The sequence below is a fragment of the Dipodomys spectabilis genome, unplaced genomic scaffold (assembly GCF_019054845.1).
Source record: "Dipodomys spectabilis isolate Male_0828 unplaced genomic scaffold, ASM1905484v1 ptg000002l, whole genome shotgun sequence".
Lineage (NCBI taxonomy): Eukaryota > Metazoa > Chordata > Mammalia > Rodentia > Heteromyidae > Dipodomys > Dipodomys spectabilis.
The window spans coordinates 57,227,700-57,370,886 of record NW_024870679.1 but is presented as its reverse complement, the minus strand read 5'-3'; the positions used below and the strand labels follow the sequence as shown (position 1 = coordinate 57,370,886).

General features: G+C 47.1%; 2 protein-coding genes across 14 annotated transcripts; both read left to right on the top strand.

The window, feature by feature from the left end:
• The first annotated feature begins 50,963 nt into the window (after positions 1-50,963).
• Positions 50,964-122,152, top strand: Lrp8 (LDL receptor related protein 8). Of its 13 annotated transcripts, none has more exons than XM_042682286.1 (20): positions 50,964-51,072; positions 51,892-52,011; positions 84,070-84,192; positions 92,091-92,219; positions 95,026-95,409; positions 96,214-96,336; positions 97,107-97,229; positions 100,703-100,822; positions 100,896-101,021; positions 104,027-104,201; positions 105,771-105,998; positions 107,544-107,662; positions 107,907-108,046; positions 109,663-109,804; positions 110,642-110,794; positions 111,711-111,950; positions 114,686-114,754; positions 118,435-118,607; positions 119,662-119,838; positions 121,949-122,152. In XM_042682286.1, the coding sequence occupies exons 1-20, from the start codon at positions 50,970-50,972 to the stop codon at positions 121,985-121,987; spliced, it is 3,006 nt and encodes a 1,001-aa protein (XP_042538220.1). In that variant the 5' UTR covers positions 50,964-50,969; the 3' UTR covers positions 121,988-122,152. The 13 variants fall into 13 exon arrangements, with proteins under 13 accessions (XP_042538220.1, XP_042538229.1, XP_042538214.1 ...); XM_042682295.1 differs by lacking the exon at positions 97,107-97,229 and adding an exon at positions 99,149-99,187 and having other exon boundaries at positions 96,211-96,336; XM_042682280.1 differs by having other exon boundaries at positions 96,211-96,336.
• A 10,822-nt stretch (positions 122,153-132,974) lies between these two features.
• Magoh (mago homolog, exon junction complex subunit) lies at positions 132,975-141,689 on the top strand. Its single transcript, XM_042675999.1, has 5 exons — positions 132,975-133,153; positions 135,535-135,593; positions 136,474-136,584; positions 139,557-139,639; positions 141,453-141,689. Exons 1-5 carry the CDS (start codon positions 133,066-133,068, stop codon positions 141,550-141,552), a joined length of 441 nt encoding a protein of 146 aa, XP_042531933.1. The 5' UTR covers positions 132,975-133,065; the 3' UTR covers positions 141,553-141,689.
• Positions 141,690-143,187: the final 1,498 nt, after the last annotated feature.

The following is a 143,187-nucleotide window of genomic DNA, read 5'->3' as shown; positions in this document are numbered from 1 at the left end:
AGCCCCAGGATTGGACAAAAAAAAAAAAGCTGTGGCTAGTTCCCATGGGAACATCCATGCCAAGGGAATTCTGGGCCCTACCCCAAGATTCTGCTGTAAACTGGAGTCTGGAAAATAGGGCACTTGCCCCATGGCCTGTATCAAACACACACACACACACACACACACACACACCCCTAAGCCTCTTCCCCATAGCCCAGCCACACTAGATATTAGAAGGAATCAAGACTAGAGGTACGACTCATAGGTAGACTGCTTGTCTAGAAGTCAATGGAGTCAAATGGCCTTGGAGTTGACGTTCAACTCCACACTTCTGAGTGAAGGCACTTAGGAAAAGGCATTTAATCCCAGCTTCAGAACCCTCATTAGCACGTGGCTAATAAAAACGACTTCATGTGCCAATATAGGTTATACATATGGAGAATATCTGAATAATGCTTCCACTAGTATTAACCCAATGCTTTAATCATTATGATTAGAGTTCATGTCCCAGTACAGGATGGCATAACAATGGATCTGCTTCCTGGGGCCTGTCTGAGCTACTCTCAGGGTAAGCTCACACAGACTTCCAGCTGGACATGAGATGGAGTCTGCGTGTATTAGATGGGTGGGTGGATGAATGGATAGGTGGAAGGATGTCTGAATAACTATTATTTCTGAAGCAGGGAATACCAACTCAGAGATCTGAGTTAGTCCGGTTTGACATCTGGGATGTCAGCCTCAAAAGTCACATCTCTTCAGTAACCCTCTGCATTACAGAAGTTCCCCAAACCCTTTCCAACCCTGTCCAGACCTCAGCAAGCTGACCTAGACCTTGCCCTGCCACCCTGCTTTGCTCTGCTACATCCAGCCTGAAGTCCTTACCTTTGCCTGCAAGGTCATTACGCCAGGCCTATGCACAGGTCTGCTGGGCTGGGTTGGGTACAGCAGGGTGTTCTGTGGAGGACAGAAACCGTACTCTGGGCTGGACCATAGCAGCAGCCTTGACACCTGGAGAAGGATGGTCTGCCTGCAGGTGAGATGGGGAAGTTCTGGGTCCCTTCCAATTGTGCAGAGCGTTCAGGGTCTCAGGCTTTCAGCTCAGTCCTGCCGTGAGTACCATTCCCTCCCAGCTTTAATCAAAGACTGCGCATCACCCTGCTCAGCAGTCAATGTCTCAAGCAGCTGCCCATGGCGGTGCAGGGCGGGCCTTCCTCCTAGCTCCTGCGGTCACTTGACACACAGTAAATTGCTTTTCTCGAACTCAGGCAGGAGGCAGTCCAGGGGGAGCCACTGCTTCATGACGAGTGACATTCGAAGGTACAATCTTCATTCTGCGCAGGCAGTAATGGCAGAGGCTCTGAAATGCCACAGCATCGTGGCACCTGGCCCAGCCTCTGAGTGAAGAAATATCACTGGAGATGCTGATGGAGGTGGGCGGGGCCCAAAGGAGCCATGTGCCAGCCTGTCTTATGGGAGTATGATGGCCTCTCCCACCTTCTTGGGCTGTCCTGTGCATGAACCAAACAAAAAACATTCAAACAAAAAACATTCCCCACCTGTGAGGTGCCACCTGAAAGTCCTCCATGAGCCCATGAGCCTTGTGTTCCTGTCTTCTATATCTTTATTCTCCCTCCTGCCCCTTCCCAGAAGGGCAGCTCTGTGCTGTGTGGATTTCAGCAGAGGACCTGCTTGTTAGTGGCAGGTAGGGATTGGCTGAGGGATGCACAGATGTCACACTGGCTTTTCTGCTCTGGACAGGATGAGAGGGGAAGGAAATGCCACACCCAGGTGTGGACTAGATGCTTCTAACAGCCATAGATAGATACAAACAAATACCCCCGTTTCACAGAGGGAAAACTGAGATGCAGAGAAGCATTTCAGAAGCAAAAGCATACCCCCAACCCTATGGCCAGAAGCATCCAGATTGTTCTATTTGAGGTAGGGGTAGGTAGATAGGCAGTACACAAATCAGGTCTTGGATAGATGATAGGCAAGTGAGCAGGCAGTGAGTAGATGGGGGATACATGGCTCAAGGTGTGGTTCAAATGGTAGAGCACCTGCCTCGTAAGCATGAAGCTCTGAGTTCAAATCCTGGTACTGATCCATCACCACCACCACCACCACTACCCCCCAAAAAAACAAAATCTTGGAGGGTGTATGTTGAACTGTAAATCAATATCAGAACAACAGATTGAGCCAGCCTTTGTCCCTAATGTCCAGACAGTCCCTGGCCTGTTACACAGGCCTTGGAGCCAGGCAGTGGAGGCCTGTACCTGGGCTCAGTCTCCAGGAAACCTGGGTCCTGAGTAAGGGACTGAAGTGGACCCATGAATGGTAAAAGGCGTTGATTTCTTCCTGTTCCAACTGAAGATAGAAAGCCCCCTCTTTCTCCCCTTGCCCTGTCTCTGTCTCTGGAGGTGTGTGGGCCCAGGCTCAGGCCTCTGGCAGGAAGGCTGTATGAGAAAACCCTGCCTGTGGATCTGTCCAGGAGAGGCTCATGCCTGCTAGAGCAGGGAGGCACACCTGCAAGAAGGTGGTACAGTTTGCATCCCCTGAGCGTCCTGGACTGGCCCAGCGCTCACTGCTTCCTCATCCCTGCTGGCAGCAGCTTCTCACATCAAAGCTCAGCCTCCTCCATTATTCACTAAGTGCCTCCCTCCTCCCAACCATGGGACACCCCTTTCTGGGCACCTGTCACCCTTAGAGCTTTGATCATCAAACGCTTCTCTCTGCATGCCTATTTCATTTTTAAATATAGTCATTTCCTAACAACTCCTAGTCCATCATCAGGGAAGCTTTCCCTCCCCCCCAATCACTCAGGCCAAAATCTTGGGATTATTCTGGAAGAATTGCTCCCCTCTACCCACATCCATCTAATATCCCACTACATCTCCACCCTAGCCCAAGCCCTCACCTCCTTCTTGCCTTTTCCCATGCCCTGTCTTCTCAGCTCAGCAGCTGCAATGAGCCTGTTCAAAGACTCAGGTCACACCCTCCAGGCTCGAAACCTGGGTGGCTCCCAGCTCACTAGGGCAAAGCCAAAGCCCTGAGGTCTCACCTGCCCTGGCCATGGCCTCTCTCTGAGTCCCATGTTCCTTACTAACTCTGCTGGCCTCCTGGATGTTCCTGGAATCCCGGAGGCACATGCCCACCTTAAGTACCCCTGGAGACCCTGCGTGGATAGGCAGAGCTCCCCAGCCCCCACAATGCCTCCTGCCACGGCCTTTCCCTGCTCACCTCTACCTTCCATCACAGTTGACACCATCTGGCAACTTCCTAATTTGCTTATTTATTGCCTCTTGTTCATTCTACAGGTCCTCAGAAGCACAGATTTTTGTCTGTTTTAGCCATCTTTGCATCTTAAAGCCTAAGCACACTGTAGGCACCTAATAAATAGTTGCCAAAGAAATAAAATGCAGGTTGTTAGAAGTAGAAGCAATCTAGCAGATTGCAAAAAGTAGAGAAAACGAAAGAGACAGAAGAAAAAAACACAGTCTCATTGCCTAAGCACAGCATATCATCAACATTTTGGGACAGTGGTTCCCAGTCCCTTTTGTTAAAATTCATATAAGTATCAAGAATTGCTTGTCTGTGCTCTGTCCCGGGCCATTTCCATCTTAGTGTATATCATATATCATATCATATCATATCATATTAGTCATATCTTGTCATTTCAGTCTTTCCTGCAACAAGACAAATGTCAGATGTTACTGGTTTTTCAGAGGGAGAAACAGAAGCTCTGAGAGATGACCAAGAGTGGCCAAGTCTAAACAGTTGTCTTAACAATAATGTTAATATTAGACGCCACACATTTTATCTAGACTTCAAAATAATTATATTATGATAATTTCTACATGTCCTGAATACTTTTTACATATATTTTTTATTATAAAGATACTGTACAGAGGGGTTTCAGTGACATGAGCAAGGTAATGAGTCCATTTCCTATGTCCTGAATACTTTTTTTTTTTGGGGCGGGGGGAGGGGGCAGTGGCTACCACGATTTGAACTTAGGAACGCATTGCTTGTTCAGCTTGCTAGCTCAGCTGGCACTCTACCACTTGAGTCATGCCTCCAGCGCAACTTTTGGCTAGTTGTTTTTTAGGGCATTTTTGTCTGGGCTTCCCTTGAACCATGATCCTCTCCTTCTCAGCCTCCCAAGGATTACAGGCATGAGCTACCATGTCCATCTATAAACATAGTTTTTAATGACTATGAAACAATTTGCCAAGAAAAGATGCTACTAGTTCCCTAACCAGTCCCATATCATTTAGGAGTTAGGATATTTCTAACTACTTCTTCTTATAAATAATAAATGAGTATTCTTAACAACAAAGCCTTTTCCACATTCTGATTATTTTCTTCATCTATATTTCTAGAAAGGAAAGCCCCAGAGATCAAGTTGGATGAGCTTTTTTAAAAAAGTTTCTAAATGGTTATCATTAAATGCCATGTTATGAAGAAGCATGAGTTTGGGGCACGAGAATTGGGGTGCTGGAGGAGGGGGCTGGGGAGAAGGTGTTCTTATGTGTTTTCCTGCCATACCTCTATCCTGTGCCTGGGCCAGAATGGTTCACATTTCTCCCTGCAGGCACATGAGGCCCTCGTTCATTATTGAAGCTTCAGTCTTCTGTGTGGCTACAGTCAAGGTCTTTGGTCCAGCACATTAATATTGCAGGCAGACTCTGAACACCTAAATATTTGATCAGAGTATGCTAGGCTGTCAATGAGCTGCGTTCAGAGCAAGTTCCTCCTCCCCTTCTGCTGTGCTGAGGGCAGCAGGCTTGAGACCCAACCACCATCAGAAGATGTAGTCTGTAGTCTGTGGAAAGCTGATCACTATAGGGAACAGATTAAAACAATAATGACACATGTTACAGCAGCCCCAGGCTTCACCCTTGATATTCTGCACCTGAAGCCTGCAGCTATCCCCAGCTGTCTGAGTAGGGGAAGAGGGGGAAGTAGGGTCTATAGCACCCAGCCCGGGACCGGGCATGCAGTAGGCCCAAGTATCTCGTATCTGAAGATGCTATTTCAATTTATCCTCTTGATGTGTATTATGCATCTACTGAATACTGGGCTCCACGCTTATGTAATTGGCAAACGTTATTTTAGTTGCACTTACAAGAGTGTTTAACACACAGTGTCCCAAAGGAGTTACTTATAATAATAATAGTAATAGTAACAATCTCAATTCTATGAGGGAAGTCTGATCATTATTCCTATTTTACAGAAGCTCTCAGACTCTGATAAGGAGTTGAGAAGCTAACCACAGACTTTGCCGTTCATTCTCTATGTAGACCTAGATTTAGATGCATGGTGCTGGTCCAGGCTCTGGGGCTTCTGGGGCTCTGAATTCACCTGTGCAGGCTCCACCTGCCCAGGTCTCAGCACCTGTTCCTCACCCAGCTTTAGCCATAGGGAGAGACAGGCATAGCCCTACCCAAAGAACGAGATCCTAGTTTTCCTGGAGAAGGTCCCAATTCCTCACCCTTTCTAAGCTCCATGGTCTGTGTGATAAGCGTCTGCAAGGAAAAGGGAAGGAAGAGATGTGCGTGACGGAGGGTGGTGTAGAGCAAGCAGTGGTGATGAGAGAGCCCTGTAATAGAGAACTGGCCTTCAGGGACACTAACATACAGCTGACACCCCCAAATGAGACTATCAGGATCAGCCACATCCCAGGCTCAATGGAGAGTGAAGATCACCCTGTTCAGGGACCAAGACTCACCTGTGTGCCTGAGGGCCACCTCTCCTCGCCCTGGGTGGCACTGCCCTCTGCCCACTCCATGTGCCATCTCAGGTCCTGAGAATCCTAATCTTGTTCTGTGAAAATAACCAAGGACACATGCACAGATTTCATCACACTGGTTTCCATCATGGTGGTGATAACAGCGGTGCTAGATGCACATAACTGGACCCGGTCATGCACATGATCATCATCGGGTCCCTCCCATTCATCCTTCATCCAGTCATTCATTCTTTGTGCTTGTTGAGAGGGGTAAGGGCATCCTCCCTCCACCTTAAACCTGAGGGACTTCTCATCATACTTAGCATTGAAATCACACTCTTAAACACCCTGCCATGGCCCATCTCTCCACAGTACACTCCTCCTCTAAACACTCTCCTCCCCCTTTTTCCCTTTCTACTGACAGTTCCAGGTGATTCTCCCAGCCCCCAACCTCTGCTCATTATAACCTGTCACTTTATTTGACTTGCCCAATAAAGCATCTTACTTTGTAAGCTACTTTTAATTGTCCACTGGAAGCTTCAGAGCCCCCTGAGAATAGGGGGACTTGTCTTATTCCTTGCTATACCCCAAGGGTTATACTCATGCCTGACACATAGAAGGAAAGAAGCAGGGCCAGGCACTGGTGGGCTATACCTACAATCCTAGCTATTCAGGTAGCTGAGATCTGAGGATCACAGTTCAAAGTCAGCCGAGCCAGACAAACCAGAGAAACTCCTATCTCTAACTGACAACAAAAAGCAGAAAGTGGAGGACCCTACATGTTTCGGGACTCAGGGCCCACTTGTAGGGTCTCTTTATTGGCCTTACCCCTTGAAAGAGTAGTAGGCAAGTGTTCCTTTCCCTAATTTCCAGATGAGCCTCCATAGAGTAGACTGGCATCAGGTGAGCCTGCCACGCTGTTTGGCATGCTGGCCACAACCTTTCTCGCATGCTTCCCACGGCACCAGGAGTAGATTTGTGATAACGTCCAAATAAATTATTGAAAAGACTTTCTGTGAGGCTGGGATGAGACTCCAGGCTAATAGCCTTGAGGTGGGGGGTGAGAGTTCGGGAGGGAGCTCAACACTCTTGAGTCTGCTAGGCCCAGGTCCTCACTAGGTCCTACTGGCTGCCCTGGCCTCTTTAGGGGTGGGCAGCAGATTACTGTGTAATTACACCAGGTGATGGGGAGGTAATGAATAAAATAGTTCTCACCCTTGGTTACAGAAATGTAAAGGGAGTTCAGGCAGGACCATAGGCCTGAGTGGATAGGAAGGAAGCCCCTGACAAGTCTCTCAGATGTGGGCAGTGCTTGCTCCTAATTGGAGTGAAAACCACCTTCGGGGAGGCGGGAGGCGATGGAGTGAAGGGGGAGTGGGGTGTGGTTGTTTGTCTGGAGAGGTCAAAAGCAGAGGCTGGGCTTTGTGATCCACCATCAGTGGTGGGACCCCCACCAGGATGCAGATTTTCATCAAAACCATTACACTTGAGGCTGAACCCTCAGAGATACTAAACACAATATAAAGGCCAAGATCCAGGATAAGGAAGGAATTCCTCCTGATCAGCAAAGAGTGACCTTTGCTGGTAAGCAGCTGGAAGATGGATGTACTTTATCTGACTACAACATTCAAAAGGAGCCCACTCTTCATCTAGAATTGAGACTTCGGGGTGGTGCTAAGAAAAGGAAGAAGCAGTCTTAACACCACTCCTAAGAGGAACAAGCATAAGAGAAAGAAGGTTAAACTGGCTGTCCTGAAGCATTATAAGGAGGACGAAAATGGCAAAATTAGTTGTCTTTGTCACGCGTACCCTTCAGATGAATTGGTACTGCGGTTTTTATGGCTATCCACTTTGACAGACATTACTGTGGCAAGTGTTGTCTCACTGCTTCAGCAAGCCAGAAGACAAGTGATTGTGTATGAATTAATAAAAGGCATAGTCTAAAAAAAAAACAACAACAGTAGAGGCTGGGCCTCCTATGCGATGGACCAGCTCAGCCGGAGCACCGGGACCGGCGGGACAGGGATCTCCGGATAGGTGGCCAAGGAGTCAACCGACACAGACTCAAAAGAGTTGCATCTGAGTGTATCTTTATTGAGGAGAATTAACATTTTTATACAGTGTTTGATTGTGACATAAATTCTTTGTTTATTTAAGCACGTAATCAATTTTTAAGAAAAGTAAAGCATTGGTGGATTACATGAAAATTGATGACTATCCCACCAACTGTTTAAGCTAAGTGGTGCGAAACAAGTCTAGCATATTGTTTAATAGAATGCATCATCTATTCAGCCTTTTTATGTTTAATAATTAACAAACCTAAGACAGGACTGAACTTATATTGTACTCTTTATTTTTTTCATATATTTTCAAGTCCCTTTGAAACCATCCTAAAAACCACTTCCAAGTTGAGTCAGGCATTCTCTGTTTTCTATCATTTTAATCCCAATATTTGTTCACATAAATTTCTAATTGTTATTTTAAACTATCTTATTGTTGTTTTAATAATAAACACCATAATGGTCTAGATCTACCTAATTGTTGCATAAAATCTAATGAGTTACAAAATACCCTTTTTCCTTTTACATTAATTCATCTATTTTCATCTTTATAAGCTCCTGTGTAAGGCAATGGTTCATCTGTCAGTTCAGGAAATGTGATGTCACTAACTTTATATTTTGTGGGAAACCACCATGTATTCCCTATAACGTAAGCTGGACTAAACTTAATCATAACTGTTGGGGGAATCTTTCTTTTCCTTTTATTATTAGGGGTCCCTTTTTCTAGAACTCTCTGAGCTTCTGGGATAACTCCTTCTAGCTTAGTTTAATTCATTAATTCTGCCTGTTGTAAAATATCTGGAAATTTTAAGTTTCTATATTTACTATGCGTGAGCTGCAAAACTGCTTGTGAAGTTATAGGAGTTTCTGGAGGCAGCGTCACATCAGATGATAGATTGATTGGGGCATTGCCCACATTTAATCTTTGGTCCTAGTCTTTATTATTTAGAGAAGCCGTCTCTATTGGACTGGAAAGAAACAACATGCTCTGTTCGCGGATCAATAGAAAAATAGCCAAAACGAGAATAAAGGCAACGAATGTACAGCCAAGAAGAATATAGTAAGAGTAAAGGTAGAGGCTATAAAGGTGCAGCCAAGTGTATGCGAAGCCTTGAACCAACACCCCCTTCCTGCAGGCATGCTTCCTTGAAGCTCTTTGTCTAATGCGATCTCTCACGCAGACTCCGCAGGAGGTGGCGTGGCACTCCTAGGCATATAGCAAGGCACACATGGCACCAGAGTGTGCTTCCACATGGGCAGTGTGGAGATGTGGGCCCCTTTCCCTCAGCTCAGAGTGGGCAGGGTGGAGCCCCAAGATGTAGGAGTATGAGTAGTGCCTTCCTGTTCTTTTTAAGAACTGACCTCATCTGTTCAAGGTGGTAAGAGAAAGAGCCTAGCTTCAGGCTAAGGGCCAAGACATCCATGCCAGCTCTTACCAGTTCTATTCTCCCCAACCCCTGGGACTGGTGTGGCAGAAGCTCCATGTCTGATGGGACCTTCAGGTCTGGAGGGGACAGAATCCCGTGGCCACCCTGCCTGGAGTCTTGTGTAACAACTATCCCCAGGGAAGGCTATTGCAGTTTTCCTGAGGGAAAGTCCTTCCTCCCCTGTCTGTCTTCCAAGTCTCCCTTACAAGCATGATTTCTCTATGGAGCATTGGCATTGCATACAAGGAGGCCAGGGTTGAGCAGCCCTGCTCTGAGTCAAATAGCACTCTGCTTAAGTGAAGGAAGGTGGGAAAAGTACTGCCTAGAAACACTTGGCTGCTCACATTACATTCCTGACCCAAGTCATGACCAGAGGCTGCAGCAACCTTTGGCGATACCAAAATATATTCTTCTGGTGTACTCTGTTGAGTGGTTCTAGTTGGCCAGGGCAGGGAAAGCCGCGTTGAGTAGTAGTAATGGTGAAGAAGAGGATTCTTAGCTGGAGACGGGCACCTGAGTCGAGGGGTTCTTTCTAGAAGTACCCAGGGCAAGTGGGTGCTTCACTGGCACGTTCTGTTCATTCAAGGTATCCCTGAAACCTATATGTCTGGGAAGACAGTATGAGCCAAAGGACTCAAAGCCAGTAGGCTGAGGAGCTGGCTGTTACGTGCCAACTGTGTGACCTTGGATAGGTTACCTGACTTAGTTGAGCCTTCACCTTCTCATCTGTTGTTTGAGTGTAAAACATCTTGAGGTGAATCCCATGCTTCCTTCCTCATGGCCCTAGAGCTGGACATCTGGCTTCTGTGTGTCCCCCTTCCCCGAGAACCACACTTCATGTAAGAGGAGGTGATTTTGAGTTCCACCAACCTCAATGTAGACCGCTGGCACTGTGTATGATGTGCCAGTCTAGAGGACACAAAGCAGCTTGGCCACAGTTGGGACCCCTCCCTGCTGTCTGTGTGGAGATCTTAGCCTTGTCCTGTCTACCTGAAGGACATGGGCGAAGGGATAGAATTGACTCTCTCAGAGTGCCCTGAGCCTGCAAGCACTAGCTCATTAGTCCATCTTGATGCAGGTGCAGACACAGAGGCACAGCCAATGGTAGCTGGCAGGGCTATGCCAGGCTGCAGGGTCAGAACTCAGGTCATAGCACAGTGCAGTGGGGGTTGTGTTTCAAGGTCTTGGGTTGGAAGCCTCCTAAGTCTAGACTGTGACAGGATTGGCCAGGGCTTGGAGGTATCCAGGCTCCCCAGACTGGTACAAGTGGACTGTCCCACAAAGTAGACTTGGAGAAACTGACGCCCGGGATGGAGGCTGTGGGTGAGGCTGTGGGAGGAGGGACGGCAGGTGATCTGGGTTGGGGTTGGACAGAGTGCTATTTGTATCAGCAATTGCTACCGCCCTTCCTTCACCAGCCGAAGGCAGGTCTATGTCAGCCATTCATCTCCCAACTCTGCCAGAACCCGGGTACATTGAAGGAGAGGGAGAGGGGGAGGGGAAGGTCCCTGAGGCCCAGTAGGAGGTACCTGCTCCCACCTGGAAGGGCAAAAAGGAAGGAAGTAACACTCTGACAAAATCCTCACTGGCTAGACCTGGGGAGGTTTAATCTGCCTTGTGGGTATAGAGAACAAAAACCAAGGACAGGAGAGTGGGAAAGAAACAGAGTCAACCCTCCACATCTGAGAGTTCCACCAACTACATATCAAAAATGTGCAGAAAACTATGGTGGTTGTACTGATCATGCACAGATTTTTTTTTAAGCCTTTATTCCCTAAGCAATACAGGATAACAACTATTTCCGTAGCATTTACATTAAGTATTCTAAGGACTGTAGAAATAATTTATTCAAGAGGACATGCATAGGTTATGTGTAATATTCTAGTATTTAGTGTGAGAGACTTGAGAGTCCCCAGACTTGGGTATCCTGGAGGGATATGGGGGTGGAGGAACATGTTGGAACCACTGTCCCACAGAGGTAATGGTAACAATTGAAGGCTTAGTGGCCAGCTAGCAGAGAAGGGAGTTGGCAGGCTGGGTTGGGGCAGGCAGGAAGATACTAAGTTGCATACAGCTGAAAGGCTAAGAGTCAACATTTGCTGAGCACCTTTTCTGTGTCTGGCAATGTTGTGGGCTCCATTTTTCTGATAAGGAAACTGAGGCTTAGAAGGAAGAAAGAGACCAGTCCCAGGTCCCACAGGGGCTGTGTCTGAGTTCATGATTTGCAGTTTTTGCCTTCCTGGAAGTTGTTGTCAGTGGGAAGAGACAGATTCCCATCAACTCCAAGTCACCCAGCAATGAGTGAACTGTAAGCTAGGCCTTTTGAGGACAAAGAAGGGCAGAAGAATTTAAAAAGAGTTTCTTTAATAAGGTAGCATCTGACATGCGGGCTGCTGTGTGCCTCTCTTGAAATAGAGAGTGTGTGCTGGGGGATCAAAGAGGGTACATCTATAGTTTCTGCTATCAGAGTGGCAGAAACAGGAGTTCAAGGCCAGCCTAGACAATAAAATGAGACCCCTAATCAAATAATAAATAAACGATAAGATGAGGAAAGATAGGACACAGGGCAGGCCTGGTTAGGGTGGTATTCAGAAAACCATGTGGGGTACCAGGAGGCTGGGCTCTGGTCTGGAGAGGGGGCGGAGACTCCAGGCAGTCCCCTGGTGGGTCCTCAGGGAGCCTTCTAAGTTTGAGCATGGGAATCAGGCACGGGAAGGAAGGTGAACAGGGCCAAGTCACAGATAAGTGACAGAGACTTGATATGAAGTGGGACATCAGCTGGGTCTTCTGCTTCTGACATCTGTGTTGTTAGGGACACTGACTCATAATGAAAAGGAACATGAGTGCTGGAAAGGTGGCTCAGTGGTAGAGCGCTTGCCTTGCATGCCTGAGGCCCTGGGTTCGATTCCTCAGCACCACATAAGCAAAAAGAAAAAAGCCGGAAGTGGCGCTGTGGCTCAAGTGGTAGAGCACTAGCCTTGAGCTGAAGAGCTGAGGGACAGCGCCCAGGCCCAGAGTTTGGGCCCCATGACTGGACCCCCCCCCAAAAAAAAAGAAAAGAAAAGGAACATGACCATACACTTCCTTATGGGGCCTTGGGAATGGCAAGCTGGGACTTCCCAGGGCTCTTCATTTAACCTTTTGACCTAGGGATAAGGGCTGTTATGCCCCAATTTCCCCAGTGGCTGGTAGTGTTGGATGTAAAGTTACAGACATTCCCACCTACCATGGGATAACTGAAATGAGCCCACATGTTCCATGTATGGTTGCAGCCCTAGTGCACCTGCTTCATGTTCAATCTCCCTTTACTTGATTCTGATCTCCACAGGCCCCCCCCCCATACACAGGCATGATCTTTAATAAATAATCCTCTCCATCAAAGTCTTTCTGTGAGTCTGCTCCTGTGACAGGACCCTCTTACATCAAGCCAGCCTGGCCATCCTGAGACTGGGCAGTGCCCACATGAGTAGCATGACCCTCAATGCCCCCTCATGGTCCCACCTTATAAGAGGCAAGGGCTGATCATGCCGACCTAAAAAGAGGAAACTGCCTGTAAGGCAAGCCAGAAAGGTGCCTTAGAATCAGCATGTTGTTTCCTACAAGGGGCTGGATGGGTTGTCCCTAGAAACAAAATGTCCAGGACTAATTCCCAGAACCTATAAATGTGACTGCATTGGGGCGAAAAAGATCTTTGTAAATGTAAATAAGCATTTTGAAGTTGGGAGACTGTCCTGGATTATCCCATGACTAACAGCTGTACCAGAGTGAGAAAGATAGAGGCGTGAAGAGGAAGGCAATGTGATAACTGAGGATTGAAGTGATTTGGCCACAAGCCAAAGTAACCAGCAAACACCCAAAACTGGAAGAGGTCAGAAAGAAACCTCTCAGAGCCTCTGGTGGGAGGACTAGCCTATGAACCCTTCAGTTTCTGGCCTCCGGCACTGGGAAAAGATATTTTCATTGTCCTGAATCGTGATGTTTATGGTAATTTGTTACAGCAGCTCCAGAAAACTAATACAGTTTCCACTCTTCTCCCTTAAGAAACTCCCTTCCTGAACTGGAGTCAGAGGAGGGAGTCTTTTATCTTAGAGTTGACCTTGAGGGTGGTTGGAAAGCAGTCAAGTCAGTGAGAGGAATATAATCTGGAATTGAGAGTCATGGAGCTTTCTAGAGATTTTGACCTGCAGATACCATGGGAATGGAGAGTTCTAGAAGAGAGAGAAGGAAGACATCATTTGACAGGGGCCAGAATCCAATCACAGAGCATGAGCCTGGAACACCTACATAAACACTTAGTACTTGGGCAAAATCATCTAACACATAACCTGTCTTATATCAGAGTATTCCATATTTCATGTAGCTTACTGACTACTGTGCAGAAGGTGAAAACCAGGATTGTGGTAAGGGTAGATACAGGGTGATGGAGAGAAAAACAGAAAACATGCCACCCAAAAGATACAGGCAACAGGATCTATCACGGAGTTTCAGTAATTTCTGATACTCCTAGCCTCATCTTTGTCTCGTTGCTGGCTGAGAGCTGTTGCGCACTGCAGCTGCCCAGCCGCCACAGAGAGTGTCTTACTGTATGACCAAAAGTCAAAATTTCTGGGTGCCAGTAGCTCATCTATAATCTTAGCTACTCAGGAAGCTGAGATCTAAGGATCACAGTTTGAAGCCAAGTGGGGCAGGAAGTCTGTGAGAGTCTTTATAGCCAATTAACCACCAAACAGACAGAAGTGGAGTTGTGGCTCAAGTGGTAGATCATTAGCTTTGAGCAAAAAGAGCTCAGGGATAATGCTTGACACTAAGTACAAGTCCCAGAACCAGCACACATTTAAAAAAGCCAAAATTAGCTGGGTGCCAGTGGTTTACGCTTGTAATCCTAGCTATTCAGGAGTCTAAGATCTGAGGATTGCGGTTCAAAGCCAGCTTAACTCTTAACTCCAATAAACCACCAGAAAACCGGAAGTGGTGCTGTGGCACAAGTGGTAGAGTGCTCACCTTGAACTGAAGAGCTGAGGGACAGCGCCCAGGCCCAGAGTTCAATCTCCATGGCCAACAAAATAAAAAAATAAAAATAAAAAAGCTAAAATTGAAAGTATAGTTCTTTTCCATTATAAAGCTGAAAAAAATGGTATGTTGATTAATCCTGAGTGACCAATGTAGTGAGTTTTCACACACCCAGTTTCTTCCCTTATGTATGGCATCGGGACATTGGCATAGAGACATTGGACTAGGGACATTAGCATAGGGACATTTGTGACAACTACTCAAGGGATTTGGGAATATTATTATAAACTAGAGCCGATACATTGTTCAGATTTCATGAGTTCTTAACCTAACTAATCTTTATTCTATTTCAGAATCCCTCGATTGCACCCAGGATACTATATCATAGCTATTCTTCATGCCTCCTTAGGCTACTCTCAGACAGACTCATATTTTTGATGCACTTGCTGGCGTTGAGGAAAAACTGGTTTGATTCTTGTGGAATGTCTCTACTGTGACTTGTCTGCTACTTTTCATGAGGAGACTGGGGTTATGAGTTTGGGAGATGAAGAGAGTCGCTATGACATCAATGTGTACTGTCAGCTCCTGGTAGCTGCCAGCTACTTTTTCTGGTAAGTATGTATACAGTGTCAACATGACTCATCACCATTGATGCTGACCTTGCTCACTGGCTGAGATGGGGTTTGTTGGCTTTTTTAACCATAACTGTGAGTTCCCTCTTTCTCTACTTTCCTGTTTTCTTTGAAAGAAGTCACTTAAGAAAAGGGAGTGATATGAGTATTTAAAAAGGAAATTTTCAGGGTCAGCTTTTCTTAAAATTCAGTGCTGAAACCTACCCTTAAAAAAAGGCAAGGAAAAACAACAACTCGATACTGAGACAGGCATGGCAGTGCATGGATATAATCCCCATCATTCTGGAGATTGAGAGAGGAGGATCTCAGGTTTGTGGCCAGCAAGAGCCTGTCTCAACAAACAAAATCAAACAAAAACAAAAATCCAATGCTGATAAAGATGTGAAGAAATAGACACTGTCATGTTTCTGTCTGGTGGAAGGTAGATGCACTACAGACAATTTGGTACATCCATCAGATGTTAAACACACATGCTCTTTGACCCAGGAAGTCAGTCCTACATGACGGCCTGCTCATGGGAACAATGGTACCCAGGTAGGAAAGCCTGTGACAGCCCCGTTGGCAGGCACCAAAAGCATGACTCTACTGAGTGCTCACTGATAGGACAATGGACAAGAAAATTAGCATATTTTTTTTTACCACAGAGTACTAAACAGCCATCCAAAAGAAAGCAGTAGGGCCAGCTGGTAGACATGGTCCTGAGGACTTATAACCTGAGAAAACAGACACTACCAGATTTGTGCCTATACATGGCATGCATGTGAAACTCCTGCCCAATTCCCTTTTCACCTTCGTTTAAACTGAGGCTTTGTACTGTATTGTACATATAGCCCAGTGAATTTTTACAGCATATGTGATACGGTAGAGGGTTACTCTAAGTGAAATTTAATTGTGTGTGTGTGTGTGTGTGTGTGTGTGTGTGTGTGTGTGTGTGTGTGTGTGTGTGTGTTCAAGTACTAGGACTTGAACTCAGAGCTTCACGCTCTCATTTGTCTATTTTGTTCAAGGCTGGTTCTCTACCACTTGGATCACATTTCTATTTCTGACTTTTGGGTGGTTAATTGGAGATAAGAATCTCTTAGATTTGTTTGCCTGTGCCAGCTTTGAACCTTGATCCTCAGATCTCAGCCTCCTGAGTAGCTAGGATTATAGGTATGAGCCACCAGTGCCTCAGTAAGTTGCAATGTATGTATGTATGTATGTATGTATTTGGAGATGGTTCTGTGGCTTGAACTCAGGGCCTGTTTTTGAGGCACTGTCCCTTAACTTTTTAACTCAAGGTTGGCTCTCTACCATTTAATCCACAGCTCCATTTGTGGGTTTTAGGAGGTTAATTGGAGGTAAGAGTCTCGCAGACTTTCCTGCCCAGGCTGCCTTTGAACCACAACCCTCAGATCTCAGCATCCTGAGTAATTAAGATTATAGACATGAGCCACAGATGCCTGGCTAAGCTTAAGTTTTTAATGAAGACAACACAAGAAAGAAAGCAGCACACTATGTATGCAGACATGAACTTCTGTGAGACCTAAGTTCAGAAAATACTTGCAGAGTTGATACAAATAGAAGGGGCGTACATTCAAATAGTCATGCGTGATGGGCCCACAAGCAGCTATTACCCAGCCACGCTCTGAGGATCCCATGGGAGGGACAGGGATTTCAGCTTGTCACTTCACACTTCTCTGTAATGCTTGACATTTTGTACGATAAGCAAGAATTGCTTCAGTGAGGAAATGCTTTTAATATTTATATTTTTTGATGATTTGAATTGGAAGGAACTCACATGAGTTGGGGGAAGGGGCCAGAGTGGCACAAACAGGACAGGTAGGAGCTATCATGTTCCAATGACAAATCGGGGAGATAGAAGACAGTGGATTGGGGATTGTTTAGGATGTTGAATTGAAAAGACTTGGTGATTTTCTTTTTTGATTGGGGGTGCTATTTCATGCAAGATCTTGCAGGAAACAGATGACACAGTTAGGTAGATACAGGAGGCCAGTGTACCAAAGGGACTGCTCTCAGACATCTGGGCAGGCTAAGGGAAGCCAACAGAGATGGTACAGAGCCAGTCAGTGGCTCGCTGTAATCCTAGCCACTCAAGATGCTAAGGTCTGAAGATTGCAGGTCAAAGCTAGCACCAGGCAGGAAAGTCCATGAGACTCTTATCTTCAATAAACTTCTCAGATAAAGCCAGAAGTGGTGCTGTAGCTCAAGTGGCAGAGCATTAGCCTTGAGCAAAAATAAGTTCAGGGATATTACCCAGGCCCTGAGTTCAAGTACCACAACCAGAAGAAAAAGAAGAAGGAATAAAAAGATTGCATTAGAGCTTAGATCCCAATTGATCAACTTTTCCTAGTGGACCCCTAGGCACTCTTTGAGGTCCCTCATCCTCCACCCCTACACGTCCTAACACACATCTCTCTGCCTGAGTGTAAAAGGACCCCAGGTGGTATGCACTAAAAGATGGGGAGATTGGGTCTCTAGAAATCTTCAAGATTGTCAAGATGGCTGCTGTAGGAACTAAGGAATATGGACTGGGTCTGCCCTATACATGCAGCCTAGGGACAGGGCTTCAGGCTGGGTTACCTAGGGTTTGCTCAGGTCCGTGCTGGGAGGACTTGGACATTCCTTGTGCCTGGGTAAGGGACATCTTAGAAGAGCTTATGGAAGGGTGAGCCGCAGGAGAGGCGGTACGAGGGTCACCGTCACAGCAGCCTGCAAGGGTCAGCAGTACTTCTAGGACAGACACCCAGAGCTATGCAAAGGATGCATCTGCAGAGAGAACACGGTCCACCAGAGCTATCAGAACATTCCATGGGATTCTGTAGTCAGACGAGTCCCAAGAGGCCCGGAGTAACAAATTGGTGGAATGAGGAGAAAAAAAAATAGACAAAGAACAGATACTAAGCTGAATTTTCCTTCTCTAGCCTACTGTCACTGTCTTACCCCTTTGTAATCATAAGGGAACTTGAACCTCCAGGGAGAAATTGAATGGGCCCAGAGCTATACCATGGCCAGGATAAATCTTGTCCTTTAGGCCTGCCCTTCCCTGAGGTATGCTGGTCCCTCAGCCCCTGTGGGTCAAGGGTTCACCCCATCCAGGACAAGGTTGGCACATAATTTGTGGGCACAAAATAGAAATGTATAATTCATTGCTCAAAAGTAATTAGGAACTTAAGAGTGTGAGTGCTAAGCAGGAAGCCGCATTGGGCTGTGTATGTCCCTGGTGTCCTTCCTGACTACATCCAGCCCTCTAAGGAATGCTGCTTCACTGCTTCGTGCTGTTTCCCTCTTTCTTCCTCCTGCTGACATGGTCAGCCTTAGCACCCTCCTGCCTGGGCCGGAATCCCTCTCTGTCTCTAGGTTGGGCCTAGCACTCCTCTGAGCCCAGTGTCCCCCAGTGGCGCTGCAGGGGGCATCTTCTCTAACACTTCCTCCAGCAGCCTGTAGAGACCTCTGGGGATTTGTGGGTGGTAGAGCACATTCCTTAAGACTAGGACATTAAAGGGTACAGTATGGAAGCCTCTTCTCTTATAGCTCCTTGTGTTCCAGTTTGGGGAAGATCCCAGACTCAACACTTCCCTTCAGGCTTGCTGGGTCAGCTCAGGACTCAAGGCCAGGACCTACTGCCTGTCTGGAGCTCCTCCCTTTCTGAGAAAAACTAAAGAAGTCTAGAATGATAAAGGACTTATTCATATAGCAGCTCTAAAGCTCTGTGGCCAGGATGGAAATGAGGAGATTAATTCTGTGATCAGGGATGGGTTCCAGGCTCCAGCTTTGGGCCTACATCTTCGCTGCTAAGTGTCCAGTCAAATTCAAGCAGTAAAATTCCCTCGGGCAGCCAATCTAGAACAGATCGTCAATGGTACTCCCATTGTACAGAAGAGAAACTGAGGCTCAGAGAGGTCACCATGTTTAAACGCAGCAGAGAGACACTCTTCTGGCCCAAACTGCCTCCCAAGAAGCTGAGCCCAGTCAGGCCTTGTGCCCACCATCCAGACCCTCCTTGTCTAGCATCTAAGGGGAGAGGAAGTGATTGCTGTGGGTAGGGCAGACAGGGGATGCTTTCTGGAGGTGGTGGCAAGAAGCATGCACTGTCTGAGAGCAAACACCATGTCCTTGGGAGGGCAAGGATAGGGTAGCTACCACCAGGAGCAGAGCAGCCTGGCTCAGGGATGCAGCAGGATTGGATGCGCAGGGTCTGAGGTCTCCACACAAAGTCTGGCAGAACTGAGGTTCCTTCACGGATACTCAAGAGGGCAAGGAGCAGCTAAATTGCAGGAAGCCCATTGGATCAGGCTTGGGTCGCCCAGGAGCTGCCCAAGGAGCTAACCTGGACCTGTTTCTGCTGCCTTTGCCCTGCCCATGAACCTCCAGACCTTGGTCTCAGGATCTGTAGATTTCTACCCCAGCAGTGGCCTCCACAAGAGCAGGCCCAGAAGCCCAGCCAGCTCTTAACTCTCCTCAGTGCCTCCCTCTTCCCAGGCACCAGGACAGAGTCATATGAGGGGAAGACATGAATGACCAAGTCCTAAAAGTACCCATTTGGCAGATGGAACACTGAGGCAGACCGTGGGAAAGGACTTGCCCCAGACTACATAGCTAATGAAGGGTGTGACAGGTTAGGGAGAGATGAAGCCCGGTAAACACGTGCATGCCAGGCCTGCGTGGCCAGCATTGATGCTGTCCATCTGGACAGCAAAGGTGACCTCCCAGATCAAGGCAACCAAGTCCCCTCTCAATGATACACAGCAGATATTGGGCAGGGGACTGCTTTGCTGAGCCTGGAAGAGATAAGACTGGGAGAAGCCCAAGGAGTTTGTAGGTTCCACTGACACCAGGCATGGTGCCAGCTCAGAATGTCCTCATCCCAGGACAGAGGCAGGGGAGGGTGCCAGCCTAAGGGAAGCTGAGAATAGCTGCTTCCTCCTAAAAGAAATACACTCACATTCTTAAACATGGCCCCAATCCTCAGTATCTCTCTGTGTCATTGCAGAAAAACCTTTCTGTTTTCCCACAAGGACGACTGCCCATAGGAAGGCTGAGGCTACCCAACCATCCCCATTCCCCTCAATTGAACATTCACGGGGCTCCAGAAATGATCAGAGAAGCCCTGGGTGTGTGAGTACAGAAGAGCAATGGAGGACATGGATAGTGACTGCAGCCGCCTCTCAGCACCCCACAGGTGCTGGACCAGAGCGTAGAATGCTAGAGTTCTCCTGTAATGTGCACCTACCAGAAAGTTATGCTTATCAGTGAGGCACAGCAAGACATCATTAACAATAAAAACTGCTAAAAATAGAACAACTATAACAATAACCGGGCACTGGTGGCTCATGCCTGTACTCACCAGGCTGAAATCTAAGGCTTGAAGTTCAAAAAGCCAGTCCAAACAGAAAAGTCCATGAGACTCTTATCTCCAGTTAAACACCTAAAACCCAGAAGTAGAGCTGTGGCTCAAAGTGGTAGAAGGCTAGCCTTGGGCAAAAAAGTTCAGGGACAGCAGCCAGGCCTTGAGTTCAGGCCTCAAGACTGACCAAAAACAACAACAAGAAGAAAATGCACTGTAATAAAAGTTATATGAACATGTTCTCACTCTCAAAATATCTCACTGGATTGTTCTTTTGGGAGTGTGGCTTTGTGTTTGCTAAGCGTGGGCTCTACCACCAAATCATTACAGCCTTTTTAATTTTTTGCACTGGTTATCTTTGGAATAGGATTTTGTGTCCTGCTGGGGTGCACATCTGGATTGTGATCTGTGATCCTCCTATTTTTTCTTTTCTTCTTACCATATATGGGATGACAGCTATGTGCTATGACACCAGCTTCTTCTATTGAGATAGAGCCTGGTGGATTTTCCGCCTGGGCTGGCCAGGAGCCATGATCATCCTCATCTCAGCTTCACACATATCTAGGATGACAGACACATACCACCACACCTAGCTATTGATTGAGAAGGTGTCTCATGAATTTTTTGCCTAGGCTGGCCTCAAACCATGATCTTCCTTCCTGATCTTAGTCTCCCAAATAGCTAGGCTTATAGGCATAGGTCACAGTGTCCTGCACAGTAGGCTTTTCTGTAGAAGTAGACAAGCTGATTCTAAAATTTACATGAGAATTTCCATCTGTAACAGCTAAAACACTCTTAGAAATGTAGAGCTGAGGAACTGCCTAACCTCAAGACTGACTGAAGCTACAGTAATGAAAACAATTAGTATCAACATAAGAAAGGTAAACTGAACAAAGGAAGAGAGCATGAGATCTACACGTATATTCCATGAGTTTCAACCAAGATACTAAAACAATCATTAGAACATTTTTGTAAACAAATGGTGCTAGGACAACTGGATGTCTATATAAGAAATATTAAATGTAGGCCTTCACTTCAAACATAAATGTTAATTTGGTCTCGATCATAGACCTAAATGAAGAAGCCATAATCATAAAACTTGTAGAAAACAAAAAGAGAGACTATTTGGGGCTTCAAAGTAAACAGACTTCTTGGGGGAACAGAACATAAAATAGTTACAAAAGAAAAAAGCTGATCAATTAAACTTTGAAGTGAAAAACTTCTGCTATCAAGAGACTTCACTGAGGGGAATGAGCAAGATGGCTGCTTAGATCTTCTAATAATGCTTCATCTCCCCAGAGACACACCAATTCTGCACCAAACAATCTTCACAAGTCCAATGTAGATTCAACCTGAGAAACTGAAGACACTTTAGAATTGATTGAATTCAACATCCCATTCAGTAAAGAAATGACCAGTATAATAGGTTTGAGCACTTAGGGGTGTGGCTCAGAAGGTAGGGGCATACCTAATGAGCAGAAGGCCTTGAGCTCTTTTCATAGTACCAAAAGGAAATTAAAAAGTTGTGACAGTCACCTCTTAAGTCCTCTTCAGCATCTCTGAAGTCTTGTTTCTTGAAGATATAGAAAGCCTTATTATGGAGTCCAAATTGCTAACCAAGTAGAAAAGTGCCATTCTTTTCTTATTTCACCTGCATTGTGTGGCTGAATGTTTGTTCAAATTACCTGAGAAGCAAAGAGACTCTAGCATCAGAAGAAGGATGTGTTCTCTGAATGAAGATGTGTGTAGAACTGGGACAGATTCAGAGATAAATAACAAGTGACCACCAGGAACTTGATTTCCCAAACAACTCTACTCAGAGAACTGCCATAGATTCTTCTAGATACTTCCAACTTTTAGTTTTCCAATCAGTATCACCAATAGCTTATAATTTCCTTCCCAAACACTGCAAAATGAAACCTGTTGTTAAAAATATTACTTTTCATTCCAAACTCTTCCAAGAAAAATGGCATGAGCTAATGAATATAAAGTACCTAGCAACAATCACCCCATAGTAAAAATGATCAGTACTCTTATCTACCATTTTCATTAACATTACACAAGTAAAAGAGTTTCTGTTTTTAAAAAGATACATACCACTGAGGGATGGGAATGTGGCTTAGTGGTAGAGTGCTTGCCTAGCATGAAGCCCTGGATTTGATTCCTCTGTACCACATAAAAAGAAAAAGCCAGAAGTGGTGTTGTGGCTCAAGTGGTAGAGTGTTTGCCTTGAGAAGCTCAGGGACAGTGTCCAGGCCCTGAGTTCAACCCCCAGGACTGGCAAAAAAAGATATCACTGAGAAAGTAAATAGACTACAAATTGGTAAGTAATATTTGCAAAACATACATATGAGCCAAAGAATCAGTATCTAGGAATATGAAGAACTCTTACAATTCAACAATAAAAAGAATATGTAATTTTAAAAATAGGCCACAAGTTTCAGCACACGTCACAAAGTAAAATTATACAAATGGCCAATAACTAATGAATAAGTGTTTAATTCCATTAGTCATTCTGTAAACACAACAAACTACAATAAGATACATTACCACAAAGAGAACTGAATAGATTGACAATACCAAATCCTAGCAAGGTCTTGGAGCAACTAAATTTCTTATGTATTTTCAATGAGAATGTAAAATCATACAACCATCTTTTTAAATATAATTTTATTGTAAAGATACTGTACAGAGGGGTTACAGTTACATGAACAAGGTAATGAGTCCATTTGCTATTGAGCATTGTTACCCCCTCCTTTGTTTTTCCCTTACCATCCCTTTCCTCCCCACCTCCCCAATTCCTCCCTCTCCCCCCACCCCAGCAAAGTTGTAGTTTGTTTTCAACGTAGTGTCTTGTACATCTCATTGTTACAATGGGTCATCCAGTATCCTTATTTCAGCATTTTGTTATTTCCCTTCCCCTCCCCAAATTAGAAAAATGTATATTACAAGATGCAGGACACTAGAATCAAATACAGTGACAACAGGGGCATACAACCATCTTTGGAAGAAGAAAATCTGATAGCTTCTTATAAAACTAGCACACACCTGCCTTCTGACCTAACAACTTCACCTAAGTGGCTCTGCCACTTTAGCCATATCTCCATTTCCAGCTAGCTAACTGGTAATAAGAGTCTCTCGGGGGTGGGGGGGGTAAAGGGGGGAGGGGAGGGCTGGGGAGGGAAGAGCAGGGAGGATTGGGGGGGGCGGGGGGGAGGATGGGAAGGGATGGGAAGGGGAAACAAAGGAGGAGGCTACAATGCTTGATAAGAAATGTACTCATTATCTTGCCCATGTAATTGTAACCTCTCTGTACAGTATTTTCATAATAAAAAATAAAATAAAATATTTTTTAAAAAAGAGTCTCTCAGAACTGTCTACCCAGATTGGCTTCAAATGGAGATCTTCAGATCTCAGCCTCCTGACTCGCTAGGCTTATAGGTGTGAGCCATTAGTACCTGCTATGAATGTTCCTACCTTCTTTATTCACTGTTTGTCCTAGCTAAATACCCCCTGATAGGGACAGGCTAGAAACAATGTGAACTGTGGATATGATGGAATATTGCAACAATAAAAAAATTATTGACACACATAACAACCTGGATAAAATTTTAGAACAAGAAAAACAAATCTATGTTGAAAAGACCTCACAATGACTGCTTTGGGAATGGTAGGGCTGGGCAGGGAAAAAAACACCTTTTGGATGATAGAAATGTTCTAAGTGTGATTTTGAATAGTTACACATGTATATTATTTTCAAAATATATCTAGCTGAACCCCTAAAACCTATGTGTTTCATTATATATAAATTATACCATACTAAAACCAGAAGAATAGGTGGGAAGATGAAAAAAGAAATAATGAATCCAGAATTAGACACAAATATGGACAAGAATTCCGTTTCATTTCAAATGAGTAGATTAGAATGGATTATGTCATAATGGTGCTGAGGTAGCTAGGAGAAAAGCAGATGGGAACCAAATACCACTTCTTGTACCAACATTAATCAAGGATTTGAAAGTAAGAAATGAAACCCTGCTAGTATTGAAGCAGACATGGGTAATTCTTTTATTGTCCTTAGTTTGGAATGAGAAGACCTTTTTCAAAATGATTCACACCCCTTAGCCATAAAGATGACTTACCACTACCTTAAAATCAGCCACATCTGATTGAGGGCAAATGCCATAAATAAAATTAAAAGAAAAGGAATAAATTATTATACAAAGGGAGTCCACATTTCTAAAGATTAGTAACCCAAGAGAAAAGTGGGCACAGATGGCTCACAGAAAATATATGCAAATGGCTTGTAAACATATGAAAAGATGTCCAGGCTTGATTACAGTAAGAGCAAAGCCAATAAAAACGACATCATTACCATTTTCTCCTATTAGATGACATAGATCAAAGTTTTTGATAGTATCCTTTGTTGGTGAGCACAGAGCAGTATGCCGTCTCTTGCCTTGTTGATAGAAATATAAATTGATTGACTCTTGGGAAGGCAATCTGAGATATCTATCAAATATAAAATTGCACTCACTTGTGACCCAGACATTCAACTTCTAGGAATTAATTCAACAGATAAACTTCCACATGTCCAGAAAGACAAGCAACAGAGATATACCAAGCAGTCTTGATTGAAGAGACAAATGATGACCACCAAAAGGAGGCTGGTTAAATAAATGGCAATGGCCTGACATAATGGGATTCCTCAGTAAGCCAGGATGCCTGGATCCTGCCACTTCCTGACTGAATGACTTTGTGCCAGTTACTCAACCTAGCCTCTCCAGGCCTCAGTTTTCTTATCTCTACAATGGGAATAGTAATAATAACAGCAGTAGTATGAACAGCACCAATAGGAATACTTATGCCTCAGAACAGAAGACAGAGTGATTAATTAGGCTTAAGGTATTTAGATCCATTTCTGGCACGTGGTGAGTACAAGGATTATTGTAAACAATGTCCAAAGTACATTAAATACAAAGATGCAAACTGCAGCTCCAGTTGTATAAAACTGGAGTGTTACTGAAATGTCACCTTGTACTCCATAAATATGTAAATTTCTATGTGTCAGTTAAAAGCAAAAAAAATGTACAAGCATGAAACATCTCTGGAAGGACACACTATAAACTACAAACTTGTGAGGCTTGATAGTATATGGCTGTAATTCTGCAGTACTTGGGAGGCTGAGAGAGGAGGATCTCCAGTTCAAGAACAGTCTGGGCTACATACTGAGACCCTATCAAAGAAAGAGAGAAGGAAGGAAGGAAGGAAGCAAGGAAGGAAGGAGGAAGGAAGAAAGGGAGGGAGGGAGGGAGGGAGGGAGGGAGGGAGAGAGGGAGGAAAGAGAGAAAAATGAAGGAAGAAAGGAAAGAAAGGAAGGAAGGAAAGAGAGAGAGAAAGAGGGAGGAAGGGAGGGAAGGAGGGAGGGAGAGAAGAGAGGAAAAAAACCTACAAATTTCACAAGAATTGTGATCAAGGTGAGAGATATGGTTTTCACTGAATAACTTTCATGCTTTCACATATTTCTTTACAAAGTACATGATTACATGTTCCAAAATGTTAAAACAAAAATTTAAACTTCATATTTTATTTGGGGTTTTTTGAGTGTTTTTTTTGTGTGTTTTTTGTTGTTTTGTCAGTCGTGGGGCTTGAACCCTGGGCCTGGGTGCTGTCCCTGTGCTCTTCAGCTCAAGGCAAGCACTCTACCCCTTGAGCCACAGCACCACTTCTGGTTTTCTAGTAATTTATTGGAGATCAGAGTCTCACGGACTTTTCTGCCCGGGCTGTCTTTGAACCATAATCCTCAGATCTCAGCCTTAGCTAGCCTTAGCTAAGATTACAGGCGTGACCCACTGGCACCCAGCTTTAAACTTCATATTTTAAAAAGAAGCCTCTTGGTATTATTCTGTTTCTTGACTATTGTGGCAATTACATAAATTTATTCACATTTGAGAATTCATTGAACTGTACATAAAAAACTATGATAATTATTTATACTTTTAAAAAGGAAGTTCCTTTGGTTCCAGTGCATAGTACAGAGAAGGCTGAGCCTGGAAGACAGGAGACCAGTGAGCGGGGGCTATACTGGGGGAAAAGGGAGTCGTAGAGCCAGGAATGGGAGTGGGGATGGGAGGGAGGGATGGAGGGAGGACTCAGTGCTTCATGGAGAATGCACATTCTATTTTCTTTTCTGAGACACCTGTGACAATGACTCAGCACGCACTGTTGCCAGGCGCTGGCCACACGCTCTCCTCCCCATAGTCCCAAAGGATAGGTAGTGTCACTCCAAATTCCCAAGTCATGATAAACTGATTTGCTAAGGTGTAAGTGGCAGGGTCTTTTGACCAGTCTTGTCTGGCTCAACAACCTCAGCTCTTTTTAGCATAGAAGGTTCTTTTCCCCCTAATAAATTAGATCTAGGAGAGTCAGGGAAAGCCACAGAGAAGAGGTACATGTTTGTCCAAGTACAGTTCCAAGCAGCCCCATTCATAATGTAGTTTCTGGGACTGGCTCTTCCTGTCGTTGTGCAGTGGATAATCTGCACAGGCCTGGGTAGCATCTTTGAGTTTTTCATACAGGTGTATCCATCAGATTTTTGTTATATCCCAAAATGCCTCTTAAACATAATTGTTGTTTTAGAAACGATAAACATTTACATGCAGCCAGGCACTGGTGGCTCATGCCTGTAATCCCAGCTACTCAGGAGACTAAGATTTGAGGATCACAGTTCAAAGCCAGCCTGAATAGGAAAGTCCCATGAGACTCTATCTCCAATGAATCACCAGAAAACTGGAAGTGAAGCTTTGGCTCAAATCAGTGGAGCTCTAGTCTTGAGGAAAATTGCTCAAGAACAGTGCCCAGGCCCTGAGTTCAAGCCCCACAACTGACAAAAAAGAAAATTACAGGCCAGTGGGAAAGCCCTTCTGATCTCAGCTGGGCTTGCTCCTGCCGCTAAGGGCCACTGGTGGTGGGTCAGCTGAAGGTGATCAGCCATCCTTGTCTACCTAGACTGTCCCAAAAGGCCTGGTGTCCCAGGAAAACCCTCTGACCTGGGCACATTGAGGCAGTTGGCTGTGTTCATTGAGTGGGGTTCCCAGGCAAGGTTGTCCTAAGTGGGAATGGGTGGGGCTTCTCATCCTCCAGCAAATGAGCTCAGTTCGTTCTTGAGGCAGCAGCAACAGCTGCAAGCAAGCAAGGCGTGCAAGGCTTCTGAAGTGTGGCTCAAAGGGCTTTGGGATTGTTGCTGTATACTGTTGATCAAAGTGCATACATTCAAGGGCAGCCCCAGGGACTGTACGGTCCAATTGTAAGGGGTACACTATGGGGAGAGGAAGGAGGGAGGACTGTGACTAGCTTTTCCCTTTACCTGCCCCCAGAAAGAAAGGCCTGAGTCAGGTATACCAATAGATTCAGTGAGATCACAACACCCTCTGGGCCGTTTAAACCAGTGGCTCAATCCAGTTTGTTGTTACATAGCTAAAGCTGATGACTGTACCTTCCCCAGCTCAAAGAGTGATAGGAACCTCCGTGTGGCTGGAGCTGGATGAATGGGGCTCTGACAAGGTGGGTCCTGGAAGGACACTGGCTGGACTAGGTGTTTCCTCATCTCCTGGACAGGCAGGAAGAGGACAGAAGAAGGACAACCATCATTCCAATATACTGGTGAGAAAGACAGGGCCCAGAGAGGGCAGGCAGATATTCAAGGCTACACAGCCAGTCAACAAAACCAGGACATTTCCTCTGGGGCCCATAGATGTTTTGGAGGAAGGATAGCCGAAAGATAGTTTTGCTCTCTCTTGAATTTGAGACCAATTTATAGCCATCAACTGGCTATAAATTCATGGGGGAGTGTGGCCAGATCTCCCCTGCTAGCCCACCTCCACACTCCTACAGGGCTGTGTTTATTTCTTGAACGATTGGCTTTTCTCCTCCTCCTAAAAAACCCAAGGGCTCCCCCAGTATTGTTAGATAGTAAATAGATTTGCAGGTATTTAAATAGACTGGAATATTATAAAGAACTAGAATCTTTGACCAGGATTCTCTCTTTTCCTGAGAAGCTCCTTAGGCCAGGAAACCAGGTCATTTCCAGAGAAAGGGCCTTCAAGTCAATGTCCTGGCCAACCAAGCTACCATCAATACCATGCACCTGCCACCAACTTGTTGGGTGACTTTGGACTAGTATCTCCCCTCCTCACACTTCCAGCTCTTGTCTGTACCCTGAGGGGACATCTGAGGTGAGTCTCAGTGGAGTTTGAGACAGCAAATGGTTACACAGTATCCTGGGGGAGGCCTGGTGTGAGCAAACTGGTAGTGAACAGTAGCTTGAACTGGGGTAATTACTTCCCATAAAGTGGCTGATCAGGGTGGTGGTAGAGTATGGCATTCTGCTGCCCATGGGGTGAAGAGGTAGACAAGGTTTAGTTCTTACTTGGAAAGGGCAGAGGATATTGTTTAACCTGAAGGCCTACTGTGTTCCCAAGGCTCATACACACTCTACACTGACTCTCTGAAGCTTCTCTGGCACTGGCACTACTGAAAGGCAGGAGATAAATGAGAAAACTGAGGTTCTGAAAGGGGAGAGACATGGTACATGGTGGGTATTATGCAGGGAGCCTACCCTTTTCCTGGAATACTAGGGCAGGAGTTAAGCATTGCTAGAACACTGTTAAATACCTGAAGTCCTGATAATTGTAATGATAAGCTTTGACAGTTAGCACCCTTTTGAAATTTGGTTTATTTATTAGGGAGTTGGTATTACTGGGGTTTGAACTCAGGGCCTTGCACTTGCTAGGCGGGTGCTCTATCATTTTAGCCATGCTCCCCAATCCTTATAAACACCCTTTTGAATGCTTATTTTTCTTTCATGTATGCTGAGATTTTGGGAGATAGGGTGATTTAGCTCCATGATAGCTCTTAGACCCTTTTTATACAATATTTGTTTATTGTTATTATAAAGGTGATATACAGAGGAATTACTTTCATAAGACAGGTAATGAGTACATTTCTTTTTGGACAATATTATCCCTTCCTTTGCTCTCTCCCAATTTTTTTCCCTCCCATATGCAGCTACAAGTTATAGTGTTTATTTTCATCATAGACCCTTCTTTTGACTGCTAGCCAAGCCCCCAGCCAGACTGTCCTCATACCATGATTTTGTGGAAGCTACACACCAAAGCATGACAACTCCTGGAGGCATTGCCCTAGCAGATGGCTTGCAATGAAAATGTTTGCAGTCACAAAAGTCTAGATGGCCCTTTGGAGGCCATTTCCTCTCACACTACGTGGGGGACCATTTGCCCTGGTGACTCAACAGAAGGCCTACGATTGGTGCAAACACAACCCTTCATTTGCATGAGAGGACTGATTGGTGCAGATACGCATGTCATACTTGTTTTCTGGTTATGAACACAGCCCATTTGTAAGTCAGCCTTAGAGATATGCTCATGTGCTGGTGGAATTGCAATATTAGATCCAATAAAGGCTTCTTTTGAGTGGTCTTTCTTGCCTACTTTTGATTAATAGTAGAATAGTTAAGCAGGCAGCATGAAGCAGAGAAGCAGTAGCACTGGAAGCCAGAGCAACAGTGGTTGCAGCTCTCCCAGGGGCACTGGAAATGACAGTGGCTAATTGAGGTCAAGCCATGGTGAAGGTTGCACAGCAGAATCAGTGGCCAATCAGGGCTGGCCACAATGGGAGCAGCTGTGGCAAAAAGAGAGCTGTAATATGGAGCTACAGCCAAGGCATAAGAACCCTATGATCACTGGTGCTGACAGACACTCCAGGTCCCAACCCCCAGAGTGCAGGAGCTGTAACGCTTGCTTGCTGGCTGTCCAGTATGACAGATCCCAATCCTGAGCCCTGAAAGTTCTGTATCACATTCTGATCAAGATTTTAACCCCAAGGCCAGCACTGCCAGGTGTTTCATGGTCTAATTCCAACAACCCCACACCCAGTGCTTTCAGAAGATGCCACCTATTGCTGCTCACTGTTTTCCACTTGCCACTGCCTTCTAAAGGTGACAAAAAGCCAACAGAGGGCCGTGAATAGCTGGAGGAATTCCTCACCGACCTGTGATTTCTGTCCAGGTAGATCAGAAAGACCTCAATCAACTGGTTTGTAACAGGGGCAGGAAAAGAGAGAGTAAGAGGGTGTGTGTGTATGTGTGTGTTCGTGCGTGTGCGTGCATGTGTATGTGTGCTCGCCTATGGCTCCTAGGCTCTTTCCAACTATCTGCTGCTTCTGCAACCCTTCTCCCGAGCTGCCAGGACTAGTACCTTCCAAAGGCCCCTGTATACACCTCTGCCACTGTCTGTGCTCTGAGGGCTGGTGACATCAGCTCCCTGAGCAGTGGGCTTCTGGGTAGGGTGGCCAGTGGGAATAGCAGCAGGAGCTCCAAGGCTGGGGAGGTTGGGGATTTATTGCCTCATTTGTCAGCCAGGCCTGGTTCTCATGGACTCTGGGATGGCTGCTGGCCTTGTCCAGTGGCCTGAAGCAGTAGCTACTTCTTATTCTTGCTAGCTGGGGTATGTTTCACCATCCCTTCACCTATCATTAAACTCACTTTTGAAAGAGACCTGGCAAACACCCCTGAGAGGCTACCCCAAAGAGCTCTGGTCTCCATCACCCACAATTCCTCCTCCCCTCCCTGCTTGCCAAGATGTCCTGTAAACCATTGAGAGTTGGGAGGAAAGCAGCTGAAATTGTTCCCAGCAAAGGGGAGTTTCTACCATCTGTCTGCTAATCTCCAGAGCCAGTGTTTGTCTAATACTTTCCTTTAATCAACTTGCTTTTCTCTAAAAGCTCTTTTTAAAAAAAAAAAAAAAAAAGCCTAGGGATTTTTTTCTAAATAAACTTTCCATTTTAGAGCAGCTTTAGATTTACAATCCGATGAAGATAGTTCAGAGATCATCACTTCTTAAACTTTATTTTAAAAGGAAGTGTTTCATTACTTCTGCAAATGGAAAACCAGCATGACTTGCCTCAAATAGACTTTAATCTTAAAAATGAACAGTGAAAGCAAACAATGTTATTAAATTTTAAACTGAATAAAAAAAATTAAGAGCTCAATACAAGTGGTGATAAATCCGGTTGATTTATTAAAATGAAGTTGGTACACGGTGTGTGTGTGTGTGTGTGTGTGTGTGTGTGTGTGTGTGTGTGTGTGTGTGTGTGTGTGTGTGTGTGTGTGTGTGTGTGTGTGTGAAATAAGAGTCAGGGCATGGCTGCCCTCACAGAACAGGCTTTCTGCAGCCTCCCTGTGGTACCCTGTCTTGCTCCACATTAATGACTAAGCTAAGAGTCTCCAAGGAGACTTTTCATTGGGTTCTGACAACTTTTGTATGGTAACATCACAGACAACGGCCTGATGGACAGGGTGGTAGGTGCTGGTGTTATCTCTACTGTTTACATGAAGAAATTGAGGCAGATGAGGGATGTGGCTCAAGGCCATAGCTAGGATCACATCAAGACAATTACACTTCGAAGTCCAAACTTTTTTTTTGGGGGGGGGGGGGGGGGAGAAAGGAGTAGTCATGGGATTTGAACTCAGAGCCTTGAACTTACTTGACTAGCTTGTTAGACTGGCAGTCCCCCATTTGAACCATGTCTCCAGCCTGTTTTTTGTTGATTATTGTGGATATGGAGTCTAGCAACCTTTTCTGCTTTGGTTAGCCTTAATCTGTGATCTTCCATAGCTTAGCCTCCTGAGTGGCTAAGATTACAGTCATGCCAAAACCTGTACTTTTAACCACTTGCTCTGCTATCAAAAAGAAAGAAAGAAAGAAAAAGAAAAAAAGAAACTTTGTATTTATTTATTTATTTATTGTCGGTCCTGGGGCTTGAACTCTGGGCCTGGGCACTTTCCCTGAGCTCTTCAGCTCAAGGCTAACACTCTACCACTTGAGCCACAGTGCCACTTCCAGTTTTCTGAGTGGTTGATTGGAGATAAGAGTCTCACGGACTTTCCTTCCTGTGCTGGTTTGAACCGTGATTCTCAGATCTCAGCTAGGATTACAGGTGTGAGCCACCGGTGCCTGGCTGAAACTTTATTTTAAAAGAGAATTCAGAGATACAGTATGGCTCAGTGGTAGAGTACTTGTATGAGGTCAAACTTATACAAGGTCCTGAGGTTCATCCCCCAGAAAGAGATGGAGAGAGAGACTGAAACTCAAGAAAGAATCTCACTATTTTGAAAATGAACTATATAACTTGTGGATGGAGGCGGGAGGGAAAAATTAGGAGAGAGCAAGGAAAAGGATGTTATTGTCTGAAAAAGAAGTGTACTCTGCTAGGAACCAGTGGCTCACATCTGCAATCTTAGCATTTCAGGAGGCTGAGATCTGAGTATCGCTTTTAAAAGCCAGATTGGGCAGGAAAGTCCCATTAGCCTCTTACTTCCAATTAACCACCAGAAGACTGGAAGTGTGCTGTGGCTCAAAGTGGTAGAGTTCTACCCTTGAACAAAAGAGCTCAGGAATAGGCTGTGAGTTCAAGCCCCAATGCACTCCTTACCTGACCAATGTAACTGTAGCCTCTCTATATATTACCTTTATAATAACAATTAAAAAAAAACTAAAAAGAAGGGATTGCCTCCATTTTACTTCCCTGCCAACTAGCATCATACTCTGAAATGCTCCATTATATAGAAAAGTCAAAAGCATAGAAAAACAAACACAGTATACATTGCCTTCTCCACCTGTTGACTTTCTCTCTGTGTATGCATACTATTTTGAACAGAAGTAAACAAAGCTTTTCTCCCCTGTGTCACTGGCAATAATACCAGATTTGACGTTCTTGTTCCTTTTTCTAATGAATTCATTTGTAAATGAGTGTATCCCTACGAAAAGAAGGATCTGTTTTGCCTGCTTTCTAAGACCCCCCTGTGTACCCTGGTGGCATGAGTGCCTCCACACAGGAAAAGGTAGGCTTCAATGTGGGAGGGGCCCGTGTAAGAGCTGTGGTATTGTCAACATGTCTGTAAGCTGCCCACATTCACCACTGCCTCTAGCAGTGGGGCTGAACAGGGGAGGTGCGGAGGGTCAACCTCCTAGGTGGAACTGGAGGCTGTGGGGGCTGTTCCCTGTGCCTGCATGCCCTTCCTGCATGTTCCCAGGCTCCCTCTCTCCTTGCCTCCACTTGAGCTTCTGTTCATACGGCCCCTCTCAGGGGGTCTTTGCCCATCACCCAGCTACAGTGCTCCCAACTCTACTTCATCTTTCCAAGTCCTTCAACCCACAGCATTGTTTTTGGCACTGTTGATAAATTCCATGAGGCAAGGACAAGGTCCTTTTATTCAGAGGACATGAGGACTGAGGGCACCCAGGCCTGGCCTATAGCATGACCTTAGCTGAGCCAAAGGGAAGAGAATGTGGATGGGTGAATGAGTGCATGCATGCCTAAGGTCGAGACTCAGACTCTAGGCCTGGTGCTGCCTACAGGGTTGTTCTAGCCTCTGCTTGCTTGCCCACTATGACACACAACTCTGTCTCTCCACTCCTACATTTGCAATTGTTTCTATAGATATGAATTTTTGTGTCCCTTCAAGCCTACATTCATGTTTAGGTTCTAGTTGAGTCCCAGAAGGCTCAGTTGCAGAACTTTGGGCTCCATCTTCCATCCCTGCAGAAAGGGGACAATGCTTGCTCTGAGCCCAGGAATAAGTCTCAAACCCCATCCACAGAGGCCTGGCCCACAGATCAACAGCACACAAACATCTCATGACTAGTTAAGCAAAGAACAGGAAGCTATGTGGCAGAAGTCAGTGAGGGGCTTTTATAGAGACCCAATTGCAAGTTGTCATTGTGATACATGGGACCAATTAAGTTCAGAAATGAAAAGAAGTGGGTTGTTTCAGCTTGGTCATAAGCTGTTTCAACCTGGTCTACTTTGGCTGGGGATTTCAGGGGAGCCCTTGAAGGGCCTAGGCCAGCATCCTCTGTATCTATCTGGCCTCCCTAGAGGGCTGGCCTTCAGGTGTTGGCTTCACCATGTTCCTATCTGATGTGCTTTCCCTGACTGGCTCCAGACTCAGGGACCTACCACCTACTGTCTCAGTCCTAGCAGGTATTGATCTAGAGCTCTTAGTAGGCAAGATACCCAATAGTTGGGCTTTAGGCCCAACTTAGAGATATGACCAGAGAGCACATAAGGTCAACCATGAACGGTTGCCATGAATGCTTTGAACCAAATACGTTGTTTACAGGCTTTTGTTACTGTCTATTAGGCTGGGTCCAGTTCTTCCCTGATCACTGAGATCAATCACCTGGCTACTGGACATATACCTGGTATATGTCAGACAGGCAGAAATCAAGAATTCCTGTGACTCCCCTTAACTGTCCCAGCCTGCCCTCGGGGATGCTGCAAACACCAGCACAGGTGTACAGGCAGGAAGTGTGAGTGAGGCATTGAAATCTCAGTGTGGCTGGAGCAGGCTGGGACCTCGATGCTTGTGCTGAATTCCTTCTACAAGGCCTGAGAGTCTACTAATAAAGCAGTGTCCCTTCACTTAATATAATTTTTTCCAAGTCTTTCCATTTCCTGACAAATGGGGCAATGTCATTCTTTCTGATGGAGGCATAGAATTCATATATATATATATATATATATATATATATATATATATATATATATATATATACATATGCCACATTTTCTTGATCCATTCATCTACTGAGGGGCATCTGGGTTGGTTCCATATCTTAGCTATGGTAAATAATGCTGCAATAAACATAGTTGTGCTGGTAGCTTTAGTATACACTTGTTTGTGATTGTTTGGGTAAATGCCCAAAAGTGGAATTGTTGGGGCATGGGGGAGCTCTATGTGGAGTCTTTTGAGGAACCTCCATACTACTTTCCAAAGTGGTTGAACAAGTTTACACTCCCACCAACAATGCAGTAAGGTTCCATTCTGGCTACATCCCCTCCAGCATCTGTTGTGATTAGAGTTCTTGATTATAGCCATTCTAACTGGGGTGAGGTGGAATCTCAATGTTGTTTTGATTTGCATTTCTTTTATGGCTAGAGAGGTTAAGCATTTCTTCATGTGTCTATTGGCCATTCTTATTTTCTCTTCAGAGAAGTTTCTCTTTAAGTCTTTAGTCCACTTATTTATCAGGCAGTTGTTTCTTTGAGGATTAAGTGAAGTAAGCTAGGCCCAAAGAAACATGAGTCCCATGGTTTCCCTTATTTGCAATAACCAGTATATGTCTGGGACAAGCAGAAAAGGTCAGATGAGATGATGTTAAGTGAAATGAACCTCAAGATAGGGACAAAGTGCTTTTTTCTTGCTTGCTATTGTTTCTAACGTATTTACAAGATACCATGTAATTTTTGGGGGGTGGGCGGGGTCCGGTTATGGGGCCTGAACTCTGGGCCTGGGCGCTGTCCCTCAGCTCTTCAGCTCAAGGCTAGCTCTCTACCACTTGAGCCACAGCGCCACTTCTGGCCTTTTTCTTTCTGCTTATGTGGTGCTGAGGAATCGAACCCAGGGCCTCATGCATGCAAGGCAAGCACTCTACCACTGAGCCACCTTCTCAGCCCCCCATGTGATTTTTTTTTGTTGCTTTGTATGTCCCTCCCCCATGATATAACCCCTGTTTTCACTGCATTTGATGTTGGTATAATTTGGGGAGGGGAAGGGAAAAAAACAAATTGTTTAAATAGGGATACAGGTTGACCCATTGCAACAATGAGATGTACAAGACAATATGTTGAAAAATGAACTTTACAATTTAGGCGGCGGGAGGGGGGGGAGGAGAAGAGGGAGAGTATAGTTGAGGAGGTTGGAGGGAAGGGATGGTAGGGGGGGAAAAAGGGAGGAGGTAAGAATGCTGGATAAGAAATGTACTCATTACCTTGCTCATGTAACTGTAACCCCTCTATACAGTATTTTCACAATAAAAAAAAAACTTATTAAAAGAAAAAAAACCAGTGTTCCTTTGTGCCTCTGTGTGATCTCTCAGGAGGGCAATCCCATGGGATGATTAATGATCTACAGCTATCAATTCTGCATGTTCTGGACCTGATGTGGGGCCACACACAAGTAGGCCTATAATCCCAGTTCTGCCTCTCACCAGCTTCATGACCTCAGGCCTTATTTCCTAGATAGTGCAAATGTTCCATGGGCAGAATGCAGCCAATAGCAAGAGCTGTTGTTTTAATCAGTTTGGTGACAAACACTTAAGAGATAAAAGATCAAGAAATGTTATACAGTGGGGGGGAGGCTGGGAAGGGATGTGAAGGGTAAACAAAGGAGGAGGCTGCAATGCTTGATAAGAAATGTACGCATTATCTTGCCCATGTAATTGTAACCCCTCTGTACAGTATGTTCACAAAAAATTAAAATTAAAAAAAAAGAAATGTTATACAAAAATCCAGATTTTCAGCTTTTCCTGAAAAAAGGAAGAAACAAAGCAAGACTGAAAGAGAGAGAGAGAGACAAAGACAGACAGACAGACAGACAGAGAGATCTAGTATTACTGGGTTACCATTCTACAGGCCAGTCAGCCTCTAGTAGCCTATGGGTTTTCTGGTGCATGGCCAAGCTAAGAGGCCCAATCTTTTGTCTCAGAATGCCTGCCATTTGACAGATGCTGGATTGATGGATGGATGGATAGATGCATGGTTGGATGGATTTTAAAAAGATAACAATAATGCCTGCTCTCTATTCCCCTCCTTTCCTAAGGAGCACATGGAGATCCTGGTGCTGTGTAAACTTCAGAATATTAAAAATAATAGTAGCACTATGTTAAAAATGAATTATAAAACTTGTGAGCAGGGATGGGAAGGATAAATTGGAAGAGAGTGAAGGAAGGGGTGACATTGCCCAAAAAGAAATGTACTCATTACCTGACTTAACCCCTTGGTACACCACCTTAATAAATAAATAAACATATATATATGTATATATACATAATACACACACATATATGTGTGTGTGTGTGTAAATATATATAGCAACTAGGCACTAGTGGCTCACACCTATAATCCTAGCTACTCAGAAGGCTGAGATCTGAGGATCGTGGTTCAAAGCCAGCCCGGGCAGGAAAATCCATGAGATTCTTATCTCCAATAAATTACTCAGAAAAAGCTGGAAGTGGCACTGTGGTAGGCCCAGGACTAGCCAACAAAAAAAAAAAAGTAAAAAAGATATTCTAACTCTTTTGTTGTTTATCATGGTTCTGGTCCTGTGGAACCCTTTCCATCCTGGAGAACAGAATGCCACTTACAGGGCTCAGCAGGAGGGGATTAATTTTTTTTTTTTTTTTTTTTTGTCGGCCGTGGGGCTTGAACTCTGGGCCTGGGCGCTGTCCCTCAGCTCTTCAGCTCAAGCCGAGCGCTCTACCACTTGAGCTACAGCACCACTTCCGGTTTTCTGGTGGTTTATTGGAGATAGGAGTCTCACGGTCTCTCCTGCCCGGGCTGGCTTTGAACCGCGATCCTCAGATCTCAGCCTCCTGAGTAGCTAGGATTACAGGCGTGAGCCACCAGCGCCCGGCTGGGGATTAATTTAATTAATGTAGGTAAAGTGCCTAGAAAAGAGCCTCGCACACAGCCATGGCAGAATAAGTGTTAATCATTAATGCACATGGCAGGCACTTCTGCCATGAGTCCATGTGGTGACCAGATGAGGACCCTGAGGAGGTTGAGAGACTTGACCAAGGTAAATGGGAAGGAGCGAAGAGATACCACACTCAGGGCAGCCCCAGAGATCGGTGCTAAGAGAAGGCTGGGCTCTGGAGAGAGCCTTCGGTAGAGCAGGGGCTGGAGTCACAGGAATGAACTCAGGTCTTGGTGGCACTAGGTATATTCACCGTTCTTTACCAGCTATGCAGCTGGTTCTACTTGCAGTCACCACTGCAGCCAGAACCCACGGTCGCAGCCCTGAGGACCCACCTAGCAGACCTCCCCTTGTCCTATAAATGGGGAAACCAGGCTGGGTGAGAGGAAGCCTGGCAGGCAGAAGTACCCACACTTGAAGTCAAACCCCTCCCCTTGTGGTCCTATTGCTGCCCCTTCCTAGCTCTGAAACCCTGGCTCAGCCTCCTAATTGCTGTTCCTCCATTTCCTCCTCTCCAGACTCATCATTAATGCTTATCCAGCACCAGCTCTGGGCTGAGTGCCTTGCCTACATCATTCCATTCATTCCTCAAAATAATTGCATTTCATGGGCAGGGAGATAGAAGCTCAGAGAGGGAAAGCAAGCACTGTTCTCAAGGTCACACAGCTGGGGTTGGATTCAAAGACAGGCTTCAGACCTAAACCTGGGTGAGTCCAAAGCCTGTGTTCTCAAAATGAAGAAAGAAATACAGGCCTGATACAATGAAAATATAATGAGATAATAAATAATAAAATGGTAGCATATGCTTCTCTTGTTACTTGTTACCATGCCATGCCTGTTCAAAGACTTTAAAAACACACCAGCTCTTTAAAGAGTTTTTATTATTGTTATTTTAAAGGTGATGTACAAAGGTGTTTCTGTTTCATAAGTCAGGTTAACAGTACATTTCTTTTTGGACAATGTCACCCCTTCCCTCACTCTCTCCCAGTTTTTCCCTCCTGTCCTCACCTACAAGCTATATAGTTCATTTTCAACATGGTGTCTAGTGCCACTGCTGCATTTGTTCACCCTTTATCCCTTCATTTCTGTGACCCCCCTTACTTAACCTCCCCAAAGATAGATAAATGAACAAACAAGATGAAAAGAAAAAAACAATAACAAAGGAAAAAAAAAAACTTCTTGTTTCCATTTTCTGGAGTTCATTTCGATAAATATTATTTTACATGATCAGAGGCACATATATTAGCTCTTTTAGTCCAAGCACAACACTATTTATTTATTTATTTATTTTTGTCGGTCATGGGGCTTGAACTCTGGGCCTGAGCACTGTCCCTCAGCTCTGCAGCTCAAGGCAAGCACTCTACCACTTGAGCCACAGTGCCACTTCTGGTTTTCTGGTGGTTTATTGGAGATAAGAGTCTCACAGACTTTCCTGCCTGGGCTGGCTTTGAACCTTGATCCTCAGATCTCAGCCTTCTGAGTAGCTAGGATTACAGGCATAAGCCACCGTTGCCTGGCCAAGCACAACACTACTAACTGCCACCAAAGACTACCATTATCATTCCTCAATTCAAAGACTACCATTATCATTCCTCAATTATAGGGCAGGAAACTGAGGCACCGAGAGTTAGATGATTTGCCCAAGGTTACAAGTGAGTGTGTAGATTTGAATCCAAGCTGGACAGAGCATCTCCTGGGAGACAGGAGAGAGGCCAGGGAGCAAGGCCTGGGAAATCAGGCCACTACCACCCACTGAAGTTCACATCTGGAGTGAAAAATAAATGATGTATCTGTTGGCCTCTTGGAACAGAAAGTGGTCCTCAAGAGGAGTGTGTGTGGGGGGGGGGTGTCTGAGATGATTTCTGATTCTTTTGTCTTCTTGCCATTTGTGTCCTCAGACCACTTCCACCCAGCAAGCCCCTGCCCCAGGCCACTGCTTGGCTCCCTTGGTGGCCTTGCCTTAAATAACAAGGCAGCTCTTGGGCATTTGCAGAGCATGGGGCTATAGTAGGGGGAACCTGCCCCCCATGGGTCCCCAGAACCCAGGGGCCCTCACACTCCCCACCTGGCAGCAAAGATGCAGGGCTCACAACCCTCAGTTCCATTCAGGTGGCATCTCTGACAGGTAGGGACTGATCCACCCATTTGGAAGGTGATATGCTCAGAGAAGTGAAGGAAATGTCTTGAATTTTGACTCAGCTTTTCCTGGATGCCCAGGCTAGTGCAGGGTCTCCCACCGTAGCCCTCACTCACTGCCTGGGGAAGGCGTACGGGAAGGCAGACCTCGGGTGGATAGGAGTCTCTCCTTGGGTCTGGGGAGGATTAGGTGTTGATAAGACAGCTGGCCATCCTGGCTCTGGGAATCCACCCACTTCCACATGCCAAGGAGGGGCTTTGTGAAACACCGTGGCTACGCTTATCAGTACTGCTGATGCCACATCCGGGTACTAACAGGCTATGGTTGAGTTCCTGACAGGTTCCTGTGGGACTCAAAGCTCTGAACCCCCTGGTCTGAAGAAATGGAGAATCTCAGGCTCTCTTGTGCCCTGAAGGAGAAATGCTGGCGCCAAGAGTTTAAAAGATTATGATTATTTTTTAAAGCTTAACATTAAGAACCTCTTTGCCAGGCTGATTGCCATTGACAGCTAGCAAGGCCACTTTGAAAAGCCAGAGTTCAGGATCCAGGAGGCATGAAGCTGCCTTGGGCCTGACTCTCCTGGGTCAGAGGTCACAGAGGTGCCCTTCTCCTGGGATTCTTGATATGGCTGGGAAGATCCTATTTCAGGCTTGGTTCTAACTTTTGTTGGAACTGAGAGCTCAAACTGGGGTCCTAAGCATGGTTCTAACTGTGACAGGAAGCTTGGTTGGCCCCTGTAGGATTCAGGCCTCTAGAATCCCTGCCAAAGAGCACCAGTGTGACAACAGGTTCACCAACCTATGTCATTTTCCTGGGCCCACAGGAACACTAGGTTTCTTAGCTTATCCTGCTAAGGTGACAAAGGCTTTGAGCTGTGGTTTGACTATGAATTCTGTAACTTCTTTCTACCAAACCTCAGGCTAAAATTTGGTTGGTGGTGTAGTATAGCAGAGCAGGGAGGTAGTGGGCCTGTAAGATGGATTAATGTTTTCTTTTAAGACTGGATTAGTTCTTGTAAGACTGGATTAGACTCACAAGAGCTGGTTGTTAGAAATCAGGTCAGATCTTTGGTTCCCTCCCTCTCTTCCCGATAGACCCACTCACACCCCCCCCACCTCTTTCTCTCCTTCCATGTGACATCTCATTCACCATGTTATAGCACACCACAAGGCCCTCCGGAAATATGGCTACTACATCTTGAACTTCTTAGCCTGCAGAATTACCTCCTTTCTTTACAAATCATCTAGTCTCAGGCATTCTGTTATTACAACCGAAAGACTATCACACTGTGAAACTGGGCTCTTAAAGAAGGGGTATGGGCAGAAAACGAGGTCACCATACCCAGGCCCATTCTAAAAATCCTTTGCAGTACCACTGCTTGCTGTTTGCTTTGCTGCCCACAAAGATAGCACCTGAGCCTATGGAGCACTCTTTCCACTCACCCACTCAGCTTGACTTCCAAAACTCAGCTCTATGCACCCTGTTCTGGGATTCCCATTTTGCTACATCCTCCTTGTGTTAGGCCATGTTACAGCTCTGGCCCACTCTACCCCACCCTGATGGCTCCTAGCGGACAGGGTTGGGGCTGGGCCCCCAGTAGCACACAGCATGGGCCTGATACAGACGAACTTCTGTGGACCTGGATCATACCTGTCTTCCAGGTGTGGCGGTACATCCCTGTAGTCTTAACACCTGGGGGCTGAGGCAGGAAGAAGACAAGTCAAGGCTAGCCTGTGTTACAAAGTGACACCACGTCTTTAAAGAACACATGTTGAGGGCTGGGAAGGTGGCTCAATGGTAGAGCACTTGCCTTGCATGCCAGAGGCCCTGGGTTCGATTCCTCAGCACCACATAAGCAAAAAGAAAAAAGCCAGAAGTGGCGCTGTGGCTCAAGTGGTAGAGCGCTAGCCTTGAGCTGAAGAGCTGAGGGACAGCGCCCAGGCCCAGAGTTCAGGCCCACAACTGGACCCAAAAAAAACAAAAAAACAAATAAAGAACGCACGTTGATTCACACCTCACCAATGCTTGTCACTGTCAGGGTCTTATTCTGTGGAAAATTTCTCTTTGATCTTAACCTGCATTTTCCTGGTTTCTATAAGGTTAGGTCTCTTTGTGTTTATTTTCTATTTATGTTTGCCTGCTATGAAATGCTTGTTTATCTGTGTGTGTGTGTGTGTGTGTGTGTGTGTGTGTGTGTGCACACCCCAGCCCTAGTGCTTGGGCCTGAGCTACTTTTTGCTCTCTACCACTTGAGCCACAGCTCCACTTTGTAATAGGGCTTATCAAACCTCACCATCTTAGAGTTTACTCTTAGCTTCTGAAACTCCATTTTGCTTTAGTAAGTCCATCTAAAAGAAAGGACTGCACCCCCAACTTTGGGACTAGTTCTTTATAGTTTGACATTTAAAGATATATGTAGCCACAGTTCTGTTAATGTTCCTGGGTAAGGAATCATAGAGACAATCATAGAAACAGGTCATGCTGCCCTCACCCAATGCTTGCTTACAGCATTGTCTACCTTCTGTAACTTCACGCTTGGCTTGCACCTACAGGGAGGAACCATTAGGGCCTTTCCACTCCTGAGCAAAGAAGGATGTGAATGTTTGCTTAAAAGCAGCCCTAGAGGGGGACTGAGGACAGTACTTTTGGGCATCCAACTCCCTAGTGTAGTCCCAGATGGTAATAAAGACTTTCTATTGGCTGTACTCTGTGTCTGTGTGGTCTCTCCTAGTGGCTTTCTGCACAACTTCTGGCTTTTTTTTTTTTTTTGGCGGGGGGGTCCGGTTGTGGGCCTGAACTCTGGGCCTGGGTGCTGTCCCTCAGCTCTTCAGCTCAAGACTAGCGCTCTACCATTTGACCCACAGCACCACTTCCAGCTTTTTCTGCTTATGTGGTGTTGAGGAATCGAACCCAGGGCCTCATGCATGCAAAGCAAGCACTCTACCACTGAGCCACCTTCCCAGCCCAACTTCTGGCTTTTTCGGAGATAAGAGTCTCATAGACTTTCCTGTCCAGGCCAGCTTTGAATCATGATCCTCAGATCTCACCTCCTGAGTAGCTAGGATTATAGGCATGATTTACTGGCACCAAGAACCTTTAGTTGTTTGTCTTCGTTTTGTTGTTGTTGTTATTCAGTTGCTTTGTTGAGACAGGCTTGTTATGTACTCCAGGCTGCCTCAGTCTCTAGGTGCTTGAGATACAGGCATAGGTCACCACACCACATCCAGCTAGTTTTTTTGTTTTGTTCTGTTTCTTTACTGGGGTTTGAACTAAGGACCTTAAGTGTGCTAAGCAGATGCTGTACCCTCTGAGCAATGCTTTCAACAGAGTTATTTGTCTTCTTAATGACTTACAAAAATTAAAAAATATTGTCTCTGTAGTAATGCTTTGTTCATTATTTATGCTGTGATATAGTCTCCCAGCTTGTGGCTAGTATTTTCAAAAATCCAGGAGGGAAAAATTACCTTGGAGGAAGCAGAGACTAGAACAGATGCAACATAAAACCTCCAAAGAAATAAGAGGAAATATCACATCCGTGAGAAAGAACAAGATAATACCAAAAAAAAAAAAAAAAAGGAGTAGTCAGAAAACAAAGAATGTGAATGTAAGAGAATATTTTTAACTCTGAGAGACTTGAAGAAGAAACTTTCCAGATTGGAAAGAGAAAATTAAAAAAAAAAAGAAAGTGCAGGCTGGTTCCTGGTAGCTCATACCTATAATCCTAGCAACACAGAGAATCATGGGTAGAAGCTAGCCCAGGCAGAAAAATCTGTGAGAATCTTATCTCCAATTAACCACCAAAAAGTCAGAAATGGAACTCTAGTTCAAGTGGTAGATCACCAACCTTGAGGAAAAGAAGCTCTGGGATAGTGCCCATGACCTGAGTTCAAGCCCCAGGACTGACGCGCGCACACACACACACACACACACACACACACACACACACACACACACACACACAAGTACAAAATTTTTGTCCCAAATACTCTATGTGTCAATGGTGTTTTCTCATTAATAACCTGATAGTGATGAGTCTTATTGAAGATGTTTATTTTGTCTTCTTTTTTTTTTTTTTTTTTGGGGGGGTCCGGTTGTGAGGCCTGAACTCTGGGCCTGGGCGCTGTCCCTCAGCTCTTCAGCTCAAGGCTAGCGCTCTACCACTTGAGCCACAGCGCCACTTCCGGCTTTTTTTCTTTTTGCTTATGTGGTGCTGAGGAATCGAACCCAGGGCCTCAGGCATGCAAGGCAAGCGCTCTACCACTGAGCCACCTTCCCAGCCCTGAAGACGTTTATTTTGGTTGACAGTTCTGATCCAAGAGTGAGGGGCTGCATCTGGCAATGCCCTTGACCTTGCCAGCATGGTCCCAGGACAGCAAAGGGTACAGGGCCTCCATGGTGAGTGACAAGGAGCAGCCATGCAAAGTGTGTCTCAGTGTGTGTCTCTCTAGTCACTCCCTATTTTTTTGGTAGTATTAGAATTTTGAAATCTCCCACTTACTAGGCAAGCATCCTACCATTTGAGCCATCTCCTCAGCCCTTTTTGCTTAAGGTGTTTTACAAGTAAAGTCTTGTGAGTATGGTTTTGTGTTTATGTCCAGGCACATCTAGGCCAGGATCTTCCTATATACACTTCTTGCATAGTAGGGATGGTAAGTTGGTACCACCACACCCAGTTTTTTTATAGTTAAGATGGAGTTTTGCCAGCTTTTTGCTCCAGCTGACCTCAAACTGTAATCCTTTCAATCTCAGCTTCCCAAATAGCTAGGATTATAGGTTTGAGCCTGGCTTCTCTCCTTCTTAGTAAGCCACCAGGATTCAATCATAAGATTCTACACTGAGGACCTTATCTAATCTAATCACCAACTGAAGAATTTATCTCAACACCACAATCAGATCAAATTTCTTCCTTCCCATACCTCATCACAAGAATTCAAGGCCAACAATGTGTTTTGAAGCTTATGAACCATAGCACTTCCATTTAGGTGTCTCCCCAAAACAAGATAGAAGCTAGACAGGAAGTAAAGGCCCCAGCACAAGAGAGAAAAGGGCAGAGCAGCCTCCAGATAATGAATGGTGAAGGGAGAGGCCGCAGGAGATCTGCACAGCTGGCCTGGTCAGCAGCCACTCTCTGATGGAGCAGTCAGAAATCTATGGGGAGTAAGTTAGCAGAGTACTTGCTGTGCAAGACTCTACTAAGAGGCCATCTACACAAATGATGGGCTTCTTAAGAAGGAATGAAGGATAAGTATATAGAAATCTAAGTAGAGGGCTGGGAAGGTGGCTCAGTGGTAGAGCACTTGCCTTGCATGCCTGAGGCCCTGGGTTCGATTCCTCAGCACCACATAAGCAAAAAGAAAAAAAAAGCCGGAAGTGGCGCTGTGGCTCACGTGGTAGAGCACTAGCCTTGAGCTGAAGAGCTGAGGGATAGCGCCCAGGCCCAGAGTTCAGGCCCCACGACCGGACCCAAAAAAAAAAAAAAAGAAATCTAAGTAGAAAGTAATAAGCCCTCCCAATATTATCAATTATTTATTCCTGGAAAACACAAAGTTATGCAGGAAAACACAGCAATCATTGCATACTATGACTATTATTTATTCTGTTGTGATCACATAAAAATCTCTGCAGGATATGACAGCACAAGCAACAAAGGAGAAAGTAGATAAGTTGGACCACATCGAAACTGTAAAGTTCAGTGTAGCAGAGGATCAACAGAAGAATCAACTGAAGGAAAAGGTTACTCAAAGAATGGGAAACGTGGGGGGAGGTAGAAAACAAGGAAGGGGATTCCCATGTTCAACAAGAAATGTACTGATTACCTTACTTATGCAACTGTAACGCCTGACATAACCCTTACAATAAAATAAAATATTTTTAAAAGGAATGGGGAAAAATCATTTCCAAGAAAACATCTGACAGAAATATAGGAATTCCTAGAACTCAGTAACAAAAAAAATCTAAACCCAATTTATAAATCCAATTTATAAATGGGACTTTCATAAACATTTCTTCAAATCAACATAACCAAATACCCAATCAGCCATGTGTCCAATAAACACATGAAACAAACACTCACCATCACTAATCAGTCAGGAAGCGAAATGAAAGCCATAATGGAAACAAACAAAACCTCTCGCATCCATTAGGATAACTAGTATATAAACAAGCAAACAGAACCCAGAAATAATAATAAGCATTGGCCAGAATGGGGAGAATTTGAAATGCTGTTGGTAGGGAAATGAAATGGCACTGTCACTGTGGAAAACAGCATAGTGATTCTCCAAAGAAATAAAACAAAGACTGAGCTTTGTAGCTCACACCCGCAATCCCAGCACTTGGGAGGCTGAGGCAGGAAGAGCATACAAAAACAAGACACAAATAATAGCAATATTTTTTAACATTTAAAAACCTTTCAAATGACAGTCACAATCACATTGGCAGGATGGGTAATGGGTATGACTCAGAGAGGGGGTGTATTTGGGTGGTGTTGGAATATATGTGAAAGCTAAGTCTTCATCTTCACAGTGAGAAGTGAAAAGATAGTGCCTAAAGCTGAAGATCAAGAAACAGAGAGAGAGACAGAGACAGAGACAGAGAGAGAAGGAGAGAGAGGTGAGTTATTTAATGATGTGGCAGAGCAGACCAGAGGATTCAGCTAGGAGGAGAAAACAGTAGCCTCTAGGGAGAAGGAAATGGAGTGAATAACTTAATTTTTTGTTTTTTTTACAAAACCTTGCAAACAATTTGGATCTCTAAACTAGGTGCAACTTTAAGAATAGAAAGTAAAAAGTAACCTAAATCAAAAGCAAACTGAAAACTGCTGACCTGCTCTAGAAGGTTATATGACCAGGATGTGGGCACCCAGGGCCTGGGTCACCTTCATATCACCTTGAGGAACAGTAGCCATCATGGCTAGTATAGTCATGACTACTGCACTCCATCCCTCTCCCCAAGACAAATAGGGGCTCTCAGAGCATCTCTTTGAGAGAGAAGACACATTTGCATGGATACAGGCCCATTGTTTGCTAGCATAGCCACACATTCATGTGCATTGGAAAGTGCAATTAGCATATCAAACCTGTGATTTCATGGAGATTATGGCTTCCGATGAAGCTGAGTTTATTAAGTGAAAGGATTTAAGGAAAATCAAGTTGGCTCTTTATTTCCATGGGTTCCACATCCCTAGATTCAACCAACCATGGATAGAAAAATATGAGAAAAAAAATTGCTTCTGTATTGAACATGTACAAACTTTTTTTTCTTGTCCTTAGTCCTAAACAACACAATACAGAAACAATATACATAGCATGTACATTGTATTAGGTTTTCTAAGTAGTCTAGAAATTACTATTCAGGAGAGTATGCCCAAATTATGTGCAAATACTAAGCCATTTTACAGATGGGACTAGAACATCCAGAGTTTTCTTTTTATATTTCTCTCTCTCTCTCTCTCTTTTCTTTTTTCCAGTCCTAGGGCTTGAACTCAGGGCCTGGGCACTGTCCCTGAGCTTCATTTGCTCAAGGCCAGCACTCTACCACTGGAGCCACAGCACCACTTCTGGCTTTTTCTTTTTATGTGGTACTGAGGCATCAAACCTAGGGCTTCATGCATGCTACACAAGCACTCCACCACTAGGCCACATTCCTAGCCCCTCTTTGTTTTTTTTTTTTTTTTATTCCTGGGGCTTGAACTCAGGGCTTGGATGCTATCCCTAAGCTTTTTCCATTCATGGCTGGCACTCTACCACTTGAGCAACAGCTCTACTTCCAGCTTTCTGCTGGTTACTTGCAGATAAGAGACTCACATACTTTTCTGCCTGTCCTAGTTTTGAACCCAGTCCTCAGATCTGCTATAGCATAGCTCCTGCATAGCTAGGATAACAGGTATGAGCCATCAGCGCCTGGCTTTTCTTTTGAGATAAGGTCTCCCTATGCAGTTCAAGCTCCTCCCTAGAGGGGGAGACATGAATGGAGACTCTAAGGATGAACAAAGGCAGCTCTACAATAGTGATATAGGCAGAGGGTGAAATCTGACAAAGTCCTGCAACTTATTTCTTAGAGGTAGAGTAAGGAACAGGGCTGCTGAACCTCTGGTGATTCTGAGGCTGGACATGGAGGTGTGACAAGGGCAGGAGCCATGCTGACAGCAGCTGGAGGGTCACCTATGTCTATGTCTGGAGAACTCAGTGCACTGGGGTTTGGGAATTTTTCTCTTGAAACATATAAGCAAGTAGGGCCCATATGTTTAACTCAGCCTATGCCTCAAGATAGAGGTTGGCTCAGGACAGGGACTTGTCTGGGTGGCAAAGCCATTCTAGGCCCTTTTGTCCTGGGCTTTCTCCCTCTCCCTTTCACAGGACTTAACCAGTTTAGGTGCCTGGATAAGTCCCAGTTCATTGTTTGGGTCCAATGCTGGCTCTATCATGTCATGGCTGTGTGACCTCTCTGTCATTTACCAACTTATAAAAACAGTATGAACAAAAACCTTGCTGCCTAGAGAGGTAGGAATCGAATGGGCACAAGAAACTGAGGTACTCGGAACAGTGCCTGACTCCCATTTTAGTATACAATAAATATTAGCTATCGTTATTATTTGAAGTGGTCTTTTTAACCTTTTCCCTCACTCAAATATCATCTAATACTTGTTATATACCAAGCTTTATATTTATCCTCTGAAAACACCCTCCTCCTAGACAAAGACAGAGACAAATCCTGCTCTCTGGGATAGTTATCCAGGGTGATCCAGGCTGTGACAAATGGAAGCCAGAGACTGTGGGGACCCAGGGAAGAGTTCTAGCCTAGATGGAAGTAAGGGAAGACAGGAGACCCTCTGTTGAGGGGGCTGTGGAGGGACAGAGTAGCCTATTCTGGCAATTTGACATGAGGGTAGATCATGTAAGCAAAGGCTTCCTGGTGTTGGGAAGCCATCCTGCATTTTTGAACTGGGAATTATGTTTGGATCATAGTAACAATATAAGATTTATTGTGCTCTGAATGTATTTTTGGATGCTACTCATATACAATTTCATCTAATAGAGCCCTCAGAGCAGTCCTGTGTGACACTGGGTTAGTCAGTGTCAGTGCTCTTAATCCATTTGCTGCCTCTGAACTTCTCCATGCCCAAGTCTTAGAGCTGAAGTGAAACTTTGAGACTATTGTTTCTTCTATTTTACAGATGGGGTAACTGAGGTCAGAGGGGGACTTTCCTAAGACTGCAGAGTGGGGGAGGGGCAGAGGACTGATTCAATCCCTGGCTGCAGGAGGGTTCCATCCCAGTTCCATCCACAGTCCAGGCCTGCTTTGATCACCATGCCACAGTGGACATCATGCGGCCTGCAAAGCCCTCCAGTACTGCGTACCCAATCACCAGACTCTAGCCCACTGTCAAGTTCCTATCTTGCATTCTCTCTACCAAAATTACACCTAGTCTTCATGTGATCAGGTTCCTTCTTGCCAGTCAGTGAAATGTCACACTTTCTCTAAAAGTTACCCCATCTTCTCATACCCCAACTTATTTTTACCAGAGCAATTATAATACTCTGAAATCTGCCCCTCTCTCTCTCTTTTGCTTGCTTGCTTTTGTGTTCCTCCCAACTAAGACACAATCTCTAGGAAGGCTGAGAGGGAAGTTATCTATTTCTGTGAGGTATCATTGAGGCCTGAACTGCGTTGGACATACAAGAGGTACTCCATAAGTCTTTGTGACCATGTCATTGTTAATGATCTATCACTACTAGCCAGCGATCTCTCTGGGGCTGCACCCCAAGGATGAGATCAGAGGCTGGATACTCCTGTTGAGTGACTGGACACCCAAGGGATCATGAAAGGACTACTCAGGGTCTCTTGATTAGGTTAAATGTCTTTCCCTGTGGAGGTGCTACAGTCATGGCCACCGGCTGTCCTTTGAAGAGAGTCATGGGACTCTGGAATCTGCTGAGATTGGGTGGTTTCCAGGCCTAGGGTTCATAGTTCCTAGCCTTCCATGGTGGAGAAAGGGAAATGGAGGGAGGGGTAACCTAACGATGGGCTTGCACCTGCAAGCTGGTCCTGGTTGGTGGTCAATGCCCTCAAACCTCCTTCTGTAAAGAAGGTTGTACCATCAGTGCAGGCTCATGAGCAGGTGGCTGAAGGGTAGTCACATGCTCTGCTCTCCACAGCCCACACCATGAAGTGGGCGAGTGGGGCTGCTGTCCTCCACAGGCGGTCCCTTTGTTCCAGGGCTAGTGGAGCAAACCGAGGTTGTGGCCCCTTGCAGCTGAGATCCCTGTGGGGGACCCTCCTGGCCTTTTCTCCATCACAGTAGGCATCACCTTGTCATCCCTGTGGGCCCCTGATTGTTCCTCTGCCTTGGGCCATGGGGGAAAGACTAAATGTGAATGAACAACAGTGTTCACTGGACCCATGCCACCTGCCTCACACCCTTGCCCGCGATCGTGGGTGTAACACACAGACGCACATGGGCACTGAGAGCAGCTAGGACAGGCGCAGAGGTCCTGCCCCAAACCCCAGCTACCCGGCATCAGAATAGCTCAGGGTCCCATCCCCTAGCCCTGTGCTGCTCACCCGCACCGCACACCGCACAGGCCTGCGGCTGGCATTTCTTTTGGTGCGTCCCCCACCTCCCCCTTCAGATCAGCTTGTCGCCTCCTCCTCGAGGCCAAGGCCGCTTTCCTCGGACCTGCTTCTTTCAGGGCCAAGAGGCCTGGCCTGGCTCACCCCTCGTCTGCAGCGCCCCGCTCTCCAGCGGGCGGTGAGTGGGACCGGCGAGCGACAGCGGAGGGCGGGGGAGCAGAGGAGGCGAAGGCGGCGACGGCGGGCGGAGCGCAGGGCGGAGGCTGCGGCGGGAGGGAGCGCGCGCGCCGGCGGCGGCAGCCCAGGGCCGGGGCCGCGCGCCCAGCCTGAGCCCGCCCCGCCGCCGAGCGTCACCGAACCTGCTTGAAATGCAGCCGAGGAGCCGGGGCGGGCGGCAGCGGTGGCGGCGGCGGCGGCGGGGGCAGCGGCAGCCCCGGCGCCGCGGCGAGGACTCAGCGGGCTGAGGTTCGGCAGCGGTGCAGGGGGCGCGGGGCGCGGCGGCCGGTGCCCCGGGCCCGCCATGGGCCGCCCGGCACGGGGCGCGCTCCGGCCGCTGGTGATGCTGCTGTTCCTCCAGCATCTCGCGGCGGCGGCGGCGGCGGATCCGCTGCCTGACGGCCAAGGTGCGTTCTGCGAGTCCGGGGCCCGGCTCTGCGCCGCCAACAAAGCGCGGCCTGGAGGTCGGGGCGGGGGGCGGGGGGTGGATGGGTCGGCGCGAGGTTCCCCGGAGGAAGGCGCTTTACTGGCCCGGGCTGCGCCTGGATTTGCCCTGGCTCCTCCGCCCGCGGCTCCTCGTGCGGAGAGCTTTGCCCTGCGGGCACCGGGCTCTGGGAGGATGGGCGCGGGGCGGGGGGAGCGCCGGGCGGCGGTGAACTTTGCGGGAAGGTGGCGGTGGCGGTGGTCATTCGCGGTCTCGCAGCCTGGGGGGCTGACGAGCGCGCTCGGCCGCGCCGACCAGCGCAGCCTCGCCGCCTCCCCTCCTGACAATGCGTTTCCGAGGACCCCGGCGAGGGGCGGGGAGATGGCTGATGGAGGGGAGGGGGCGAGCCTGGGCGCCCGGCGCGCGTGTCGCGCGTGGATCGGGGCTCCCCGCGAGCGGGGTCCGCGCGGATCTCTGACTGCGGGCCATGTGTGCGGCCGAAGTGTGTCTGACGGGAGGTGTATCCAAGTCGTGTGTCACCCACTCTTAAATACGAGCTTTTCTTGCCCTGCCACCGAGAGGCCGGACACCCGAGAAACCCAGAGCCCCCACCCCTCCTCCTGGGTCAAAGGTGTCCGAAGCGCAACCTGCCCCCTCCTCCCCTCCCCACCCCGATCTCCAGTATCGTCCCTTTTCCTTCGCCACAGCGTATCCCTGGCGTCCGGGGCTGCGTGGTGGAGAGCGGGACTCGAACCTGCTGACCCACCTCACGACCCCTCCCCCCTGCCTCCGACTCCCACAGGACCGGCCAAGGAGTGCGAAGTGGATCAGTTCCGGTGTCGGAACGGGCGCTGCATCCCCTCGGTGTGGAGATGCGACGAGGACGACGACTGTTCGGACAACAGTGACGAGGACGACTGCCGTGAGTGCCCAGCCCCGGGCGCGCAGACTCGGGTGGCCGGCACAGTGCGGGGGGGCGAGGGGAGCGCCGCGCTTCGATTCCACTTGGCTGCCGCTTCCACGGGGCCACCTGCTCAAGGCCGCCCCTCTTTTCCTCGGGCGGGGTGGCTCTTAGCTACCGGCGGGGCGCCGAGCTGCAGGCGTGTCCTAGTGGAGCCTGGGGTGGAGCCCAGGGCGAGGTGCCCCGGGGCGCGCTGGGCTCCGGGGCGCAGGAACTGTGGTCGGGGACGCAGCCGTCCCTGCAAGCGTCCACCCACCGGCGACCCGGTAGCCTGCGCCCCCACCGGCCGTGCGCGTGTCTCAAAGTTCCACGCCGCTCAGGGCCGAGCCGCGCTCCTTTCCCTGCTCGGGTTTTTGTGAATGAATGGGCTCTCCGGGTCCCCTGATTGGCTGGGCAGGGACCACCCCACAGGCCTCCGTGGCCGGAGCCACCAATCGTGGAGCGGGCGGGTGTGTAGTATTCCCGCAGCCCTGGCTGTGGGGCTGTGGGGGCCCCGCCCAGGCCGCTTCGCCCGCGTGCGTCCTCGGGTTGGAAGGTGCAGGCTAGGCGCCGCCTCCCGCTGCTTTTCTGTCTAGTCACCGTGAAGACCTTTTTAAAACCATCCTCCGACCGGTCTCCCGCGCCAGCCCCGCCTCGGGGTGTGTCACGGGCCACCCGGAAGGGGGGGACCATAAGGAAGGGTTTGTTTCCTGGAAGGGGTTATAGGAACCCGAGGCGGAGCGTGAACCCTCTGCTGCTGCTGCCTTTGCTCAACGTGCTGTTTGCACAACTGAATTTAATTTCCTTCTCCTGTGAGCCGGGTTGCAGGGATCTGTGGGTGCTGAAGGCGTGAGCAGGCAGGACCCACAAGGAAGGAAGGAAGGTAATTCCAAGAACAGAAAAACGTGTCTCTTCCAGAAACACAAACCCAGGCAGTTACTCGGTTATCATTACCCAGGCCAGCAGTGTGCTAACACCGGGCACGCGGGATCAGCCCACCAGCTTGGGAGCCCTGGGGCAAGGAAGGAGAGCATTCAGGGCAGAGGCACACGCACTCACCCTGCACAGGAAGGGAGTAGCGCCACATTGCCGCAGCACACTGTCAGTTGGGTACCTGAGTTCTTTTGATTTTTTTTTTGACCAGTCAGCCTTACGTTTCACTCTGACCTAGCCTAGAGTGGGCCCTGTGACTTGACCACATTGTTTCCACGTGCCTCAGTTTCCCCACTCACCTGGCCACTTGGGCTGATCATTGGTGCCTAGTGGCCTTTCAGGACTGTGTTGAGGAATAATTCTAGAAGTGTCATTGGAAGTAATGAGACACGTGCTGCCCACTAACTACAGAACACTGGGCTAATGGTTACCTTATACAAACTCCTCTGCTCTTCTTTCTTGTACAGACCAAACACTGATACACCCAGGCTTCAGTTACTAGAGCTATGTGACTGAACTGCTAAGTAGGAGCCTGAACTTGAGCATCTGCTCCCAGAGTCCTTAGCTAATCACAATCCTGACCATGTCCTAGTTCTTCTGAAGTTATGAAAATGGCTATGGTTGGGTCAAATGCCTGGGAATTATTGTAGTGTCCTTAGAGGATGGTGTTGAGGTAGGGGTGGGCAAACAGAAACAGTTCCTGGACTGACTGCACTTTATCCCCTTGCCTGATTTTTTTGTTGTGTTTTATGGTGCTGGGTTGGGATTGAACCTGGGTGCTTGCACAGGCCAGGCAACCACTTGATTGCTGAGCTGAATCCCTACCTCCTCCTTGGCTCTTTATAACAGCAGTCTGAGAAAGTGGCTGTAAATTCAGACAGGAAGCTTTTCTTGTCATTCTGCTTTATAGATAAGGACACCGGCTTAATTTGATTTGCCTAAGAGGACACAGATTTACAGAGGTTGGTCAAGATCTCTGCCTGCATCCTAGCTTGGGCACTGACTGCTGTGGTGTGATATGGAAGGATCTAGAAGCTGGAAAGCTATATGTTAAGTGTTAGGCCTGTTGCTTTTCATCTTAGTGTGTGTGGCTCTAGGCAAGATATTGTAGTAACAGAGTGGCTTTGGATAGCCCCGGGTGGAATGGAAAGAGTGACCAATGTGAGGGTGGGGTAGAGTCATGGATAGGCATAGTTAGTGCCTATGTCATTAGCTATCAGTGGAAAGGGCTTGGCTTAGACAAGGTGATGGCAATACCTTGTCAATCAGAAAAGTCATACTAGCCTATTTCCTTATCTGCTACACAGGATAGTGGTCCAACCAACCTATGCTATATTGTAGATGAAGGCTTCTCCCAGGAAAGGTGAAGAAGAGAGGAGGAAGGAGGGTCCTCACTGCTAAGGCATTTATTTATTTATTTTTGTCCTAGAGGTTGAACTCAGACTGCTGTTGCTTGGCCTTTTCGATCACTGCGGGTGCTCTACCACTTTTGTTGAGTCACATTCATTAGTTAATTGAAGATGAGTGTCTTGAGAATTTGTCTGCCCGGGCTGGCTTTGTACCTCAATCCTCAGATCTTAGACTTCTGAGTAGCTAGGATTATAGGCGTCAACCACCATCACTTGACCCACTAAGGTCTTAATAAACCTCCTTTGCCACTAAGGCCCCCCATTCAGAGTCACCTGTCCAGATTGAGCATCACTGTTCTGTCTTCCAGGCTGCTGGCTCCTCCCTGAGCACCCTGACCTACCATTGCCACCTTCCTTGGTGCATGCTCTCTCCACTAGAGGGCCTGACCTCTCTACCTCTGGGCTACAAGTTGGGGGATGGAATTTGTAAGTAAAGTCCCTGTGAGGCAAAATGAGTTCAGGCTCCTGATGGGGCCAGAGCACAGTCCCTGAGTAATCAGAAGGCTGATGTCCTGGCAGGCTTTTTGTGTTAAGGAAGCCAAGAAAGACTTCCTGGAGGACGGAGCAGCTGAGCTAGCCCCCTGAAAACTGATAGCTAGTACCAGCTTTAAGTACCTCAGTACTTACCATTTAAAAATAGATGGCCATCTCTCTACAGTATAGAGGACAACTGAGGCTGGAAAAGTGATATGACTCTCCCATGGGTTAGATCTGGAACTCTTAACTGAGGTCTTCTAAGTCTTGATCCTTAGCTACATTGTGGATCCTTTGGAGACAGAGCTAGCAGGATGAGGAACGGAAGAGCTCTTGGGGCTTCAGTTTCCAGATCAGAGGACCTTCAAAGTGGAGGAAAGGGCTGGAAGCCAGAGGGCCAGGCCTAAGAAAGGGAAGTCTGGTGGGATTCTTGGCTGCCTGTGGACCTAGGGCACGTAGACCTGCTGGCCACTAGGTCTTGTTTTCCTGTTGCTCCTGGTGTGTGTGTGGGGATAGAAGTGGGATTCTGGTCTCTGGCCAGGCTTTTACTCCTGGAGTGATAACCATACACTGGATAGCACTGAGCATTTGCTACAGGCCAGGCACATTGCCAAGGTCTCACACTTAGCTCCCAGGGCTCCTCTAGTTTGTCAAATGGGACAACTCAGTGAGAACCTTAATCATCATCCCCAGCTTACGAAGGCTTAGAACACAAAGGAACTGTGAAACACACAACCATAGAACCTATGCCTTCTTATGTGCCCAATCTTTGGTTATATATGTGGGGAATCTTGTCATAGGTCTGGTGAGGGGCAGAGACCTTCTTTCCTTCCTACCTACACACTGGCTACATTCATTTTGTCATCTTAGAAGATCTGGTACAGGTGTTACTTCCTCTAGGAAGCCTTCCCTGTCACACCCTCCTCCCAAGCTGAGATACAGGATTTGAAATAAGAGACGTAAGGACCAAGGTTGAAATCTCAATTTGGTATAGCCTTGGATTGGACATACCTGGTTTTCCCCCCAGTTGTCACTGCCTGACCTAATAGCATGGGGTGGCAATAGTCCTTTCTTAGAGATGTGAGGACTAAGTGAGAGCCTATGCTTGGTGAACAGGAGGCAATAGGGAGGAGTCTTGGTTTCACTGAGCATCCTGGGCACCTGGCTGTAAAGGCTGTTTCCCCTACTCTTCCCAAGTTACATTGGAGCCATGCTTCCCCCACTACTTACACATGATTCTCAAGGCTCCTTCAGGAGCTGCTGGTCTTAGCCAAAGGGTTGGCAAGTTTCTGTGGAGTGGTCCCAAGTCACTCAGCCTCAGCAGGGCCTGATAGTGGCAAATAGCAGTCTGAGGAAGAACTAGGGAAGAAACAAGTCCAATAGAACTGGTTGGTCTCAATGATCAACTTAGTAGCCTGGGGCCCTAGAAGGAACAGGAACTCTTTACCCTCCTGTTTCTTTCCTCCTGACTGTACCAGAAGCCACTGTGGGTGTGCCAGAGGGCGTCAAGCTTCCCTTGATTCGAAGCCCAGGCCTGTGCCCATGGGTTGGTCCCACACGGCCATGGGAGTGTTTGCCAAACATCTTCCATTAGCCTTCCAGGGCCCTGCTGAGTCTGAGTCCCCTCTGGGAGCTCCTAGTTTCTGAGGCCTGCTAGGAGTCAGAGCTACAACTGGGCCAGAGCTGCTGGGATTCTTTCTGCCCAGCTACCTGCAGGCAGCTGAGTTGACAGCTTTGCTTCTTGGGGAAATGCTGTCATCAGGTGAAGCCAGGGAGGGACCTCCATGGGGAGGGAGAGGAGAAGAATAAGAACCTCTATGACTTGATGGAGCAGGTGTCCCTCTGGGTGAAACCTAGCAGATACTCTCCTAGTCCTGGGGAGGAGCATGGACATGCCTCCGGGTCCACAGTGTTCCAGAAAGGCCGCCCTGGAGCTGTGGGAGGGCATGAGGTATAGAGTCAGTCTGGAGGCCCCAGCTCTAAGAGGCTGATGACACCTCCCCACACATCCAGGCCATCCAGTCTCTGAAGGCCTGACAGATGCCCTTCCTGACCCTGTCCTCCAGTCCTTGAGCTACACTCTATCTCAATCTCAGATCCTTCACCTGTCAGCCTTGTGTTGGACACAGAGGAACCTTGTCTCCCTCTACAGATTTACTAGCAATAGATATTGAGTTATTGGCTGGTCCCCATGCCTGGAGCATGTTGGGCATTTTGCTGACTTTACTACTTAGAACATGTGACATATGAAAGCCGTTTTGTTGTTGTTGTTTCTTCCCATTTAAAGATGTTGCAGCACAGACTCAGAGAGGAGATGCATTTAGCCAGTAGTGCTGGATTTGCTCAGGTCCACTTCATCTAAAGCCCAGAAGCTTCCCTTATGCTTTCTATTCTGATGGTCAGGATGGTACCCAGCAATATTTCCATGGGCTGCAGATTTCTGGCTTGAAGAGTAGTCCTCCCACACAAAACCACCTTTTTCCAGCCTCAGCTGAAAAGGCTGCAGTGCTATACAGAAAGAAAAGCTGAGACCTGGTGATGTGTCCTTGATATGAGTGAACCCAGGGAGTGTCATCCCACTGCTATCCCCCCACCCTGTCTGTTGTCACGTGGCTGTGGCTGCTTCCTGGCCCCCAGTCTGTTTACTGCTCATCCTGTAGACTCCTTAGCCCCAGGCTACAGAGAGTAAAACTGAGGCCCTGGATCCAAGTGTCAGAGGGACTTCTCAGAAAGTAGAGTACTCAACTCCTGAGCTGAGTGGGACTAAAGGCTGGACAGCGTGTGTGCCTCCTTCCACCACTGCCACGCACACGCATCTGCCACAACTACCCTCACTGGTCCCCTCTGAATCATGGAGCCAAATATTCTTGGGCAGACACAGACTTCCTGAAGCACAGAGCTTTGTGCTCCAGTATGGGGACCTTAGCCTTGCCACTGCCTCTGTCAGACTCTACCTGTCTATAGACAGATGGGAGATCATTTAAAGTAATAATGTAATGTAATGTAATAATAAAAATATTAACAAGAAAGAGTTCCAGTCGGGCGCCGGTGGCTCACGCCTATAATCCCACATACTCAGAAATCTGAGATCTGAGAATCGAGGTTCAAAGCCAGCCCAGGCAGGAAAGTCCGTGAGACTCTTATCTCCAATAAACTACCAGAAAACCGGTGGCTCAAGCGGTAGAGTGCTCGTCTTGAGCTAAAGAGCGCAGGCACAGCACCCAAGCCCAGAGTTCAAGCCCCATGACTGACAAAAAAAAAAAAAAAAGGAAAGAAAGAAAGAGTTCCTGGGCACTCTCACTGCTGGAGTTTAAGTCTGGAGACTGCACTTCATAGAGGAAAGCTCCAGAAGCTAAAGTCACTTGCTTCAGGCAGGACTGAACCACTGCTACCTGTCTGCAGAGTCTGACACAAGGGAAAGGAAGAGACAGGTATTCACACATCCCAGTCACAACAACAATGCATGTGACACGTGGGTGTATTGTGCCTCCCTTCTGTAGGCATCCCAGCTGTCCCTTTCCTAGTCCCTACTAGCATATGCTGGTTTCCTCCTGAGTAGCACTAACTAGCCCCTGAAGTGCCCATGAAGCATTAGCTAGACCCCCACTCCTCTGTCCCACAGGTATTTAATTACCAGACCTGTGATTCTGCTTCTTTTCTCACAAGCTGTCTTATGTCATTGACTTCTGAGCTAGAGTGACTTTAAGCTAGAGTGGTTCCAGAGGGCCCAAGGACCTTCAGGAAAGCCTTCTCAGTCCTCACAGTGGGCCCCTCACTACTGCTCTCCCTCTGACCTCTGACCTCTATATCTGATGGGGCCCAGCTCAGGGGTCCACAGAATAGAAGAGCCAGGCCTGGCCATTTTGGGAGTGCAGAACTCAGGATAATGCCAGGCTCCGTGAATGTCCTCAGGTAACTTGGGAGAGGAGGAAGTCCTTGCAGTTCTCAGGGCCTCTAACTGCCTCCACATACTGCCTTGTGGATCATAGCAAAGCAGAAGGATAAACCACCCAAAGCCTCCTGGAAACTGCTCGTGTGAGATTCATAGAATTGGTCTTGTGATTACCATTTTGCCCTGGTCAATGGCCCTTAGGTGCCACAGGGACTTTATCTCTGACACTCTAAAGAGACTATTTCAGTTTCTAGCCATCAGCCAGTCACAACCAGTGTGACCTTTTCCAGTTTGTGCCTCTTGCGGTGTGCTTGAGAAACAGGATAGTACTGAGATAGTATTAATGGAATCTTCTTTTTGTTTTTTTTTTTTGGGGGGGGGGTCCGGTCGTGGGGCCTGAACTCTGGGTCTGGGCGCTGTCCCTTAGCTCTTCAGCTCAAGGCTAGCACTCTACCACTTGAGCCACAGCACCACTTCCGGCTTTTTTTCTTTTTGCTTATGTGATGCTGAGGAATCGAACCCAGGGCCTCAGGCATGCAAGGCAAGCGCTCTACCACTGAGCCACCTTCCCAGCCTTTATGGTATCTTCTTGATAAGAAAGTTAAAGCTCAGGGAGGCCATGGGACTTGGTAAATCTGGATCCAAAACTTACTGTTTCAGATGATGTATAAGTAATTTCATACTTGCAATAACAACAACAACAGCAATAATAATAATAAAATTAGGTCAAACACCTGTGGCTCAGGCTTGTAATCCTAATTACTCAGGAGGGTGATACCTGGAGGATAGAGACTAACCAGTAAAAATGACAGAACTAGAGACATGGCTTAGTGTTAGAATGCTGTCATGAATACAAAAGTTGAGCAAGATCATAAAGGCCTGAGTTCAAGCATTGATACCAACACATACACATACAAAAAAGTAGGGCTGGGAAAATAACTCAGTGTCCTGGTATCAATGCTCCCGGCCCTATCAAAAATTTTGAAAATTAAAAACAAAAACAAAAACAGTGCCAGATGTAGGTGGTTCACACCTGTAATCCTAACTACTCAGGAGGTTGAGATCTGAGGACCGCAGTTTGAAGCCAGCCTAGGCAGGAAAGTCCATGAAACTCTTATCTTCAATTAACCACCAGAAAACCAGAAGTGGTGTTTTGGCTCAAAGTCATAGAGTGCTAGCCTTGAGTGAAGAAGCTCAGGAACAATACCCAAGCCCTGATCAAGCCCCATGACCAACAGCAACAATGAAAAGTTAAAGTTGGATGTAGTGGCAGATGCCTATAATCCCCTCACTTACCAGTCTAAGGCAGGAGAACCACGGGTCCAAGGCCAACCTGGGCTACATAGTAAGACCTTGTCTTTCCCTTTCCTACCTCTCCACAAAAAAGAAAGAGAAAGGAAGGAAGGGAGGGATAGAGAGAGGGGAGGAGGAAGGAAGGAAGGAAGGAAGGAAGGAAGGCAGGAAGGAAGGAAGGAAGGAAGGAAGGAAGGAAGGAAGGAAGGAAGGAAGGCAGGCAGGCAGGCAGGCAGGCAGGCAGGAAGGAAAACCCAAAACACCAAAAAAGTATGACTTCTTAAGAAAGGAATCCTTGAGTGTGAATGTCTGTCTTTGCCATGGTGCTCTCTTCAGAAGAGACTTTCTCATCTTTCCCTAACACCCACTATGTGCCCCCTCTCCTACTCCCCCCACCCCCCACAGGCAGACAGCCAAAGACCTTTCTATTCCCTAAGCACAGTCCCGTGACACAGACAAAATAGCCATATCTAGGTCATACAAAGCAAAGCCAGGAGAAAAGGCAACTATGTCTTCCCCCAAGGACTTCTCACACCCCCGATTTAAACAAACAAAAAAAAAAAAGCAGAAGTGAATACAACTGTGCCTCATTCTTGGTGGAACTCATCTTCCCTGTGGCATGGAAGGGACTGCTCTGTCATGTGCTGTATGACCTGGGCAACTGGATCACCCTATCTGAATTTACTTCCCCATATTCACTGCTTTGGTCCACCTGCTCTGCCCCCAGCCCTTCTTTTTGGGCTTTGGACTTGTGTCCCTGGAGTTTCCTACTGCCTAGGTAGAGATGGGGGGGAGGGGCATGTAGCTGGCATAATGGACTGGATTTCTGGCAGACAGAGGGCAGCCAGACTTTTTAGGGTCCACTTCCAGAATTCTGTCCTGAGACCATTTCCTTCACATATACTTTTGGACTCCTAGTTGGAATGAATGCAGTGAAAAGATGGAGGAAATGGAGAGAAGCCCAGAGCCTAGTGAGCCATCCTGGAGTAGATAGCGAGCCAGAGGTGGAGGTTTGCAGGCTGAAGGTTCAGAGTCTAGCCCTGGAAAGGAGTCTTCCTACCCACTTTCCAAACCCGTGATTCCTACACAGGGAATGTGGGTAGCATAGCCAGCAGATGCTTCCCTCCTCCCTCATCCTCCAAGAAGGTCACAGCAAGAGGACAACTGTTGCGATAACAGCAGGAGAGATGTAGGTCATCTGGCCAGTGACGAAGACTTGGTTGCTGGGACAGCAGTAGTGCCTAGGAGGGTCTACAGCAATCGTTCCATCTGCTTCCATGTGCGGTGGGACCCCAGCATGGCTGCTTCCTGGGTGGCCCTGGGTACTGGTTCACAACAGCTTCTGGTTGACCTCAGAGACATGGCAGCTGATGAGAGGCAGAGAAGGCCCCATCAGGCCCAGATTAAGCTGCCTGGCTGCATAGCTGGAGGCCGGGTGGGCTTTCCTAGTGGCCTGAATCCAGGAATATTCAAACCAGCACTCACCTGCTCCCCTACTTCCTGGATGGACTCTGAGCTGCCATCTGCTGCCCCATCACCCTCAGAGCCCCTTCTTGGCCATGAGTATGTGTTATGCATGTGCTTGAGAAGAGAGAATGTGTACCAAGAGGGAAGTGACCCTTTCTGCATACAAGGAAGCCCTGGGGCCAGTGATCCACTACTTCCCACACCCAAGGCGGCCCAATCTTAGCCAAAGCCCCCTACCAGGCTGTTGTGGCAGGGAATTATTTGCAGCTGGAAAGGTGCCTGCAGTCTCTGTTCACAGCCTGTCCCAGGGCCATGGCAGCCTCTGTGCCCTGTCCACAGCCTGCAGTGTGCTGTCTGGCTCCACCCTGAGGGCTAAAGTTGTTTTAAATAACTGTAGTCCAGGCCACGGGCTCATCTCTGCTCCCTCCTTGCTGAATGGCCATTTGGCAGGCCTTACCCCTCTGGTGGTCTCTACTTGTTGGAAGTGGGGTGTCTCTGAGCCCCTCTCAGCCCTGATTCTTTAGGATTCTGTTATTTTCTCCTGGAAAAAAAAACAAAAAACAAACAAACAAAAAACAGGCTAGTTATAGAAGCCGAGGTCCTCTATGGCTAGATCCCAGGTCTGGGGGCTCCAAGGAGCCACTGTTTCCTGAGGTCCAGGAGGTTTAGGGTTAGAAACAGGGGTCATGCTGTATCCCCTCACACAAAGGACATAGAAAGCCAGAATCAAGTGTTCATTAGCAGAGCTTACGTCTACTCAAAGGGTTTTGCCTGTTTATTTTTTTTCTGAGCTCTAACTGGGCTGATGTTTTAATACCTGTGAGCTGGCCAAAGCAGACTTTATACTGGCTGCCTATGAGACACTCTTTTGTCTCCTTCCATCTCTCTACTCCCTGCCTACCTCTATTGCCTGCTGCCTGGGTTAAGAGAGGGATGTAGGGCTAGCAAAGCCTCTGCAATGTCAGCCTGACCCAGGTTCCAGCTGCCACTCTTCTGTTGCCTAGTTGAGAAGTACAGAACAAGTCTCCGAGCCTGAACTTAAGACTCTGTCCAGTGTGGAGACTAGGTAATTCCTTGCCTGTGTAAAGTACCAGACAACTCTCAGCCCTTCCTTCCTACATCATGAATTGGCACAAACAGGGCAGAAGTCACCAGATTGTGTGGTCACTCTTCCCCCCTTGTCCTTGGCATTTCCTCTCCTGGGGGCTGTGCCTTCCCTCTCTCTAGCCGTGGGCTTCTACTCTTGAGTTCTGTGCTGAAGCCATTTCCTAGGTTCTCAGCCTTATGCCTAAGAACCAGAGCACTTCACCTTGTCACTGACTTACTACTGTGTGACCTGGGAAAGTCCCTGCCCCAATATGCTGCTCGGTCTCTGGTTTTATTTGGGGAGGGAGTTAGGATTAGATTAGTATTTGAGCCACTTTGGGGCAGTATTTAGCATTTGGGCTCAGCACCTTCCTTTTTGAGCCTGACTCCCCAAACCTCTGTTTCATGTATGACCAGGTGGGAGCCATAGATATGAAAATCCTCAAGAGATTTACCTGATGCCGTGATGGCAGATGGATTACAGTAACACTTAGAACAGTACCTATACAGCCATGCTTGGTCTGAGACTGGTGAGCCTTATTCTGAAGTCTGCCATCTTTCCTTCTGAGGCCTCCTCCTGTACTGGACTGCTGTGCTGCTGGGTAGGGTGAGAGGAGTCAGGGAGCCCCCAGATAGATTTCTTTATCCCCCTTCCTCTCCTGTGGCTCCAGGCTGGAACTTATTGGCCCAGTTTATTATGGAGAGTCCTTTCAGGGACCTCATTCAGAAATGAGCCCAGAGCCTTGGGGACCTAAGGTGGTGGTACAAGAAGAATTTTCAGGTGTCTAGGACTCCCCACCCCACACACCAGATATGCCCAGAAAGAGGGAAGGAAACATACCTGTGATTTGGAGCATGGAAGTCAGGGCTGAAGGGTCAGACTTGTCTCCATCTCTGTCCCCTGCCCTGTTCAGCCTTATCATTCAGGGTGGAGAGGGCTGAGAGAGGAGGCTTCTTTGGTTCTGCTATACCTGGCCCTACAGCTGCTGTCCTAGCATAGAGCAGGCCCTGGGGAAAATGTGCAGAGAGAATGAATGCGTGAGCTGTGAATCTTGGGCTAGGCAGCATCCTTGGTTAGCCAAAGCCCTGCCTCAGCGGTGGGAGTGGGTGAGGGTCCAGTGCCCCAGGGACACGGAGCTCACTAACAGATCGCTGCCCCTCTCTGTGCCAGACTGTCCCACTGCTGGAAATCAATTCTTCCATAGGATCCACGTCCTCTCTGATCTCAGCTTACAGAGACTGCTCCTTACCCTCACCCCAAGCCTGCCCTGAGTCTCTGCCACAGCCCCTCTGCCCCCACCAGGGACAGGTTAGACTGTGATGGCCCTTCCTCCCTGAGACCTTCACTTCTCTGACCTCCCACTGTAGGGCCTGTGGAGCACCCAGTCTCAGGTGCTAATGGTGTTTGCTGTCTCCTGTAACTGTGGCTGACCTTCTAGGGCTTTGGGAAGTAGAGGACAAGGACAGATGTGCTGTGCCCTCAGGCAAAGGTGACCTCCTTACAGTTTGGCTTCCTGGACAGCTGAGCAGCCGTGCTCATGTCTGTGTGGGGCTTGTGGCTGGGCCTCTTCCAGCCCCTTCTACTAGTCCAGGGCATTGACAGCATTGGTCAGGAGCCTGGGAATTGTCATACCCTTTTCTTCTGCCCTGAGTCCTCACCTGTCATAGTTCCCAAGTCCTTAGATTCTTCCTCTGCCTGTTACCTGCCAGTCCAAGCTGCTTCTCCACTCACACCACCTTTCCCTTCTTGGACTCCCCCTCTCTCCCCCCAGTCCCTGGAGTGGTCCAACATCCTGAGTGACTCAGTCCTTACAGGCTTAGGGCTTAATAGAGCCCTTCACCACCTAACGTACTTGTGTCTTCTACAGGCCCAGGTCTCGCATCCATCACCCCAGACTCTGGAACTCTGCTCCAGCCATGCCCCTGCCATGCCCCTGATGACAAGTCTCATGCTCTCTCATGTAGTCCCCTTGTGCCCTGCAAGCCTTAGCTGCTCCTGGAGCTCTACAGCAGGGCTTCCCCATTCCTTGTGTATCCTCATACCAGCTGGGCATCTCAAGCTTAAAAACAAGAAGCTGGTTTCTTCTTGATACTTTGGAAGAAACAGAGCATCCTGGGAAGGCTGCTCATGTGGAAAGCTGCCACTGACTGAAGTCTGCCTCGAATACTACCTCTTTAGCACTGGGCCTTGGTTTCCACACCTGCCCTGCTCACTTCCGTAAGTTATGAGAATCATAGCAGCTACAGGACTGCCTGTGTTCCTGTTTCCATTGACACTCTGCAGAAACACATTTCTGTGCCCAGGCCCCATTCTGGCCTTCCTACTCCTGAGATGAAGGCAGCACTGAGATCCTTGGTCCCACATAAAATAGGAAACTGCTGGGGATATTGTCCATTTGTCTCATATGAGGCTCTGCTGTGGACAAAGCCCTTCCACATGTGATTTCCTGACTCATGGTAATTCTTGAGAGGTAGACCCAGATGGAATTACCATACCCACTGTACAGATGAGGACATAGAGCCCTCCTTCCCACCGATGCTGACACCTGGATAGCTGGGGTGAAGAGAGTTCAGATGGCTGTGCTGTGGTTGTATTGGTTATTAGCTGGGTTGCTGGCTGGCTCATCCTCTTCCCCTCCACATGGCCACTCTGTCAATGTCCTCATCAGTAGGAAACGATGGAGACAGATGGAAGGGGAGAGAGACACACACACAGGAGGGGGAGGGGAGGGGGGAGGGGAAGGGGGGCATTCTGGGGAGGAGGGGGGTGTCCAAGCAGCATTGCAACTTCCTCTTGTGGTTCTCACAGTCTGTCTACACCAACTCCTGACAGATGGAGGGAAGGGGAGAACGGGTGCCAAGAGGCTGTCACCGCAGGCGGGCAGAGTTGGGGGAGGGTGCTTTGTGGCCAGCGTTTGTATGGGGAGGGGGAAGCAGCTGGTGGTCTGGCTGGGACTCCTCTGAGCCCATTCCCCAGGAACTGCTAGGGGTGTGTGTGTGTGTGTGTGTGTGCGCGCGCACGCGTGTGCACGCGCGCACACACACACACACACACACAAGTAGTTAGGGGTGAGCCTGCTGCTCAAGATAACTGCTGGTTATTCCTCATTTGGAACCTATGAACCCAGGGCCCAGAGTCCCTCCTGTCCCTGGAGGTCAGGGTATAGATCCATTGTGGCTGAGCCAAAGCCGAAGACACTTGAACTACCAGAACAGGTCACTGGCCTTTACAGGGACCTGAGGTATAGGCAGGGGAACAGCTGGGCCTGAGTGGTGGAGCTGTAGTACGTAGGTGGGGCTGGGTCTTCTTCCTGCTATTGCTAAGAAGTTGGTTCTGGTCAGAGGTGTCTTGCCATTAGTATTAATAACAGCAGTCATTAATGATACGTTAGCCTAGGCCAGAGCTGCCTGGGACCCTGGACAAAGATGGGATGAACAGATAGTGGCATCAGTCCCACGAGCAGAGGTGTACACTTCCTGTCACATTCTCTTCCTCAGAGCCTGATGCTGGCTGGCCATTAGGATGTGATGGTTCAGTTAAGTCTCTGTGATTAGAACACAGGCCTCTGGGCCTGTGGTAGATGACTGCTCACCACCCAAGGGCACACTTTTCCTCAGCCACAAATTTATCCTTCAGACACTGTTGCCTGGCCTTGTGCCCATCTCAGGGAGGCTTTGTGGCTCTTCGGATTCCTCAAAGGGTCCTGCCAGAGAGTGTAGCGTGGCTGTGGCCCTCTCACCCCTGCTCACAGTGCGACTTACTCACCAAGGTCACACAGCATGAGTTGGGCAGATAACCTCTCCTGTCCATGGGTCCTGGCAAACCCCATCTCAGAGGGCTGATGGTGAGAGTTGAATGCAATGAGGATCACAGAATCTGTGATCACTCACTGAAGCTCCTGAGATACTTCTTGGGTGGGGTGAAGGTCTTGAGCACCTTGACCTCATGTCCTTTAACAGCTTTATGAGGAGTTTTCCCTGTTCCTTTAGCCAACAGGGGTGGCAAGGCACAGAGGGGTAGGGAGTCTCATCAGAAGTCACCTGGTCTGTGAGACAGGGACAGTAGCCTCTAGCTTCCCAAGACCCATGTGTGAGCCAGTAAAGGGACAGTGTGTGAGAGCTCCTTTGGAGTGTATGGAGCCTCCTTTGGAGACTCCTGGCTTCCTAATCTGATCTCCTGTTTGCCTCCACATCCCAGTTCCCTCCAAATCCTGGGAAAGAGGCAGTTCCCATCACATCCATCAAGCAGCTCTGGGAGCCCTCCCCACGCCTCTCACTTCCCACGTGAGCAGGGAAGTGCGGCGAGGGCCTAGGTTTGAGGATGGGGGATTTCCCAACTCAGGTTGAGATCTGTCACAACATTCGTGTTAATTAAGCCTTGTTAATTCAACGCTCTGCTTATGCAGAGCTCCTGACTTTCAATTACTCATAAGCAAGGCGGTAAATTTATTGCTCAGTTTTCCCTAACACTTAGCAGAAAGACTGCATCAAGAAAGGGCTAGAGGGCAAAGGATGCTCAGATCATGCTAGCTTGTACCCCTGGGACCCTCTAGCTCAAACAAAGGGGGCAGGGTAGGCTCCCCAAGAGACCTGGGTAAAGATGAACTCTAGTCTGTTGGGAGCAAACTGTCTTCTTAGAGGCAAGGCTTTCACTTCTGCCTCATTCCTGTCTGGAAGATATCTGGACTTCATACACCTCTCACTCTCTTCAGTTTCCTCCTTTGAGTGTGCTCTGCACACAGTAGTGGGTTTGGACCTGAATGTGCAGTCTCCAGTCACTTCTGTGTGGGCTCACCCCATCACACTGCAGTGCAGTCTGACAGAATCATCCACCTCTATCCCTGTCTTTTGTATTCAGTCCAGGACAGATGATTTCTGAGGGTACCCTTAGAACAGATGTCAAGCTCACATTGTAGACTGGCAGCCCTTGACTCCACTCCTTGGTTAGCAAGGTTCTACCTACCAGTGGAGGTGGGGGAGGGAAGGCCTGGATGCAGTACCATCCCCTCCTCCTTGGCCTTAGGCTGGGCCATGCCTGGAACATTTGGAACAAACCCAAGCTTTGAGTACCTAGAATTTTTAAAAAATTAATTAGAGCATTAAATGATAGCCCTGTGGGAGAATCCCACCATCTGGCTATCCTAGGAAAAGCAGGAAAATGTATGCATGCAGTGGTGTGTGTGTGTGTGTGTGTGTGTGTGTGTGTGTGTGTGTGTGTGTGTGTGTCCTGTGAACCCACCTGTATATGTGTGGGTATGTGGCTGTATGCTACAGTGTATGCATACTGTGGCATGTGTGTCTTGAGTATGTTTGTTCAGTATGTGGCACATATCTGAGTGTGCAAGTGGCATGTGCTTCTGTGCATGTGTGCCCATATGCATGTGCATGTGTTGTGGGCCTGTGCCCAGGGGCCTGCCTATCTGTCTAAGCACATTTCTGTACTTGTGGTCTGTGCCCAGGCCTGACTTATGGATGTAGCAAGTCAAGCTGAGCTGTGTGCTAAAAGGGAGTGGGCCTCTGGAGCCCTCCTGGCAGAGGTGATGGTCACAGATGGGCTGGGCAGAAGGCAGGATGGGATAGTTTTGGCAAGAGCACAGCTGTCCTTTGGGTGGAGTGAAGGATGGGAATACTTGCTGCTTGTTTGACAGATGGGGAGGCCAGACCTGCCCAAGCATGGAGCCATTGTGTAGAGGGACTGGAGCCCAGACCCAGGGCTCGCTGGATGATGCTTTTACTGCTCTGGCTGCACATTGTGCTTTGGGCATCTTTTATACTGTAAGACTTTCATGGTGGCTCTGAGAGGTTCCTGAATGTGTCACCTCTACTCCTCAGGGTTGCCAGGGTCAGCTTCAGAATTCCCATTGCAGATCCTCTGTGTCCTCGGTCCACAGAGGAGGAGGTAGCTAGGTTACTGAAGAATGCTGGGCCCAATTGTCCATTGGTTTGCTGCATGATCTGAACCCCTGAGATGTTTCTCTAAGCCTCTCAGGGTAGTTGGAAGAGCTATATTAGGATATATACAAAAGGCTCAGTAAGCCGCAAGATACAGTGATGGGGACAGATGAGGCCCTGAGCCAGAGACAGCCACCATTCTGTGATCAGGCCAGGGCCACAGCCCAAGTCCACGTGTCCCTAGAGTTTTCTAGGGGAGCAGGCCAGGATGTAGGCCCATCCTTGCAGACTAGACCTGAACTATTCCTCAGAGCCATTTGCCTGGTGGGCTAGTACTGCCCTCCAGCTTCGTCTAGAACACGGGGCTCATGGCAGTCAATGAACTAGAATAAGAACAAGCTTAGAGAACAGTGTGGCTCACCTCATCAAACTGAAGCACTGAGGCCCAGAAAAGACAAGTTTTTGCTAAACGCCACATAGCAACTAAGAGGTAGAACTGGGACCAGCATCCAACCTTTCTAGCTTTTTTCTTGGTACCATAACATTGTGACTGGAAATAAAAGAGATACAAGAGGTAGATATAACTTAGAGGAAGGAGATTTCAATGCCACATAAAGCCATGGGAGACCCCCCCAGTAAATAGAGAAGGGTTCCTCCACGCTCAACTCCCAAAGAATTAGGGAGGTGTGATCATCTTCCTCTCTGCCCCCGGGCCTCCTGCAGGCTCTTGCTTGGGCAGGCTCACTTTTCACCTAGAAGTGGGTAGCTGGGCATCTTCTGGTTCCCTTCTTTCCCCCCACATGCCCTCCCTAGGCTCGTTCCCTGCAGATGATGGAGAGGTAACTCTAGAGGACCTGGTTCTCTAGGAGCAGGGGTGGAGGCCGAAGGGAAGTGGGTAGTAGGGCCTTACACACTCCTGGTGCATCTTGGCTGGCCAGTCTGGCTCTGTGCCATCTGGGGTTAGAGTCACTGTGGGATTAGCTAGGCAGCTGCTTCTGAAGCTGCCTGTTCTGGGAGCCCGGGTGGCTACCTGGTACTAATTCTTCCCACTTCAACTTTTCTTTCTCTTCTACCTGGAGAAACTAAGTCAGAGAAGAGCCCAATGGTCCAGCACAAAGGAGGTCAGACTCCCTTTAAAAACTATCAAATAGCTGGGTGCCGATGGCTCACACCTATAATCCTAGCTACTCAGGAGTCTGAGATCTGAGGATCGCAGTTCAAAGCCAGCCCAGGCAGGAAAGTCCTTGAGACTCTTATCTCCAATTAACCACCAGAAAACGAGAAGTGGCGCTGTGGCTCAAGTGGTAGAGTGCTCGCCTTGAGCCGAAGAGCTGAGGGACAGTACCCAGGCCCGGAGTTCAAGCCCCATGACTGACCAAAAACAACAACAACAACAACACACACACACACACACACACACACACACACAATCAAACAGCTTGAAGGCCTACTGAATGCAAACAACATCTAAAGGTAGGGTGCTGTAGCTGGTTGATGAGCAGAAGGAAGAACTTCCTTCAGTTATTCCTGCATGCCAGGCCCTGTGTGAGACCTGGGTGTTTGTTACATGGGATCTCACAATAAACCACTCTGCAAGTAAAGATTTACCATCATACTTTTAGACACGGCAACAACAGGCTCAGAGAAACCAAGTAACTTGCCTGATATCACATGGTAGGCAGGACAAAAGCAGGACTGAAGCCCTGCTCCTGGTTGGAGGAGGGCTTGACAGATAACACATAACAGACTATGATTTTTCAAACCTCTGTTTACTGAAGAAAAGACCAAGGTGAGTGGAATTGTCCTGCACAGCAGAATATTTCTAGGATGCCCATACCAGTTATAGTGGAGCAGCCTTCCCAGGGAGCCAGCACCCCGAGCCCTGGGTCTCCCAGGCCCAATGCTAATACTAAATCTTGAAGCAAAGCATCAACCCCTGAAGATCTTCCCTCACTGCAGGCTTGCCGGTACCTGGTAGGGAGCCCAGCACACAGTAAGCCCCCTGCTTGATTCCTTGGCTTTCACAGTAGAGACCTGAGACTTTCCAGTTAAGATGGGAAATGGACAGAAGCTGGTTATCCCAGGCTTCAGAACTCAGGATGTAGACAAACACAGGAGAGGGTTGGACAAGGGTGGCCCGGAGGACCTAGCAGTGCCTGCACTGAGCTCTCCTATAAGGGCCTGGGGACCCCTCTGCGCTGAACATTTGCCAAGCAGACCAGTGGCTACGCGTGGGCCTGCCTTTCCTCCCCCACCTTGGCATTGCCGTCTCCCAGGAAACGGGGAATTTTCCTTCATTCCCATCATTAGGGTGCCAGGGCAAACAAACAGCCTAATCCAGATGAGCCCTGAGCCACAATCACACTCTCTTTTAGGGTTTTCTCTTTATTTCTAGCAATTTCCAGAAGCTTGAAGTCATTGGTATTCCACACAGGTTAATAGAACTGCTGCCTCTTCAGTATTATGCTTTAATTTCCTTTATCGAATAGCAAGTTGGAATTAATCGTGCCTCTCCTTCCTTTTTTCCCACCGAAACCTATTACCAGCCTGTCTGCTGGTTAAAGTCATTTCGAGGCAGCTCTTGGCTCCTGTCCACTTCCCTGGGAATCTTTCTGACCAGAGCCAAAGAACAAGGAGGGTGAAAAATCCATTTGTACAGAGTGGGGGTCTCCTGTTGAGAACTTATTTCCCTCCCTGTTCGGGAGGGAACGTGTGCAGCCTCTAGCCGGCACAGCTGACTGGGGCCCCTGTGGCTGCGCTCATTCGAGGGCAGAACGGCCATATGTCAGCACTGGGAACAGGATTCCTGTGCTGGCAAGGCTGGGGGAGGGGTGGCATTGTCATTTGTGCCACCTGGACTAGATCCTGGGACTCCAGACTTCTAGATTCTGTTTTGGTTGAGTCTGAGGGTCTCTGTGACTCCACAGTACTAATGTTCCAACAGAGTAGGTCTGAGTACTTGGAGATTGTACATTTAAAGATGCTAAGGTCCTCTCTTGAGATGTGGAGAGTCTGTGGCTCTTTTGTGATTCCATGAATCTCTGAAGGTACAGTTCTATTCCATGGCTGGGTCTTAAGAGGAGCATAATTACTTAGCTGAGGTTGCCTTGGGAGGGTGACCCCAGGGCAGCCCAGGCTTCTTGGATCTCATTTTTCTTGTGTGCAGAGTTCCAGGGTTTGACAAGGTGGCTCTAAAGTTCCTCCTGTGCCTCTCCACTGTGTTCCCTGGAGACTGGGACCTCTCAGCACCTTGGGGCCTAGGCCAAGCTCCTACCGGCTGATTCCAGCCCTTTCTCACTCAGCAGAAAGCAACCCCAAAGTCCCCCAGCTGGGAAGTGGTGATGGTAAGCAATAGAGTAAAGAGCCCCACTGTCAAGGCACTCCCTGCTTCTATGTCCTACCGTTTACTGTTTAATCTCACTGTCCAGCACATCCTTTAGCTCTCAGCCCCAATTTATAGGAGTCAGTGCTGTTAGCACCGCTGTGGCTGCACACAGGCTGGAATTTTCTTGAATGGATGGAACTCACAACTAGCCCAGTGTGATTCATGGATCTTAGTGAGAACTCGGGCCTGAGACAGAATCCTTCAGGAATCTGCAGTGGGCCACATGTATCCACTTCCCCACAGGAACCTATACTTGGGGAAAAGGGCTTCAAACAATGAGCTCCATTTCATTCTAATCACACCAAGAAGGCAGAAACAAGGCCAAGCATAGTGCACATGCCTATAATCCCAGCTACGTAAGAGGTGTAGGTTGTAGGATCAAAGTCTAAGACTAGTCTGAGCAAACAGTATGAGACTCTCTGAAAAATAACTAAAAGCAAAAAGACTGGTGACAACCATGACTCAAGTGACAGAGTGCTTGTATAGCAAAGAAAGTATCCCTTTCTTTGAGTTCCAACTTAAGGCCTCTTGTAGGCAGCGGCCCCTCCTCCCTGCTGCCTCCTTGTTCTGTGTGCCCTTGTTCCGTGGCTGGACACAGAAGGGGAGTGAGACTCTTCAGTGCACAGTGACTTCTCTACCTTTGATTCTAACCAAGACCATCCATCTTGTTTTGGGCTGTGGCTGATATATTGGGGGTCCTTCTCTCCTCGGTTGGGTGATAAACTCTGTGAAGGAAAGTCACCCCTCATTTTTCCTTTTGAACTCTTGAGTTTCCCAATCAGGCAGACTCGGTGTCCCCTGAGCTCCCCATGGTGCCTATCCCTAAGCTGAGCCCCTGTTTTGGGTGCCTACCTGAGCCTTGTGTTTGGCTGTTCTCATCTTACAGTTACATACCTGCCTCCCTTCCCGACGCAGGTGCTGACCACATTGGCCCACACCACCCACCACTGCCCTTCACACCTAGAAAGCTCTGCCTCCATCTGTCCCTTTCCCTCTCACCTCTGAGACACCTGAGGTGAGCCCTGAAAGGGTACGTGTGGAACCCGCCTCCTTCCTCAACAAGGACTAGACAAGGAGACTAAGGCAGAGTAACAGTAAAGGGCTCGTCCAAGTTGTGCTCGAGGTCAGGATAGTCTGGAATGGTGCCCAGGGCTCCTCCAGCCTAAGCCTGGCTTGTGGAACTTCCTAGAAAAGCTTCATGAAGAATTTTTCTACCATCATGTCAGCCCTGAACTGGCAAGGGTTTGCATCCCCCTGGGCCCTGCTCCAAGAGGTGACTGAGCCGTATGCCACACACTTGCTGAGCCACTGGGGTGACGTCCCAAGGTTTCCTGTCATCTGAAAGAGGGCTCCTGCCTGTCGGCAGGGAGATGAACTATGGCCAGCAGGGCTGTAGAACTCTATTTGGCAGCTGGGTAGCATTGCCTGGAAGGGCATTCTCCAGTGCTGCCTGGGGTGGATATTCTACATAAGCACCAAGGTGGGCAGTCAGACTTACTCATGTTTCCTCACAGGCCATGGGCTGGTCAGGGTCACTCAGTTCTGCTTGGTCAAGTGTGTAGACATGATGATGCTTGCTGATCTTGAGGGTGAAGAGTTTTGCCACGGATGAAGGGTCTTCCTGTGTGCTGGAGCTGCATAAGTCAAGGTGGCTGGGGCTCGGGGGGGGGGGGGGGGGAAGGGAGTAGGTCTGGTTTCCCATGATATAGAATGGGGATGGAGGCAGATGTCCAGGGGTCTGAGCATTTGAAGAATTCCCAAGGGCCCTGCAAAGGCCTTTGGCCACATAATCCAGATGGGAGCCAGCCAGGGCAAGGAAATAGATGGGTCTAATTATGGGATGGCTTTGAGAGGAAGATCTGCTGGCTCCAGATGAACAGCAGCTCTACCTGGAGTGACAGCAGTAGATAAGAAAGCTTGGGACCAAGCCACAGTTCCCTCCCTCCGAGGGACTTGGGCCTGACAGGGTGTGTATGTAACCCCACACCTAAAACAAAGGGAGCTTGGAGCTCCTCTTGCCCAATCCATCATGCCATAGAGAAAGAAAAGGACCAATGCACAGAGAAAGCAAAGGCCATATAGTATAGTCAGGATTCCCCTGGCCAAGGCCTTCAGCCCAGTACTAACCCCTTTCTCAGGAATGTGTAACTTTTCTCTCAGAGAAGCCTCAGGCCTCAGTAAGTTCACACCCACATCCTAACCTGCAGGCCTCCTGCTGAGGCTTATGGCTGACTGAGGCTCCCTGGATGGCTAGTATGGGGCTGGAGGTAGCAGAGAGCCCTTACTACCTTCCCCACATTTACAGGCAAAGGACCCCGGCCCAGTAAGAGAGGCACCCCGAGAGGCAGCAGGCCTAGGAGATGGGTTTCCCAGCAGCAGGGTGTCACTGCCCATTCATCACTAGGATGGGGTCCTCCTGGGAATATTTCTCCTACAGCCTAATTGGTGGAAACATTTGCATATTCACTTAGCCATAGCCAATGACCAGCATGAGCTGCCACTGCTCCCTGGGAGGAAGGTGCGTGAGCACTACTGCCCTGACTTTATCACTCCATAGGAAGTAGGATGGGCACCCTGGGGCTTCTCGGGCCCCTTGTAGAAACTCTGGGCATCCTGGTCACTGCTAATGGATGCTGAGAGCCCAGAGAGAAATTTGTTTGGTTTCATCTAGCATATTGGCAACAGAGTAGGACCTCCTGAGCCACAGGAGAAACAGGAGAAGCAGAAGAGCTCCCCTTCCTCCCAGCAGGGGCCAGTAACACAAGGACAGGTGTGTTTACATGCTAAGGGACATGGGGTGTCTTAGTGGAGCTCCAAGGCCTCTCTCCAACAGAGCTGTGAAGCTCATAACTCCAAGTGGTCTTGCTGGCTGTCCAGGGAGGTCCCTGCATCAGAAGAGGCTGGGTTCCTTCTGGATAGGGCAGATGTTTTTTGCCTGGGGAGAAGGCAGGGAGGGAGGGAGAGGCTGGGAGCTATCCCGATCTTTTGACCACACATGCTAAGAGTTATCAGCCTTGTCTCCTCTTGTCCTTTCCTGTCTCTTCTTGTCTTTCTCTCTTCCTCCCTTTTTCTCTATTCCTCTCTTCTCATTTCCTCTCTTCCTCTCTTTGTTTCTGGCAGTACTGGGGTTTGAACTGAGAGCTTCCTGCTTGTTAGACAGGCACTGTAGCATTTGAACCACACTTCCAGGTCTTTTTTTGCTCTAATTATTTCTTTAGATAGGGTCTTATTGTCTGAGCACATCACTACGAACCTCCCAATCTCAGCTTCTCATGTTATTGGAGTGACAGGTGCCCACCACTATGCCCAGATTTTGGTTGAGTTTGTATCTCCTGTACTTTTTGACTGGGCTGGCCTCAAACTGCAATCCTCCAGTTCTTAGCCTCCCAAGTAGCTAGGATTATAGGTATGAAAGCATGAGCTATTTTGTCTAGCTTTTTTTTTGTTTTTTGGTAGTAGTGTTTGAACTCAGGATCTTATACTTGCTAGGCAAGTGTTCTATCACTTGAGCCCCATCCCTTACACACTATATTGTGTTCATTATTTTTCAGGTAGTATCTCACTTTTGTCTAGAGCCTACCTTGGACCAACCAAGATTCTCTTACTTCCACCTTATAGATGTTCCACACCGTACCTGGCTTGTTGAGAGTCTAGCTTTTTTTTTTTTTTTTTTGCCAAGGTTAACCTCAAACCATGATACTCCCAGCTCTGCTTCCTGAGTAACTGGGATTACAAGCATGTACCACCTTGCTTAGCCCCTGTAAAGGTCCTACTTTGAAAATACCTTGAGTTTTGTTCTAGCCCTTTTCCTGGGATCAATCATCTCAATGCGAATTAGACAGGACAAAATCCAGAATAGGGCTGGTCCAGTCATGAAGAGTGCCATAACCTGTTATGTGGCCTGCTCCTCTGAGCAGCACACTTGTATCTTGTTTGGTTCTTTGGCAGGCGCCAGCTAAGAACCCCTACTGATCCCATCCTATCCACGTTTCTGCCATCCCCCTCCTCAGCCCCCCAGCTGTCACTGGCTCAATACCTCCTGCGTTCACAAATCACAGGGACAGGAAGACGCCTTTGTCGTCTGTCCCTCAGAGACGCTCATCTTCCCTGTGGCGACAGGGAGTCTGACATACCCCAGTGAGGGCCTGGGCCTCCCTTGGTGACAGCCAGGCCAGGATGGGCCGTGTCTGAGAGCAGCTGCGATGTACTGGGGTCTGGAGGAGAAATTGGCTGTGGGAATCCCAGGTAACCCTTTTGAAGAGCTAGGGGTACACTAAGAACCACAACCCTTGTCATGGTAGCACAGATACAGAATGTCAGCTGAAGAGGTCCTCAAGGATTTGGTGACATAAGGAAACTGAGGCCTAGGGTCAGAAGAGGTCACAGGCCTGAAGCAATGGGGATCAGAGCTATTCCTTGAGTTTTCCCTTACCATCATACGCTGGATGAAAGGCTTCCTGGGCTGAGGACCTTGGACTAGGGTGGGTCATGGGTTCAAGTTCTGGGTCTGATCTTGTAGTCTGTGAAGTCTAGCTCATATCCCTTCCCTTGCTGGGGCCCTCTCTCCTGTTCTCACTTAGTAATGGCAACTCCCTCTAGGACCCCAACCTGAAGTGTTTATGGAGACCCATGTAGGTCTTCACCAGTGAGCAGTTACTGGAGTGACATGTGTCCTCTGCCAGGGCCACAGGACACTGGGCCATCCTGATACTTCCCAGCTATTCCCCAAGCCCAAATCCCACACCAAAATCCAGGAGGACATCCCTGAACTGTCCCCCAGGTGTTTTCCTCTGACCTCCTTGTTTTGACACTTTGGGGTTTTAGGGTGTTCTGTGTCTTTTACAATGTGGCCTGGTTAGAATGTGTAACTCAGTGGAATGTCAGGAGACACCTGGAAAAATTGGAGGGAAGGTTTCCCCCATGAAAGAGCAAAGAAGGCTCCCCTTAAACATGGCCCTTCACATCCACTCCGACATTCTTACATTCTTCCCATTCACCCTGCCTGCACCTGCCATGTCCTCATGTCCTTTCTGCCCATTCTTCCCAGGTGGGATGGGGAGGATGGAGGGGAAGGCACTCAGATGGGGTCTGCTGGTGGTTGGGATGGATGAGTCCTGGAGCCCACTGGGCAGCACAGAGCCTGCCGCTGAGCCCTGCCCTCCATGCCCTGTGTGTGTTAGCATGTGGACACCGGACAGTCCTTTGCAGGGAAGCAGTTGACATTATTCACAGCTCACTGGCATCTCAGACTCCGGCAGTAAATGTGAGAGAGACTTTCAGAAGAGCTTAAGAGTGTGCAGGTGAGGGCAGAGGACTTAGAACCTGCCAGATTGACAGACTTCAGACCTGAGACACAAGGCTACGTCTTAAATGTTATGAGACCCGTATGGGGTTTTTGAATTGAGTGTTTGAGGAGGGAGTCAGGATTGAATCCAATGCTGCTGGACCCCAAAGCAGCTGGCAATAGGTTCTGAGAAGCCACAGCAGGGCTGTTGAGGGGTGTTGGGAAAACAGTTGATGGGGTTTCCCCACCTCCCACCTGCTTCCAGCAGTACAACTCTGTTTTTATCTGGTTTTTTGTTTTGTTTTTTAACGTAGGAGTTTCACTTGGGAAAAGGGTTCCTTCTACTTACGGATGAAGAATAAAGTTTGCCAGGCCTTGTGCTGGGCCCCAGCTCCATGCCAGGACCCGCCACAGCCTGAGGGGGTGGCTCTGGCAGTGGGTGGACAAGCAGGCAAGCCGGGCCTCCTGCTAGGGGGTGCAGGTTGCTTAGGGCCACTGGCTCCTCCCCCTCTCACTCCTGCTGTGTTGTTACTGCAGCCAGAGAACACTCCGGGTCTGTCGTCCCGTTGACTGGGGTGACAGTTTAATAGTAGCTTCCTGGTCTGTCATTTAAATCTGCCTGCCAGGTTAGTAGGCCAGGGGCGGGCTGGCACGCCCCCTGCCCCCACCCCGGATCTTCGTTCTGCTGGCAGTGGTCGTCTTGGCAACGCCAGGGCCTGGCGAACTCTGCAGAAGGGTAACTGTGTGGGGAAAAGCCCTTTCATCTTCCCGCCTGGGGCACAAGTAGCCCAGCTGCCTTAGCGCTGGCTGCAGGCAGAGCCAGGCCACCCGGTGCTGGCTCAGGCCTGGGAGAGGACATGGAGCAACTGGAGTCCCTTCTACGCACCTGGTTTGGGGAGAGGGGTGAGGAGTGAGGCTTTAAGTCTTTGACCTCTTTCCCTGTTAGAGGAGGGAAACCACTGTACCCCAGGACTCTCAGTAACAGGGCTGAGCTGGAGTTCTTTGGTGGGGGGAGGGTCTGCCCTCCCCACCCCGGGACCCAGAGGACAGTCTGCATCCCTGACATTTCCTCTGTCTCCTTGACCCAGGCTCTCTCCTCTGAGCCCTCTTTCAAAAAGTCCCTGCTCTGGGGACTGGGGTCTCTCCATTGGGGTCCCCTGAGCTCCCGTGTGCACTGAGTACTCTGTGAACATCATCTGTTGTTCACAGTTTGGTGGGGCAAGCCCAGAGGCAGGTGGCTCAAGACCAGATTCTGCTGGGTGGCTGCAGCCAGTCTTGCCTCCTGTGGGCCTCATCCTCATTGGCAGGAGCTAGCACATGCAGGGCTTCCCCGATGTGGTCACTTTCCTTGGAATGAATAGTCACAGCATCAAAAAAAAAAAAAAAAGAATTTTTTGGTGAGAAGAGATTGGAAGTGCTAGAGAAAACAACCAGGTATCTATTTGCCTGTATCCTCAGGACCTTTGCTAAGCCAGTGGCTAACACTGTTCCCACAGAAGTGATATCAATCCTGGTGGTGTGGGTGGCTAGCCACCCGTGCTCCTTGTCTCCTACCCTGCCCCTCTTCCTCTGCTCAGGGGCTCTTGTCCATGGTGCACAGCCTCACCAAAGCCAAGGAAAGCTCTGACAAGCCCTGGTCTGGTGCTTAGCCTGAGGCTAGATGAATCCCTGGGTGAGCTCAAGGACAGCCAGGCCATACTGGGTCTCTGAGAGGCAGATTGGTACCTAGCATGGCAAGTCGGCCCCTGGTCTGCTGGATCCCAGGCTCATGCTGCTTGGCTCCTCACCAGCCTGGTGGCTGTGGACTCCCTGGCTGGGGGAGTCCATCCTCCTGGAATGCCCTTTATGCCCTCCTCACTCCCACAGCGGGGCTCATGCCTCTTCATTAAATGCAGTGCCTACTCCTCTGGCAGTCCTTCCCTGGCTCCCTGACTCCACAGTGGGACCAGAAGTCAATACCTGGGTCCAAATGTGGTTCCCCCCACAGGCAGGTGAGCTCTCAGAAACCCTGAGCTTGTAGAACTGGAGGGCATTCTGATGGTCAAGAGCAAGGCACACAGCGCAGCCAGGACAGAGCTCTGTGTTTAAGCCCTGTCTGCATCAGCGTCAAGATAGGCGTGGGTGGGAACTGCAGCTTGAGATTTCAGATCCTTCTCTGGGAAGGACGCCTCTGGGGGCGGGAAGCAAGGAGGTGTTGAGTGATCATCATAATTTCACAAGCTCGTAGACTGGCTACTGAGAGGGGTTGGGGAACTAGTCAACACATCATCTCCATCTCCCAAAGAGGAGCCTGGCCCAGAGAGGTGATGGACATAGTGTCCCACAGAGCCACTGGGGCGAGGGCTGGGAATCCATACTCCTCAGACCTGCACCTTTTTACTTTTTGCTTTATCTATCAAGTCCCAGTGCCATCCTTAGCCTATTTCCTCCTCATGGCAACCCTGTGTTTTCTGTGAGATAGGCATGGTATCCCTGAATGCTGATGAAAGGAACGGGGAAGCTCAGAGAAGCTGTATAATTTAAGGTCACATAGTGGCAAAGCCAAGTCCCACTGACTATGGTTTGCCCGATGATTTCCTTGGCCTGTGTCCCTGTTACACACAGCTGCTCCCACTCCTGTATTTCCCACTGTCCCCCGTTCTACCTCATAGTCAGCCCCTCCTCACTCCCCTCTGGAATCTCAAATCCTTTGTGGCAGTCCATCTGTTGCCATGGCACTAGATTATGATGTCTCAGAGCCTGGATGACTATGTATCATTCCTGGGCTGTGGAGAGCAGGGCTCACAGAGGTGGGCATTGTCCAGTGGGCAGACTGGCATGGAGGAACATAAATCCCTGGAAACAAGGAGTCATGGCCTTGAGCCCAGCTGGGAAATCACCCTGGGAACCGGGGCCAAGGCCAGGAGGGTAGGGTCTGGCATGGCCTGCCCTGACAGCCTCAGGGTGATGGCTCAGCCTCTTGTGGTAGGGACCGTGGACTCCTCGCTTTGAATGATCTAACACTAAGACATTCACTGAGATTCCCCCAGCAGGGCTGCTTTGCCTTCCATACTTGTGGGTGGTAAAGCCACATTGCCACATCCCTACTCCCTACACCCGCTCAATGAGGAGGAGGCTGTGCCAGGATTCGATTTTAGTTCATACCAAATCTTTCCATATGGTAACATATATTTCAATGGGGCCTGCCCAGGTGGTTCAGTCTAGCTGCAAACCTGAAAGTTTGCCTCAGTTTCCCTAGGGCAGTGCAGTAGCAAAACACAAGTTGCCTCAAGCCAAGTTTGCTGCCTGCTTCTTCTCAGGCCAAGTTTGCTGCTTGCTTCTGGCACATTGCTGGAGTCTACCACATGCAGGCAGCTATATGCTCTCTATGGTTTCTCTGTCCTGCCTCCTTATCCTGTGGTTCCTGGGACCTGAGAAACATGTTACATTATTTGCCTTTCTAGGGATTCTCCTCCTTAGACTGCTGATGCTAGGTGGCTGAAGGCCTCTGTGGAAAGAAGAGCTCAAGATAAGATCTCACTTTTGCCACCTACCCTCACTTCTGGGAGCCTTGGTTTCCTCTTCTATAAAATGGATCTATGACAGCTACTAGGATACCTGTGAGAAGTCTCTGGGATTTGAGGTGAAAGGTTCTAGGCCAGAGCCAGAGTAGAAACATCCAAACTGGCTCAGATGGTGATCAGATCTAAAGTACAAACCACACCATGGGACAGCCACTCCTGCAGCTGCCATTTCCTGGGCCTGGTAGCCTCAAAACTGCCCTTCAGGACTACAATGGCACTTTTGGCTGCTCTGGCCTTGCCCAGTATCTGCCGGGGTTTGACACACAGAGTGAGGCCAAGCTCATCTGAGCTTCCAGAATGCCAAGAGGAAATAATCCTGGGAGATAACCCACCATCCTGTACATGGTGACAGAGCCCCTTCACCACTTTCTACAAGCCTGCCATGTTCTCCTGGACCCTGCCCAGGCATCCTTACCCTACTTGACTCTTGCTCTCAGCTCACCCGGACAGGGGATGGTTCAGCCTTCTGTGTTTCCAAGATAGAGGCCCAGCCACATGTATCTCTGAGGTATTGCTTTGGTGAGCCATGGTGGGGAAGAGCAGGCACTGAGTTTCAAGTTCTACTTACATCCCTGTGCCCACCCAGATGTGCCTGTGGGGAGGTAACCTAACATCTGGAGGCCTGAGTTTCCACATTTGTGGAGCGAGGACAGTACAGGCCTCTTGTAATGAGGCACAGAGACTGGCACTCAGGAAGCATAGACGTGTGAGCCCAGGAAACAGAGCTGGGATATTAGGAAATGTGAATTTATTTATTTATTTGGCTGCTGAGCTTCTTGTGGGATTCCCCAGGTGCTATGGTTCTTATAAGTACTTTAGGAAGATTTTGGACTCTAATTCCTAGTAAAAGATGTCACTGGCATCAGTTCATGACCCCTTGGCCCAGGGCTCAGGGATGAGTGCTTCAGAGTCCTGGGCTGGGGGGCACCAGAGTGTGTATTTATCTCTGCCTTGCTGTGTTTCTCCAGACCAGCTCCTTTACTTCCCTGAGCCTCAGGCTCCCCATTTCTAGGTGGACTCTAATTTCTTGGGTTTCTTCTAGCCCTGCACATGCAGAGGCATCTGTGTCAGGAACGTGCAGGTGTCTTGCAAAACCCATGAAAAAGAGTAGCAGAGACAGCTGTGGGGAGTTTCTCTTCTCCCCAGCCTGCCAGGCAGCTAGAGGATGTGGGAGAGATTGCTTGGGGTCAGGTGAGGCTCTGGGAGCTGAGGTTGGGCATTTGGCTCAAGGACTCCTGAGAGCTACCTTATTCCTTATTACTAAGTCTGACATCTCCCCTGTGCCACAGGGTCTGGGGCAAAGCAAGCCATGCTAGGCTTCTGGGGGGGGGGGGGGGTGGGAATCAGTGATGATCGAGAGTTGAGGTCATCAGGTGACAGGTCATCAGATGATGAGGCCATCAGGTGACAGGCCAAACCCGACCTGCTGCCCATCTTTGTAAATAAACTATTGGAACACAGTCCTGCTCTTACCTATTACCTGGCCATGTCAGCCTTGCAATGGCAGTGCTGAGAGGTAACACACTCTGTGGTCTCAAAGCCCCTACTCTGTGCCCCTTTTTGGAGAAAATTTGCCAGCTTCTACCCTAGAGGGAGATTTAGGGAAATGTGGGAGCTAGGAGGAATCCCCGACAAGGTCTAGAGATTAGGGAAGGCCTTTTGGACAAAGGGCCGTGTGAACAAGTTGTGATGATGTGAGCAGTGGAGTGTGCTGGGACCACCAGCAGTCAAGGTGGGGACGAATTAGGAAATGTAGGAAGGGAAGAAAAGAGGGGGAACCAGCTGGGATGAAGAACCTCTCAGCATCTGGGAAGAGGCAGAATCCAGGTAGCCCCTGACTTCACATCTAGCCCCAAGGTCATTTAAAGGAGTGACTTGGACACACGGCAAATCACAGTACAGCCACGACTCAAATGCAGCACGCTGGCTCCCTGCCCAGAGCACTTTTCCTTTTCCACCTCGCACTTCAGAGCAACATTTAGACCCATAGCCCCAGCCTGCACAGGGAGTAGACCCTGCAAGCAGATTCCATACAGAGAAGTCCCAGCACACCCGCCTGGGGCCATTATATAGGAAGTCACAGCTGCAGAGCCAGGGCAGTCAGGCAGGACAACTGCTCTCACCTCTGTCCTGACCAAATGTAGAAGGCACCAGATCCAAGCACGGCACAGAGCAGGAATGATAGGGGCACCATAGTACACAGCCCTCTATGTCTCCTGCCTGACCCCAAAACTAGTTCCTCTGAGACTGCAGTACATAGGTAGGGCTTGGAGGTTTTTTGCCTGGGTCAACCTGGATCTTGATCCTTTCACACATGCCACTCACATAGGTGGGATGACCGGCATGCATCACCAGACATGGCTTGTTGAGCTGAGGTTCTTGTGAATTTTTTGATCTATTAGATCTCCACATTCTTAGTATATAGGATTATAAGAGTGAGCCAACCTTCCATGCTCTGTGTCTCTCATTTTATAGTTAATAAAAGGGAGGCTCAGAGTTTAGGGACTGTCCCCAAGATTGGGTAGATGGAGGAAGGCCAGCAAGGACATAGATCTCCCCAGAATGGCCTCTGGAATTGCCTCAGGGTAGGGACCATTGATGCTGGTGTCTTCCTAGGAGATGTTCATGTCCATCACTGCCCTGAGTACAGAATACTTCATTTATCTTGCCACAAAGTGAGCATCTACTTTTAAGATTCAAGATATGAGCTCCCTGGTGCATTCAGAAGAGATTTGACTTTAGGTCTGCTTAGCGGGGGAGCCAGGAAGGGGGGTAGGGAGACAGACAGGTAAAGGGACTGAGAACTAGGGTTAAAGCAACTACTATAGGGGATCAGGGAGGACTTCTTGGAGGTGGCAGTGGAACCATACTTTTAGGGAAGGGATGTGGTGTTGGATGTTAGTGGATCCTGTTCCCCTTATTGGATTTGAGCTCTTCACTCAGAGGGCAAGGCCAGGGTGTCACCTGTGGCACGATGAGAGGTCATAATCTAGCTCTGTGTGTGTGTGTGTGTGTGTCTGTGTCTGTGTCTGAGTCTGTGTGTGTGTACGCGTGTGCCCGCACGCCTACTCGCACCCGTCCTGGGGCTTAAGGCTGGTGGCCTAACATTTGAGCCACAGCTCCCCTTCCAGCTTTTTGGTAGTTAATTGGAGAGAACAGTCTCATGGACTTTTCTACCCAGGCTGGCTTTGAACTGTGATCCTCAGATCTCAGCCTCCTGAGCAGCTAGGATTCCAGATGTGAGCCTCTGATGTCTGGCTTGTTCCAGCTTTTAGAATGGACACCTTCCGGTTATTCTTTTGCCACCTGTATCTTAGAAAAGCCTCCTGTGCTCACCACTTCTTCTTCTTCTTGCCCTGTAGCCAAGAAGACCTGTGCAGACAGTGACTTCACCTGTGACAATGGCCACTGCATCCCCGAGCGGTGGAAATGTGATGGCGAGGAGGAATGTCCTGACGGCTCTGATGAGTGGAAGGCCACTTGCAGTAAGTTCTCCTGCTTGGGTTAGTGGAGGGTGGGCCTTGCCTCACTTTCCTACCTGTTCACTTTCCTGAGAAGCTTGTGAGACTCCTGTGAGGAGATCAAGGGACACTTTGTGCCAGGGAGAAAGTGGGAGGCTCCTGGTGAATGTCAAGTATATCTGGTTGCTTGTTGCTGGTTTGGGGACTTCACAATCCTCTTGCAGGTTGACCCTATTCCGCCAGCATCAAGAGTTAGAAACAGCCCACTGAATCCCTTTGCTCAGATGTGACTACAGTGCATCCTCCAGGCCTCCCCTGCTCTTATGCTTCAGGAACCTAATCGTAATTCCAGTGGCACTAACACAAATGACTGCGGGTGCTTGTTAAGCATTTACGGAGTGCCACATCATGCTAAGCTCTTTGTGTGCCTTAGTTCCTTTTGTCCTCAGAGCAGCCTAGGGAGACAGGTACTGTCACTTTCTGAGGACACTGAAGCCCAGAGAGCCAGGCCTTTGAGAGCCCAGCTCTTTCCTCTGTCTTGGTTGGATGGAGTACAGGAGCTCCATCTTTCACGACCACAGAGGTAGCCAGGGGTAAGGTGGAGGGCCCTGGACCTGCCTCGCATACTCTGGTCTTTGTCTCTCCACGCTTTCTTTTCCTAGCTCTAATCCTCAAAGCAAACTTACACCCAGCAGGTCATTCCCTGACATTTGTTAAATTAAAAAGGAGATGAGAAGGGGGCGGGGAAGGACCCAGTGGTCCAGAGGCAGAGCTTTAGCAGTGCAAGCCTGAGACAAAAGGCTGAGGTAGGGGGTGGAACATGTGGAGGCTGGGGGCTGGTAGGGGACCCAGAAGCCTCTCTTTAGGGGTAACAGCTGCCCCAGAGGCAGAGGCAGGGACAATGGAGGCTGGAGTCCCATCTAGGGCTGCAGTTGGTGATAACTGGGTTTCCTTGTCTCCTAGCAACAGAGCTACCAGCCTGTGTGAGAGAAAGAAAGGGAGAGAGAAAGGGAGAACAAGAGCGGACCCCCGCCCCAGACAAAGGGCCCCTCATCGTCTTGCCCAGCTGCCCTGCCCTCTGCAGTCATGCTGAGAGCCCCATCCTTTCCTCACTCTGCCACATAGCCAGACTCCATGCTCTCCCGAGGTGCCTGGGCAGGAAGGAAGCCTGCTGCTTTGTCCTGAGCTTCAGAAGGAACAAAGCCTCACCACGCCCACTGGGGACTTCCCTCGTGGCAGCCTTGAGAAGGGAGGTAGACCTCACTCAGAGAAAGAAACTGAGGCTCAAACAGGTTTGCCCACCTGGCCAGGGCTGCCCAGCTAACAAAGGGCAAGTCATATACAACCGGGGAAGGGGTATGTAGTCAGCCAGCTCTACTGATGGTATCCCACTGTCTGGACACTGGGGACAGAAAGCAGAGGGAGATGGTGTTGTTAGTGGGGGGCTGTCTTACTGCCTGAAGGCTGTGCTCTCCCCTCTCCCCACACCTGATGACGTTGCCTTTCTTCCTGTCTCCCACCCCGTCTCCATCCCTGTTTTCCCCCCTCAGTTTTCCTCTCACCACCCTCCCTTCCCCTCATCCATTCAGCTCAGTGTTACCTTCCTCCCTCTCACCCATCTCAGCACTTGCTGCCTTCCTACCCTGTGAGCTGTGGGGAGCCCTACTGTTCCACTTTCCCTGCCTCCTAGGTCCCCCTCTCAGTTAGCAATTGAACAGCTGGAGGCCTAGAGAAGTTGACAGACTTATTTCAAAGCCTTGTCTATCCCTAGCAGGTCTCTTTCATAACAAACACAGGCCCTTCAACCTCTCAGAAGTTTGACCCATACCAGCAAGCCTGTGAGAATAGCAGCCAAGGAAACACTCTAAGAACAGAGAAGCCCAGCTCTTCCTTCAGCTATCCTGGTCATTTCCAATAAGCTCCTGCCTGCTTCTCACCCTTCTCTGAGCTCCTTCCCCACCCCTTTTTAAAATGGTGCCTGTCATGGGGTTTAAACTCAGGATGTGGGCAGTGTCCCTGATCGTTTTGTCCAAGGCTAGTTCTCTACCACTTGAGCCACATATTTCATTTTCAGCTTCTTAGTCGTTAATTGGAGATGAGAGTCTCAAGGAATTTTCTTCCCTGGTTTGGCTTTGAACTTCAGTTCTCAGATCTCAGCCTCCTGAGTAGATAGGATTGCAGGCATGAGCCACCAGCCCCAGCCTGAGCCCTGCTTTTAATGTTCCAGAAATTAAAAGGCTTCACAGTCCCAGGATTGTTGAATTCTTCATATTCTGAGACCTTCTTTCTCTTTGATTCAGGATCTCACTTCCTGTGCAGTTACTTTGGTCAGAATCAGGCAGAGCCTGTGGCTAGGGTGGGCTGCTTAGGGGAGTTGGCCACAAGGGTCAGGCAGAATTTGGGGCAATGGAACCTAGTAGCAGGCTTGCTCACAGCTTCCTAACTGAATGTAAACCCCGCAGCCAACCCGCTGTCCATTTAATTGGCATTGCCATAGCAACCCCCCATCGCCTACCAGGTTTCTGGGGCTGTGCCAGCTCCCAGGATAGAGCTCCACTCCTCACCCCTAACAGAGATATTACAGATAGTAAAGCATAGTATTTGCTATCTGATATAGTCGGGTCAGGTCCTTTTGTCTGTGAAACTTCACGCATCTTGTCCAGGCTTCCCGAATCTCTGTTTCTTCTGTAAAGTGTCATCATGGTACCTGCCTTACGGGGATGCAAGGACCCAATGAGAAAATCAAGAGCTGGAGTAAATGAGTGTTCTATTTATTGTCATATTGGACTCTAAGCCCTCTGCCTCCGACATAATAGTTTATTTTAGACTATTAAGACATTGGAATATTATGGTATTCAAAGAGTGTAGGTGAGGGAGAGAGGTGTTGGGAGGGAAAGGCATACCGGAATGGGTCCCAATTGTTCCATTTCCTCCTGCTATGCTGTCTGCTGTGCCTGGTCAGGATTCCTCCCAGCTCTTTTTCTGTCAGGCTCTGAGTTTTGTTCTCATAAAATATAGCCAGAGTCACAATGGGAAAGCCCAGAACATTTGCCTAATGAAAGCAGCATTTCAGCTCTAATTATAGCTCCCTTGATTGGAGTCAGCTCTGACCCACCTTCAGGCATCTGTTGGGAGGGGTGTAGCGAGCAGAGGAGAGAGTGCTTCAAGGGGAGCAAGTTACATCTCTGGGTGCTACTTACAAATATGGATTTTTTTCCTTTCATCTTAAAACCGGGAAGAGGGCCTTTCTTGATGAGCCAAACTCACCTTCCTATTATAGATTAGGAAATGGCGGTCTGGAGCTTTTCTGCCATCACTCAGCAAGTTAGGGACTACCCTAGCTAGAAGCCTTTTGCCTGATCCCATGTGGCGTAGCTCCCTTCTTCTCTACGGAAGAATGGTCTCTTAGGTGGAGCAGGAGCTAGGCAGAGTGACATTGGTGGTTCCTATAGCCTGCGTCTAAGAGCTGGCAGTCCCCATTTGGAGACTCTTTGGAGGTTGACACTTTAGACTTGCTTGACAATGAGCAGCCACCAAGTACTCTCATTCTTTTTTTTTTTTTTCAACAGACATTTCCTTTTTTTTGTTCATTTGTGAACTTATGAATTGGAGAAAGACCCATGGGTTTGGATTTCTGGGGCAGGATTCTCAGGAAATTAGTAAATACCTTCAGCCACTCCAAAGTAGTTTCAAGGCCCCTCACCAGCATTTGGAGGTGCCTGTCTTTTTGCAGTGGTGTTCTTCACTCCTGCCTCATAGAACCTGAGGCTAGAGATGCCCCTTGGACACACCTGTCACAGAAGGAGAGGCTATCCGGGGATGAGAGCTGCATAGTGGTGAAATCAGATCTCTCCATCAGATCTCTCTCATTTATTTTATTTATTTTCTATCAGTTGTGGGGCTTGAACTCAGGGCCTGGGTGCTGTCCTTGACCTCTTTTGCTCAAGGCTAGTTCTCTACCACTTTCAGCGACCGCGCCACTTCCGGTTTTCTGGTGGTTAATTGGAGATAAGAGTCTCACAGACTTTCCTGCCCGGGCTGACTTTGAACTGTGAGCCTCAGATCTCAGCCTTCTGTGTAGCCAGGATTACAGATGTGAGCACCAGCTTATGTTTCCTCATTTAAACTACACATTTCATTACATAGATTATTCAGGCTTTTTTTTTTTTTAAGTGGAGCTGGAGTACATAGAGATTGTCTTGCCCAAGAACCTTAGCATTAGTAAATAAAATGGGGACTCAGTTCTCTGTGACTCTAACTCCCATACTGTTTTTCCTCTATCATGTTGCCTGGGGCCTTGGCTGAAAGTAAGCCTCAGAGGGCCACCCTGCACAGCCTGCCAGAGCAAAGATATAGGAGCTGTCTTATAGCTCCAAGGTGTTAGGGACAAACCAATAGGGTTTACTTTTCTTATGAGCAATGGTTAAGTGCAATAAGTTATAAATATAGATGGGGGATGGAAGTCCAGCTGTGTTCCTTACCATAAGACTTCAAGCAGACCTCTTACCTCTCTGGGCTTTGTTCTCTTCATCAGCACTTCCTAGAGCTCTGTAGTACAGAAGCCTAGCCTGGAGCCTGGAAAACCATGTTCACTCTTAGCTACATCCTAAGAGAGGCCAGCCGAGGAGTTTCAGGATATTGGAGCACCAATATCCAGTTCCTGTCTGAACCTTTGGCTCCTGCCATTCCAGATGTTCATCAACATTACCTCCAAGGCCCTTCTAGCCTGGCATTCCAAGAGTCTGGGCTGTTTGGAGGTGAGGTGATGGTATGCAGCACTGCTGAGTCCTTGAGAGCCTGTAATTAGAGCTGTCTATTTAGGGACACAGCAAATGTCTTATTAATTATAAAGAAAGGAAGCAGACGATTGTTTAATCATTGTCCTTGCTGAAAGGTTATGCTATTAACTATATAAATATTCATTAAAAGTTCAGCCAGCTGACTGCTACACTGGGGTCTGCAGAACCAGACATCCGGATGTGGTTCATATGTCCAAGCGCCCTTTTAGTCACTTGACCTTTGGAGAGGAGAATCTGAGGCTAGGTCTTGAGCACACAAAGTTTGATGGAAAGGGCAGGACTGTAGTAGTTAGGGGTGCCGGTTTTGAACTTGGGGCCTGGGTGCTGTCTCTGAGCTTTTTTGCTCAAAACTAGTGTTCTATCACTTGAGCCATAGCTCCACTTCTGGCTTTTTGGTGGTTAATTAGAGATAAGAATCTCAGAGACTTTCCTGCCAAGGCTAGTTTTGAACCATGATCCTCAGTTCTCAGCCTCATGAGTAGTTAGGATTGTAGGCATGAGCCACCAGCAATCTGGGACTCAGATTTTGCCTCTCAGTTGTATGTTTGGGCCAGGTCTTGATCTTCTTGATCCTCAGTTTCCTCATCTGTACAATGGAGTACTTACCTGTAGAAATGCTGCTTTGTTCAGTCCAGGGAACACTGCTGATATGCTAGTCCATTGTGAAAAGTAGCCCTAAAATTGGTACACACAGCCTGAAGGCTCTGCTTATTTGTCAGAGTGAGGGTAATGGTGTGTCTTAGTTGAATCTGGCTATTGTAAAAAATATCTTAAGTAGTGTCGTTTGGACACAGCAGAAATCTATTGCTTATAGTTGCAAAAGCCACAGAGTCAATGTATCATAGATGGTGTCATCTTACCATAGCAGAAGGGACAAGGGAACTCTTTTACAAGGGCATTAACCCATTCAAGAGGGCTCATGACTTAATCACCTCCTAAACATCTCACCTCTTAACACTACCACATTGGGGATTAAGTTCCAAATTAATTGAGAAGCAGGGCTGGTGGTTGGGAGTAGGGGGCATAAGCAAATATAAAGTATTTTGTATAGAGCAGCCTGACACACCTTAGGTGCCTAGGACATGAGACTCTTGAGCTCCCTGAAGAGGTTCAGTTTCCTGAGATCTGGTTTAGGGATGAGTGGTAACCTGCTCTTCCATCCTATTGCTTTCTCAGGCACTTGTAAATGTCTACAACACCTGTATCACTTTTATAGTATCATTGTATGTGAAAGAGGTAAAGTATTCTATATGTTTTGGATGTACACATTGATGTACAGAGGTTCTCAAACAGAAGTACCTGGGAATCACCTGGCCTGGGGGTGGATTGTTAACTAAAATATAGATTCCGTACTCTGCCTTCAAATCCTAGAATTGGCTCATAGCTAGGGCCCAGTAACCTGTACCTCTGACAGCTTCCTGGCCTCCTCTCCCTCTGGGAGATGCTGGTTAGCTTTCAGCTTCTTCATGTCTTGGCGGGACCCAGAAATGCTTCCTTGAGGTTCTGTGGTATGTGGCTGATAGAGGTGACCTGGAGGGACTTGCAATCTTCAAATTCCTAATCCTCTTCACATCACAACTTGACATGATAGCCCAAGGTAGCTTGTTTTTAAAAGGTCACTGAGTGTCAGTACTTCACTGAACTCTGTAAAGGGAAACTTCTGTAAAATGAATCCGGAATTCCCAGTGGACTGCTGTGTACTTCATAAAATGTGCTTCTAAGGATAACCTGGGGCCCGCACTTGGGTGGCCAAGCACAGCATTGTCTGCCATGGCATAGTGTTGTCCAAGGCCCTTAATGTAGACACATATACCCCTACCCCATTTTTCTGTGACTGTTCACCATCCCTTGTAGTCTCATCCCAGCTATAGAAGTAAGAGGAGAAGAAGCTAGTCTGAGGTCAGAGTTCAGATTGAGACATGAGTTGTCCCTGCCTCTGGGGAGCAACAGACTATGCTTAGTCTCTGGCATCATACACAGCTGCCAGAATCCTCATACCATTCTTTGCCAGCTGTGTGACTGGAACTCAGTGCTTACCCCACCATGTCTGGTCCCCAGTAGTGCTGAATAAGTTTATTCACTGAATGAATAAACAAGACTTGCGCAGATAATAATAATAGGGAACATCTAGCGAGCACTGGGCCGAGTGTTCTTGGCAATGCTTTATAGACATTAACCTGGTCATCATAACAATCCTGTGAGACAGGTTGTAATGCTATCCTCACTTTATTGATGTAGAAATAAATATTTCTGGCCAAAGTCACATAACCAGTCAGCCAGACTCCAGAGCCCATGTCCTCAAGCTCTGTGTTGGAGGATAGGACATAATCCTTACCCTGTGCCTGGCACATCCTAGACACCACTGAGATTGGTCATTCTGTATGTCCTGGAAGTCGGTATGTGCCAACCATGAAGGTCTGAGGTGCATCTGCCTCAGCTATTACGTGGATCAGGGCAAGGTCAGGATGAGAGTAGCCCCTGGCCCCAGGTAGTGTTCTCATTTCTTCTTCCAAATCGAGAATCAACCTGGGGCTTCAGGCCCCTGACTGAGTCAGCCTCTGATTGCAGCTGCAGTAATTATAGCTGCGCAGTCCCGCTGGGCCCTGCCACACCGCGGCTGACCCCACCACCATCACTCATCTCTGAGAGAGATGCTAAGGGTGAATTGGAGCTGCTGGGGCCTCAGTGAGCCCCTTCAAATCCACTGGTTCTGATCTGGAGCCTCTGATCTGGAAGGCGAACTGAGGTCCAAAGGCCCACAGCTGGAAAAGGCAGGGAAGATTGCAGAACATGGTGGCCCCACATCACCAGAGCTACAAGGGGAGATCTGGAGGGGTGAGAGGGTGTGGCTAGGTGCAGGAAGAAGTCATTGGACAGAGAAGGGACTTGAATGTCAGAGACCAGGGGCCTGTGAGAGAACATTACACAGGGCAATGGTGGAGGAAGTCAGATTTAAGATTTAGGGGCAGACAGAGGCTCTGGCTAAAGAAACTGAGACAGGACAGAAAGCTTTGATGGATTTCCCAGGGCCTTTCGCCAGGTGGCTGGGACCAAGTGGAAGGTCTGGTTGGCACTACGCCCTGTGTTTCCCCTTGGCTAACTTATACACATCTGTCTCCACAGCCCGGCAAGTGTGTCCTGCAGAGAAGCTGAGCTGTGGACCCACCAGCCACAAGTGTGTGCCTGCCTCCTGGCGCTGTGATGGGGAGAAGGACTGTGAGGGTGGAGCAGATGAGGCCGGCTGTGCTACCTGTGAGTCTGGAGTCAGAGCTCCAGGGTCTGCCAAGCCTAGCTGGGCAACCTTGAGGAGTGGGGCCTGGGAGTGAAAAGGAAAGCATAACAATCAAGACATAGTAACCGCCAGGCACTTGGGAGACATTTTCTTCTGTCATCCTCACAATCACCTCATGAGTAGCCATTATCATCCTCATTTTAAGGGTGAGGAAACTGAGGCTCAGACAAGGGAGGAAAAGTGCCACTCAAGGCTGAGTGATGGAACTGAGATTCAAATTCAGGTCTGGAATGCAAAGCTCTTTATCATAACTGGCATCTGCTCATCCATTCCACAAGCCTACCAATCTCTGAGCAAGGGCAGGGGACCAGGGAGCATGCTGGATGGACGAATGGTGGTGGTTTGAGCCAGGGCACTGGCATTGCTGGGGAGGAGGGATAGATTCCTGGGGTAGGAAGGATGACTGTTGCTGAAATCTCGGATGTCACAGGGTGGGGAAGACATTCCCAGCAGCCTCAGCAGGGACAGATGGACGTGGTCATCGGGATAGTTCCACATCACTGAGCTTTAAACACAGGATTATCTGCTCCTCGGGGAGCAGGCCAGCAAGGCCTGGGCCAATGGGGGCTGTGGTCCAGCCTCACTCATTTTAATTCGATTGGTAGCTACTATGTGCCAGGTACTGGGTCACAGAGGAGAGTAGACTGGTTATACTACTGGGGCTGTGAGGCTGGGCTGAGATTATGAGTAGTCACTCAGGAGAGCTTTTGACAGGCACTTTGCTCACTGCTGCCTCTCTGTGAGAATTCTAACTTCCTGCTCCAGACAAGAAGCTGTCTCTTCCCAAGACTTGACTACTAGCACTCTGAGATTCTAAGTCTGGAGTTTGGATGGATCTAATGCAGGAACCCATTTGTAAGGAGAGGGAGCAGATCTTGTCTGGGACCCGCAGTTTTAAAGTGGTGACACTGGCTTGTTTCTTCAGCTGTGATCATTTACTAGGACAGGAACATTACCCATTAACTACTGGAGCCAGGGTATTAGAAGGTCTTCTTAGGCTATTTGGCCACAGCTACCTGACACCTGGGTAGAGGAAGAATTCTGCCATCCCTGAGGCTCTTTCATTTATGAGTGCTGTGAGTGGCTCCCTGGGCCTAGGTGGTAATACCTTAGAGTTTCTGATAGCTTCAGAACCTCAGTATTAATAAGCACTTTCTACCAGGACTCTCACAGAGCAGGAGTCCTCCCATCCTGTACAGGTACAAGCTGAGTGTAGACAGGCAGGAGGTGAGCTAATCCAAGCATCAGCCTCATCTTGAGAGGGGCTACAGTGTCATGTAGGGTGTTCTTGTCCCACCCATGCCCCCGTATCCCAAAAGCCCAAAAGGAGATAAAATGCAGCTGTCAGAAACTTGGTAGAGCTGTCAAAAATACATGACATGAACTGCCTGTGTTGTGGAAACTCAAGTCATCACTATATATTATATTCAGGAACAATGAAAATTGACATTTTTTTTCCACCAGAAAATAGAAACACAGACTCAGGGTGCCTCCATGTGGAGAGATCTGGTACTGCTACCACCCTGAGAGCTGCGGTCACAGCCCCTGCTTCTCTGACCCACCTGACACAGGGCCAGTTCTTGGCCAGTGTCTGAAGACACAAAGGAAGGGAGGAGGTTAGGCATTCATTGTCTTGAAAATAGCTCACATGCCAAGACGGGAGAAAAACAAACAAAGGGGGAAAAAATAAATAAAATGCAGAAAAGCTGAGGAAAAGGATCAAAACAGAAAGGAAATACCCCAAACCTAAGTTCTCTCGTCACCATGGACTGCCTATATGGCCCTGGAAAAGTTTCTCTCCTCTCTGAAACTCAGCTTTCCTACCTAGAAACTAGCAGCTGGACTGGTCTGTAAGGTCTTCCTTGCTCTGAGTTCACCCTAACTGAGGGAGGAAGCCCAAGGCACCAGACAGGGCCCATGACCTATGCCCTTAATTACTAAACACCCCTAACTATCCCAGTCAGTAGATGGCAGTCTGTTACTATGCTCTGCACTTGCACTCCCTGTTGGGAATTCCATGCCAGGCCTTCAGGATATGATGGTCCCTGGGCTGTGTGTAGCCTGGGGACAGATGGAGGACATGAAACTTAAACACGTGGGCTGGCTGTCCAAGGAAGACAAAAAGGAACAGAGGCAGAGGTAGGTTTGCCAATCAAAGAAGTACACGGTGTGTTACGGAGAGGATGGAATTTGCACCCTTAAAGGATGAGAATTCATGAGTGAAAAAAATTATAGAGGCAGTGGTGAGCAAGAGGTGGGTCCCAGAAGATTGGAGAGACTGGAGCAAAGGCTGGAAGGAAAGACTGTGCACAGGGGTTAATCTGTAGGGTGGCTGGAGCCTGGGGTGGGTTCAGGAGGAAGGTGATGGGCCCGAGCCATGGATGCTTGGCTGGGACTTGGCTGGAATGAGCAGGTTATTCACAGCTAGGCCATCAAGGAACATCCTAGACCCTGTCGCCTGGGCTTAGACATGTGAACAGAGCATTTCCTGGCTTTGGGGACAGCTTTGGAGCTCTTCCTTTGTCCCGCCATGCTGCTGGGGGCCAGGAGAAATTCTTAACTCTCATTGCTTGAGGTCTGGGGAGCGCAGCCAGGGGCAGGTGTGTGTTGCCCCGGTTTGGAAGCTTCCGTGCCCCCAGTGCAGGCCTCTGGCAAGGACCCGTTCCGGCCCCACAGGCCAGGGTGGGACCCTCCGTAGCAGGACCAGCGGGCCGGGTGGCAGAGCCTGGGGTCGCGGCCGGCCGACCGGCTCTCTGTCCCGCGCAGTGTGCGCCCCGCACGAGTTCCAGTGCAGCAACCGCACCTGCCTGGCCGCCCTGTTCGTGTGCGACGGAGACGACGACTGCGGGGACGGCAGCGACGAGCGCGGCTGCGCGGGCCCGGCCTGCGGGCAGCACGAGTTCCGCTGCGGCGCCGACGGCGGCGGCCCCTGCATCCCCGAGCGCTGGGTCTGCGACCGCCAATTCGACTGCGAGGACGGCTCGGACGAGGCGGCCGAGCTGTGCGGCCGGGCCGGCGCGGGGACCGCGGCGCCCGCAGCCTGCGTCCTCACCGCCCAGTTCGCCTGCCGCAGCGGCGAGTGCATACACCTGGGCTGGCGCTGCGACGGCGACCGCGACTGCAAGGACAAGTCGGACGAGGCCGACTGCCGTAAGCCCCCACCGCACCGCCCAGCCCCACCCAGGGCTGCGGAGCCCGCACCGGCCCGCCGGGCCTCCGCGTGCTTTCCCTGCCTGCCTGCCTTGCAACACGTGGCCCTGCTTTAAGCCAGGAAGGAGACGTGGGCCGGGAGAGGTCAGGCCTGGGGCCCTGACGGGTTCTGCGCGGCCTCTCCTCCTGAGACTCCTCCTGTTCCTTGTGTGCTCAGGAGCTCCTCCCACGTGCTCTCCCTCCCTGTTGGGCCTATCACGTTCTACAAACGGTTCCAGCTAGACTAGGTCCCTCCAGGGAGCTGCCTCAAGGTCCTTCTGCCTGCTCACAGTCCGTCATAGGCCGATGGCCTCCTGTGTACACCCCTCAGCGCCCCTCCACCCCTGAGTTCTGGCCGGAAGCATGGGAGAGGAGGTTGGCTCTTTGTGGCCTCCAGATTCCCCACTCCCCACAATGCCTGGCTCCGGAAGAGGTGACTGAGGGGACAAAGTCATTAAGTTATGAGCATCAGGACTCCACAGAAGGCCACGTGTCTGTTCTGAGAGATGATGGACAGGGTTAGATAGACCTGAGTTTTAGTCCTGGCCCTGCCAGCCAGAGCGCTGTGTGACTGCAGACAAGGCCGTTCCCCTCTCTGAGCTTCAGTCTTCCAGTGTGTAAACTGGAGGTGCCTTGGCCAGGTGTCCTTAGGGGGCTCCTAAGTTCAGCCACTGGTGTTCTTGCCAGGGGGTATAGCATGAGGCTGGGGAGAGCTATCCCAGCACCACACTGACCCTGACCTCTCCTCTTGCCCTCTCTCAGCAGCAGTAGGGACCTGCCATGGGGACGAGTTCCAGTGTGGGGATGGGACTTGTGTCCTTGCGATCAAACGCTGTAACCAGGAACAAGACTGCCCAGACGGGAGTGATGAAGCTGGCTGCCTGCAGGGTGCGTTTGCGTGTGGTCAGAGCGGAGGAGCAGCATTCTCCTGAGTCCCCCGGCCCTCACAGGCCCCCTCCCTCACCTGGAGAGAGCAGAGCTGAGAGGCTCCCCCTCAGTCCCTTAGATACACTGCCCCCAGATCATCACTTGCCCCTTCTTCACCTGGCCCCCTCTCCTGTGCGGTTCCAGAGGCACCAGCACTGGATTTCTAAGGATTTGGGCAAAAACTGAAAGGGGGCTGGGGGGACATCAAAGGTCACTTCAGGAAATCTAGGCCCTGCCATCTCCTCTCCCAACTGTTCACACGCAGGCTTTGGGTTGACTTCCCTCACTCATTCTCAGACTAAGCAAAGGCTGAATCCTGTTCTTCTAGTCATCACCTGCCTTTTATATGAACAGAGGGGACCCTAACACACTAGTCATCAGGGAGAATGGACAAAGATTTCCCCCCTCTCCCTGAGCTTATTCCAGCCTTTTAAGGTCTCTGTGGGGCTGTTGCATGGTCTTTCCGAGGGCCCCAGTGCTGCCTAATCAGAAACAGATACTCCTCCTCCCCCCGACCCTCCCTGTCCTGCCAGCTAGATGAGATTCAGCATCCTGGTTATCCCTGGGATCCTGTCCTGTGAGCAGAGCTTCCACTGGCTCTGAGCTATTCCTCAGAGACCTGTGGGGGCTGATGCTGGAACTCCATTCCTCTTCTGTGGGCCCTGGCCCCGCCTTGCCCTTCCTACACATGGTCTTACAGACACTGTGCACTCTCTTGTCTGGCCCGACAGAGTCAACTTGTGAGGGTCCCCGCAGATTTCAGTGTAAGAGTGGCGAGTGCGTGGACAGCGGGAAAGTGTGTGATGCTCAGAGGGACTGCCGAGACTGGTCGGATGAGCTTCTGAAAGAGTGTGGTATGGTACCTGTGTATACCCAATAACTGGACTAACCCTCCTGCCAACCCCCCACTCCTGGCCTCTGGGTCCCAGGCCCTCATGTGCCATTCTGCTCTGACACTTTCTGATCTTACTGTCTCTGGGCCTGTGTGCCATCCTGTGGCCTCAGAAGGGGCTCTTTATCCCTGGAATGAGTTCTGTGCTGTATCTCTATAAAGCTCTAAGTACCTTCCTTTCCAGCCTGGATGCTCAAACGTTAGGCTGTTCCTCACAAACTTGGTCTTTCCTCTTCATTCCTTCCACATTTAGACCTCTGAGTGTGTGCATTCTGCAACTATCTTTTCCTTGGAGTTCCTGTCCTGCTCCCTGGTCTCTAAGGCTACCAGCCCCGTGCAGTCAACCTTACAGAGGGAGAAAGGAGGAAGAACAGAACAGCTGCCAATTGAGACACGCCCCAGGGCCACTGCTCCATGCTGAGTGAGGATAGGGCAGTCCTAGGAGGTGGCACCATCCCGGGACCTGCTGCAGAAAGCACACTTTCACGCTGGACTAAAGTAAGGAATGGAGTGAGGCAGCTGTCTTTAAGGCTAGAGCTCGCAGGTGGGTGCCAGGCGAGAGAGAACAGAGGATCTAATGTGGACTCCAGATGTCATGAGTCATTCTTCTGTCGCTCTCAGGCCAGTAGTTCAGAGGATTCGGATAGAGAAGCCCTGAAGACAAGAGCCTAGGCCTGTCCCTGTCTCCTAAGAGACGTCGCCAGCACCTTCTCTCCTGGGCACTCAGAAACTGAGTGCTTTGGAGTTCCTGAGAACAGTATCTCTCGTTCCCCTTCACAGATTAAAAACCAAACTGCTTGAAAGAAAGAGTAGCTTCATGAAGGTTATTCAGTTCCATCTGAGCTTGTGGAAACAGACACTTTACCTGCCCCTAGGCTTTGTCAAGAAAGACTCAAAAGAAGAAACCTAGATTCAGGGACTGCTAGCCTACTAAACTCTCTCTTTTGTTTTTTGCATGACATGTCAAAGAGAAGTATGCATGTATGTGCTTGTGTCTGTGTGCCTCCTTTCTGTCTCTGTGCTGGTGAGAGGTCAGTATGTCCATAGCCACATCTCCTGAGCAAGGCAGGGAAATGCCATTTGCACATCTGTGTGTGTGTGTGTGTGTGTGTGTGTGTGTGTGTGTTCAAGTCTGTGTAGATGTGTCAGTATAGTCCCCAAGTCTCTCTGTGTCCCTGTATATAAGCTGGTGTGTGTGTGTGTGTGTGTGTATGCATGCAGGTGTGAGCATGCAAGGGTGTATGCATGCTGGGGAACATGACATCACTACTTCTTTCCATGGAAGGAAGCCTCAAATACCATTCCTTCCCCTTCCTTCCTCTCCTGGCTCCTTAACAGAATCACCTCCAGGCTAGACAGAATTATGGAGGGCCAGAAACTTCCTTTCAGGCCTTCAGGGGAAGGTAGACAGAGATAGACAGATCGGGACTTCTTTCCTTTCTCTTCCCCCAACGCATTTCAGCCCTGGAGGACTGCTCGTCTATCATCAGAAACCAGACCCTTTGAGCCAGAGTTTCTTTTCCCCTTTCAGAGCCAGCCTACATATGCCACTCCAGTGAGTGCTCAATACACAGAACTAACGTTGCTGCCACCTGCACATGGAGAGGAAGGAAGTGAGTGGGTGCATGAATGAGGCAGTGAGTGAATGAGCAAACAAATGAATGAAGGTACCCAGGAAGTAATATAGATAGTATGAGAGATCAGAGTGTGTACAGTGATAGAATAACTCCTGCAGATAGTGTCCTCCCTAGAGTCTACTCTGAAGGTACTGTGTCTCAGCCCACTCCCAAGAGTGTGAGTGTGGGGCTTCCCAGGGCTGGACTTGGCTGAGCTACCCCTGGACCTCCTAGTCATGGGGTTGCTGTGATCTTGTTCTTTCAGTTGCACCAGCATTCCAGGGAAACAGGAGGAGGCCCAGGGGTAAAGGGGACGTTCCCTGAGCATGGCTCCAGCTGGAGGTGGGGGCACCCCATAGCTGTGCATGGCCTGGGTTGGGCAGCTCAGACCAGCTGTATGCATGGCCAGGCCTGGCTCAGCTCAGCTCTGCTTGGCTTGGCTGGATTTGCAGTGCATGAGCCTGGTGGGCAGAGGGGTGGTGTGACTCCTTCCCTTGGCTTGTGAAATTAACCTGTGATTCTAAAGCTCAGGAGATGCTGTGAGAACTTGGTGAGCCTTGGTCCTGGACTCCTGACTTCCCTTAGGACCTTCCAGAAGGTGGTGAGGGAGTGGAGGATGGGGAAACCAGATCTAAAGCACCTCCTGGCATTTCTTCATTCCTTGCAGCAGTGGGTAATCCTGAGACCAGGCCTGTGATGAGGTGGAGGAATAGGCACAGGTGCTGAGATGAGAGGAGTTAAGAAGACAGTAGGAGAAAACTGACTTGGCAATAGGTCTGTGTAGAAAAAGCCCTGGCCTGCCAGGTATCAATGGCTCATGCCTATAATCCTAGCTACTCAGGAGGCTGAGGTCTGAGGATCACGGTTCAAAGCCAGCCTGGGCAGGAAAGGCCCTGAGAGACTTATCTTCAATTAACCACCAGAAAAGCAGAAGTGGCACTGTGGCTCAAGTGGTAGAGCATTAGCCTTGAGCTGAAGAGTTGAGGGACAGCACCCAGGCCCAGAGTTCAAGCCCCATGACAGACGGGGCAGGGTGGGGGGGGGGGGGGGGAAGGGAAGCCCTGGCCTAAGAAACTCAGATACTATAAGAACAGCATGGGGCCATCCTGTGTTGTTTGGATTCCCTCTGATTGGCACACTAAGCTTGTGCTCTGCCCAGAATGGGACATGAGCACATCTGTCCAGAGCAAGTATATCCAGAGAAAGGCATCTGAATGGCAGGGGACCAGACATGTGCCTTTAAGGAAGCTTTGAGGAGCCCCCTGCACCTGGTCAAACCACAGAGCATTGTTCAGAATGGGGGAAAAGCTCAGGAGACAGATCCTGTAAAGAAGAACTTTGCAAAAGCTGGGGGTGTTCCAGAGTGTTCAGTCAGCTGCTCCAGGAGGAGCATAGACTCCCTGAGTCTGGAGAAGTACAGGCAGGGGCCTTTCAAGCAGGCATTCTTGGGCTGTCTTAAGAGTTGGACCTTATACATACAGCCCCCTTGAACCTGAGATCATAAGGAAGGATGAGCTGTATGAAATAGATTTCCAAAAGACTTCAGGTTGGTAGACAGAGCCCTGGTTTGTGAGGCCAAAGACCTGAGTTCTGGTTCCATTCTGTCCTTGTTAGTGTCTGGTCTGAGCAAGGACCTGCACTCTTTGGATCTCCTCTATCCCTGCCCTCTGGTTAATGAAGCTGAGGCTCAATGAGGTCTCCAGCCCTCCTGGTTCTCTGGGAGTCCTGCTGCCTTGAGGCTCTGCTTCTGCTCTGCATTCCCCCACCTTGTCCTCATCCCTTCTGGGCACCAACTTCAGGGGCCCATGTCCCTCCCCAGGGCTGAATGAGTGTCTGCACAACAATGGTGGCTGTTCCCACATCTGCACTGACCTCAAGATCGGCTTTGAGTGTACTTGCCCAGCAGGCTTCCGGCTCCTGGATCAGAAGACCTGTGGCGGTGAGACCTCCCCCTATCGACCCAAATGGAGGCACAGCCTCCTGCCAGTTCTGACTTCTGCTCCTCCCCACAGACATTGATGAGTGTGAAGACCCAGATGCCTGCAGCCAGATCTGTGTGAATTACAAGGGCTATTTTAAGTGTGAATGTCACCCTGGCTACGAGATGGACGCACTGACTAAGAACTGCAAGGCTGTAGGTATGGACCATGCAAGGGCAAGATGAGTGGGTACAGGAAGTAACATACTTCCACATGTGAGGAATGATTGTGTATGCCTGCACATGTAGTGCTCAAAGTGTAACTACACATAATAAACGCAATGCACTACATATACCGCATAGCGACACCCAGAACAGCCTATGGAGACTATACTTGCACAACACAATACATAGACATAGACTTTGACTATACACCTAGCACATCACACACCAAGAATGCAATGTGAAGACCTACACATTAGTCAAATCAGCCAACTACATTCATCTTTTGTTTTTCCTTTTTGATAGCATGGGAGTTTGAACTATCTCAGCCTGGGGCCAACTAGGACTGTAATCCCATTTGCATTTCTAGTTGTAACTGGCATGACAGGCACATGCCACCCTGCCTAGCTTTTTCTGTTGGGATTGGGTCTCATAAACTTCTGCAAACTTCCTTATCTCAGTTTTATATGTAGAAGAGATGACAGTGATTGGTGGAGCTGGTTATCTGACAAACTGTTTCCATGGGCCAACACTGATTTGTAATCTTCCTGGTCTCTACCTCCTAAGTAGCTAGAATTACATGACTGAGCCCCCAAACCCAAGCTTTCCTATTCAATTTTTTATAGTGAACACTGGGGTTTGACAGTAAACGAAACAGACACAAATCCCTGTCTGCCCTCATGGGCTTATGTTTTTTAATTTAGTATTATGATGATGCTGAGGATGATTTTTTTTTTTTTTGTCGGTCGTGGGGCTTGAACTCTGGGCGCTATCTCTACGCTCTTCAGCTCAAGGGGAGCACTCTACCTCTTGAGCCACAGCGCCACTTCCTGTTTTCTAGTGGTTTATTGGAGATCAGAGTCTCACGGACTTTTCTGCCCGGCTGGCTTTGAACTGTGATCCTCAGATCTCAGCCTTCTGAATAGCTAGGATTACAGGTGTAAGCCACTGGCTCCCGGCTGGATGATATTTTTTAATTGATGATGTTGATGATGACAATGTACTTGTACAAAGGAGTTACAATTTCGTAAGTCAGGTTATGAGTACAATACTTCTTGGTCAGTGTCACTCCTTCCTTCATTCTCCCTCCTTTTCTTCCTGCCCCTCCCTCAAGTCACAGAGTTCATTTTTTACCTAATGTACATTGAATATAATGATTGCATTTGCTCATGATTTATATTTCTTAACTGGGGAGATAGAAAATCAAGATAAATAAAGTACAGTGTCTGGCAGATGGCAATAAGGGACTAAAGAGAAACACGATATAAGACATCTCCTGAGATAGGAAAGCCCAGGAGAGCACTGGGTGATAGATTTAAATGCACCGGTCAAGAAGCCCTCAGGAAGAAGTTGGAAGCTTTCCATCAGAGTAAAGGCCTAAAGCAGGTGAAGAAGTGAGCCATCCAGTTATCTTCAGGAACAGTATTTCAGGCTGAAGGTACAGAGCAGTGAAGGAGCCAGTACCATTAGACAAGGAGACAAGAAGAAACGAAGTCAGAGCAGATTCCCAAGGCCTTCTAGACCATTGATGAATCCAAAAAAAGCCCTCAAAAAGTTTTTAGTCAAGGGGCTGGGAAGATGGCTCAGTGGTAGAGTACTTGCCTTGCATGCCTGAGGCCCTGGGTTCGATTCCTCAGCACCACATAAGCAAAAAGAAAAAAGCCGGAAGTGGCGCTGTGGCTCAAGTGGTAGAGCGCTAGCCTTGAGCTGAAGAGCTGAGGGACAGCGCCCAGGCCCAGAGTTCAGGTCCCACAACCGGACCCAAAAAAAAAAAAAAAAGTTTTTAGTCAAGAGGGTGTAGTGTGACGTTTAGGCTCCATTGCTGAGAATAATAAACTGCAGAGGACAAGAAAGAAAACAGGAAAAACCACTTTCGAGGTTATTTAAGTAGTTTGGAAAAGAGATGCTGGGTGGACCAGGGCGTTGGTGGTGGGAGCATTGCTAAGTGAACAGACTGTGGATAGTTTGAACACTAGCCAGTGGGATTACTTATAAAATAAGTGTGAAATGTGAGAGTCAAAGACTCCTAAATTTTTAGCTAGACAAATGAAAAAATAGAATTGCTATTTCTGGCCTTGGAAAAGCCACAGAAAGAAGCAGGGTTGGGAGAATGTTAAAAACTATTTTGGAGATGTTGAGCCTAAGAAAACTGTCTCAGTGGCCACGTGGAGACTACTGAGTAGCAGTTGGACCTATGAGTATGGAGTCCAGATACACAAATGCTATGTGCAGCACATAGATCACAACACCGTACCCACACTGTGCCCTCTATAACATACATTTACACACCACATGCACTAACTTATTTTTACCTCCACATGAGACATGTGTAACATGACACATTACATATGTGCAGACAACATCCAACTGTCCATCTATGGACCACAATACCACCATCTATATGAATAAGTACAATCAGGAAAAAGCTCCAAATACAAGGTCTCTACTGCTGTCATGACTCATTAGAATTGCCACAAGATACCCTCAGTGCACTTCTGAGAGGTAAAGCATCACTGCTCACATTGGCGGAGCAGGGAAGACATAGTTTGGCCTGGAATGTTGCTTTCCTCCTGTGCCTTCCTGCACTTGGGGTCCTAATTTCCTTGCCCTGCTTGTGTCACACATACACACACTCACACCCACCATGAAGAAGTCTTCATTATTACCCAGGTCACAAGGCCCATCCCTACATAGCTCTGAGGGGCGGATGAGGTATCAGGGCCTTTGGTGCAGGCATGAGGAAATGGGGGAGTCATAGAAGATTTAGAAGAATCTATAATAAAAGGCAAAGTGTGTGTGGTGCTCTTAAGCATCTTATGTGGTACATTGTATGCTTTTTGTAGTCAGTATTTCATCTGCTCCTCTGTCCTGTGAAATAAGAGACTATCATCCCTACTTTACAGGAAAATGAGGTGGAACCTAGCAAACTAGTGGCAGATGCCTGGCCTCTAGAATCCCTGACTCCTTTACTGACCCTGTCCTCTCCACTTCACTACATGGCAGCTGGCAAGAGCCCGTCGCTAATATTCACCAATCGACACGAGGTACGAAGGATAGACCTGGTGAAGCGGGACTACTCACGCCTCATCCCCATGCTCAAGAATGTTGTGGCACTAGATGTGGAAGTTGTCACCAATCGCATCTACTGGTGTGACCTCTCCTATCGCAAGATCTACAGGTGAGTGGCATGTCCCCTGCAGCCAGGCCTGGAGGGGCAGAGTAAGGGATGGTTGATGGAGGAAGGAAGGCCTCTAGGGTTTCTCAGGACAAAGTTGGACCTGGGAAGGGATGCTGGATCACAGTAGCTGTGGAATACAAAGGCTTCACTCTGTGGGTAGGCCTAAGCTGAAAGCACTGTGAGAACAGATTTGAGCCCATATTTCTGAGCTATGTCTGACCCCTGGTGGCCAAGCCAGGAAATGCAAAGACACAGGAAATGTTGAGCCAGGGTAGAAATAGCTGGTCCTTGTGAAAACTTCCAGAGCTCATATATCAGTATGTTGGACCCTGGAGACTCAAAGTTAGCAGATAATGTTCACTACTGATACAATGATGGGAGGTGTGGGTGAATGAAGGGTATGTGGGTTGATGGAAACAAATGACCAACTTCTACTCACTAACAACTCCTTCCCCCAAGCACACAGACATCAAACAGAACTAGAGCAGAGCCTGTTCAACAATTGTGAATGGAAAAGAGAATTTGATGAGGATTTGGGGTTTAGGGCTGAAGGGAGAAGATCTATAATGAACTCCCAGGCTGATGTGAAGAGTCTGAGGTGTCCAGCTTGGGGTTTCTGGGATGAGGGTGCTGCTCTTTGAGATGGGAAAGAAGGCCAGGCATTGCGGGGAGTCTGACGATGAGCAGTCTGGATCTTTAGAGGGTTGTCAGGATTGGAGTCAGAATTCCAGCAGTGAACAGTATGGAAGTAACCACCCAGCAAGAGGGAGGGTGTCAGGGGTAAGGAAACCTGTGACCGATAGCACGTGGGAAGCCAAGTCCAGGGAATCGTGTCTCCCCAGTGTCTGTGTATTACCAGCTCCTCTCGTCATTCTCACCGCATAGTCTCCTTCACACTCTCTTCAGCTCACACCTGCCCCCTCACCATTGTCTCTGCCTTCCTTCCCTTCTCTACCAGTCCATCCCTTCCCCAGGAGCCACAGTGACCTCACATGCTTGTCTGATTGTGTCCTTGGACCCATTCAATTAGCCCCTCTCCCAGGATAAAATCCCAATTCCTTAGCACTCAGAGACTATCAGGATGTGGTTTGTACCTACACTATTTCCAGTCTTACATCCTTCAAACCAGCTCCATCCCAGAACGTGCCTCCCTCTGAGTATTTATACCCACTGGTCCCTTTTGTACATGCTGATCCATTGTTCTCTGGTGAACTTGTTCCTCAGGACTCAACTACAAAGGCTTCTCCCAACTCTTCAGCCTGTAGACTCCATTTTCCTTCTGCCATGTCATCTAATGCTTTCCACAGCTACACAACATTACACCTCTCTGCAAGCTTCTGTCCCGCTACTAAACTGAACTCCACCAGGCTAGATACTGGCTGATTTTTAAGCCTGTATCCCTACCTTGGTGGCCCAGGAAATGTGTTGAGTGGAGATTAACCAATTTTTTCTAAAATCCAAGGCTGTAATCCAGAGATAGCGGAGAGCTAGTGGGGAGAGTTCACAGGCAGCTCCAGATGGGCTCATGGGTAGAGCATGTGCCCATGGCCAGCCCCGCTCTCTCCTAAGCGCCTACATGGACAAGGCCAGTGACCCAGCAGAGCAGGAAGTCCTCATTGACGAGCAGCTGCACTCTCCAGAGGGTCTGGCGGTGGATTGGGTCCACAAGCACATCTACTGGACAGACTCGGGCAATAAGACCATCTCAGTGGCCACAGTGGATGGTGGCCGCCGATGTACTCTCTTCAATCGTGACCTGAGTGAACCCCGAGCCATCGCTGTGGATCCCTTGCGAGGGTGAGTCACCCCCCCAGTGGTACTCTCATTTCCCCAGCCTTGATGCACAGTCCTTATGTGTCTGTTACAAGAGGGTTGTAGAAGACTATAGGATAATCAGACACAGGCCACGAGGAAGAGAGTCCTTGTATTATCGTCATCCTGCTAACTTCTGCCCAAGGCTTCTGTGGGCATTTAGTTGCCAGGTTCTTCCTGGTGCCGAGGATAGACCTGGGTAAGATAGAGTGAATTGATTCTTCCCACAGTTGTTGTATCACAGAATCTGAGTGTGTCAGAGCAGGACAGGGCTCTATAGAGTGTCTGGTAGAAGCTCCAGGGGCAGAGGCCTTTCCTCGCACTACTGTAGGTGGGTGGCAGTGTGTGTCATGGTGCTGCTGGTGTGCTCACAGGCTTGCAGGGACAGGTTGTTCATTACTTTCCATGAAGTCTGTTTCAGTGTGGGACAGCTCTGGCAATTAGACACTAGGGAGGGATTTTCCTCACACACCAAATCTCCTATAACGTCTTCCACTGACCTCAGGAGGTCTGCAGGACAGACAACCAAGGTCACTCCCGCTTTTCCGTCCTCAGCTGCACACTTCCATCTCCACCCCTGTCGCCAAGACTCTGGGCCCCTAGTCATCTGAACTGCTTTCCTCTGCACACACACCTGACTCTGGAGGTTTAGGAATTCGGAACAGAACAGGACCCTCTGCCTCTCTCTTCAGCAGTGTTTTGAAATGACATTTGTGTATTACATTGAGTTTATCAGCATCACCAGCTTCTTCCTCTTGCTTCCTCTTGCTGTTCCCTTACTTGTTAAGCAGGAAGAAAACCTTCTTCAAGGGAGACCAGCTAGCTGAGGCTGCCACATTTTGGGGGGCGGGGGCATGAATGGGAAGCCCGGGGAAGTAACTGACAGATGCCATTTACTTGAACATGTGTCAGGTAGGCACTTAGTAGACACTGAGCCACTTTATTAACCCTCACTTCACCCGATCATTATCGGTTCTTATGTAGACTTGGCGCTGCATTTGTCACACCCTGACCCTCTAATCATAGTTCTTTCCAGCCCTGATCCACTGTGAGTCTGTCAGGGTTCCAATAGGAAGCCCACTACAAACACAAAGCAAGATAACTGGAGGAGAGTCTCCTACAAGAACTATGAAGGAAGGAATAGATAAGGTCTAATACAACTCTTAGGTAGATAACAGTGAGCCCCTGTATGTAGGCCTGAGGGTTTCAGAGGAGAGTATGGAAGATCATCTACATTCTCCACTGTAAATGAGGAGAACACTTACCAGGATCCTCCCTGCACTGACACTATTCTCTGGTTGTATCTCTGATTGTGGATTGCCTACAGATACATGTCTGTGCTTGCATGGTCTAAGCTACCCAAATGTGGTAGGATGGCCAAATTCTAAGGTTTGATCATTCTGAAGGATTTCAGAAGTCTTCCCGTCCTTGCTGAGCACAATCCTCAACTATTCAGGCCACGGAGCCTTTGTGACTCAGACCACTCCAATCATGTCCCTAACAAAAAGTCAAACTGGGTTTTTCTTTCAGGTTCATGTATTGGTCTGACTGGGGGTACCAGGCAAAAATAGAGAAGTCTGGTCTCAATGGCGTGGACCGGCAAACACTGGTGTCAGACAACATTGAATGGCCCAATGGAATTGCCCTGGGTGAGCTCCGCTAGCTTCCTGTGGTGTGTGCCTGATCCCGATGACTTTCAGGGATTGATTCTGTGGGGATTGATTCTGAGTCCTCCTTATGGTGCCAATAACTTGTTTCCTGAAGGTTGCTGCCCTAGGCTGGGTCTAATCTCATTCCTGGACGGTAGACAGGGATGGGGTTACAGAGGGGTGGAGATCTAGGCTATGGTCCATGTTCGTGGCCTGATCCCTCCTCTCCCAATTCCTCCCCAAGATTTGCTGAACCAGCGCTTATACTGGGTAGACTCCAAACTGCACCAGCTGTCTAGCATTGACTTCAGTGGAGGCAACAGAAAGATGCTGATTTTCTCCACGGACTTCCTGAGCCACCCTTTTGGGATAGCTGTGTTTGAGGTAAGTCCTGTGAGGGGAGGCCTGGCCTCACCAGGAAGCTGAAACCTAGAGAAGCCTTGTTTAAATAGAATGCCTCCCTCAGACTTGTGTCCAAATGGGAACGAAGGAATATGGAAGTGAAATGATTTGTTCATACACAAATTGAGAGGCGGTGCACAGAGGCTTTGGAGTGCAATCTGCTGCAGCTCTTCCTGTGCCCTCTGACCAACATCCCTCTCTGAGCATGTCTCATAGTGCATCTCTGCCCACAGATGCCACCTCTCTGTACCCACAGCATCTAGCACTGTATCTCATATGCAGAAGGTGAAACTCAGTAAGGAGAGAAGGGAAGAAGAAACATCTGCTTCCTCAGAACCATTTACTTAAGGAAATAGCCTGAGAGATGCTCTGCAATTCAGCACACTCCTGTTGACCTTTGGTAGATCCTGGGGTCACAAAAATAGACATTACTCCCAGTCCTCAAGAAGCTCCCAAGAAGCCAGATGCTGGTGGTTCACACCTGTGATCCTAGCTCCTTGGGAGACTCAAGTCAGAGGATCACAGTTTGAAGCCAGCCCAAGCAGGAAAGTCCTTGAGACTCTTCTCTCCAGTAAACTACTCAGAAAAGCTAGAAGTGGCATTGTGGCTCAAGTGGTAGAGCACTAGTCTTGAGAAAAAGAGCTTTAGGGACAGCACCCAGACTCTTGAGTGCAAGCACCAGGACTGGCATTAAGAACAATAACAAAAAAGAAGCACCCTGAAAGGTGAGGGATCCAGACTGCTCCCCTGCCCTGACTCTTAACAGCCTTTCTTTTTGTGGAATGAGGAATCAGAACCTATCATGGTCCCACATACTCCATATCATCCCCAAAATGAACTCTGTCACCAAGGGGAGGGAAAGTGAGGTCTGTGGTAGGCACTGGCAATATTTTCTTGGAGCAGCTTCACTCAGCTTAAAATTGTGGGTAAAGTTCTGCTTCTAAGTCCAGTTCCCTGCTTCAAAGTCAGGTGTGTGTGTGTGTTCCCGAGCATACCTGTGGCATGTGTAAAGTGTGTGTATGTATACCTGTATATAGAATAGATCAGTAAAGTGTTCATTCCTATATGTGCTGATAAAAGCAGATAAGCCTTTACTTAGGGACAAACAGGCCTTAATGGAAGTAGATGAACATTTGAGTTTGTGTCTAGATCTGTGCTTAAGGATGCATGGTTGTACCTGTAATTGTGGATTTGCCTACAGATGCACGTGTAGTCTTGTATGGACTAATCCCGTGGACTTGTGTTTATTCCCAGAGTCTGTAAGAGGCCCAGCAGGATATCTCAATAGCTCACACATCCCCTCCAATTTTAGATCTGACCCCAGTGTTGACAATAGCTATTGAGATCTGATCTTGGGTTTCTGCTTGCTCCAGGAAGCTCTTGAGTTAGTGAGTAGGCTTGTGGTCTTCAGGTCAAAGCATGCATCAATTAATCCTCTAAGATAGAAGGGAACCATAAGGGTTTATACAACATATCAGAATGGATAGCTCCGGGAAGATATAGGCAGTTCTTGTCACTGTGATCTGAGGCCAAGCCCTCAGCCTGAGGTCATGAGTTCAGGCTCTAGGCCTCCTATCTGCCACATCTGTGCCCCACAGGACAAGGTATTCTGGACAGATCTGGAGAATGAGGCCATTTTCAGTGCAAATCGGCTTAATGGCCTGGAAATCTCCATCCTGGCTGAGAACCTCAATAACCCACATGACATTGTCATCTTCCATGAGCTGAAGCAGCCAAGAGGTGAGCCTTCCTTGGTCCTAGGTCCCCTGCCTGTGTCCTCTCCTGCCACAGAGAGGCTGTATTCACATTCCTGTCATGACTAGCATCCCCAGGAATAATGACAGAGTGCCTTACAGTGTTTTATATCATTTTGCCTATATAGCTCTTTGTGACACAAGGCAAGGTATGAACAAATACATAGATTTCCTATTTTTGCCAATCCTACAAAGTGTGCGTATTGTTTAACGAAGGTCAGATGTTACAGGTGGTAGAAACAAAACCTAAACTTGGATCACCTGATTCCTTCTGCTGCAGACTCAGTGCTTCTTGTTTGTTCTGTGAACCCATCATAGAAACTAATGGATTCCAGGAATCCTGCTGCCAGCCTGTCTCCTCCTCTGTCATTCAGAAATCCTAATTGCAGTTGAGGTATTGGCTGCCAGAATGAAAGTGGGAAAGCAAAGGGGAAAGGAGGTAACGTCGGGTCCTGATTCTAGATACAGGAATTTAAATGAGACATGATGCGTGACATTCAGGGGATGGAGAGGAAATGAGTTCTGGAATCCAGCATGCCTCAGTTTCATTTCTGTCTTCAAAATTCCTAAAAGTAAAGCTTAGACAAGTTTGTTCTCTGAGCCTAGGGTTGTTTATCTGTCAATCTGAGACATAAGACCCAGCTCTCCGAATTGTAAGGATTAAATGATAGTGAGGCTAAAATACCAGGTGCGGTGCTGGTAGGTGCCCCAAAGCAGGGAGAGCTTTTTGAACAAGCCAAATGGGAAGGCCTCATCCTCAGGAGAGGAGAATACACAGCACATCCTGTAGGTGCCCTAACAGTTTTTCTCTCTCTACCACTAGCTGCAGATGCCTGTGAGCTGAGTGCTCAGCCCAATGGAGGCTGTGAGTACCTGTGCCTTCCTGCTCCTCAGATCTTCAGCCACTCTCCCAAGTACACATGTGCCTGTCCTGACACAATGTGGTTGGGCCCAGACATGAAGAGGTGCTACCGAAGTAAGCGGAGATTCCAGGAAGGGTGGCTCCTGGCAATGCCAGACCCTGCCCTTGGCTTCTGGGATGCTGTGTGTTCCGGGCTTTCCTCCATCTTCATCTTCTACTTGATGCCTTTGGATTTTCTTCTTTTTTCATCTGCTTTCCAGGGGGGAATAAATAAATAACTACACACCCATGTAACATTTTTAATTGATCCTTCAGGATGGTTTCTAGAATCCCTTGAAAAATCTCGTTAAGACCCCTTGATCTTCATGGCTTCATTTATTGTTTATACACAAATGACTATGTTTATCTATTTCTTATATAGAATTTAACACCCTACACCATCTTGAAATATACTAGGACTTACAATAAAAGATAATAACCACACAAGTGTGGTTATTTCCCAATCTTGATGTACGGCCAAGGCCATATATTATTTGAGTGTAAGTCTGTTTTGTCATTTACGATTTCCAGGATCAATTTTTTTCTTTTTTTTTTTTATTGTCAAGGTGATATACAGAGGGGTTTCAGTTACATAAGTCAGGTAATGAGTGCATTTCTTGTCAACCTTGTCCAGGATCAATTATTTAAAGTGAAATAATTTAAATCTAATAATGGAATACTATCAGGGTAAAGCACTTCTAGATTTATTTGCTTACCCCTCCCTCTAGTCTATCCCATGATCTCAGTCACACTGAATTCTATAGCATTGTTTCAATGACTGATTCATCTTGATTGGACAAGGTAAAGTGCTTAGCATTCAGCTGAAAGCAAGATTGGGGGCCATTTAGGGGGATAAGAGAACGCTTCACAGTGGTGGCATCTGAGCTAAGCCCTGAGAATGAGTCCCTACATGTAATTCATTGAGGCAGTAATTTAAGCGCTAAAGCAATAAACTTCTCTGTCCAAGTGACATTCAGTCTTTCTTCTCTAGCACCTCAATCTACCTCAACAACGACGACGACGACGACGACGACGTCAGCCCCTACTACAACAAGGGCAGTACCTGTCACCACAGGAGCCCCTGGGACAAGCCATGGCCCCACCTCCCAGAACCACAGCACCACGACACCAAGCCCAGCAGCTGCTGGGCCCAGCTCAGTTAGTGGTCCAAGGGCTCCCAGCATCAGCCTGTCAACACCAAGCCCAGCAACCAGCAACCACTCCCAGCACTGTAAGGAAATGAGCTCTGCACGCTTGCATGGTGTGGGAAGATGGCAGTACTATGGGGTCTGGGATGGAAGTGTGGAGAAGAGGGTCTTGAGGGTAGCTACAGTCCCTCTTTGAGCCTCAGTTTCTTCTACAAAGGACAACCCTTGATTCACAAGATTGTCGAGGGAGGCAATGGGAATGAAAGTGCTTACACACTCAGTCTCTACTGCCTGGGTAAATGTCTATTTTTGAGTAAATGACATGTGCATGAAGCGGGTGTCCCTCAGATGGGGAAAGTTCTGGTCTCAGTTTCCAGCAGCCTCCACAAGCCGCCCAGATGATCACATTCATAATTATGGTGTGCTCCTGCCTGTTTTCAAACGCTGGGATAAAAATAATTAAGTCCATCACTTACTAAATCATTGGGAGCAGTAATTGTCACTGCCAGAACTGTTCTATCTCATTAACCAGCAAATACTTTTTTAATTGAGTTTCCTGTCATGGGGAGTTCATTTAAAAGGATAAACTATCTTCTGTGGGTTTTTTTTTTTTTTCTTTACCCGGATGGTGCAGAAACCAGCTTGATGACTCCTTTCTGAGTCTCTTTGCCAGCAGAAGCTGGATTCTCAGAGTTGAGCACTTACCCAGAAGTTTGCAGGAGAAGCTGGAACAAAGCCTCTTCCCACAGGCCTTATCAAACTGTTACTAACCCTGCTTGCTCCCACCCCCAAGACCTAGGGATTAAACCCAGGACCTTGAACAAGCTAAGCAAATACTCTACCACTTGAACTATACCCCTCCCCCAAGCCCTTTTGCTTTTATGTTTGAGATAGTCTTGCTACCTTTGCCCAAGTTGACTTCAAACTTGAGATCTTCTTGCCTCTGCCTCTGGAATCGCTTAGATAATAAGCATGCACCACCATACCCTGCTAAGCTGTAGATTTAATGCCACCCAGAGTGAGAGGCCAGCAGCATTGGAGCAAATGTGGATAATAGCTCCTCTTCACACCTCAGAAGGCTGTCATGAGGACCCAAGAGGAAAAGGCTTTTTTAAACTGCACAGTGCTCTGCAAATTTAGATTAGAGGAAGGTGGCAGGAAGAGTGAGAAAGGTGGCACAGTATTCTTTTTTTAAATGCAATGCAAGCCAGGAGCCAGTGGCTCATGCCTGTAAACCTATTTAGGAGGCTGAGATCTGAGGATCATAGTTTGAAGCCAGCACAGGCAAACAAATCTGAGACTCTTCTCTCCAGTTAACCAGCAAAAATCCAGAAGTAGAGGTATGACAAGTGGTAGAATGCCAACCTTAAGCAGGCCGGGGGAGTGGGGGGGGGGGAGCTAAAGGACAGCACCCAGGCCCCTGAGTTCAAGCCCCAAGACTGGCACCAAAAAAAAAAAAATAGCCAGGCATTGGTGACTCACTCGGGAGGCTGAGATCTGAGGATTGCAGTCTAAAGCCAGCCTGGGCAGGAAGTCCATGAGAGTCTTATCTCCAATAAACTGCTCAGAAAAACCCAGAAGTAGCACTGTGGCTCAAGTGGTAGAGCACTAGCCTTGAGCAAAAGAAGCTTAGAGACAGAGCCCAGGTCCAGAGTTTAAGCCCCAGGCCCAGAAAACACACACACAGACACACACACACACACAGTACATTTTCTAAGGACTTTTCAGTTTAGAATACACTTTTACATACTTTTTTTTTTTTTGGTCGTTTGTGGGCCTGGGCCCACAATCTGGGCCTGGGCGCTGTCCCTCAGCCATTCAGCTCAAGGCAAGCATTCTATCACTTGAGCCATAGCACCACTTCTGGTTTTCTGGTGGTTAATTGGAGATAAGAGTCTCCAGCCTTTCCTGCCAGGCTGGCTTTAAACCACAATCCTCAGATCTCAGCCTCCTAAGTAGCTAGGATTACAGACATGAGCCACCAAGCTCAGCTGAGATACCTTTTTATATTTAGGCCTTGCTATTCCTCCTATCTCATTCACCATCCCCTTTAAATTTGGCAAGACTGTGCCAGACACTATGCTAATAAACATTTTATACAAACTATCTCATTTAATCTTTACGTATCATTAAATAGGTAGTAACATAATCTCAATTTTTAAGACAAAGAATACAACAAGACATTTTATATTTTATAGTGAGTAATACAGATGGTATTTGAACCTCAGAAGTCTGACCTGGTAGCCTGTGATCTTCATTCCTCTATACGATGTACTTTACAAAAATAAGTTGATAATTCAGACAAATGGCCAGACCACCCAAAATAACAGAAACAATACAGGCAGTATAGACACTGACTGAGAAAGCAACTGATCCTGTCTGTCAGCAACATGAAGACCTAATGCTCACTGGCCATGCATAGCCCCCAGCTTCCTACCACCATCATGCTGTGGAAGTGTTGTTGAGTCCTGGGTTCAAGTTTTAACTAAGCACTTATACAATTTCATTTCCCCTTCTGTGAAATGGAAATAATCTCTGTCCTGGTTGCCTTACAGGAGTATTGGTAGAATTTGGGAAGACTGAATTATTAAGCATTTAGCTATGGCCATCATTTTCATTTCTTTTGAACAGTACTAGAGCTTGAACCTGTGCCTGAGATCATGCTAGGCAAGCTCTCTATGACTTGAGCCACACCCCCAGCCCAAGGACCATTAGAGTGTGGACAAGAAGTAGTTGGGTAGTTTTACCTGCCTGAGGCCTATAAGGTCTTGAACTCACAGTGATGGAGCATTAATCTGTGAATGTTTGTGCTTTGCAGATGGGAATGAAGATGACAAGATGGGCTCAACAGTCACTGCTGCTGTCATTGGGATCATCGTGCCCATAGGTGAATACAGCCACATCATCGGGAGCACAGAGTCCCTGCCCAAGATTAGAGAAAGACAGAGAACCCAACACACTGACCTACCACTTCCTGACACTAGTTGAATTTGGTTTCTTGAGCTGGCACACAAGGTTCTGGACCTGGCCCCAAGTGACCATCCAGCTGCATGTGCGCACACACACACACACACACACACACACACACACTCTCTCTCTCTCTCTCTCTCTCTCTCTCTCTCTCTCTCTCTCTCTCTCTCTCTCTCTCTCTCTCCCTGGGGACATGGCTGGTATCTTCCTTGCTCGCCACTCTCCCCAGCTCCCAGCATTGACTAACACATTTTAGGAAATTGAATCTTGTGTAACTGATAAGGAGAGCTATTTACTATGCTTCAAAATACAGTATGTATTTTCTTTCTGTTTGGTTTCCAGCAAACATTTATTAACCAGCTGTGGTATATCAAACGCTTTGATAAGGGGAGGGGAGGTGACTAAAGTATAAGTCAAGGTTTAGTCTTACTGAAGAAACCCCTATAACAGAGATAAGTTTGTTATGACAAGGTAAAACCTAAGAGTAAACTGTGCATTCTGAATTTAGTGGAAATGCTGAGGAAGCACTTAGACTGAAGAAGGAAGAGGGCAGAGAAGTTTGCCCGGCATCATTTGGTGCTTGAGCTAAGCTAGGCAAGTAAAGAGAATCAAGAGCAGTCCAGGCTGAGGAGTCAGTATGAACAAAGCCAAGACTGAGAAATGGCATGGGAGGTGATGGGGAGGTTGAAGCAGGTGTTCAGAACCATGGGGTCCCAGCCCCCATGTTCAGCATGGCCTCTTGGCACTTCCTGTCTGTCATCCCAGCCTCATCTCTTGGCAATGTTTTTAAACTGGGATTGTTAGCTCCCTTACTTCCCTATGGCCTTAAGATAAAGGCAATGATTGTCCTTGTCTTGGGAATCCTCAGTATGGTGGTGGTAGCATTTGAATTGGCCTTGATTGGCTTCCCCAGAAAAGATGGTGGTGAAACTGTCATTCCACACTTGGCTTTGAGTGGAGTCAAAGACAGATCAACCCTGTTCTGCCATCCTATGCCCTATAAGAGGCTTGTGGGCACTGTTTTTACTGATATAGCTTACCGAGCTAATCAGCATTTTTGATTTTGGGCAATCCCTCAGGAGCAGGGGAGAGGGTGCAGGCAGGATGAGTATTATTCCCCTGGAAGTAGAATATCTTTTCATATGCTTATTGGCCATTTATTACATTCCATCCTTTATGAATTGCCTATTCACAGTCTCCTTTTTTATTGTTATCTTATTTTGTAGAAATATTTATGCCAAATGAATATTAAAACCTTTATGTGATAAATATTTCCTTCTGGTCTGACACTTGAGTTTTCAATTTGTTCATGGTGTCTTTTGCCATGCATAAATTTAAATCTTTTAAGTAGCAAATCTGTTCATCTTTTGTTACATGAATTCTGGGTTTAGCTTTTTGTTTAGGAAGGCTTGGCTCACCCTGAATTATTAAACTATCTCCTGATATGGTCTGAGTCATTTTTAGTAATTAGGTATTTCCATATGGAATTTATTTTTGAGAATGGTGAGAGGTAAATATTTAACTGCTTCTTCTACAGACCTGTGTATGGTATGTAGAACATCATTGGATCGTTCTGTTCATTCCTTTTCACTTGAATTATCACCCTTACAGATACTATGCTGTTTTTTCCACCAATGTGTCTATTCCTATAAACTAGTAGCTCACATTTTCTCAGCTGTTTTTATTTGATTTCTCTTCTAGATAAACGCTAGAATAATTGTGTGAATTCTATCAAAATGATGATGGAATCTTTCTACATTTTCATCGATAATTCTTTGGATGTGGAAAAAATATACATTTTTACCAATCATAATTTTTTATCCAGGAACATAGCATTTTTCTATTACAATCTTCTTTACATCTTTTCATGGTTTATGGAGTGCATAAGACTTTGTACATTTCTTTGTAGCTCATCCCAGGTATTTTATAGTTTTTTATTGGGCTATTACATCATTACATTTTCTAGTATGTTACTGTTGACAAAAAGAAAACTATAGATTTTTATGTTGATTTTTTTTTTTTGAGTCAAGGAAGGAGACAAGGTCTCATAGCCAAAGCTGACTGGGGACTGACTATATAAGGCCAAGTTGGCCTTAACTCACAATTCTCCTGTCTCTGCCTCTCAGGTGCTGGAATTATAGTTGTGTGCCACCATACCCAGCTTTATGTTGATTCTTTTTTTGTGGTTATGGGGCTTTAACTCTGGGCCTGGGTGCTGTCCCTCAGCTCTTCAGCTCAAGACAAGTGCTCTATCACTTGAGCCACAGCACCACTTCTGGTTTTCTGGTGGTTAATTACAGATAAGAGTCTCGTGGACTTTCCTGCCCGGGCTGGCTTTGAAACATGATCCTCAGATATCTCAGCCTCCTGAGTAGCTAGGATTACAGACTCGACCCACTGACTCCCATCTATGTTTATTCTTTTTTTTTTGGTCGGTCATGGGGCTTGAACTCTGGCCCTGGGCACTGTCCCTCAGCTCTTCAGCTCAAGGCTAGTACACTACCACTTGAGCCACAGCACCACTTTCGGCTTTTTCAGCTTATGTGTTGCTGAGAAATCGAACCCAGGGCCTCATGCATGCAAGGCAAGCACTCTACCACTGAGCCACCTTCCCAGCCCCGCTATGTTGATTCTTAATGAGCTAAAATTATTTCTAATAGTTTTTCTTACCTGATTCTCTTAATATCTTCTAAACATATAAACATGTTAATTCTAACAGCCTTGTTCCTTCCTTTCTCATATGTAGGCCTTTCAATTTCCAGTTATTTTAAACCTAGTCTTACTGCATATAGCTCAATCTCCAGAATAATAAGTAAAAACAGTCATGAGAAGCATCCTTCCTTATTTAATTATTTAATTATTGTCATCTTTCTCAAATGGGAACCCTTTTACAGAATTGTAGAAAGTGATCATCCAGCCTCCACTGCAAGGCTCAGAGTGATTGCTTGTTAGTTACAAAGCTACTTGCCTCATTGCTCCCTAGCTCTGTTGAAAAGTCTTTTTTCACTCATTAATATAGTCCCTTATTCTAACCCAAAGCTCATGTTGTCCTTCCATACCCCTTTCTGAAGATAATTCTCTTTGGATAAAGTCCCAGCTTTAGAATAAAAAAATACTTCCCACTCCAACATGGGAAAATAATGTTTGTTTTTTTTTAAGAGGCCCACAGAAGCAGCCACCTTAGGGTAAAGGTATAGAGAAGGAATTCACGCATTCGTTCAGCATGTATCACCGAGCACCATCTCTGTGCTAGGTACTCATTACGGAGATAAACAAGCACAGACCCTGCCCTCAAAGGTTCAGTCTGATTGGGAATACAGATATGAAAAGTACTGTGGCCTGGGAGCATACATGAGGGAACAGCAGACCCTGCTTAGAACAGTGCAGGACGACTTCACTCAATCTCAAAGGATGAGTAGTTAATTGAGGAAAGAGAAGATGAGAGGAGACCTTCCAAGCAGCAGAAAGGGAACGTGCAGATCCAGTGCCTGAGGAGCAAGGGGCAGCCACGTTAGAGAGGTGGCAAGCTCTGCAATGAGGTGTGAGCAATGGACCAGAGCCCTCTGCATGTCCAGAGTAACGTGTCCCTTCTTCCAGCGGTAATAGCCCTGCTGTGCATGAGTGGCTACCTGATTTGGAGAAACTGGAAGCGGAAGAACACCAAGAGCATGAATTTTGACAACCCAGTGTACAGGAAAACAACAGAAGAGGAAGATGAAGATGAGCTTCATATAGGGAGGACAACTCAAATTGGCCATGTCTATCCGGCAGTAAGTATTCCTTACTGGGAGAATTCTTCCCTTTCTCTTCCTCCCTTCCTCCCTTCCACCCTTCCACCCTTCCTCCCTTCCTCCCTCCCTTCCTTCCTTCCTTCCTTGCTTCTTTGCTTGCTTGCTTGCTTCCTTCCTTCCTTCCTCCCTCCCTCCCACCCTTCCTCCCTTTACCCTCCCTTCACCCTTGCCAAGATCCTATCAGGGATCCTACTGGGCCCTAGGGACCACACAGAGGCTGAGGCAAGTGGTTAGAGTAGCAGGATAGCAGGACTACCTTGTACGTGGAGTTTCTCCCTAGCAGTAAAGAATCCAAATGTCTCTCTACTGAATGATTTTCAGAACCTTTGGCCTGGGAGGGTACTTAGGACTATTTAATTTGAATGTATTCATTTCCACAAATACTGTACAAGTTATGTGCCATTAGATATCAAGTGTTCAGAGGTAATTAAGGAATGCACTTGCTCCCCCCAAAAAAGCTGGTAGGAGAGCTCAAGATACTCACCACACACTTGTACCACTGTGTGCTAAATGCCATGGTGGAAGCTCAGGATTTTCTTCTTCTAGGAAGCCTTTGCACTTGCGTGGTTCTCCCACAGTCCCCTGGGCCTCTCCTTCCCAGCCCCTGTCCCACCACAGTGCACTTATTACTTAGTAGTCTCCCCACTAGATCGTGAGGTCCTTGAAAGCAAAATCTGATGTGATTAGCCTGTTTTCCTGGAGCATAGCACAGGATAGCCAGTTTCTAAGACATATTTGTTGAATAAATAGTATTCTGTGGAAACAAGGGAGCTATTAATTCTGCCTGGGTAATTGGACAAGGAATGCCTCACAAAGAAAGCAACAAGTAGAAAGATTAACAGCAGTTTTCCAGGTAGAGAAGGAGGAAAATGGCATTCCAGACAGAAGCATGCACAAAGGCTTAGAGGCACAAGGAGCATGGCCTGTTGGGGGAGCAAGGACTATGAAGTAGCTGAACAGGTGTCATTGTTATGTAGCAGAGTCAGGGGGCTGAGTGTGACCTCAGGGGTCATCCAGTCCATCCCCCTGTCAGGCAATCAGCAGCTTTGATCGCCCACTGTGGGCAGAGCCCTGTGTTGGGGAGACCAGAGAACTGGAAGACCCAGCCCCTGCCCTCAAGGAGCTTTTTGTCTTGCCTGGGGAACCAAGGTCACAGCTGCACCAGCTCCCGAAGAACCCTCTTTCCGAGCTGCCTGTCGTCAAGTGCAAGGTAGGGCAGTGCCACTCTGAGCCTGATGGGCTGGTGAGTGAGGCCTAAACCTAGTCAGGTGTGGCCAATCCGAGAAGGCTGACTTGTTTTTGAAGACTGTAAACTGTAAGCTGGGTGTTGGGGCAGATAAACACGGGTTAGTTGCAGACCAAGGAAATGGCCTGTGGAAGAAAGATCAAGTATGGGGTAAACAGAACTGCTGAAGTGAATGGCTCATAAAGGGAAGACACGGGAGTTGAGCAGGGGGGGGAGGGTCAGCAGATGGCCTTTGAGATTCCTTAACTTTAGCAAGTCCGGGCACACAGTTGCTTGAACATTTTTTACATCTTAGAGAAGACACAGTGTAAGAAGCATTGAGCTCGGAGTAAGGTGACTTGTCAGTTCCACCAGTCAGCACCTGTCATGCTCACTTGTCTCTACTTTTATTTGTAAAATGAGAATGACCCCCATTCCATCTGCCTTCTGAGCTTAGAAAGTTCAAATGAGAAAGCACATGCAAGAGAACACTTTGTAAATTACAAAGCAATCTGCACCTGTAAAGTGTTACTGGTTCCAGAGAAGGAAATGACTGAGGGAGTTGTTCCTGAAGAATCGAAGGCCTGAGAAGTAAGCCTCCAACAGCTGCAGAATGAAAGTCATAGAATGAGGACACTGGTTTCATGAGCACCTACTATGTGTGAGATACTGTTCTCGGTGTTCTGCCAAGAAGTGCCAGAACCAGGATTCAAACTTCCATCTGCAGGTGTAGAGAGGCTCATATCCCTTCCACTATGTTATGGACTAAATAACTAAATATTCTCCACCACCTGTCCTCTCCTCTGTCCCTTTCTCAGGTAGCTCTGCTACCACTGTTTGGCTCTGTCTTTGGCCTGTCGATCTGTCTTGGAGGAGAGTGGGAGGGTGGCTTGCTGAGAATAAGACAGTCCCCAGTACTGTGCTGGTGGAACATGACAATGGATTCACGAAAACCTACAGTTAATCCCAAAGATGACTTGAAAAGCAGTGGAATTCCTTTATTTTTTTTTTTATCATTTGTAGACTGAATACCCAGAGATGGAAGATACTTAGTATAAGCTGGTCAGGTAGCCTAGAACACTCCAGACCCCGTGTGTATTAGGTATCACATTAACCACTTGGCATGCATTATTTCATTTGATTTCCTATCAGCCCTATGAGATAGGTTCTTGTCCCATTTGACAGATGATAAAACTAAGACTCAGGGAAGTGAAGTGATGAGCCCAAATTCATAGAGCTTTGAAAATGACAATTCAACTAGCGTCTGTCCAAAGGATGAGATCTAGGAAATGAAAGGGCAGAAAACAAATTATATCAGCATCAGTTAAGGAAAATCTAGATGTATACTGGGAGAAGAAAACGAGATAAAGGAAAGGGAATTCAAGGGCTTTGCTGTTTAGGAGTCCCCTTGAGTCAAAGATAGAATCAAGGAACATGAGAAGGATATAAAGAAACATCAGTATAGGAAAAAAATTAAATCCACTCTCCACAAGAGACTAGACTGGCTTGGGGGTTAGTGGGCTCCCCATCAAATGGGCAGCCGTTTTTGGAAGAAGGAAAATGAGCATCCAATGACTGGAAAGTTGGAATGGAGTGAGAGAGGAGCTGAATTCAGTTGACTTGCATTGCCTTCTGATTATATTTAATTGTTTGGGAAGAGTGCAGCATTGCATCCACCTAATTGATATCCTGGAGACAGGATAACCTAGGATTTAACATGTGACAGAGCTAGCCTATTGAAGTACACCCAATCTGAAATCCTATATGGGAGAAAAGTTCAGATCTCTGCTACCCTCCTTTACAAGGGATAGAACAGAATGATGAAAAAAGCTACAGGTCTGGATTTACACAGACCTGGGTTCAAACTTTGGTTCTGCTGCTTGCTGTGTGATCCAAAGCAAACATCACATAAGCCCATCGAACCTTATTTTCTCATCTGTAAAATCAGTATGATAAATCTTATCATCTGGTATAGTTTGAAGATTATCGAGCTAGTATTTGTAAAGCAATAGTATGTCTAGTACTTTGTTGACACCCAAAAAGAGTACCTCCTGTGGATCTAATGATGATTTCTTTGATCTATCTATCTCCCCAGCGAGTGGCATTAAGTCTGGAAGATGATGGACTGCCCTGAGGATGGGACCACCCGCTTCGTGCCTCATGGAATTCAGTCTCATGCACTGCTCTCTCTGGATGGTGTATGACTGGATGGATGGCTTCCTATGTATGAGTCTGTGTGTGTGTGTGTGTGTGTGTGTGTGTGTGTGTGTGTGTGTGTGTGTGAGAGAGAGAGAGAGAGAGAGAGAGTGTAACTTTTTTAAATTTATGTTGCGGAAAGGTAACCACAAAGTTATGATGAACTGCAAACATCCAAAGGATGTGAGAGTTTTTATATGTATAATGTTTTATACACTTTTTTAACTGGTTGCACTACCCATGAGGAATTCATGGAATGGCTACTGCTGAGCGACTAACATGATGTACATAACCAAACGGGGGCCGATGGTACAGTACCTTACTCATTTAAATACTATATTTACAGAGGATGTTTGATTTGGGGGGCACTTTTTTAGGTTGGGAGGTTTGGGGTTTTTTGTAAATAAAATGTTTATGCTTTGTGGCTATCCACCAACATAAGTATAAAAAGAAAGACCACTTCAACTCCCTCCCCCATTTAGATTATTTATTAACATATTTCAAGAATAAGATTAGTTCTATAAATAATTTAGAGAAGTGAGAGTATTTATTTTTGGTATGACTGGTCCAACACACAGACTCTGTGTATGTGTTCATGTGTGTATGTATATGAGAGAGACAAATCTGTAGAGGAGAGGCACACCTATGGCTATTCAGATATATAAAGAGAAATTTATTTTAAAACCATCCACAAGAGGGGCATCTAATTTTCAAAGAAGCCTCTGGGTGAAAAAAAAAATGGCTTAGAAAACAGATACCATGATATGTGCAAATGTGTGGTAGAAGAGGCAGATCTTTTTACCTCTGGCTATTCTTGAGACCACCCAGAAGCCAGCGAAAGCCTCTCAGCTTACCTGTGGTTGCCATGACTTCCACCTGGACTTCCTTGTCTGTGGTCAGGGTACAGATACACAGAGCCAGAAACTCTCATGAGTTCAAGTCAACACATGTAAACCTCAGCAAGTCTTTGTTTTGAAGTTCACTCTTTGAGTAGTTATCTTCAGCTTCCTTTTAGGACTCAGGGGTTGAAGTAGGCTAAAGGCTACCATCCTTACTTCAGAGCTAAGTAGAGGCATTTCCAGAACAGCCCAAGTGTATTACAGGGACTGGCTTAGGCACTTAACCTCTAAGACATGTGCAGGTGATACGGATGGTGGAATAGATTTTTATCATACCTCTTTCTCCCTTCCTGCACACTCTGCCATTCCTTTAGGAAACATTTTAAAGTAATAACTAGATTTCTTACCATCATGTGTTCATATAGATATGGCTAAGTTAGAAAAGTGGCCAAACCTAAAGTCCTGTTTGAGGGGAAATGGCATACGCAATATTAGAGCATTTTGGATATGTGTGTTCACGCAGGGATTTGGTTTACTGCTTTGTAAATAAAAAGAAAAACTCTAGGTATATGCATAGATTTCTTTTTTCATTATGGACACCTTCTATGCTTTTTCTGGGCCTTGTGGGGGGAGGGGAAACTGTGGAGAGAAGTACTATTTTGAGGAGACCATCATGGGAAGCAATTGTACAGTCCCAGAAGGAATTCAGTCCCTAGTGGCTTTCTTGTCCCAAGTGTGTTTTTAAACTCTGCTATTCTGCCGCTTTACTCCCTCTAGAGACTGGAGTCAAGTACAACATGCAGGTGTTTGGCTTCCATAGAAGCAAAGGACATATAACTAACCTTAAAATAGTGAAGCTTGACACCCTTAGGCAAATGTCTATTTCCATCTTCCTGCAAGCTTGGCTGTTAGCACCAGCTTGATGACACCCTTTGAATTTTCCAGGTAGTCCACTGGTGTTCCCTTGTCCTGGTCCTAGGACCTGTGTCACTCATGGTCTCCTAACCTCTAAGAAAACTGTGCTGCAGAGCCTGGGCATGCATGTGTTGGTGCTGCTTCAAGACAGACACTGAGAGGGGAAATGCAGTTGTCCTAGATAACCCATAAAACAGAATTTTAAGAATGGGGTAGTCAGCGATTATGGAGCTTACTTCCTAATATTCTTTAAAGGATGAAAAGTAAGTTTATGTTGGACTGAAGAAAAATTATGAAAGTTAAAAAGTGAAATCTATATAACTCTGCCTACAAAGATATTAAATTTCCTGGAGAATTAGATAAAACTGGCTAATGTATAGTTTCTAAGTCTTCAATCAGATCCTGGCCTTCGCAGAAAAAATTAGTGAGATCAGGAATGAAAAACAGTAAGATGATGGCTTCGGAAATTCCAGAGTGATGATGAAACCCACAACTTTACTCAGAGGCAGCTAGATTTCCTGAAAATACTAGAAAAGCAGTATGAAAGCAGCAGCCATGGGAGAAACCTACAAGAAACAAATTGAGGACTGTGCTCTGTACAGTAAGTCAGAGAAAATCTAAGGATTCAGATCTACCTTCCTCCTATACTGGGGGCCACTTTGAGCCTTATTTTGATATACTTACATTTCTGCTGCCTTTTGTTCCCTGTGTATATGTATCCACAACCAATAACAGATTATAGAATTATTATAGAATTATATGAGCTGGAAGGGAGCTTAGAGAATGCCAAGAAGGCAGAAAGGTTATCAGCCACCCCAATCCTTTTTCCTTCTGTAATCCTGAGGCAACTTTGGGCTGCCTGAACAGGGTATCAAACTGGTTTCTTTTTATCCTGTGGCTCTTTCCAGTGAATTTACCAGGATACTGGCAGAAAAGGCCTTTCCAGGAACAAGGAAAACAAAAACTTTATTCTTGAGAGCATGGTTATAAAATAAAACAAACTGAAGTAACCTGTAATGTCATCTGGCAAAGGGAATGAGATGGGATAGAAATTGATGGCAGTAAGCACTGCCAATCCCTCCACTTATCTCTATGTGATAGGAGTTTGTTCATCCCCAAAGCTTCTACTAGATGCCAGCTATGTGCCGGGCCACCAAAAACATGAAGAAGATCAAATGTTTCCTGTCATTTCAAAGCTCAGAGAAAGATACAAGTGGATAGAAAAAAGGAATAGATTCCATTTAGAGTACTGCAGGGGTACAGAGGAGATGAGGAATAGTGTCATCACAGAAATGACCTTAAGAAGGAATTCCAGGTTGCTTCTGGCAGGGGAGACAAATGTGAATCAATGGGACTGTAAGGAGCCACCTGTAGTTCATAACTGGAATAAAAGACTTAAGCAGACTTAGCAAGAAATGAGGCTGGATGGAATGATAGGTTCAACATAAGCACTTTATAAAATACTTTCTGATTTAATTAAGCAAACGTTTCTTGCGCATTCTTGACAGCACTTGGCATTCATTATTTGGCTTTAAGTTTTCCTAAGGCCACATAAGGGTGTTGACTTTCCCATACTTGGGTTAAAGATTTTTTTTTTTTTGATAGAGTTAATGAAAACTAAGGATAAGAGGATTTTCACAAAAGCATGCAATGTTATCAAAGCCTCTTTAGATTTTCTCAAGTGTGATAAAGAAACCTGGAAATTTAAAAAGACATGGAGGCTGGAGAGGGGATCCTAGTCATAGGACACACAGACACTAGTGGGAATGGAAGAGAGCCACCCACACCCCACAGGAATGTGATCACCCCTAAACTCCAGCCATACATTTATCAGAATATCAATGAGTTAGTCTCAAGTAATTTCCTTTCCCATAAATGCATGAAGATAAGAGTATCAGAGTCTTCTTATACTATATTTTTAGGGTACTGGAAAATTTGAAGAATTTAGAACATTAAAACAAAAAAATCACAGCTTCAAAATTTTAGTTAATATGAAGAAAACCAGGAAGTTCTTCAGGCTATGCACCACGTGCACGGTCAAGAATCTGCAGAAGCTGCATTTGCAAACAATTTGTGCTATAAAACAGTAATTTTTTTAAAATCCTGTATAAGTATATATAAGACAAGGTTTTAATACTTTTTTTACAAAAATGTCAGAAAAAACTGTACAAACCATGTTCTTTTAAAAAATAGCATTTTGCTCTTTATAAGCTACTGTTAATTTGGGGCTAAAGTACTGGTTTGCAAACTTCATCTCTGTGTATCCAAATGGAAATTCTGTTTGTCTCTTCCCACCCACAGTTACCATTTTGATGCAATAGCCAAGCATGTTAGAATGTTGGGCCACATAAACTCTTTCTGGTCTTTTTGTTCTTGTCATTTAGCTTCTGTACTTGGTGCCTCTGCCCTCTGGCTTCTCATCCAGAGGCAGAAGGGACTAAAAGGGTGTGTGCTGTGTCTCATTAGCTGTGCTGACATCATCTTGGTGAACTGAAAACCAAATGTGAACATTTGTAAAATCAGTACACTTTCTAGAGAAAGATTAAACTCATTTTTTAAAATCTGTAAATTTTGTTTTGTTGTGATGCTTTAATGAGGGGGTGGGAGTGAACTATCACTAATGGGGTCTCTAATGTATACCAAATGTTTCACATAAATCATCTCAGTCTTGGCAACAATCCTGTGAAATAAGTGCTTTCAGTATTTTCTATTCCCATTTTATAAATGAAAAAAATGGGAAAAGTAGCTGCCCAGTGCCATACAGTTTTTTGTTGGTGGTAGTGGTAGGATCCATTACGAGGTCCCCCTCAGGACAATGCGCAGGCAGGCACAGGAGAAAGATTATTATAAGGTTTATTAGAGGAGCCATATATCCCCCTGCAGAGGGAACAACATGGCATCTGCCCCTATCCAGGTGTCAGGTAGGTCTGGACAGAGAGAGGGACTGGCCAGCTATCCGAGAGGGAACTCTGGGGCTGTAAGGAGCTCAAGTCTGGGTGGAACTGAGGATGGAGAGTGGGGATAATGCTATGGAAGGTTTTTGTTGTTGTTGTTGTTTTTGGCGGGGGGGGGGGGGGGGGGAGGGAGGGAAGTTGTTGCTGCTTTTAATTTCTTTGAGAGAAGGCCTTGCTATATAGCCTAGACTGTCCTCAAACTCATCGTCCTGCACCAGTCTCCTGAGTGCTGGGATTACAGGTATACACCACCATACCCAATAGTGTATACTGTACACGTATTTTGAGTAGTCATTGCACGTGTATTGTTCTCTGCTTGGATTTCTTTTCCTGCCTCTGTCTGGCTCATATTTGTCCTTGAATACTCCATTTAGGTAATGCCTCTACCCCAGCCTCCCCTCTTCTCTCAGTATGGGTTAGTAACTGTGCTTCCATACTAATTTCTGTCAACTTGGATTCCAAAACTTCCCCCTTGACACTCACATGACAATGACATTGCTTTTAGCAAGGTTATCCAGACCTCCTCTATTATAAATCTTGCACACACTTTGAGTCCTTATTTTCTTTGACTTGGAAATTATATTTAACACTGCCACTCTTCTTGGACCACTTTTATTCTGGCTTCCAGGACACCATAACAGGTTTTGCCCCTACCTCTTTGGCTACAACTTAGTCTCCTTTCCCTGTCCCTTAAATTATGATTATCTATCTCAGATCCAACCATTTTTTCTGTTTCCATTGCCATTATCTGAGTATGAGTCATCATCTTATTTAACCACTCTCATAGATTAACAACTACTTCTCCCAATTTCATACTTCTACTCCATTTTCCAATCCATCTTACAATGTAAGAGCCAAAATGATCTTTCCAAAATGCAGTAGGTCATGTTACCAACATCTCTTTCCACTTTCTTGCTTAAAGCCCTCCGCACGGGCTAGGAAGGTGGCTCAGTGGTAGAGCGCATGCCTTGCATGCCAGAGGCCCTGGGTTCGATTCCTCAGCACCATATAAGCAAAAAGAAAAAAAAAAGCCGGAAGTGGCGCTGTGGCTCAAGTGGTAGAGCGCTAGCCTTGAGCTGAAGAGCTGAGGGACAGTGCCCAGGCCCAGAGTTCAGGCCCCATGACCGGACCCAAAAAAAAAAAAAAAAAAAAAGCCCTCAGCACATTCTGCAACCTCGTCAGGTCTGTATTCTAATTGCTTCATTCTGGGCCCTGTATCTGGAACATTTCCTTCAGGAAGCTTTCTTAGTCCCCTGACCTGATTGTGACCCACCCATGCGTTTCCAGTGTATTCTATGATTCCTCTATTGGTAACATTCCTACATTGTAATTGCTTATATGCTCCTTAACTACATCTTCCACGAGCTCTATAAAGATCTGTCTTCCTAAAATGACACACTGTAGGTGCTCAATAAGTAATGCTGTATTCAGGCACTGAAGATTCAAACCATACTCTTTCAAGTATACTATACCATGTTATGTTTCATATAAAAAAAAAACTAGGTTAGCCAGACACTAGTGGCTCACACTTGTAATCCTACCTACTCAGGAGGCTAAGATCTGAGGATTGCAGTTCAAAGCAAGCCCAAGCAGGAAAGTCTGTGAGACTTATCTCCAATTACATACCAGAAGTGGCACTGTGGCTCAAGTGGTAGAGTACTCACCTTGAGCTGAAGAGCTGAGGTACAGCACCCAGGACCAGAGTTCAAGCCCCATGACCAAACAAAAAAAAAGAAAATCTAGGTTACTTTATAGCCTGACTTTGTGAAGTGTCCTTAACATTTCTCAGCACTATTGTTATTTATCACATCTACAGATGCCCAGATTCACTCTACATTATAATTTTTTATAATTTCACTAGTGGAAAATAACTTTGTGGCAATTGCCTAATGTCTCTATGCACTTAAAGCCAATTATAATCTGTAGATTGTTGTGATAATCACTGGGTACTGATGACTTGTAACTCTGGCTTCTTGGGAGGCTGAGATCAGAAGGATTGATGTTTCAGGAAGAGAAGCTGAACAGATCCCAGCAACTATGGGAAGCCTAAAGTAGACAAATCACAGTCTAGGTATGCCTGACTGCATACCCAGTAAATAAAGCTGGAGACATGGCTCAGTGGTAGAGCACCAGACTAGGAAGCAAGAGGTGCTGAGTTCAAACTTCAGTACCACAAAAAAAGATGTTTTTATGATGATTCAAAGAACAAATACATAAACAGGCTCAGTCCAGGAGTTGACATGGACATCTCATGGCTTCATAGCAGTTTATAATAGAAAACTAGTTTCCAATCCTTTTTTTAATTGGGGAAGGGGATCTGCAGTTAAGGCAGTACTTGGGGCTTGCATTCAGAATTTCACACTTGTTAGACAGTTGTTGTACTGCTTGAGCCATACTTCTAGTCTGTTTGCTCTACTTATTTTTTTGTTGTTGATTATAGGGCTTGAACTCAGGCCCTGGGCACTATCCCAGAGCTGCTTTGTTCTCAAGGCTAGTGCTCTACCATGTGAGCCACAGTACCACTTCCAGTTTGGGGGGGGAGGGGGTTGTGTTGTTTTGTTTTTGTTTTTGGGTTTTGGTTTTTTTTTTGGCCAGTCCTCATGCTTAAACTCTGGGCCTGGGCACTGTCCCTGAGCTTCTTTTGCTCCAGGCTAGCACTCTACTACTTGAACCACAGCACCACTTCTGGCTTTTTCTGTGTATGTGGTACTGAGGAATTGAACCCAGGGCTTCATGCATGTGAGGCAAGTACCACTAAGCCCCACTTCCAATTTTTCGGGGTTTTGTTTTTTGTCAGTCGTTGGGCTTGAACTCTGGACCTGGGCCCTGTCCCTCAACTCTTCAGCTCAAGGCTAGCACTCTACCACTTGAGCCACAGAGCCACTTCCGGTTTTACTGGAGATAAGAGTCTCACGGACTTTCCTGCCTGAGCTGGCTTTGAACTGTGATCCCTAGATCATAGCCTCCTGAGTAGCTAGGATTACAGGCATGAGCCACTGGTGCCCAGCTCACTTCTAGTTTCTGAGTGGTTAATTGGAAATAGGAGTGTCATGAGAACTTTTCTGCTTGGACTGGCTTTGAACCAAGATCATTTTAACATTTTTACAGTGTTGGGGCTCAAATCCAGGGCCTTTTACATGCTGGAAAGTGTTCTACCACTGAGATACAGCCCTATGATGCTTGTTTCAAAATGAGACATCTGAAGTTTAAAATGTTGAATCTGTTCACCTAAGTCACAGAAAATCACTTGTTATTGTTGTTCATGTGTTTTTGAACTCAGGGCCTGGGCACTGTCCCTATACTCTCTTACTCAAGTGCTCTACTACTTTAAGCCACACCTCCACTTCTAGTTTTTGAGTGGTTCATTGAAGATAAGAATGTCTCGGGGATTTTTCTGCTTGGGGTGGGTTTAAACCTTGATCCTTAGATCTCATTCTCCTGAGTAGCTAGGATTACAGGATTAGCCACCCTCTGGCTTATTTTTTTCGTATAATAATTGTACAAAGTGGTTTTTATTGATGATTGGTGTTAAATGGGAGTTATTTTAACCCAAATCTCCAGTGACTTTTTTTTCTCCCCAGCACACCTAGTCTATATTCTACCAATGTCTTTTCAGGAAGAAAAGGACTAAATTTGAAGACTGGGAATGAGAATCAGAGACTACTGGCCTGATTCACAAAACAGTAACAATGAAAAGAATCCCAGGTCCCAAAAATGACATTATCTCAGCTCTGTCTCTAGATCCCTCTCATCGCAGCTAGAACTTGGCTAAGTTGAAGTGGACTTTTATAGTTGGGATTCTGATGGTCCTTGACCTACTCAAACACAGACAGCTCCTACGAATGCAAAGCTATGTTAGCACTTTCACTTGGGCAGTGGTCCCCAACCTTGACTCACCAGAGAAAGTTTTCATGGGTTTGAGATGAGGCCCTAGTGTCAGTGTTTGTAATCTCTAGCTAAGAACTGCTGGGTAAATGGAATGACTGGGCAGTGCAAAATCAAATAATTCAACTTAATTTCAATGCACAGTATTTCCTAGAGATCAGTAAGGCCAGAAAATACTCAACTTTTACAAAGAAAACATTTATTTTGATCATGGTTTCAGTCCATGATCAGTTTACCCACTGTTTTGTGCATCCTAAGCAATGCATCAAGCTCGAGAGCATGTTGTCAAAGAAACCTAATTGGGAGAAAGAGAAAAGAACAACTTTGGTCCAACAGCCCCTTTTAAGGTTACATCTTCATAGGCTAAAACCCTTCACTACCTCAATAAAAGGTTCCACCACCTCTCAATAGTACTAACTTGGAGCCAGGCGTTGGTGGCTCACACCTGTAATTCTAACTACTCAGGAGGCTAAGATCTGATGATGGTAGCTTGAAGCCAGCCAGAGCAGGAAAATCCATAAACTCATCTCCAATTAACCATCTGTTAGCCCAATAAGTCCCCTTCCCATGCTTATCACACTCCTTCCCCTCTCCACAGCTTAGCATGTTCCTTTCCTAGGCAACACTGGGCCCATTCGATAAAGGCAGTAAATAATCAGCCTCCAACCACCCTTTACCTTGAGATGGCATTGCTCTGGCCCAGCTACCACCATATAAGGCAGTAAGATCCTCTCAGAGTGACCCTCAGGTCTGGTGAGCGTCAGGGCCCCTACTACTACTTGGGCAACAGTGATAAATCCTAGTCCGCCATGATGAAGCCCCTGGTCCTCACATCCACATCAGGGTCTCTGCCTCCTAGCCCCTTCTAGCCCCTTCTAGCCCCTCCTAGACCTCCTACGTTATATAGGTCACTTCAGACAATAGCTGGCGCTTCTCTCTTGTGAGAAGGGGTCTAGCTGGACCCTTCACTGGCAATAAACCTTTTCTTTGTTCTGTGTACCTGGATGACTGTGTAATTTTCTGGTAAAGGCTAATATACTCTAACCCCATCAAAAAGCTGAAAAGTGGCAGTGTGGCTCAACTGGTAGAACACCAGCTTTAAGCAAAAATGTTAAGGGAACAGTACCCAGTCCAGTCCCTGAGTTCAAGCCCCAATGCACACACAGGTAAGATCCAAACTAACAGCCATCTTTGAATTAGAGTCAATTTGTGTGTGTGTGTGTGTGTGTGTGAGAATACCATACAGAGGAGTTACAATTACATGGCAAGATAATGAGTACATTTCTTATCTAGCATTGTTGCCTCCTCTTTGTTTCCCCTTCCCCTCCCTTCTCATACTCCCCCTAACTCCCCCACCCGATCCTCCCCACCTCCACCAAAGTTGTGAAGTTCGTTTTTAGACATAACAACTTGTACATCTCCTTGTTGCAATGGGCCCACCAGTATCCCTAGTTAAATGATTTGTTTTTGCCTTTCCCCTCCACAAATTATACCAACATCAAATACAGTGAAAGCAGGGGTTATACTGTGGGGGAGAGACATACAAAGCAACATAGAAATCATCTTATAAATATGTTAGAACAATTGCATGAAAGAAAAAAAAAACTTGAATACTTATCTTGGGGTTCATTTCCCTAACATCAACTTATCTGACCATTTCTGCTTGTCTCAGACATATACTAGTTATTGCAAATAAGGGAAACCATGGGGCCTATGTTGCTTTGGGCCTGGCTTACTTCACTTAATATAATTTTTTCCAAGCCTTTCCAGTTCCTAACAAATGGGGCAATGTCATTCTTTCTGATAGAGGCATAGAATTCCATTGTGTATATATACCACATTTTCTTGATCCATTCATCTACTGAGGGGCATCTGGGTTGGTTCCATGTCTTAGCTATGGTAATAGAGTCAACTTTTGATACACATAAATGGGAGTGTACTGGAGAGTCTGGGTCATTTCAACCCACTGACTGTGGAGACAACTTAAGTACAGACATGAAAAGCCTGTCTGACTCACACAAGTCTGTATCCTTAAACTGCAGTTGAATCTGGTGGCAATCTCCCAAGTATTGGGCCCAAAGTCTTCAAGCTGCAGATCCCGGAATGGACGCCCAGAGGCCGCCCATAAACGGCGGGTCTGAGGCGCGGGCCCTGACCTGGAGCCGTCAACATGCGGCCTGGCTCCTGCCTCGGGCTCTGGGACACGGCGTGGCAACGCGGTTCTGGGCCCAACGCGAGGGGGCGTGGCAACTCCGTTCCCGCCCCAGGGAGAGGGGCGTGTTCCAGCCTCCATCAATTAAAAAATGGTGCCAGTGACGCAGTATCTTCCGTCACTTCCGCGCGCCGCGGCTAACGTCAGTACCAGGCGCAGGCTGCGGTGGGGTGGTTTGATCGTCAAGTTCGGTTCTGGTTGTTTGTGGACCATGGAGAGTGACTTTTATCTTCGTTACTATGTAGGCCACAAAGGCAAGTTCGGTCATGAGTTCCTGGAGTTTGAGTTCCGGCCGGACGGTAAGAGTGGCCTTCGCCCGCGGGGGCCTGGAAGCAGGCCTGGGGGGTGCCTGGGCTCCGGAATGGGCGGGAACTGGAAGAGGCCGAGACTGAGAACCGCGCCGTAGTTCTGGAAGAGCTGTCTGCTTTTTCTATTGTCCACATACAAGGATGTTTATTAAGTGACTTAAAAAAAGCAAATTGCTGAGATTTTGACAGACGTTGTTTAAGCGCCTGCCTTGTACCAGGTTCTGCTCTGTCCGTTAGGGAGAGTAAAGGGGATTGTCTAAACTAACTTCCCTTCCCCCCAGGGGGTGTTCAGGGACAACAAAATGTTGGAATAATTAATGGATACACTGCTTTGAGATAAGGTATCTTTAGAGAGCTTTCTGAAGAGTGGATATTTGAACCTATTGTAGATTAAGAGAAGCCAGCCTTGTGAAGCTCGGGAATAGCATTCTGTGGAGCGAGTAGCAATGTTAAAGCCATAGGGGAAAGACGTGTAAAGGAGTTCGGAAATGGTGGAGGCAGAATCAATTAGCTTTGATTGGTTAATGGTATTTAGGGAGGGTGCATTGGAGAGAAGAGAATCCACGATGATAGAAAATTGCAGCTGAGGGCTACGAATGTGGCTTAGTGGTAGGTGCTTGCCTAACATGCATGAAGCCCTGGGTTCGATTCCTTAGTACCACATAAACAGAAAAAAGCTGAAAGTGGCGCTGTGTCTCAAGGGGTAGAGTGCTAGCCTTGAGTGAAAGAAGCTCAAGGATGGTGCCCGGGTCCAGAGTTCAAGCCCCAGGACTGGCAGAAAAATAAAAAATTGCAACTGAAGTCTGGCGCTGGTGGCTCATGCCTATAATCCTAGATACCCAGGAGGCTGAGATCTGAGGATTGTGATTCAAAGCCAGATGAGAGACAAATACAAGAAACTCCTAGTGATCCTGAAAGGCATAGAAAATTTGCAGTGTGTATGTGCATAGTAGGAGTTGATTAGGAAACTTAAGATTGAAGAAGCTTGTTTTGGACAGCATTCACAGCAAAGAAGCTGGAGGCCAAAGGATGCATGGAATGGCTCAGGCAGAAACAGTAGGCTTATTGATTCCATCTGTGTGAGAATATTGCAAGAGTAAACTGGACCAGCAGGCAGGACCTCAGCTCAACTGTATGACATGTTAAGGACTTTATATTTTGTCAGGAAGGCAAAGAGAAGCCATTTGCAGCCTCAGTATTAGAATAATTTAATTAGATGTTTCTACATATCTCCAGACAATGTTTGTCCATCATCTGGAGAATGAACTGAAAAGAGATCTAAGGAAGAGAAATGGTGCAGAGATGTAGAATAAATTGTCTTTTTTCACATGTCTTCTCTACCGTGGAAAAATCATGTGTTGTATTTTCTTTATGTTCTCCATCCCCACCATATACCCACACTATTCCTTTGGTTATACATGTGCCAAATGTGCTCAAATGGTAAGAACACAACGTTTCTCTCACAGAAATAAATCCATGTTTCATGGTCACATGAAAATACAGGTAAATAGTTTGTACATGAAAACGAAAATGGGAAACTTGAGATGTGAAAGATTGATGGAAGGGTGAGGGGGAATGACAGGAGTGACATTGAGCAAGATGCATTGTACTAACAGATATGTTAAATTGAAAGCCATTAATATAATTATTTGGAGATAATAATAGAAAATAGGGGGAAGAAGCTTAAAAAACATTCAAGCAGCATTCTACAGTTTTCACAATGCTTTTACAACTCATGAGCTTTTTACAACTCCTGAACGCAATATCCTCTTGAGATAAGTTATCAATTTTCCTTATTTTTAGTTGAAGGCATTAACCTGCAAAAATGTAATTTGTCAAAGTCAGAAAACAGCCTGTTTGTGTTCTTTTACCACACCATAGTTGCCTCACTTTTTTTGTGGGGGGAGGGGATGTCAGATGAACTCAGGACCTGGGTGCTGTACATGAGCTCTTTTGCTTAAGGTAGCACTCTATCACTTTGAGCCACAGCGCCACTGCTAGTTTTCTGGTGGTTAATTGGAAAGCAGAGTCTCACTGACTTTCCTGCCTGGGCTGGCTTCGAACTGCCATCCTCAGTTCTCAGCCTCCTGAGTAGGTAGGATTACAGGTGTGAACCACCAGTACCTGGGGACTCCGTTTTTCTTGAACTGTAGTTACACTGTAGTTAGATGGCAGCGGGCAGGTGTTTAATAGCCCAAAGTGAAGGACTGAAAAGACTAAAGTGGTTGAATACCATGGGTACAAGTAGTAAATCTGTTAGACATTTTGAAGAACAGGATATAGTTCGGGCAAAGCTAATAGTCTTGGGAGTTCAATGATCTTTTGTTCATATGTTCTTATTGTTCATTGCACATATTTTGTGTTTTTCATAGGGAAATTGAGATATGCCAACAACAGCAATTACAAAAATGATGTCATGATCAGAAAAGAGGTATGGACTTTCCCTTCTTTTCAGTTTAGCCTTTCCTGTTCTTTCTAGGGATTATATTGAAGGATAAAGAATAGAAAAGTAGACCAGTATTTATAAACAGGTACATTAGTTCTGTTAGCTCCTTTTTTTGTTGTTGTTGTCGTCGGTCATGGGGTTTGAACTCAGGGCCTGGGCTCTGGCATTGAACTGCAATCTTCAGATCTCTGCCTCTTGAGTAGCTATGATTATAGGTGTGAGCCACCAGTGCCTGGCTGCTATTTTCTTTTACAACAATAAATCAGTTACTACTGACTTTTGGGGAGACACAAATTGTGTTCAAGTAATACTAGTCTATGGTGATACCTTGTCTCTCTCAATAAAGGTCAAGATCAAGCCTCTGTCAGGTTTAGTGTGTGATAAGGACCCAGTATCTGCTTTCAAGATGTTTTTTTGTTGCTGCATCCTCCAAAAACAGCAAATTCTGTGTCCTTACAAAGCATTAAGAACAAAATGGGGGCAGCTCATTGCCTTGAGTCCTTCTACCCTTGTATAATCTAAAAGCCCAACTCTTACACTGTTGCATTGAGATTATGTTTTAATGTAAAATTTGGAGGATGAACAAACTTTCAAAGCATAGCAGGAATGATTTACAGACTCTCCACATGGGTGAACCAATGTGTCAATAAGTAGCTGGGGAGCTGAAGTATTGTCAGTGAGTGCTTCTAACCTGACCTCTTATTTCAGCATGTTGGGAGTCAAGCATAAACGTCTTTCCAGTTAAGGAGGTGCCCCAGATAGGTCTTCAAGAGCAGTGGTTCTTATTGTCTATCACTTTCTAAGAGTGTTGCTTAGATACAACCTAAATTCTGTTGTTGTTGTTGTTTTTTAATTTTAATTTCAGGCTTATGTACATAAAAGTGTGATGGAGGAACTGAAGAGAATAATTGATGACAGTGAAATTACCAAAGAGGATGATGCTTTATGGCCTCCCCCTGACCGAGTAGGCCGACAGGTGAGTATGTTTATTGACTATACTTGTAGGAAAGAAGTCTTAGAAGTAAAGTTTACTTTTCTGCACATGACATTGAATTCACTTATAGTGTGTTTCTGCGATGTGCATGAAGCAGATTGCCAGCACTTTGGTCAGAGGGAACATTAATTCCATAATAAGGACCAGAAGGAGCAAGTGGTGTGGCTGGCCAGCTGTGGCCTAACCCTGAATTTCTTCTTGTGAAATACCACTGTCTTCTCAAAGGTTTTGCTGTCTACCTTATTTACCATGTAAACTGCTAGAACAAAGCATTGTGGAGAGCACAAAGTAAATAGAACACAATGATTTCAACAGTCTAGTGGAAGAAAAATCATAAGTAGCTAAGTATTCAAATCACAGCTTGTGTGATCAGTCTCAAGACCACCGGGGTAATTAAAAAACTGCCACTGTCATATTTGAGTGAAAAAAAGCTATTGTCATATTTGGGTGAATTAACAGGAAATATTTCTATTTTGACTTCACTGGTTCATTGCTGTTCCCAGACATACCTTGATTGTTCTTAGTGGGCCCTGTGCACTGGTCTGCCTTCTGCCTAAACTATACTTCTTTTAACACTGTACAGACTATTATTGAAGTATTCAAATGTTACTTCCTTGGTGCCATCTTTTTTTTTTTTTTGGGTCCGGTCGTGGGGCCTGAACTCTGGGCCTGGGCGCTGTCCCTCAGCTCTTCAGCTCAAGGCTAACGCTCTACCACTTGAGCCACAGCGCCACTTCTGGCTTTTTTCTTTTTTCTTATGTGGTGCTGAGGAATCGAACCCAGGGCCTCAGGCATGCAAGGCAAGCGCTCTACCACTGAGCCATCTTCCCAGCCCCCCCTTGGTGCCATCTTGTCTGTCCATCCAGTCTTAAGAAGATGCTCCCAATCATTTTTTTTACAAATAAGACCTGTTTTTATTGTGTTCATTATGTCATTGTCTAAAAACATTGCATTTACTTTTCTTTTTTTGACAGTTCTGGGGCACTATCTCTGAGCTTCTTGGCTCAAGGTTAGCACTCTACCACTTGAGCCACATCACCACTTTTGGCCTTTTCTGTGTATGTGGTACTGAGGAATCGAACCCAGAGCTTCATGCATGCTAGGCAAGCACTCTACCACTGACCCACATTCCCAGCCCCGCATTTACTTTCCTTATCCTCTCACTACAACTGACCCTCAACTGAAAGATTTTTTTTTCCTTTATGCTAGCACTGGGGCTTGAAGTCAGAGCCTCAAGCTCTCACTTGGCTTTTTCACTGAAGGCTGGTGTTCTAATACTTGACCTACTCCTTCATTTCTGCCTTTTTGGTAGTCACCTGGAGATAAGAGGCTTTTCTGCCTGTTGTGGCTTCAAACCATGATTCTCAGATTGCCACCTGAGTAGCTAGGATTATAGGCATGAACTACCAGCACCTGGTTGAAAACTTTTTTTTTTTCTTCTGTCAGTCATGGAGCTTGAACTCTGTGCCTAGGTGCTATCCCTGAGCTCTTCTATATTATAACAAATATTATATACATATGGTAAAATATATATAAAATTTAACATATTCTTTTCACTGCTGTATATCTATTAATTAAAATAGTACCACTGAATAGTAAGAGCTCAATAGTGATTATGTTTATTAAAATTGTAAAATATATTAGTTTGGGGTTTTGTTGTTGTCATATTGTCATATAGAAGCTTTCAACTTTTAGGAGAATAGAATGAAAGATGAGTGCAAACTTTTTTTTTTGTTGTTGGGCTTGGGGCCTGAACTCTGTCCCTCAGATCTTCAGCTGTAGACTAGTGCTCTACCACTTGAGCCTCAGGGCTACTTCTGTGTTTTCTGCTGAGGAATCGAACCAAGGGCCTCATGCATGCAAAGCACGCACTCTACCACTGAGCCACCTTCCCAGCCCGAGTGCAAACTTTTTGACATTATTTTCATTTGTGCGTGCGTGCATATGTACACGCATGCACGTATGCATGCCGGTCTTGGAACTTGAACTCAGGGCCTGGGTGTTGTCCCTGAGCTTTTTTTGCTCAAGGCTAGCACTCTTACCACTTGAGCCACAGCTCTATTTCCAGCTTTTTGGTATTTAATTGGAGATAAGATTTTCCTGTGCTATTTCTTTTAAAAAGAAGAAAAAAATCTCCAAGGCTGGTAGCTCACACCTATAATCCTAGCTAGTCAGGAGGTACAGACCTAGAGGATCTGCAGAAAAGTCTGAGACTCCATCTTCAAAATAACCAGCAGTAAGCCAGGCTGGAGTTGAGACTCAAGTGGTACAGCACTAGCCATGAGCAAGCAAGTTGAGCATGATGCCCTGAATTCCAGCCCCATAATTGGCTAGAAAGAAAGGAAAGAGAAGGAGGAAGGAAAAAGAAATGAACGGAAGGGAGGGAGGGAAAGATGGGGGGTATCACTAGAACATAAGTTCTATGAGCGCAGAGATCTTCATTTGGTTTGTTTGTCTTACCTCTTCGTTCCCAAGTCCTGGGAAAAATACATGGCCCAGCAGGTACCCCAGGGACTTTTTTGAAGGTTTGTTGGGCTTCTCTAACTACTTAGAAATTAAGACTCCACCCAAATCATACAGCTAATAAGTGGCAGAGTTGGGATCAAACTCAGTGTCTGGAATCATTTCCTTTGTCCCATGTTGCCAAGAAAGGTTGGATCCTTTGATATTTTTAAAAGAAATCTATCTTCCTTGCTTACAATGAAAACACATATGCAAAACTGTGTGTAAATTTTTATAAATCTCAGAGGTCTTGGAGCCCTGAGAGGCTGATCTTCTCAAGGGCTAAACAGTGTTGTCTTTATTTCTAGTGCTCAATAATTTAATGCTTTTAGTAAGCTGCCCTTGCTTTTGGGGCTATCTATAATAGAGTTTGGGTAACAAATGAGTCTTTCTCCCCTAATGAATGATTTATTTCTGCCCAACGTAGATTTTTTTTTTATTACTGTTTCTAGGAGCTTGAGATCGTCATTGGAGATGAGCACATTTCTTTCACAACATCAAAAATTGGTTCTCTTATTGATGTCAATCAATCCAAGTAAGTATATATGATCCTTATATCAGATTTGACTGTTTTAGAGCAGATTGCTAAGAAACTCTCAGCCAACTTGGACCAGCCCATTATAGGAAGATGTGGTGCAAATGCAAAACAGAAGTGGGCAGAATTTTCCCCCTCTTCAGAAAGGGACTCCAAATTGTTGTTGTACATCAGTAGCCACAGGGAATTGGTTCTAAGAACCCCTCAGACCAAGTTTGTGGTCACTCAAGTCTCAGAAAACAGTACCGTGTTTTCTTTAAATCATCTCTAGATTATTTAGAATACCTAATACAATATGCTGTGTAAATAGTTGTTAAACTACATTGTTTAGGGCATAATGACAAAAAAGTCTAGGTGTGTTCACTATGATGGGCCATCATAGACATAAGATTTTTACCCATATAGGGAAAGTCCATTGATTGTTGCTATGAATATTCAAAGTTGCTGCTTTTATGTTTAGGTTTCATTCAGTCATGGTGACTAAAAACTTGTCAGTGACACAAGAGAGTCACATAGGAGCAGACAGAACAGTAGATGAAATATTGGCCAAGCAACTAAAGTATACAATTCAGTGGGGTAAATCATAAAATTGAGACATGAATCTCTGTACCATAAAGAGTCCTTAGAACTTGGCAGTCTCTTTGACTCCTGTGTTTTAAGGATTTGGAGTAAGCAATAGTTTGCTTTAAAGTTGGTAGGCATTTTTCCCTGAATCTCACAAGTAATACATGCTTATTGTAGGAAATACAGAAAAATAGACCTGAAAGATTTGCTTTTTTTGTCAATTAGACAATGTTTTGTTAGTATATTTTTTTTCCTCTGCATTAAAAAATATATAGGAGCTGGACATTGTGGAAATGCATGCAATCTTAGGAGGTCAAAGCAGAAGTTTAGTTGTCATAACTATAAATGACTGGAGGCCAGAGGCTAAAGCAGAAGATTCAGGGCCAACTTGGACTTGAACTATATTTTGAGACAGTCTCAAAAACAAACATACACATACACAGAGGAAGCTGAGATCTAGGGGATCTCAGAAAAGTTCACTAGACTCCATCAAGTTAAAGTGATAAAGCACCAGCAGTAAGCAAGAAAGCCATAGTGCTGGCAAAAAGTGTTTTAACAAAAAGCACAAAAAAATACAAATTGAGATTTTAATTTTTTTTATCACTAGCTTTTTCCTTTTTTTATTTTTTATAATTTTTTTTTTTGGGTCCGGTTGTGGGGCCTGAACTCTGGGCCTGGGCGCTGTCCCTCAGCTCTTCAGCTCAAGCCACAGCGCCACTTCCGGCTTTTTTCATTTTGCTTATGTGGTGCTGAGGAATCGAACCCAGGGCCTCAGGCATGCAACGCAAGCGCTCTACCACTGAGCCATCTTCCCAGCCCCTAGCTTTTTCCTTTTTATTTCCCCATTACAAATGTTTAACTGACCTCAAGGTATTTATTTATGTATTTATTTATTTATTTTGATAATACTGGGGGGTTGAGCCCAGGGTTTCATGCTTTCTGAGCCCTTTTGTTTTTACCTTTTTACCTAAGATCTCCCTAACTTCTACCTGATTAACCTGGAACCATGATTAATCATTCTGTCTCCATCTCCAAAATAGCTGAGATTACAGGTGTGACTACCATGATCAGTTTCTGTTAATATGTGACCTTTTCCTTCTTTATGGACATTAGTTTGATCAAAGTTTTAATGCAGTTTATACACCTTGATAGGGAACATTTTGGTAGATAATAAATGGTTGTTTTGTTTTTTTTTTCTTTTCTTCCAGTTTTACAGCTCTCTAAACTCTTTTTTTCCTTTATGTTTTAGAGATCCAGAAGGCTTACGAGTATTTTATTATCTTGTTCAGGACCTGAAGTGTTTGGTCTTCAGTCTTATTGGGTTACACTTCAAGATTAAACCAATCTAGACTGAATATTGGTGTGGACCTGGTGGAGGGGAGTAGTTCTTTCTAATTACCATTATCAGGAAATTTTGTGTATATTGGGCAAATTTTTTTTATAGACTATAAATGATTGTCTTTAATAAATACGTGATGAAATTAAATTTGTTGCTTTCTAAAGACCTATATGTGTGAAAACCTACATGCTGTGAATTTTTACCAAAAATAAATCTAACCAGAAGCCAGGCACTGGTGGCTTATGTCAGTAATCCTAGGATTCAGGAGGCTGAGCTCTGAGGGTCACGGTGGTTCGAATAAGGATCCATGGTTCAAAACCAGCCTGGGCAGGAAAGTCCATGAGACTCTTTATTCCAGTTAACCACCAGAAAACCAGAAGTAGAGCTGTGGCTCAGTGGTAGGGTACTAGCCTTGAATGAAAAAGTTCAGGGATGGGGCTGGGAAGGTGGCTCAGTGGTAGAACACTTGTCTTGCATGCATGAGGCCCTGGGTTTGATTCCTCAGCACCACATAAGCAAAAAGAAAAAAGCCGGAAGTGGCGCTGTGGCTCAAGTGGTAGAGCGCTAGCCTTGAGCTGAAGAGCTGAGGGACAGCGCCCAGGCCCAGAGTTCAGGCCCCACGACCAGACCCCCCCCCCCCCAAAAAAAAAAAAAAAAGAAAGGAAAAGCTCAGGGATAGCATCTACCCTGAGTTCAAGCCCAACAACAACAACAAAAAATAACCCTCTGTCCCAAAACTACCACTTACAAGAATAATAGAAAAATCCTACATTTTAAAATAAAATCAGGCCAGGTGCTGGTGGCTCACACCTGTAATCCTAGTTACTCAGGACGCTGAGATCTGAGGATCATGGTTCAAAGCCAGCTGGGACAGGAACATCCTTGAGGCTCTTATTTCACAACTAACCACCAGAAAACTGGAAGTGGCGCTGTGGCTCAAGTGGTATAGCTCTCGCCTTGAGCTGAAGAGCTCAGAGACAGTGCCCAGGCCCAGAGTTCAAGCCCCATGACAAAAAAAAATAATCAAGTCAGTAATGTTCAGAGAAAATTCCAGGGCAGGTCATTCAATTTCCTAAATAAACAAGGGAAACAGAACCTATAAAAAGGAGACCTGAAAGTCATTAGTTGCTGGGGTTTATCCCAGTAGTAGAACACTTGCCCAACATATATAAGGCACTAGATTTTACCTCAGCATCACAGAACAATTACGTAATGTGTGGATCATGATGAGGAAATGTATATCAATATCATGAAAATGTATATCTGAACATTTTAATGAAATACTTTTAACTCCCTCTCTCCCTCTTTGTGCTGTGGGATCTTACATTGCACATGCTAGGCAAGCACTCTACAACTGAGCTATCTTCCCAACCAAATACTGTTGGCTTTTTTTTAGGGGTAAAATAGTACTTGGGTTTTTAAAAGTAGTGTAGAAATATCTATATAAGTCACTAAGAACAGAGCAATACATACAGTGTGAGGATTTCACACTGATACATCTGTAGGATGTTATACAGAGGGGTTACCATACCATAAGTAGGTAATGAGTACAATTCTTTTTGGACAATGTCACCCCTTCATTTTCCCCCAGTTTTCCCCTCCCATCCCTGCCCACAAGTTGCATAGCTTATCTTTTACATAGTAC

Coding starts and splice junctions, on each gene's coding strand:
- Lrp8 (XM_042682280.1), top strand. CDS start 50,970: ATGGGCCGCCCGGCACGGGGCGCGCTCCGGCCGCTGGTGATGCTGCTG. Junction 110,795..111,710: donor CATGAAGAGGTGCTACCGAA/GTAAGCGGAGAT, acceptor TTTCTTCTCTAG/CACCTCAATCTACCTCAACA. Junction 114,755..118,434: donor TGGGATCATCGTGCCCATAG/GTGAATACAGCC, acceptor CCCTTCTTCCAG/CGGTAATAGCCCTGCTGTGC.
- Magoh (XM_042675999.1), top strand. CDS start 133,066: ATGGAGAGTGACTTTTATCTTCGTTACTATGTAGGCCACAAAGGCAAG. Junction 133,154..135,534: donor GTTTGAGTTCCGGCCGGACG/GTAAGAGTGGCC, acceptor TGTTTTTCATAG/GGAAATTGAGATATGCCAAC. Junction 139,640..141,452: donor ATTGATGTCAATCAATCCAA/GTAAGTATATAT, acceptor TTTATGTTTTAG/AGATCCAGAAGGCTTACGAG.